The sequence below is a fragment of the Anguilla anguilla genome, chromosome 17 (assembly GCF_013347855.1).
Source record: "Anguilla anguilla isolate fAngAng1 chromosome 17, fAngAng1.pri, whole genome shotgun sequence".
In the NCBI taxonomy this organism is placed as follows: domain Eukaryota; kingdom Metazoa; phylum Chordata; class Actinopteri; order Anguilliformes; family Anguillidae; genus Anguilla; species Anguilla anguilla.
This window is the reverse complement of record NC_049217.1, coordinates 14,379,353-14,522,798: the sequence shown is the minus strand read 5'-3', so window position 1 is coordinate 14,522,798 and position 143,446 is coordinate 14,379,353. Positions and strand designations below refer to the sequence as shown.

Genomic DNA, 143,446 nt, shown 5'->3' with positions numbered 1-143,446 from the left:
TAAAAAAACTATCAAGAAAGATTGAGCCAGGCCTCCCTCACACATCTAATTACATGGCAGATTCTAAACAGCGAAAATAACTATCCTTCCCCATATCAATTTTCTGTTGTTAATGTTACCTCTTGCACCTCCACCCACAATTTTTTTGGAAATTGAAAAGAACTTTACTAAATTTAATCTGGAGCAATAAGCAAGCCAGACTCCGTCTTGAAACCTCACAACGGTCTAATGTTTTTTTTATTCCATTCTAAAATACTACAGCTGGTCTTTTCAGCTACGACTTTTGGTTCAAACTCTCCACATGCACTCTTAGAAAGGGCATAGTGGAGGCTATAGTTAATGAAGCGTTATAAAGCACTGAGGCTACCTATGGAGGCCAATCTGTTGAAGACCAAATACATTTCAGCAGGTTAAACCGTCTCCCATCAAAGTGTCCCTCTGAGGCCAGAGATTTAAACAGGCTTTTCTGTATTGATAAAGCTCTGATACAAGTGGCAAACGACAGAAACGGTGAGACATCCAGCCAAACTGGGCATAATCACCCCATATGTTCAGTCTGGTATTGTCAGTGGATGGACGTAGAAGGAGGCAGGTAGAATGGAGATCCAGTGGGAGACTCACCCAAAGCCACAGTAGTGTTCACAGCCCCAATATCCAGACAGGAAGTGCAAATTCTGCAAACTGATGACTCACTACAGATCTAACCACAGTGTTAAAATTCAAATCTCCCAGGGATTATACATCAAAATGGCTGAAAACACATTCAACAAACAATTTAATACTGTAAACGTCCTTGGACATGTCAATATTCAAACTGTGCGATAAACAAACAGCTCAATCCTTAGGATGTGTATGAAACTGTTTTAAGAATATACAGTACATAGAGTGGGGTATTCACAATAGCAGTGCCTGCCTTATGAATATGGACTGCTTTTTTTAATATCATCCTGAGAGGGTAATGTAATTCAATGAGTGCCTCCCATTTGTGCTTTGTTATTTGGAATCAGTACTCACACTGACCTGAACAGAATAACCAGTCACAGCAGGGCTAAAATGAGCTAATTAGCTGACCCAGTTCAATACACTGCTTCTGGTGCACTGCAATTACACAAATGTTTCATTTTTTAATTGCCAAAGCTTATGAAAACATATTTAGCATAACATCATGTATTTGTTAACATGTTATCATAATAAGGAAAACATATTAGTATTAGTATCCGTCTTACATGTTTGTTTCCATTACATTTCACAATCTCTGCTGGAGTACCACCCATCCAGAATAGCTTACAAACACAGAGCACACCATACCACGTTTTGATGTTTTACATCCTGTTACCTGAATTCTTTCAAATATTGTGTATGGAACATCATTTATCCACAACTCAATAACAAGTGAAAATGTACTCATTCAGAAATATGAATATACTACAGCATGGCTGATTAATATTCCTAAGAAACAATAAGATGTTACAAAGATGAACATGAACTGCGTCAACAAATGTCAAATAGTATATATGAACAACATGTCGCAAAAATGTACGCTATTGGTATACATATTGACCAGTCCAAGACAAAGCCATATGCAAAATGAATAAATAAAATCATAATAAAATATACTATAAACATATTCATAAATATGATGTCAGTTGTGAAAACCATGAATAAGGAAAATCCAAGTCCAATAGGCATGTTTGTTTTTTCTCCCTGCTAGTTTTAATAGTGTAACATTTTTCTTTGAGCAGACAACTATGGACAATAAAGGACCATTTGTTTAATATGAACTCATCTATATGCTAATTCATAGATAAATACCCTCTAGATTTGTTTTGCCTATTCCTGTTTACCCATTAAATATTTTGCTATTATAAATGCAAAGGGACACGGCGATATTAAAAAAGCAGAGGGCTGTGGGCTACAAAGCGTTAGCAGTGCATTACCCGATATAATATTCATATCAGCAAGCTATTACAGCCGGAAATTTGGCTCTCATTTGGCTTCCATCAAAAAGCCATAGCTTTAAAGTGATACCAAATAAAAAAAAATGTGTATCCGATACAGCCAATTAAAATGCTATTTTTCCTGCCACCGGTTTTAGCCCATGCTATAACACCGTAATGCGAATACCTTTTTTAAAAATAGAACACAGAGGAATTTTTCAGGTTTGGTGCGTTTCTGAAAAATGTGTAGAAAGTTGGACGTTGTCCCACATTATCACAAAGACATAGAAATGACCTTGCTCAAAAAAAAAAAAAAAAAATGGAAGCAGAGCATGTCGCATGACATCTCCAAGCAATTATATTGTGTGCATCTAAGCCAGCTGCAGCTCTGGACACTAATGTGCATTACACAACAAAAAACCATGAGGGATTTGAACTAGTATCTTTTAAGAGGGCAAGTATACGCAGCGACAGTACGATGGACTTGTCTGAAGAGAAGCGGCTGATCCTGAAGAAATGTCAATGCAAGTGCCAACAAAGCGAGCCTGTCTGTGACCTGAGTGCAAGATACGCTACTGAAAAGATGCCCATCATTCAAATCTCTCCTGCTCTCCATCCATTCCTACAAATAGCCACACTTCGCAACTCTTGTCTTTTCACTTTAGTTTTCTCTCAGGCTCCTCTGGTTAGAGCCCGTCAGCCCACATCATCTCATTCTAATGTGCTACCACTTCATTAACCTCTCAGAGTTCCAGTTAAAGCAGCAGCCACTTTCACAAGCGCAACACATAGCATTGCCTTATTACCCTTTCCAGCAACGCTAGTGGCTTCTCTTGTTCACGTAACCAGTGACCAGGCCTACATGTTATTTTAATATACTGATAGCACTCATGCTTGACTGTCCCAATAATTTATGTCCGAGCAAGTGGCTGTCACATACTCAAAAAGTGCTAACATCGGGAAGGAAGTTGGTCAAAAGCGTAGCCAAGATGTATGACGATACAGTACATGACATTTACAACACATGTTGCAAGATGTGAGACATTTTTCCACGACACAGCACCAGGCCCCACCTATAGTTTACAGAAATGTACTGTAAGCCATATACTGTACAGTACCCTGGATATGGTTCAAAAGTGCAGCTGAAAACTGGATCTGATAAAGCAGGCAAGGGCTAAATTTTCAGCAGGAAAAATGTAGAAGCAATTAAGGACTTCGGGTGAGCTTAAGGGCACAGCACATCCCCTCGAGATTCAGTCCCACAACTTCAGGAGTTACGAGGTCAATTTCCTCTCCACTACTCAAAAATGGCTAAAAGCTCCCTCGATGCAGTACAAACAGCACAATAATTTAAACCCGATTTTTAAACCACGTGGAAATATTTTAATATCCATATAGTATCCACAAAGATTAGTGTGTGTCCTCATGTTTCCTCTTAATGTGCCTTGGAGTTCTCCGAAGGAAAAAATAATTCCTTTGGAATCAGTGACAAATCCTTCTGCGGGTTCCGTCAAAGGGTTCAAAATCCCACGATTTACCGCATTCCAAGCTGCCACAGCTATGCAGGTTTTGAAGGTGCTCAAACAAAAACCAACGTGAACACAGTTACTCTATTGTAGATTCAAGGTATTGGGAAGAAGGATGCTAGACAGTGGCGTCCTTTGAAAGCAAATATTTAGATCCTCCTTGTAATATCATGTAGAGACAGGGCCTACAGACAGGGGGCAGGTAAACACAGAACTACCATTTGCGTGCGTTATGTAATTTACACAACATGACTAGACTCAACACAGAGCTCCACAGCAGTTTCTGCTTGTGTAATTAATAGGCGCCTAAGGTGTTTCACTGAAACAACTAAATCAAGAATGACATATGAATGGAATATTTTATGCTCCAGTCATAACTACGTGTAAATAATTTAAATCGCACCTTTTCCCAATCTTACTTTACAGTAAAATTTCAGAATTAAAATCTAAAGTGTTACTTTATATTGGTTTCACCTACAACAGCTATTATTTGCTGCTGTCAACAGAGGCAAATGTCACTAATAAAACAACATTATTTCAATCTTTCCTAGGCTTTATTGTTAAGAATAAGTTATTTCCCAATGACAGTTTGATTTTGTGAAAATTCATTGAGGAAGTTCACATCTACAGTATATTTGTGATCTGCATGAGGACACATTACTCTCTATGTTTAGTGGAGCTAATCTGAAGCAGTGCATGTGTTGGCCTCAATGCAAAACAAGGGGGCATCATTAATTGACCGAGCCACTCTGGAAGTCTCTGGTGTAAGATACAGTCTTAATGTGGTAGAACTGGTAGAGGATTTGTACTAAGCCACAGAACCAGAGACAGATGAAGGTGAGGGTAATGTAAGGCCAGCTCATGTTACATAAATCTATTCCGGTGTACCTACTGAATGCAAGGATCTTCAGCGTCGTCAAGCAGAAACTCTCGCTGACCCGCTAAGAATATGGCTCGAGTTAAAAGAAAGTGAAAATCTTAACTACGCAAATTTCAGGTGTTAAACCGCCTATCTTATCAATAACTGTGAATAACATTTATGTTTTAGGGGCACAACCTAAGGGGGTTTAATGATCAAGAATGCTGGCAGTCACTGAAAATAATTTGCACAAAAACAAGACAGATGCAAACATGCATTGTCCATGTGTTGTTCTGAAAGATAGAACTCTGATTGAACTACTTTAATTGTCAGCAAGATCAGCAGTTTGATGCTCCCCAGATATTAAAATAGTGATCAGAGGATGCAATGGCCTTAGACAAAAGACAATGTTTAGTGATAGAGGTTTTTTTTATGAAACTGCCAGTCAGAATGCAATGTATTGACTAATCTGGCAACAAAGGCCTTACTCTCTCTTAAATGTGAATCTTGTTACATAGAACATGGTGCTAACTCTTTGTGCAAATATTATGATGGCATGATGAAAGCAACAGCGCTTCGGTGTGGACGGCTAATAATTAAAAGCCATAGCCTTGTTTATGCGACAGTGCTAATGATCCTGATGAAATTACCACCGGGACCACAATTATAGGAACAGGCTGTGGAGACTGCGACACCTGCACTTCTGTGTGTTTGTGTCCGTTTGTGAGAGAGAGAGAGAAAGAGTGCGAGTTTGTGTGTGTGTGTGTGTGTGAGAGAGAGAGAGAGAGAAAGAGAGTGTGTGTGTGTGTGTGTGTGTGTGTGTGTGAGAGAGAGAGAGAGAGAGGGGGAGACTGACACCTGCACTTGAGTTTGTGTGTGTGTGAGAAAAAGTGTGAGTGAGAGAGAGAGAGAGAGAGAGAGAGAGAGACTGTGCCAGATGATCCCTCACAAACTGTTCTCTATGCATTAATCTATTGATTAATGCATTTATTAAGATGCTGATTCCGAATGAAGACCTGCTCGTGGACAGTAATCATTGGGAGTGAAGGAGTTTTTGTAGAATGAGGGCTTGCTCGCAGGACATGCACATGCACTTTAAATGCTTGTGCGTGATAAAGTTGTGTATTAATTGCATACACAAAGTAGAGAATCAATAGCACTGTCATTCTACGAACTCATGCTTACTGCGTCTTCGTTCTTAGGCCTACATAGCCGATCCCATGGCATGAGATATGTTAGCCTAAGTGCAGTCATTTATATAACCTAATTTCCCTTGCATTTTGGCTTTCTGTCACTGGGTGAGATTCTAAACAATTTAGCTAAACGAATTTTGACCTACGTACTGTAATAGTAGGCCCATGAGTTCACTCATTCAGAACACGGTCATATAATAGGGTAGATCGAATGTATTACGAGCGGGGAGCTTGTAATGCAAAGACAAAATTAGATCTATGTGGAGATGTTAGCACATTGCATAGAAATTCCCTTTGCCCTGCCTGGCTTGAATACAGCGGTCATGGCAGTATATACAGTATAATGGTACAGGAATACTCGGCCTAAAGATTGGCCTAGAAACATACGTAAATTATAAAATAAAATTTTATTGAAATAGTTGCTAAATGCGAGGAGCATTTAAGTCAAAGTCAAAGTGTTTTTATTTGTCAAGTGCACAGTACAACAGGTCATTCTGAGCAAAGAAATTCGTATGACATGGCAGGCAGCAACTACGTAGGAGCAAGAGCAAAAATATCAAAAAATATCAAATATCAAAAAATATCTAAAATATACATATTAAACATAGTATTAAATATTAGCAGCAAATAAGTACCAGCCTGTACAGATGGGGGATATGGACAGTAAGCAATAGGCTACTTTAATCCTGAGCCAGTTTGGCCTGTTTTTGATACATAAAATGCATGTTTATTATTAAAAAATGAAATTCCTCCTGTGATAACATAAAAGTATTGCCAAGACATAAGCACTCAATGGTGTTTTATTAAAAATACATTCACAGGAAGAATGGTTTTGCTTATGAATATTAATAACTATCCAATTTAAAGTTCCTATAAATGCCTTGGCTATCTGTCACCAGGAGAATCACAAATAAGGTCCTACTCCTCCTACAGCCATGTATTAGACACACAGTGACATTAAACCCATTGCCTTTGATTCTTAATTGCAGAAGCAAGCATTTCCATAAGGCGGAACACAAGGCTTTAATTAACTCTAATGTCGCACTACTCAGCCTTGATTGTCACCAAGGCAATGACAAAATAAAAAAATAAAAAAATCAGTTCCAGCCCCCCTTTGCAGGGGTAAATGGCCAACTAATCCAGTCCTGCTTTAAAGAGTCTAGAAACACAAAGGAAGCATATTAGTTTCTTCTTTTTGGTGGCATACTTAGGCTATTTTATTTATTTTGTGTGTGAATGATTTACAAATTCTGACTGGCCAAAACACAAGAAAAAAAAAAGTGATCCACTGATAGGAGGCAATGCTGTAGATCCAACCTAGCCAAATATGATAATGTTAAGCGGTAAAATATTGTATTCTGGAATCAGTCATACTTTGGTGCATGTCAGATGGCCCACAAAACTGGCAAGAGCGGTCGTACGGTCAAGACCAGCAAGATCCATTCATTCGAATCATAACATTTTGACTGGGTGGTTGAATAAAGCAAATGTTGGGTTCGGTTAACAGACAAAGGCGACTCAAAAGTTAAGGGGGGGTGGGTGGGGCAAGAAGACTGAACCCAGCCAATGAGACACGGTTCAGATCTCTAGAAGCATCAGTGCATTAAAAGGCAGGTAAAAGCATGAACGGTTAAATATTAAAGCAAGCCTCGATGGGTAGCGTCCAATCACAAAGCAGAGATGAATGGTGTGAGCAAAAACTACCTTAATTTAACAGTTATAAATAGAACACACTGACAAATGGTCTGATGTCCCAAGTGTTGCATATAAAGTTTTGTACATACGTCTTTGTTTGACCTCATGGCAAGCATGAAAAGCTACATGTCTGCAATATGAAGGATTTAAATACATTAGGAGTTAGTTATTGCTCTTAAAAGTATAATATTGAAAAAAAAAAACAGTACATGCATTATAATGCCATTGAATAAGCAATGGGCCATTAAAAAATATTATACCTTCACACCACTTGAATTGTACAATATTAATTGCTTTATTTGACTGCAAACTCTTAAAATGTATATAAATATTGTATAAATAATACGCATGTACACCCGCATTAATAATTCGTATACAGTACACACCTTAAAAAGCTTTACTCTAAAGGCATCAATCACATGCTCCAATTCTTTCAGCTGGTCTACAGCAATCTATAAAGTTTCTAATTCCAATGCATTACAGAAGTTCACACATTGCAAGAACGGGTACAAAACATGAAAACATTACTTTTTGAACCAAATGATGAAAGGGATCAAAACAATTCAATTACAGTCTGTTTAATTAGTCTCAGTTTGATCTTATTGCATTGGTAGAGTGAGTCATGCTAAATTAGATGAACTTAAAAGGTGGCCACTCAAGTCTTGGTTGTGGCATTTTGTGATTTTTTTTGTTACATTATAACCCAACAGTGCCACCTTGTGGTAGAAATTCATCAGTACTACAGTAGGCCATTGGCCCTATAAGTGATACCAGGAACTCCCAATTCACACATTGCTGATAAATTTGATGAAAAACAGCTTCATATACCCATACCAAAATAATACAACACCCATCATTGAATACACAAAGAAATTCAAATTATTCTGCACTGTACTTGGTTTTAAAAATGTGTCTTGTATTACAACCTTCATAAAAATCCACCCATTGAACCACTGTTTTGACAGTTAAACGGTGACCTTTTAAAATATGGATTAATCAGAACAGTGACTTAAAATTAGCAAAACAAAATTTACATTAACACAGATCAGTAAATGCTGAGAAAAAAAAAAAAAAATTTGATCATAACTCCCAAGATGAACTACTCGTTACAAACAAACCAATTCAAAAGGTAATTAACTATGCTATATAACCCAATGTCCATTAAAACAGTGCAACAAAAACAATGATGTTAAATGTTTAGGATACAGCTGAGCAATTTTAACCTTCTCAAATATTTTTACCCTGCGCAATAGTAGAGGCCAGTTAGACGCCAATATTTAAAAATAATTTTCAGTCATACGATTAAAATGATTACTGAAAACAACTAAACCGCATAGAATCTCAGCTACATTACTGGATGAAGTTAGCTGGCTAGCGATTTGTGTACATACATACAGTACAGACCCATCTTATCACAACGAGGTCTTCCTTTCATAATGCTTAAAAAGGCCTTGCTCAAATCAACCGGAATGCAAAACCCATTCAAACTAATAAACATCAAGCGAATGACATCAGAGCCTGCTGCCGAACACGCCCACCAGTACAGCCCCCCCCCCCCCCCCCCCGAGGATCAATTCTTCATGCTGTCTTTTTTACTCAAACGCCTAAACAACTTCTTAATGGGAGATTTCTTCTTGCTTTTCCCTCTCCGTTTGCCTGTTTTGAGAAAGATAAAACATGTTTGCCTTTAAAGCAAGGGAAATTGAGTAATCTTTCACAAACACACAAAAACGTGCACGCTGAATGCTTTAAAAAAAGCAGATTCAATAGGGCACCGAGCAAAAGCGCTCAGGAAGGTAGAAGCGCTACGGTATTCACTGAAACGGGGCTCTGAGCAGCATTCAGACGGAGGCTTTGATAGGCCAGGCGTGACCCTTGACCTTCAATAGAACCGTGTAGCAAAACTAGATCACAAGAATATGCCAGGAAAAGCAAGCGCCATATGGAAACCTAGGACATTGACCCCATCATGCCTGTGAATAGCAAGGGATCGTGCGACTCAACTTCGCTGTGAGAAACTAGACTTCCATCACTCCATTACATCTCCATTGGCCTGTAGCCATAGGCAGTATTTCAGCACCGGAATGTATACGATTATTAATAACATCCATCAATTCAATTAATTTATTTTTATGTCTGCAAAATTGTATTAATGTTTATAATTTATGCCGACAACGGGAAATTCTCTTAGTTAAAATAAAATAATAGTTAAAATAACAAAGACATGTATTTGTACTGCTTACTCTGCATTGGAAGCTTTTAAAATGCTAACAGGTGTAGCGAAGAAATGCTAAAAATAAAAAATAAAAATCAAAAGCTGTGCTGTACGAGACGAGTGAGTATTTAAAAAAAAATAAAAATTACAGTACAGCACAATTAGAGCGATGTAGACCATAAACCATCCCAGTCCAATTTGGTCTTGAATCACACTAGGACTTACTCCTAGACGTGCAAATGTGCATTTTGGAGTGTGTGCAGTTTATGCATTTAGATTTTTTAAATAAATTAATAATATATATATATGAAACATACACATGTGGAAACATTTGTATGCCATTAGGGGAAGAAGGAACCATTTCCCTTTAACATTGTAAATATTGACCTTGTCTGTTCCTGATTTTATAGTGCAGGACTTTACCAGCCATAGGTTATGTAGGATGCTACCATGGATTCAGAAGCTGGTCTGGTGTTCACAGCCAGCACATATGCTAGGTGTTTATGACAATGGATTTGTATTTGTGGTTCTGAAGATGCAGAAACGCAAGACTCACCCAGTTTTTCCATCATTTGATGTAGCTGTTGATCTTCCTCTTCCTCTCTGTCGAGTATTAAAAAAGGAATCAAACATGATACAATGTGTCAGCAGACACTATCCCCATCATTGATTAACAAACCAGATGTTAAAAAAAAAAAACGTATCTTCATCATCACTAGACCTTTTCTTTTTTGGGGCTTACTTGTACTCGGTGAAGTGTGATGTGCGCTATAAATGGGGACCAACAAAAAACCTTAAATAAATAAAGGAGGAACATAATGATAGCCAACCATGTCAAAATAAATACTGATCCTCCAATTGTCCAAAATATCTAAATGGCGGCATCCATGAACCTGATAAATAACTTAGGAGGAAATGTTCTTATATTGGAAGTGCATGTTCATCATGCTCATAATGCATTGAGTAGAGCATTAGTGGTGTTGGTGATGGTGTGCAGCCGCACAGTGTTGAGTGGGGACAGCAGAAGGGTCATGCGCAGGAGCGTGCAGGCCAGGTGCAATGTCGCAAACGGTCCCCACCTCAGCCTGTCCTCGTCCAGCACCACCACGATGGCATTCCTGTCGTTGACGATCTCCATCAGCCTCTCCATCAGTTCCTCCTCCCTCTGCCGGTCCACTGAGGTCTTTAAATGTTCTGAAACAAAAAGGTAAAAACACCTCAGACTTCTCCAGAATATCACCGAAATACACATTGAACGGATCGATCCGAAAACCATCAAGGAAGCAACAGAAACAACAACCAACAACAGAAACAAATTACAGAAATAAATTACTCACATTTTATAAAAAAGGTATTTGTAGCCCAAAATGCTTCAAAGAAAACAGAATTAAATGTGATACAGTAATAAAAAATTTTTTATTACCCAAGCATAAATACAAGCCAAATCAACTAAAAGTCAATGTGGAAAAGTGCATTCTCAATTTGCTTTAAAAGTTACTGATGGAGCCCATTATCTGCAGAGGTAGGCTGTTCCACAGTCTAGGGTCATAAAAAGAAAAAGGAAGACACCCAAACATGCTCTTTTCTAGCCGATTTTCCTGCCAAATGTTTGTTTAATCGTTCATGGCGCCAAACCAATTTGGGCTTTACAAAACAACTGAAAAACAAAGCAGGAAGTGCATTCCACTAAACTGCCTCAAGTGTATGAAGGTTGAGACAGAAGTCCAGAGAGGAGAGTTCACCCTTCGGGGCTCACCTGGTGTGTCCATCAGTCTCCTCAGTTCCCCTTCCACTCCTGGCTGCTGCTCCTCCAAATCTTGAGTTTTTGCACTGAGGAAACGACCAAAGCAAAATTTCAGCCGGAAATAATATAACAGACATGCAGGCATCACCATGATGACATAAAACACTGCACTGCATGCACGTACATGAGGGAAGGGTCTTTCAGTAATAAGTAGTAATCACGAATCACAATGCAACAGGTACGTCATGCACTCTAACAGGTATGAATATTTCTACCTGCGACATCCATGCTTTGCCCTGGGATTTATTCATGCATTCTGACCAATCAAATTAAATGAAACCCCCAAAAACAAAAATTTTAAAGAACATGATACGTTACATGTAGACCAACTCAGATTCCCTGCGGATGCAAGCCTGCTTGGTTTGAATCAGGTTGAACCAGTCCACCATTAATGAGTCCAAAGCATCCTCTTCCCCTTCTGAAACGCAAGCAGAGACAGGGAAGGATGATGAAAGCACTACTTAGACAATTGTAAGGTCACTTGCACAATTGAAGTTAGCTAAACAAATCCTTCTGATGGATGTATTTACAATCCATTCAACATTTAGTTCATAAGGTCAACAAAGCAACAATCAATTTGAAGCACTGTTTTTGGGAAAAATCATATTGACCAATTATGGCGAACAGACAAAATGCACTTAATTAGAACTATTTGCATGAACTGAGGGACTGCACCGCACCTCGCTCTACACCGTCCCCCTCACACTTTCCCATCCTGTCCCTACACCCTCCAGAGAGAAGAGCGCACATGCAGGAGGGAAGTGGGGAGAGTGCATCCTTTGTGCACCACCACCCTGATTTGTGGGGGAGGATTGCACTGTACAAAAGTTCTTAAAGTTTCAGAGACAAGTATACGGTATGGTTATTCTGTGAGAGAACAAAACATTTTAAAGTCACTTTTCTGGACATTATGATTTACTGCATGAATGACCGCCTCAAATTTTCGACTCAAATTCAAACTGGATGCATACTGAACTAGAACTCCTCTTGGTGCCCATTAAGCACACTTAAGACCAGAACCCCCTCTGATGGCTGGAGGAATGTGGCAAACAGAGTTCACTAACGACATTGGCCCTTTCCCCATCGTCCTCGAGGTCTCTGCTCCTAGCCCGCACGCTAACGTGCTACTCCCGATACAGGGCATCGCGCCTCAACGACATCTGTCTGCATCCAAACTTGGGAGAGGAGGAGAGGAGAGGAGGTTGCTTCTGTCTCTCACCTGCCTCGCAGTGGCGAAGATGTTTCTCCATCTCCACTCCCTGCTTCTCCAGGTCGCTCAGGTGCTCCTCGATCTCCTGCAGCTCCTGCTGGATCCGTTCTGCAGGCACACAGAAGGACCGGCCCTGGGGAACGAAGACAAATCTGTTCAAGTGTCCAGCTGCGATAATCGCCGATTCATTTCGCTTATTAGGACTTTGGTGGAGATCAATGGCACTTTAACATTTATAAGCATGGCCTCTATTCAATCTAACAGAAGAGTGCTTTGAGTAACAGATGCTACTCTCAGAAACGAGAGCAACATCTGTTATAGATAACCAATTAAAACCTTATGCAACAGATTTTAATCTTAAAAATGCAAGGATTTAAAAATTGAAGGATTTACACATTTGCCCATTTCTAAACTAGCTTGAGAAATTACACCTAATCCAAAACATAACTGCTACATTCATTTGTAATAACACATGCAAAATTAAAAACAGGTCAATCAAGGGCAACAGTGGAAATAACCCATTATGCATTATAGGACCCAAGGGGCCTGACTCCAGTTAAGTCTTAATAAGCCATTTACCGGGCAGTTTTATGGCCTAGATAAAGTCAAGCCCTGATAATATTATCCATGGGCTACCTTCTCATGACTGCCTCTCATAGCAATTTAAGCTCTATGCAGCTATAAAGCAATCTACAGTAGCATAGTTTGACAACATTATCACCGGGTAAAGACTTGCCTTGGGCAGAGCTGATTCAGGCGTGGAAGCATTCGTGGATGGCGAACCAGACCCGTTTGTGAAATCTGCAAAAACAGGATTTTCAATCCTGAGGCCAACTGTAATCATTTTGTTGCAATGGTTTGTTTGACCACATCATGCAAAAAAAGTTTGAAAACATTGAGAGCATTCAGTCCAAAGAATCGAACTTCTTGGTATCAATCTCTGCCCTATATAACAAAGGGTCAGTTGTAGTGAAATAAGACGTGCTTAAAAAAGTTAAGCATCCAAAAGAGAGAAAAATGTGTGAAGAAAACTGCACAGATTAATAGGAGATACCCAGCGAGGTTACACAGATGTGCTCAAATGTGCAAAACGGGGATAAAAGGAGAAAGAAAAAACTGTATGACTGCACTCATGCATATAAACACATAAAACAGACGAGCTTTGTGCCCTACTAGTAATCACCAAAAACTAAAGCTAGCTGTACTGATTTCCAACTGCTTTTGAGGGGAAAAACAGCGAAACAAGGAGAGCAATATTACTATGGCTGTGATGAAGATGTCACGGAGAGGACTTACCCCAACGTCCACACACATTTTGAGGCTTTCTAGAAGGGGTTCTTGCATTTTCGTGGCTAATGGCAGGGGTACCGGAGCAGACTCCAGTTTGGGGAGACAGTGGGTTTGTAGTGGTGTCGTTCTGCGGCAATGTTGGACAAGGGTTGGCCTCCATCTCAGAGCTGAATCAAATGCAAAATAGTCTTCATAAGAGTCTAGTCTATGCAAAAAGTGAAGACATTTACAGGAACACTCAACATTAAAGTACTCATTAAATGGGGGTAGCTTCTATACACTTGTGGTAAATTATCACCAAGTGTAATCACCTTTTAGCTGAAAAAATAAAATCCTTTAAAACAGAATTACATAAAACCTCCTGCATAAATGAGTCCGTATTTGGGATTGTGTTCAATCGGCCCATTAGAAACAGTGAAGCACCACGATTATTATTACTACTACTATTTTAAACAGACCACTTGTTTCATAGGCTACTGTGCTAACATTCAGTTTATGTATTCATTTATGGTGCATTGTCTCTATCGAGAGCTGCTTCTCTGAGCACTGAAAACAGCATGTTTGCTCTAGCTTTGTCCTGCACTTCACGCACTTCAGCCACAAAAGCAAAATCAAAATTCAGAAGCAAAATTTAAGCACCTAAAGTTGGTAATTTTTTGATTAAGCACAATTTGTGATTTTGAGGGCATGTCCCTAATCCAATTAGGCTCCATTGTGCTAATCAAGTAGATTGCAGTCCTCCAGGACCAACATTAACAAGAAGTGTTTGACCTTCAAGGACACAGGAAACTCCAACTCCACAGCTAATCCTGGCAAGCTACATCAAAAAGTAATAACTATCATAAATGCTTGACTGTCCGTAAAAGATTTACTTTGAACACATTTACACCCATTTCTTCCGGGGCTGTTAACTGAACTTAGAGAAATGGCCTCCCAGGTACGTTCCATCAACCAATTACTTTAATAATGCCACCCCTTTGTGAAAAAATGTATTCTCTTGCAGTGCAACCCATCACCAATCTTAACTGCCTCACCTCTTGCATTTAGGGAAATTTGAGTAGAACAGAAGAATGACCATCGGGGGGCAGGGAAGTCAACGTATTGGTTGCGTGTTGCACTATGGGCAGGCTCAGATGCAGCACTCCTTGGGACTCGAGAGGATGGGGGAGAATGGCAGTGGCTGCACTCTCAACCAGTCAATCATTACAGCGATGGGTGAGGCGGGAGGGAGCAACAGGCTGGAGAGTGAACGCATGAAATGTAATTTCGTTCTTCCTCCTCGTCACCAAAATGGCGGACTTAAATTTGAACACAGTACTTACTTAAGCCCTTGTCCATTTGGCACAGGCCTGAGCATTGATCTCCAGTCCGCTGGCGTCTCAGACCTCTCGACATCTGCTCCAAGGGCAAAAAATACATTCAGTTTCACGGATAGCCAAATACAGGAAACCGCTTCAAACCCAATGACTTTTCTACAGTCTATTTGAATGAAAACTCTGAAAAGGACATAATTAGCTTCTGAAATCGTGTGCCAATATTAGGCTAAACAGTGATTGTTCAACACATGGGTCATGCACAAGTATGACAGTTACAGGACATGTGGTAACATCAGATGAGAGACTAAATATATTGTGCAATATTAAATACTTTTCATTATTACTGTCAGTTAATTATTAAATAAATTCAGGGCTAATCCAACCACAGGATTAGCAGTCATTTCACAGAAAGCGATTTTTCAGGAGTCAAATTATAGTTACAGGACATGTGGTAACATCAGATGAGAGACTAAATATATTGTGCAATATTAAATACTTTTCATTATTACTGTCAGTTAATTATTAAATAAATTCAGGGCTAATCCAACCACAGGATTAGCAGTCATTTCACAGAAAGCGATTTTTCAGGAGTCAAATTATGTTGTCCTTTGTATATATAACCTTGTATGGATACATAAAATTGTCACTAAATGCCATCTTGTCGATATGTTTTGAATGGTGTCCGTCCCTCCGTCCCCGTCTCCCCCCCCCCCCCCCCCCCCCCCACACTACATGCATTTCCAGTTGTTAAAACACTCCCGTTTTCATATGTGCAAATCAATACAATCAACCACGAGGCTTACAGCTCACCTTTGATCCGGGAAGAGAAGTTGTTTAAAGACTCTCTCTGGGTAGACTTGACCCACAGCGCCTCCTTGTTGCTGGTGGTTTTGAGACGCATCGAGGGTTCGACTGGTTTGTTCTCCGCTGTTCCGTAGCCGTTCACGTCCCTCTTAGATCTGGAAACGTCAGCAGGAGGGGCCCTGTTCCAACAGTCCCAGGTTACACGAGCACTGTGCTTATACTACTACTACTATCACTCCGCCAATATGCTTTGAATAAGATCTACTGAGCCATTGCTAAAAATGGCAGTAATAGCACTATAAAAGGTGCCATGCAAGATTGAGCTCTCCAATCAAAATTTTATGGTCCGGATTATCAGTTACTAGCGTCATGAATTCTGTAAAAATCCATTCTCCCGACAGAAACCCCAACTCATTTTCAATCTCTATGGTATCCAATGACTAGCAAAAAATTGTATTTTAAGTGCTTGCTAGTAGTGTTGATGCTGCTTTACATGGGTCATCTGACTAGTCATCATTCGCAGATGCTTTGACATGCAAAAGGTCTTTTTGCAATTACATATGCAATAAGGGGAAAGAAAAAACAATCCAGATGAGTCACATAGATGTATATTTAAATATCACAGGAGTTACCCAAGGGCCTAGAAAGTGGCAGGGTCTGCCGATCTTCGTTTTCAAATTTATACAAAATAAATAAAAGCAGCCAGTTTAGACCCAAAAAATGGATAAACCGTTTTTTTTACCAATTAAGTGCTGGATAACAAAAACAAAAGAAACCAAAAATAAAAACCAGCATACCCTGAGGCTTTCCTCGACCAGAGTTGCAGACACTGCCATATTCAGATCTATGGCTGTACTGTAAAGACTTACCAGTGGCCAGTTTCCCAGAGCCGTGGATGTGTGGAGATATTGTTATTGTTGCAGTTGCCCTCCGACAGGTTCCCTGTCATCAGGTCTGGCTTCTTCTCTTCCAGGTCCCTGCTGGGGCCCCTGCTCTCTGGGGCCGCCGGGGCCGCCGGGGCCCGCCTGCTGGAGGGCGTGGGGTCAGCCACAGCGGGAGCGGACGTGAAAAACCGCTGGCGGGCCGCCTGGGTCTTCTGGGCTGAGGTGGTCCAGTTCGAGGTGGCAGAAGGCGGGGCTACGGGCTTGGCTTCCGTTCTGATTGGGGCAGAGAGAACGGAGACGGGGTGGGGGGAGGGAGCAGCGTCACTCGGAGCCGTCATCTTGCAGTTGTTCTGGGAGCTCTGGTGAGCGGTGCACGTGAAGCTTCCTGGTTCCGGTCCGCCTTTATAGGCTCCAGAGAGGAGGGTTTTCGAGCATTCGTTGCACCTATTCAAGATAAGGCCAAGGCACGTTACTCCGGGACAGTTTTAAATGGGGAGCATAAGGAGTTTCAGTGCTTTATCATTGGTTACAAAAAGCTTACTTGAAGCAGCTCCTGTGGTAGAGCCTCCCATCCACCAGGTGGCGCTGGACGAGATGAACATGGTGTTTACAAACCACACAGGTGCTGCTAATGGTCCCTGTATTATTGGAGCTCTCCACCAAAACTTCCTTCTGAGGAAGCGGCTGAGGAAGAAAAATAAATAAAATTACAATATATAAGATTATCAGTGCACTATGAAACGGCTAAAGTGGCTAAAGTAATGGCTGACTTTGGTGATTATTTCTAAACTTACATATCCCAAATAAAACTCTTTGAAAGTCAAAAGATATTGACCAAAAGATTCACAGAAATTTTGGAAATTCATTTTATTGACACCTTTTCCCAACCATCCGCAACGGTGGCTTTAACACCTCATCTCTGCCCGAAAACTAGCGCGACGCTTCGCTTCACGCTCACAGTTAACATTCTGCTGCCTAGCTCCGCGTTCTCACTTAACAGACCGTTGCATTATTTACAGCAGCCAGGCGAGCAGCTGTTCACCGCTTCCTGGCCGAGTTCCCAGAACCCCCGGAGCCACAGCGACCTTTCATCCTTATCGTTGGAGAGTATTGTCTCCAGGCCAGAGCCCTGGGAGGGAGGCTCGACGCACACCCGGCACTGGTCAGACAGGAAACGACAGGGGGAAAGGCCACTAGTCCCTCTACACAGCACTGGAGTGAAACAATAATACCCACGAGAAAGAATATCACATGCTAGACCTTCGTCTAGGTTTTCATCCTTTGTTGTTATGGGAACAGTTAAACATCCTGACGTCACACAGCAGGATATACAGGCCATTTGGCTTGGACCCTGAAAAGGCTAACAGGCACAGTGCATTGTGGGACTTGGACAGATAAGATGTAGTCTTTATCTACACACGCCACACATGTGGAAACACACTTAAGCACATGTGCAGGGGAGGATGTGAAGGGCTTGTGACTTCCTGTGTCGGAGTGCTAGGAGCACTTTGGCCACTGGGGCAAATCGGACAGGATCAGCATTAGTCTACAAAGGGAGTTTGTGTAATTTAAAGAAGAACAAACAGTAACCTGGATAGTATGAATCACGCGACCATGAATCATTGCGAGACAGGGGTACACAACAAGGGCAGATAAGTTTACACTACAGGGCCCGGGGGTATGTGCTTTTAGCATGAAAATGCTTCCAACCAACTCCAAAAAGCAAACCTGCTTTTTGAGTGCCCAGAGGTTGTACATATGAAGATTCATTTTAAAGCACTTATTGACAATTATAAACAAATCATCCTGCCAACAAGTCACCCTGTTCAAATATCCATTAAATAAATTTCCATCAGTGCAGCGGTCTCAGGTTGAATGTCCCATAGGAAATGTTTCCAACCAAAAACTAGTTTAGTTTAAAGTCATCTTTGAAGAGTAATCGGTTAAAACGAACACGCAGAGCCTCAGCAGACATAATGTCACTGCACAAGCTGCTTGGAATTACTTTTTCTAGTCTAGACCACAAACCCCAAAAGCCCCCATTACTAGCCACTGCCAAGAGGATGTCAACAACGTCGGCGCAGAGCCTTTATTGCACACAAATTGTCGGCCAATCAAAAGCATATCCTCATTATAAACATGGAAACATTGTTCTGTGAAATTCTCAGTACGAGTTCAAGATGAACTTGGACTCATTAGGATTATTTTCATGGGTATTAATGAACGTAAACTTCAAAAATGGAATGCCAAATCCAAAGGTTTTGGAATAAACAAAACAACTTTTTTGTGTGGGAATAGAGGGCTGTCCTCTTCTACCACCTCTTCTTTGTAATATACAGCTTGTCAAGATCCATCATGGAAAGGAAACTCAAGTACTTGTGTGCTACATGTAAACAAGTATTACCTTGTTAGCAGCGGGAGGTAGTTTTGGCAAGTGCCCAGAGGGTGCGGTGACTGTAACGGCGAGGGGCGGGCGATTCTCCACCGCAAGTTTGCAGGGGAGGGGCTTGGCGATCACCGGCAGGTTCTTCTTCCCCGAAGGCTCCTCCTTGGACCCCTCCGCTGGTCTCTTGACTCCGCCCACACCCCCACCTGGCGGAGGTAGGACTACGTTACGCCTTGCGGTGGGGAACCGGATCCTGACTGTTCCAGTACCACACCTCTGGCTGAGAGCCAGTGCCTGGTGTGCAGCCTCCATAGAACAATGCACAGATCAGCTAGCACCCTGCAAGCCAAACAGCTAGCTATGGGGGCAGGCTCTGTGGGTTTCAGCCGACACGCATGCCATCTGTGGAACTATGCAACAGAGCTCATTAGAGTGGGGCATTCCAAATTGGGAAAGAAGTGGGGGGAGAAAATAAGATGTTGAAAAAACAATAAGTGCAATAAGTCAACATGGATTAGGAATCCGTGCGCTTGCATAAAGTTTGCTAACACAGCTAAACTACAATGTAAACTGATGACTGCTCATATAATGGAACTGAAGGCAGAATCTGTGTAATGCCCCAACCATACTGTTATTCCTTAACTGTGATTAGTGTTCAATAGGATAGTTCTGTTCTTATTCGAATAACCTAGTTTAATGTTCAACAGGGTAGCTGATAAAATGTCAATAGAGACCGCACTTCTAGCCTCTCTTGGGGCTAGGATTTCCCCCTAGTGCAAACTTTGTTTCAGTCCCTTATTTTTATATTACATTACATAACAGGAATTTCAGCAGACACTCTTATCCAGAGCGAGTTACGCTACATTTTACATAGCATTTACATTGTATCCATTGATACAGCTGGATATATAATGAAGCAATACGTTCGGGATAAGAGCTGTAAATGTATAACGCAGTGTAAAATGTAATGTATAATGTAATGTGAAAGGTGCTCTGGGCAGTGAACATCCGCGGTCAGTCAGTAGCTTACTGGGGGCACGGCCGTTGAAGTAGTTGTAGTACTGGGACACGTAGGTGAGGATGCTGAGGCGGTCGGGGATTCTCAGAGCCACCATGTCCTCCGCGTCCAGCAGCGCCGGGATGCCCAGGTGGTCCTCCGCCACGCGGAACGCCTGCAACGAAGGCCGTGCGGTCAAGCGCCGCCGCGACGACCGCGCAGTCACCGCGACACACCCACCTGCTCTTCACCCCCGACACTGGACAGCCACAGGACGCGCTGGTTACTGTTACTCAGCACCTAATTAGTCAATTAAAGAAGTTGGTGATAGTTTGCTGACCTCATTTGGTTTCTTGGGTCTAAAATGGTTTTAAGGTGACTTTAGTTTCACAACAAACCACAGTAAGTTTTTTCATCTTTTCATTTATTTTTTAATTTTTTAAAGAGAAGCAAAGCTCAGAACGCCTCACTGTTTCAGTCGGCATCGTCGTGCCTGGGAGGGTTTTCCCCTCAGCGTGGAAGCAGCTGCCGGACCGACTGCACAGAACCAAACAATGGAGAAAATTCCAGAAATAGAAGAGAGGCCGACGCGTTCGAAGGCGACCTCGCACGGGGACGGCTGGAGCGGGCGACAAACAGCGTTTGCCGTTTCCTCTGCACTCGGAGGTCCAAGGGAGGAAGGAGGGGGCAGCTAGCAGGCCATCGTCGGGGAAGTCCCCGCGCTCCCCCTTTACGTTTCGCAAAGTTGCGGATGTTTTTTTTGGTCGCTGAACGGCAGGGGCAAGGACAGGGGAGAGATTAAGGGATTTTTCCCTCAGCTTGCGAAGGCTGAAATGCCCATGCATTGCCCATCCAGCCCACACAAGGCATAAACACAGCTGTACCACTGCAACAGGTATACTATCAGAGTCTAAAAGGTGAACTCGATACAAAATCATTCAAAATGCATACCGTAACCATCAATGAGGGAAAGAGAGCAGTCAACATTGATACATTGACAAAGCGAAAAGGCAAAACTAATCCATCATCCATATTTTTGCGTGTGCCTAATATTCAGCATAATGCTTACATTTTGGCCATCTGATTAGCGTGGTGGCTAAAGGCCACCCAGAAAGACAGTATTAGTAGGATAGTTGCAGCTGTAAAAAAAAAAAAAAAAAAAATGTATTCTAGGTAGGTATCGAAAACCTTCAGCCTCTTGCAAGAATGACAAAGTTTCAGTTATGACACGGGAAGCAGCAGAGATACGGAAAGCAGAGTTGAAACTTGATGCAACTATTTCAGGACCAGCGCATCCTCCTCATGAAATATGCAGAGGAATATAACCTTGTCCAAGAGGTAATCCTAAACGCACCCTTTAAGCAGGAACAGACACGTTACGGGGCAGTGCTGTACACCCGGTCAAACACAGTGAACTGTGTGTGTAGGTCCACAATAGTTTGTGTAGACCATCCAACAACACATTCAAACCAACCCAAGATCATCTCCCAATAGGCCATAATTCAACATCAATGGATAAATGAATGGAAGTGATGCAAAATTAAATTTTCTAACTGACTTGCATTGGGAAAGAGACCCATCAGGTAATACATACAGTGTATAGCCTTGCAATGGCAGTAGCTTATTCATAATGAATACCCCACAAAGCCTTGGCTGGGCTCATCTCACTTGCAGACGTCGGGCTACGTTTGTGACTCTTTGGACTCTGCAATAGCCCCCCAAGAGCTCTCTGTGTTTTGAATACGGTGTGGCCTTTATGCTTCTTTCCCCTGAAATCCCTGAAAATCTGTGAAGCCGAGACAGGACAGGGGGTGGTGTGTGTGTGTGTGTGTGTGTTTGTGGAGATGGGGGGGGGGGTTCCTTTTCCAACCACCGTTCCTCACTTCCTGAGCCCTGACATTTAAGGAAGGAGGGGCACCGTGAAAACAAGTCCACTGGGTTAATCTAGTCAACACGCTTATCCTGCCAAAGAAACACAGGAGAGTAATCACTGCATGCGAGCTGAGAATAACTGGCCTTCCTACACAATGTACAGCCAAAATAAACAAAGCCTGCAAGTCAGCACACAACGCACGCAGTCAACCGTAACTTTTAATCACGCAGCACGGTGAAATTGAGCCTTTTTGTAACAGGCAAACCTTACTAACCCCATTGTCAACATTTAAACCGATGGTCGTTACACGGCGTCCCAAGAGCGAAATATGGCCATTTAACTTCTGACCAGAGCTACAGTAGAAAAAATAAAATCTACTAGGTCACTTTAGACAGGTTGTGCAGAAATCAGTATACAAGATTAGTAATGGAATCAATCCTCAGCAGTAAAATCAAGGAGGAAACTTTTAAAACCAGTATGGCATTAGCATGCTAAGTCCAGGTTGATTCTGAAGATTACTGGGCACGGAGTAAATAGAAGTGGTTTAAGTTCTGCCCTGTTAAAGTGTATACGCCAGTCACACTCCTTATCAGTTGAGATTCTGAGGCAATAAACATGGTTCCTATAGCATTTCTGCTTAACCAGTGTCAAAACCGTAAATAAGGCTTACCAAGTTGTTGTTGTCGTAAACATTTTCCTTAGTGAGAGAGCCATAGTTTCTGAAACAGAACAAAACAAGGAAATGAATCACGCAGGGTCAAGGTTTTTTTTTTTTTTTTTAAAAGGTAATGCCCATCTGGTCATACGGTTAAAGATGGGGGAAAGGCTATAGGCCAGGGTCTGCTGGTTTTTGTTTTCACCTTAAAATCAGCACCCAATTGGGACCCAAGACACCAGGTGAGTTGAGTTAACTGTGTAATCAACTGCTCTAATTGATTCATGAAGTGCAGAGTCACTATGAAAACCAGCAGACCCTGTAGCTCTCCAGGACCAGGGTTGGAGACCACTGCAATGAAAATTCATTTGAAAAGAAATTCCCATTTTCATTAAACGCACTCATCAAGCATTCATTTCATTTTACCTTTGGTCACACCATTACAATAATGGTCCCAATCACAAAAGGAATTTCACCAATACATTCCGACTCGTCCGTCTTGAAAATGATATAGGCTAAATTAACCAATGGCAACTTAGTGTTAAGACTTATTTTTTTTATTCACTCCAGATTAACCTCTTTGTTGTCTTGAGTTTAACAGCAGTACCCTTCATACTGACAACCCAGTATGGTTGCAATTAATACTCGTTCTAATCCAAATAGTCTACTCTCTGTTCTTTTCCGTGAGTTTTAATTAACGGAAATTGTTATTTTGTTGGTTTTGACCACGGTTCCAAATGTACAACACACACAAACGCCTTTAATCAGGAATTTGCCCTTGAAATATATATTCCTGCTAAACCGAGTCGGTAAGTAGGCTGCACATGTTCAGAAGTGTAACTTTTTCAAAACTTTTCTTACACATCAAACTTCGAAATCAGACGCATTTGCAAATTATGGAAAAAAACAGATGAGCACTGTCATCCTGTTGGGAAATGCGAGCTTAAGCAGGTGCAACGGAAAGTTCTACTGCACATGCATTTGCTTACATATTGGACAATTGACGGATGTGAGACAAAAATATGCTGGCCTCAGTGGTCTATGAAGAGCAACTATTTTTCTCCCAGAGTAAACTGCCCCTGCAAATGAATTAATGTGGAAAAGTTTATTACCAAAACAATTTCCTGTTACTCTGTGTTAAACATCTTGATGAAAACGTACCAGTCATTTCACCTAAGGCTTTTCCCCCCCCTAGCCTACTCCGTATTAAACATTGATTAAAATATACCAATCGTTTCAATTAAGCAGAGAACACGTGTTTGGTGTGCTTAGAAGACAGATATAGGTCAGATATTTTGTTAAGCACACGATGAGAAGCGTTTTTTTTTTTCTTTTAGAAGACAGATATAGGTCAGATATTTTGTTAAGCACACGATGAGAAGCGTTTTTCTTTTTTCTTTTTTCTTTTAGAGCCGGATTTTGTCGCAAAGTGCCCACAGCTGTACGGAACGGGGCTTCATTAGACCCATTAGTAATGCATCCACAACTAATCAGTATAAAACAAAATAGAACTTAAACATCCGAATAAAAGGCAACATTAGGAACTCAATTTTTTGCTGCCATTTCGCGTAATTTATCACCGAAGTCTCAGTACCAGATAATCGTGAAAGGGTATCTGGCATGCCTTGGCAAATTTTAAAACGTGTGCACAATTTTGCATCAGCTCTAATAAAGTTGTCACAAATTCCTTACATTAGGTCCGGTCTGTGTTTGTGGATAAGCGCGCAAAAAGCCAGTCCGTCCCTGAACGACGTTGTCATGTTGATGATATTCACATCTCGATAGCCATCACACTGAATTTTGCACCATTGCTGGAGTGCCTTGATTGCTGCCATCCTTCCTCGCAACTGTGAACAAATACAGAGAGAAAAATGTTTCGCTATTGCTATGAAATGCCCAGAGCACGTAACTGTATCCCAGCATCCGGCAAAAAAAAAAAGTTTCTGTCCGGGGTTTTTTTCAAAAGGCACAGAAGCCGATAAAAGTATCGTAGGCTACTTCTTGACTGTAACGGAAGAAACTCCCAACTAAACCATGCGTGACGGTAGGCTACCTGAAAAAGGTACTTTTCGTGACGCAAATGGGTGGAGCTTTAAGATTCAATTAAGTTTAATTGCTATAAACATGTATCGTTTTTACCCACATCTCCGTTTCTCAGTTCATGAACCTCTGAAACCTAGAAAAAATAAATAAATGAAATTGACAATTGACTAATGACTGACCAACAAGCACACAAAGTAAAATGTGTAATATGTAATATATGGTCATTATTTACAGTTTTTTTGATGGCTAAGCCACATTTAATGAAACAATTCCCCTTTTTCTCAGAACCATTAACACAATCCCAAAACTACACATCAATCAGCACAAATTATCTTCTCAAAAACATATACTCTTCCATCAAAATTAAACTTTGCCTTCAAATGGCACACATAAGCCATCGAAAACACACACAATGCAGATTACCCATAACACACCAGTGAGATAAATTCAAAGCACTACTGCAAAAACCTTTTATAGCAGTGCGTCAGGAGTTATTTTCTCCTGGTTATTCTACTTATTTTATGGTTTTCAGATTTTGATCTTTGCAATGTTACACTACTAACAAATGAGGGAGTGTGCAAATTTCCAAATATGTTATTTGTAGTACTGAAAAGTGATGCTGAGTGAAAAGTACTGTAACAGTACAGTAATCACAACACAGTTGAAGGAACAAAAAATGTAGTATTTTCCAAGGAGAGTAGCATTCATAAAAGGAACTCAGTATATGCAGCACTATAAACAAAAACAGCAATTAAATCTAAAGAACATAGTCTGTAAATACACTTCAACATTACATAGACAGCATATCCTCTCACAGTAGTACAGCAGATACAATATGTAACATTACAGTAAATTATAGTACCTGTTTTCTTGTCTGAAAGTATGGACAATGGATGCCACTGTGAAACGATTCAAGTTTGGCTGAACTCTCTGTCCAGCTCCCCTCATCATCATACCATGCACTACCACATGGTCAATCAAGGTGGCACGTATTTCGTCTGGGACAAATTGTCTCCTGCCTCTTCGTCTCCTTTGTCTTCCTGATCTTTGGACAGCTTGTCCATTTTGAGGATCCATTGTTCAAAAGCACACAGACGCAAACTGTGGCCCTATTTATTGATCCAGAGGTTGTGACCGGTGTGTAAACAATTTTGCTGCCAAGTGTTTGCACCTAGAGAAAGGTGTGTTACCTGAGTTTAGGTTGTGATGACTTGAGTTAACTGTTTTGACTACTAGTGTTTGTTGCATGAGCACAGTGTGTAACCAGTGATTCATGAGAGCATTTGTTTGTAGAGATTTGCAGAAAAAGTTTAACAATTTGCAGCATGTGTTAAAACAAGTGAAAAGTGTTGATAGTTTTGAGAGATGTGTTGGTCCTCTGAGAACTGAAGTAATAATTTGGGAGTTTTTGCTAAAAGAACCAGTTTTAGTGTGTTAGCAATCAAGGAAAAATGTAACGTCTCCTGTTTGTCTAAATTTTGCCATTTCATCTCGCTCACAATATTTGTGAGATTTCACTGTAACCCTTTTGAGGTAAGGTGATGCAGTTTTGTCATTGGAAGATAGTGCACTGTGTATTCGTACTAAACTGTCCATGAATAATTATTTTTTTAAATGTGCAGAAATGTGAAGAGGGGTGGGGGGTGGAAATGTGAAGTCCCAGCCTTTTGCACAAGAAGGCCCCTCAGATCTGAAGCAAAACTCAACTGACTAACTACAAAATACTTATGTATCACTACATATACATACATTAATGTCAAGCTTTTATGCATCCATGCAGATTAAATGACTTCCTTATTTGAATTATTTACATCAATGGGAAAAATGATAACATTCATAATTTTAGACTTAAAGTAAATCATGTTACAGGAAATTCAATGGGCAGCACCCCTTAAAATACTAGAGAATAGCATGAAGGAATCATTTGTAGAGAAAACATGAACTTACTGAAGGAGCCAAAATGGCATCAAAGTCTCACAGTACTCCACATTTTGGCTGGTTGGTGAAGTCTAGTCTACAAATGGCAAACGTCCAGCAGAGCTGAAACAGAACACCAAAACAACTACAGATTATATGGCACTTCAGGCCAATCTTTGCAACAGGTGAGGTTAGATCTCATTCCCCGTGACCTAAGGATTGAGTAGCAGGAAATTTGGAAGCCGTTTCATAACATTCATCAAGATTTAGATCAGAGGCACACTATCCAATTTCCGGTTGCCTGGTGTTTTCTGCTGGTTTTTTCGCTATAACCAGTTCTTCTGGCTTAAATTTTGAACAGATGCGCCAGTGCTTTTATTAATATTGCTTCACCGAGGATACATCCTCAGTCTGCAGTTGTAGCTCACGGATTAAGGAAGAAATAATGATTTCAGATCAAATAAATGATTGGGGCTATGTAAATAATTAAGACCAGAAGTTGACGTAAATTCCCAAAACTGATCGTCCCCCAGAGTGTTCTAAAATGGTTGCTCTACAGGTACCAGGAGCCAGAGCAGGAAGCAGAACAAAGGCAGCTGACACTGTCGGTTTACACTGTGCCCATAACACTGAACCTGTACATCAGTCCAATAGTGTACGACCTGGCTAACAGCATTCCCAGATCCGCGACTTATACTCAGAGTGCTACTGTAATATGTCTTCTTATAGAGCAACATTTTAGAAACTGCAGTAGTTCTGTGTGTCTACGAATCTAATTTTGTGTTTAGTATTTTTCTTTTTTGAGGTTTTTTTAAACTGAATTTGTCTGTGACTTCAATTACAAAAAGGAGACACGCATACGCACACGCACACACACACACATTCATATTTGATGCTGCATGCTATGTCAGTACAAGGAATTTATGGTGATTGTTAGGTTATTCAAACTTATATTACAAATGGAAACAATATCTCACACAGGTGACTGTTTCCCTTTTATTTCCGACACTGCAGACGAACATCAAGCAGACTTTGAGTACTACAGCTATGGCTAGAACCAACCAAAAGGTGGCAGTATTCACTTTTAAAAAGGATGTGAGCAGCAACTTACTCAGTGGCTCAGTCCAACGAAGACAGGAGGGTAGTGCAATTCAGTTTTACTCTTTCTCTGTGTAAACATACTGAATTGAATTTTTTTTTGATCAGTCGCGGACATTACACGAAATACACTTTGACACAAGTTCCTAGTGTTCCCCAAATATTGTATTTGTAGCTTCCGCATTCCCTTTGGTCTTTATGCTCACAAATAGCCTCGGACTGAACAGAATTTCATGTGCGTTGAATGACAGCACTGTGATGTTATTGTACACTGTCCATTTACAGCATGACCTTCTGTTATGGTGAACAAACCCCACCTTTCTGTGCTCGCGCCATTTCTCCATAACCAAATAAGATTCATTTGTCTGTCTGTACTGCTCAGACCGCAAAGCAATACTTGCTTCCTCATTCACACAATGAAAGGCATTCAAATGAAAACATATATGCCACCATGCAAACCATCTGTCACCACAGTAAATACAATAGCAAACTAGCAAGTGAGCAAGAGCATGCGAGGAAAGCTTTTATTTGTAATGCGGGCTGACATTTCAGTACTGGTTTATCAGCATACAGGTGACTGCACACACAGGCAGCAGTTCCTGCAGTGAACTATCGCAGGTTCCGCAGCTAGAGGGTGGATTCACACTCGGGTCCAAAGTCCAATCTCCTAAGATTTTTTTTAAACAGTGCATGTTATGCGTTATTAAAAAAAAACAACAACCGAGAAGCAGAAGCCAACAGTTTGTATGCGTTGTGGGTCCAAATCTATTGGGACTAGATTACGTCTGCACATAGGGAAATGCTCTTAATTTGATCGCCATGACACAACACCACTGGTCTTTTCTAAAATCATTTTGAATTCATTCCAGCAATGGAAACACCTTGCGTGCTTGTGATGCACTCTGTTGCTTGAAGCTTTATCACATCATTAAAAATTGATATGAGAAACTCATATTATATTGTAAAGAACTCCCCTGCACTGCTAAACCTGGTTCATCGCCAACACTCAACAAACCAGTAAGCAAACTCATCAAATAAATTATTATAATTAATAGTTACAATAGTATAACTGATAATTAATTGTCCTAATTGTAATGAACAGTACAAACACTTTGGCTGAACCCAGGGTGGATGGCAGTGAGAAATTTTAGGATCCGTTTGATGGCACCATAAGGAACACAATCCCCTCAGAATTATTGGTACCGTGAATTAATATGAGCAAAGATTCACATTGTTTGTCAAATGTTTTCTGAGCTCAGCAATATGAGAAAATGATGTAGTTTTATTGTGGTAGGTCTGACAGCAAGATGTTCCTAATAAGTGGCCACTGCATGTGGGTCAATTACATTTTGTTCATAAGAACTTCTAGGGCTGCCAATATAAATCTGACAGGTGTTTTTGAGAAGAAAAAAAAGTTTATTGTCTTATGAAGGTTTTTTCTCTTTGAATAATTTAAAGGTTGATTTAAAGGTTGAAACGTGATATCTCTCATATTATGAGTGTAAGATAATGCTGATAGACAAACAAACATTTGTTCATAGTCTGTTTTGATAATATTTACCAAGGGTGTCAATATTTCCGGAGGGCAGCGAAATGCAGTAATCTCTAGGATTCTACTAGGATTAGTAGAGCACATCGCATCCCAATTTTTGGTACTTTAACACTGTGCATATATGTTAAATTAAATCTTTATTTCATTTTTTTACAAGAACAATGCACATCAATCGACATTATTGCAAATGTGCAAGAATTAGCCAGCTGCAAGTCACAAGTCATGATGGAGAATAATTCAGTTTTGTAGTGCATGAAAAAAAAACAACATTGTAAAAATGATCAATTCTAACATCTAATGCAAGCTAAAGTGCTAACAGTAGACACGTGAAAACAGTTCCCACATTATTTACTAATGACCCCTGACCACTGAACCTAAGACGGAAATTGCAAAACAAATGAATCTCCTATCTACTTCAGCCTTCTGCATCTGAAAACAGTTGTATCTGCTATCACAGGGCTACTGAAATGATCATCATACTTTCACAGAAGATACATTTATCTTATTATTCGCCAGATCCTCTCAGAGATGTCCAAGGCTTAATGTGACACATAATGACATAAATGGTAGTAACAGCAACAAGATGTATATATGTACATGCAAAGGGGCAATAGCGTGACTCCTGGTATGCGGAAGTCAAGCTTCAGACATGCCAATACCAGTAACATGAGCCACCTGGACTTGTTTTCTTAAGTCACCTCACCCAACAGGCCTGTGTGCTTGTTACGCTGCCATAACTGCCGATGGGTGGCTACAGGAAACAAACCAGGAGTGATATAACAAATAACTTACATGCATTTATTATTCTACTGTTATTCTGAAACTTCCTACATATTTACAAACCTATTTACAAAACTAAGTACTGAATTAATGTCATTAAGTACCCATGGCACTGATTCATTTTCTGCTAATTGCAACATTATCTCCAGAAATGTTAGCTTGAAATGTTTTATTTACATTTTATTTAAAAAGCAGAAAATGGGGTTTGTTTTTAGGCTTGTCTTACTGCAAAGCAGCATAATATAAATTACATTTAACTGCGATGCAATATAATGTAAAACTGATTAAAAGTAGCAATTTTAAAACTAAAAGTTGTTTTTCCCCAATTCCCAATTTACATGCCTTCTAAAAAGAAAATGAAAATAAATGACACTGATCCAGTCTATTTAAGTTTTTGAGATGTTTTCTTTTTGAACTATTTATGTTTTTGTTCTTAGCAGTCAATCGTGCTTTTTATCGCTGTCAACTGAGGAAAATAAACATTAGCCGTGCCACAATTAATAAACTTCACTATAATTCTAACATATTTTCATTAGAATTTTCACCTTGATTAAGAATATGATTGCCCCAGTATTATGAAGGGAAACTCTCAGTCTCAATGTTTGAAAAAAAAAAACAAAAAACATATGTACCACATTTAAACATGGCTACCAAAGTTGGATTGGTGGATTACCAAGACTCCAACGCATGTACTGTACACATATAGCATAAAAATAACCACACTCTTATCAGTCCCTTAGTTGAGTTGGTGAGTCCTCATCACAGAAGCACGTTTATATTTTACAGTCCTGATGATACCAGATAATCAGAGAGTTCAGTATGCATTGGCTGTAAAGGACATCTTGCACACTGCTACACTCTATGGTAGGAACTGTCTGTGTAAATTTGAATAATGGGACATGTAGTCAAAGCAGGATTAGCGGAGCTTTCCATGCTGCTTTTTTGCATGAACGGGGAGGCACATGAGGTGATGGACTCCAAAATATCCCATTTAGGGCATTGCGAGAGCTCCCGTTCCTGCCCAGAACTCTTCTCTGGACCCTCCGCTGAAGAGGCCTCCCTATCTGCTTTGCCTGCTTCAGAGTGCCAGTCAGTTCTGTTTTCTAAAATGGTCTGAAGATCCTGGTAGCCATCTTCACAGGGTTCCAGTGTGCACGCTGGGAAATTAGCCTTTCCCAGAGCATCTCTGCTGACCGCCTTGGCAAAGCTTTCGTATCCATCATCAGCTCTGGTGATGTTTCCACAGGCTTCCAGAAGCAGCATGGTGCCCAGGATGTGCGGGCTGAAGGATTCCTCCCCTGGAGGCGTGCTGGCCGCACAATACTTACAGTCCGTGGTCATTCCGGAAGCTTTTCTCGACGAATCAGGGGTTTGCCGGGTCTTCTGGAAGTCTGGACTGGGTGCCTTCAGAACCTCAACTTCACTGTAGATGGGGAAAATGTCACAGCCCGGCATGGGTGGAGCCGGGAAGAAGGGGGTCCCGCTACCTGGCAGCTCTGGAGAACTGCCGTTTTGCGTAGAGGTTGCCGACAGCCTGGAGTAAAGGACGTTTTTGTACCCTGATTCAGAGGAACTGCAAGAACCCGCAGAATCGCTCAACCCGCCGTCGGACGAGAAGACACCGCTGTCCTTCGCCAACACGTGGCTGGAGACATTCTTATACAGGCTATCTTGCTCGCTTTCCGATGTGCTTGGAGTAGGCCTGAGTGGGAGATTACAACAGGGGCATTTATATGAGTAGTGTATCAAATCAGCAGCAGCATAGAAGGCTTATTAACACGAGTATCAAAGTCAACGACGGGTGGCCACTAACTAATTAAGGAAAAAATTAACGGCCTTTTAAAATTCTGGGATTACACTTGTGGTGGGACTGAAAACCAGCATGCGCAGTGGACTCCCCAGGGCCGAGTTTGGGAACCACTGCATTAAGTAGAACGATTTGGTCAATGTAAGCACACTTATAGACAGACAGAGTGATATCCACAAGCTCACCTTGGCTTTTCCTCGGTTTCATCAATGGTCAGAAGGTCAGTGTGGTAGGCGGGTAGATCGTAATCTTTCGGGATAAAATTCTGGAAGCAACAATAGAAGGTAAGTGTGGCAGCATTGTGACGTCAGTGGACCAAAGTCTGAAGGCCTGAGCAGTCATGTTTAGATTTTTGTGACATAATCTTTTTGCATGCTGCAGCAACATTTTTGCATGCGTTAAACCGCTTCCTTGTGTTCTTGGAATTTTACCATCATATCTTTGCACACCAAATCCACCCAGTCATAATTCTTATAATCTCCTCTCTTAATAATTGATAGGAAACAAGAGCTTTTGACTTTCTGGTTCCTTCTCGAGAGATTATTTTCACTGAAATAATGTGTTATGACTATGTATCAATATGAATTCAGAAAGCAATTGTGGAATTGTTTTTTTTAAAACTATGTTTACACCATGACTTTGTTGGGTACTCAATTCTGATTGGTCAGAAGGAGCAAAATCTCTCAGCATCTAATGTTAACATTATCTAGGTGATGGAAAGAAGAAAAGTAAACTACCAGAAGGCTGGACATCAACATCCCAAAAAAGACTCCATTTAACATGAAATGCTTAAAAATGTATTGATATGCCCAAATTAACGAAGTGATCTATGCCAAATTAAAAACAGCATGCTGCCAAGCGCTACCATATTTTTCTAGAATGCTAAATGCCATTGCTGCTTGTTGGAACTATGTTTGTGGCAGAATCTACACTGTAAAACACAGTAAGTTCAGCTTACTCAAGAAAAATTAAAATAAACAATACAGGAGAACCGCTGCCTAACACAAATTGAGTAAAGCAACTCAAAATATTTCATTTTATTGTGACAAGTTAACCCAACACAAATCAGAGTTGCTAAGATTACATGTATTAAGTTAATGCCACTTAATTTGTTTAACCTCTATGAACTTTTGTTTCATATAAAATGACTTGTGTTAACACAACTCCAATTTTAGTTGTGCCAACTTAAGTATTACCAGTAATGTTTACTTGAATTACTTAAATACGAGTTTAACTCAAATGTCAAGATTCAAAAACTTCAAGCAATTCCCACACACATGGAATAAGTACCGCTCACTTGACACTTTACCGTGTAAATCAATGGAAATTAGCAAATTTGAGCAAATTGATATTTCTACAACTTATCAACTGTAAACATGAAAGAGCTTGTTTTGAAACAATTGCATCACCATATCCAGGTTTATTTCTACTGACTCATTCTTTGCATACTATCCTGTACATATAATTTGCTTCTATAATGTATCATTGATGTCTGTTGTTGTATTCTCTGCATTTTGCCCCATTGGCCAAGTCTACTTGTAAAAGAAATTCTAAATCTCTGTGGGACTGCATGGTTACAAAACATTAAATGCGTTTTAAAAATTGGAGTTGGTGTACACTGGTTTTGACTGAAATATCAAGAAAATATTTTCAAAACATTTCTGACATTGCTCACACACAAACAAATGCACAAAAATGCACCAATGAATGATGTCATTTTCACACTTAATGACATCACATCTGGGGTACCACTGATTACAGATTAGATTGCCTTCTATGTGGCTCCGAGTCTCGAGCTGGAATACAAAATGGCTTTACCTCGAAATTTCGCGGAAGCGTGTTTTTTATGTCATTCTTGGGAGCAGGAATTTTATCCCACCACTTAGCCTTGAGTCTGAAAGACAAAAGAGAAAATTACGTTTTTGTTAATTTTATTAAAATTCATACAATTAGCATTTTTATTGTTTCATTGTTAAATCTGAAAAGCAATCTGTAATTTTATTATTATTACTGTTGTTGTTTTTGTTGTTGTTTTTATTGTGCTCGGTCTTATTTGATTTTACCTTTGTGTCTGTATGATAATATACACATTGAATAATCTACGAATGTAGCATGTGACCGAGTGAAAAGTGAATCGTGTCGGAGCACTTCGCTGACCGAGTGAGGCACCAATAGAGAGCGCAGATGTTGATGACGAGCAGTACACAAAGGACGGGGATGACGGCTTTCAACACGCTCCCAGCAGGGGCAGCTAGGCAAAATGAAAAGCAACTGTCAACACAGCGGTTCAACAAACGGTCGGATGACAAACACTTTGCTCTAACTTCCAGCCACAGAGAACGGTCCACAACGATCATTATAACACACGCGGCAGGTACATAAGAAATAACGGTTAACTAGCAGAAATAACGGCGCTTTCGCTGTTTTCGTAATGTGCGTGCTTTTACTGGACGCGCGGACGTTCAATGCGCTCCATGTTTGACTTACGGCTGGTCCACTCCACTTCCCGGCTCCAGTCGCTGAACTGGGTGTTGTAATGGGTGGAGTGCGATCTCGCCTTCACAACGTATTTGCTGCTTGGCTCTAAATCGCTGCCTGGTATTTCATGAAAAGGCAGAGAGGCACTTACGTTCCTTGCAGCCTGTGGGAAAAAAAAAGAAAAAACCTTGGGTTATAGCAACACAGACTGGCTCAATATTTACAATGGAGAATAAAACCAGGGGTGGGGGAGGGGCCATTTGGCCACAAGGCTCTTCACTTCACAAAGACCATGCTACCAGAGTACAGATGATAATATAATGAATGTGAATGTCCTCGAATGCACTGTGAAGCTGAACTGCTCGTTTGGTTTGAGGCTAGGAAGCCATATTTACGCATCTAAGGTTTTGGGTGTCCGCGGAGAGAAAGAGAGGGGGCGTGTGAGGTTTGATACCCTGATACACATTTGATCAATGTGTACATTGACTGACTGACCATGTTGGTCACAAACCTACAACCCTGAGCCGACCTGAGGAGCATGGGTTCCCCCCTTGAGCCTGGTTCCTTCCACGGGTCTCTTCCTATCTGTTACCAGGGAGTTTTTCCTTGCACGGTTGCTTTTAGGCTTGCTCCTGTGGGGGTTTAGGCCAGGGTTGTCTATGAAGCACTTGTGACAATTGTGTGTGTGAACTGTGCTATATACATTTTGATGACGGTTGATTTTTGATGATCAAGCTACCAAGAGTTAAGTCTTTTTCAGGGTTTCAAACAAAAAATAACTAAAAAGATCCTGGAGTCTCACTTCTTCAGAGTGTTCACTTCTGTGCTGTCTGACCTCACAAATAATTCAAATGCAGCTTTATATGGTCATGCAATAAACTGGAGTTCCACTTCACATTACAGGCATTTAGTAGACGCTCTCATCCAGAGCGACTTACACAACTACACTTCAATGTAGTTATAAAATCCATCACCATAACAGCTAATCAGCAATACGTTTTTCAAAGCAGCTAACAGTGCTTAGCTGTTTAGAAATAATTCTAGAAATAGATTTTTGAAAAGACTGAAGGAACTGGGAACATTATCTGACTGAAAACGCAGGTCATGTCTGAAACGTTATGGGCTATGACATAAAATTGTCCTATCATCGCCCACCCCTACTTGGAATGCTATCTGTATCAGACGAAGGGACACGCCTTACCACTAATGCTAAACAATCCATGGGGCAGAGTGTTCGATATAAACAAAGGGAAGAATACAAAACCTATTCACAAAGCTTCTGAGACCATCTCTTACTAAGGAATGAGGAGAATTCATAAGCTCAGAGAAAGGGCCGGGGTTGACCTCATTGCTACGGATCACATCTTGTATCATGAACCAGCTTACTCACTATCTTCACGGCAAATTTCTCAAAGAAATGCAGCAGGAAGTACAAATCATCAAATCAGATCAAAATGTATTTATAGCGCATTTCGCAAACAATTGTCACAATATGCATCATGTTACCATATTCAAATAAAGCACCATGTTAGCATAATATTGAAATACAGATTTTTTAATTAAAATGTAGGCTAAGTGTTGCTGATTAAACATGAAACCAAAAATAATATACGGACTAGTCAAGTATATATTTGGCTAATTGAAAGCCTCTTGCTTGTCTGGCAGCTCATGAAATACTTCACGGGTGTACATTTAAACAGCATTTGAATTATTAGGCTGGAATAGCCATGGTGGCAACAAGTGTGCAACCTTAATGCCCTGCAAACAAAAACAAAAATCAAGCTGGACAAAACAACTGCTTTTACTTCTTGCCCAACTGGTTCATAAAAGGAAGGACATTGTTAAAGGGAAAATCCCTTCCACACAGGCTTCACCCCTTCTGTGTGCATTCTGTCACAATTGTAATACCCTCGTGATTAAGGCAATGCCTATTGAAAAGCTTGCTTTTATTAAATGTTCCTAAAACACTGACCTAATTACGAGACGAATTGCTGGCAGCAGCCGTTTTCAGGACTGTTTGTGATTTTGCCTTAGTGACTCAGGAGTCCTCTTGACTACCAAAAACTTTTTGGCAGATAGGAGCTGGTTTTCACACTAAAATGCTTTGTGAATTACTCTTTGACCAAAAACTTAGGAGTCCTAAAGTTAGGATTTACACGTCCATTATTTCTAGTAGCTTCTCCTAAATCAGCAAGTTGCTGCTACTTCTAGCCTTAAGATTTATTTTTTTAACATGGTCCCTGATTGCCACTGGTTTATTCACTTTTCACACATGGCCTGTATTATATATATATATATATATATATATATATATATATATATATATATATATATATATATATATATGTATATAACTTGCTCACCTTGTCTGGTTCTCCTTTCTTTTTGTAGCTCAGCTCAATCTCTAAGTTGTCAGAAAGGCCATTATAGTCAGGGTAATTTGTGTTCCATGTCACTTTGTAGTTTCCATTTTCCATTGGCATCACCAATAATATATCAGGGGCTTTGGGCTTGACTGCAGAACACAGGAACACAGTTAATGGCAGCAGTATATTAAACAAACAATAATGATTCAAAAGACTCAAAACATATCTGCACTATTATTATTATAAAATAACAATTTTCTTTTTTTTAACACACATTTTCTGAGAATCCAGTACTGTATTTCATAAAATTTAGGGTGGATTCAGCAAATGTGGGACACTTTTTGGTAAATTCAGTAGACTATCGAAAACCTTTTTTACTTGCACCAGTGATGTTTATATGAATTGTTTTAAGGCTTCTTAACATCTATGTGTGGAAATTTTTTTGAAATGTGTTTTTGTATAGAAGATAAACACCCTTAACCATAGCATGGCACTCTTTCACTCAGTCAGAGTATTCAGGTGAAGTGGGACAGTCATTTCAAAGCTTAACCCATTAATGTCCTTAGTGGAAGTTTTGAAATTCCTTTGGTACACTTGTCAAGCTAGTTGAGCTCATCGCAAATCTGTTAAATTTCTTCAAATCGGCCAACGTATAAGGCAGTATTGCTTGTTTTTCTTAACATACTATTTTCAGTATTTAGTCGAAAAGGTTTCAAGTTTTTTGATTATCCATGAAATAATCTCTAGAAACATAAGTTAGGAGTGTCAGATCGTTATCATTTTTGGTACACAGACTCTTGGGATTTGTAACAGTGATTTCTTTCCATTTTAAATAAGTTATTTTTCACTAAAAATGTGTTGCTCTCTCTCTCTCTCTCTCTCTCTCACACACACACACACACACAAACTCCGATGCACGTGATTTTATGTAACCTCAGTGTATTTATTATGATGTTCTCATCATATGATACATTTTAAATTAATTTCTGTATAAACTAAAAATAAAGCTTTAAGCACAAAAGTAGTGTATGTAGTGTTAAGTTTCTAAACTACACTGCATTTAGATTGCATTTGAAAAACGAGTTTGAAAAGCTGTACTTGAATTGCAGACAATTTAACCTGAACTAAATTCACATAAAGGCAAGGAATGCTGAACAGTTCATAATTTGTCTCTTCTCTCCCACTGGCCTTACACGCAACTGTGTTCTATCACTGGGTGGCACAGTTTTCCTGAAATGAGCAAAACATATCAATAAGATTTATGATTTTATCATACTTTTTGTGTAAAAAAATGTACTTATTACTATAAAAACAGTAAGATGTGAAGTACTGACAGACACCAAATAATCATCAGTATGGTTTAACCTAGAACGTAAGTGTATAAAACTGTGGTAAATTGTCGGTTTGTTACACCAGGACTGATTAAAACATTGTCCCACTTTACCTAACATGCTCAGCAGAAGTGGGACAGTGCAAAATCCCCCCTTCATCATAAAAACTCAAGCCAATATTACAAAAAAAAAACATTTGTATTTTGACCCGTGTTTTAGCCACTATATTGCAGATCAAAAGAGGACGTTTTTGACTCGATTTTATTAACCAAGTAACCTTATCATCCCTAAGTGTCATTTCACATGCCGGTCCACTTACAGTTCACTCGCAATGATCAGTCTTAGTTTGACAGCTGACCACGCCCACTGTAAAGACGGCAGTCCAACAAAAACAATTGTTGAATGACAGTAACTATTTTAGCAACAATTCAAGAATGTTTTTTTTTTTTGATCGGCTGTTGATTCTTACATGGCATAGTAATGCAAAGCTCAAGTGTCCCACGTCTGCTCATGTCCCACATTTGCTGAATCCACCCTACTGTTTGCAATTTCTCTTGATAATTAGTCTAAGTAACGTAATGAATACAAGCACTTCACCAAATTCAAAGTCAAACTGTATCGGTCTTCATTTTTGTTGTTAATATATTATTTATATTCATTTAATTAACATTAACCAGTGTGTCTCTAGAAATTAAAATGACAGCCTCCGTGTTCGCCATTGGACTTAAAATCCTACTTACTGTTGTCTACCGCAGTGATAATTGTTGAATTTATGACTTTCCCTCCTTCCGTCAGATTCACTGTGTATTCCTCAGCGTTAACAAACTCCGGCAATTCAACTGTGCATCCACATTTGGACCGATAATAATTTACATCTTCTTCAGAGTTTATTAAACTGCATTTGTAAGAGCTGAAGAGAAGCACATTAAACGAAAGAAGAAATAGGTTGATACAATAATTAGCCGTCTACATAACGGAATGCATTATACACACCGAGACACTAACATTTATATCATTAATTAATTCAGGTTTAGTGCTGTGGAGCTGTCAGCATGTGCTACAGGGGCAAAATGATAGATTGAAAAAGTGAGAACGCTAACCACACACACAATACACATCTTTCTCCAATATAAATGCATTTGTTTATGCACCGTGTGCAAACAAAAGCGTACTCCGGGTACACACAGAAAGTCTAAGTGCATTATGTCTGTGTACGTGAGCTTCCTTTGTTTACGCACTAATTTGACGGCATGTGAGAACATGTTTTAACGTTAAAGACGGCTGTGGTTTGGCAGTTTGCGTTCTCGCCAAGAATTTGTTTCATTAAATATTTAAGATATAAACAAAATAAGACCCAGTATCAGTAGACAATGTAATCAAAATTCCTTCCAAAATAGAATTTGGAAACATGGAAGCAGCACCCGTCGAAATGGAGAGACATATTTGTTGATCAAGCCCCCTTGCCCCTCATCACATTTTTCATTGAAGATGAAGACTTTGGAGTTCTATTCTTAAAAAAGTTGTATTTCTTCTTTTTCTAAAGAAACACAGACCGTTTAGCAACTGATCAAATTAACTTGAAATGTTGACTCATCCAGGTCTACGCGTCTCCGATGAAATCATGTGTTTTTCAACTTGCACAAACGGATCGACAGTACACAGTTAATTAATAAAGAAAGGAAAACTTACTCCATAATTGGTGATTGAAAGTCTAAGCTATATCCACTGCAGTTGAGGAACTTGTCGGAGGTGAAGTTGCAAACCATTGTTGTGACATAGTCATTAAAGCAATTTAGTTTTGAAACGTTCAAAGGTACTGCAAAAATAATGAGCAAACATACTGTAAGTGAAAACATCCCCGGAAGATGCTTTTAGTAGGCCTAATATATAATATATCAAACAACAATGCATGTAATGGCATAAGACTGAATATAACAGTGTTATAGTGTGAAAGTGTTAAAATGTAGCCTGTTTAATAATTCCATACATAATGTCTAATATGCAAGGAATTAGCCTTCACAATCAAAGAACATGCCTAATGTTCGTGATCCACGATGGTCCATACATTGATTGTAGCCCCCGAACAGTTAAAAAAAGGATAACTTACCACACCTTATCAGTGAAACAAGCTCGATGAAAAACACGAGGATTACAGATGGCGTATTTACAGTGTGATGTATTATCTTCATCGTGTGATCTACGACGTTTGTCCTTTGTCTTGAACAAAAAAGAAAAAGGAAACGAGTATCAATGTCAAGCACCCTAGATAGCCTACCCGCACAGGTTAGCGGTTAATAAATGGTCACATCACAATCCAGTGCGCTTCATTGCATATATCATCCTTATGGAAACGTTCGTGATAAATTGCGGTGCTAAAAAATTCATTAGAACGCACTGAGTAGAAAAAAAAAGTTTGATCATGAGGACACCGGTGAAATTTTACGTGCCAGGTTACTGCAGATACTACCGGCAAATCTTGAGGAAATTTGAAGATAGACGGCAACGAAAAAAGTCAGTATCAGTAAGTGCAAATGTTACTCAGCGCTCTTACGATACTGAAAAATTAAAAAGTATCTTTCACTCGAATAATCTGCTATTTGGAAAATCGTGCGCAAGCACGCATAAACACGGCACACCATATTCCTGCGCTCGAGAGAGCAACATATCCACCAGCCTACGACGGCCAAAGTTTATCTATAAATCAATTTCCTTATTCCCATCCCAGGTTGGTTAAACAACGTATCCAGCCTTCATACGAGTTGTGCAATGTACCCGAACATGTATTATCTGTACAAACGCAAACGGACAATTTGAAAACAACTTACCTTCTGCGATGTTCGCCGTATGTTAATTATATTAAACTAAAGCCCATAAAATGTAATCTTGAACCTTGAACGCAGCGAGTCTTTTCTGTCGCGTGTTTTCTCTCTCCTTGGAGCGAAAAGGGAAGTTAATTGTTTTGCTGCGATTAGGGGCGGTCCCAGTCTAACCAGACGCTCCAAGCATTGAGGACTCTAGGTCCAGCAGTCTACTTCCCATATGAGCGTCGGCAGAGATGGAGATGTGGTCGTTGTTGGTTTCATTTATTTATGACATACTGCAGTCTAAATAGCACAGCATGTCACGTTTCGTCATGTAAAACTATAATTGTGTTTTTAAAAGAAAACCCCATCGCCTAACATCCAGTCATCGTAGCCTATCAACATCTTTCTTTTTCGACGATTTACGTTAATTCTTATTTTACTTATTTATTTACATAAAGTGATATTGAGCATAATGCATTTGAATTAGTTTCTGAGCAGATTGTGCCAATTGTTATATCCAAACATTCAGTCTATCTTTGTTGAATCTGCCTCACCATCAGGTGAGACTACCCAGTGCCCCTAGGAAACCTCCATTGTCCTTTCAGGCATCCACAGGGGCTGTGCCTTAAACAGGTGCTCAGTGTATTTATGATATGTATTTTTCTCCGACGTTGCTGTCTGGATCAGGACCTTCTGTAAACAGTCCAAATCTCTTAACTTCTCAGAAGCGTAAAACACGCGCTCTATTCATTCCCTGAATTGGCAGAGGTATTCAAAAGTGAATCAATTCCCAGCTACGTATGCCTCGTGGGTCACTGGGTCAACTTAACTCGAATGTCTTTCATTGAATAAATGAGTGAAACATACGAGGCGAGTTTGAGCGTATTTGGTGGCGCCTGTGGCGGCTTGTAGGACTCCGAGAATCTTCCCAGGATCATTTCAGATTTAGCAAACAGTATGACAGATAATGATATTGTAATTATATTATATTACTGGCATTTAAAAATGCTTTCAACCAGAAATACTTACACAGTTTACATTCAATAAATAATGGGGAAATATTTATAACAGCATAAATATACAATATAGTAGGCCCCTATTTGTTTCAATAGCAACAAGCAATCATTCAAAAAAATATTTTTGCACCATAATCACCTAGAATGCTCAGATTGTATGCAGCACAATATTATGTATGCAATTAAAAATATGCAGCACACAATAGCTGTTCAATGTTCAATAAACATTTTTTCTTAATTTGTCAACATTTGTCCCACATTTGTCATGATTAATCACAAGGATTGCCAGCTACTCAGTAGCTGAGTAGACGATAAAAACATGACACAAAATGGTCGGTAATATTCAGACTGATTTTGACATTCTCTTTAACTACCTGAAGAGGTTCCGTTGGTCACAGATTCCAAATAAATCTTGTGGTGTACATGATCGGGAATAGGAAAGAGACCTGTGGAACGATGAAATGCATCACTGTCGCAATGTTTTGGAAAGTGTGCTTCCCAAAAAAGCAATGCCGATTTTACACGCGTTCCCAAAACGATCGCGGAAACAATGGAGAGGAAATTCACAGGCTTCTGCCGTCAAACAATACAGATGGCGTTTGTCCATAATGTTTGTTTGCGTGTTTAGCCAAAGCCGTGTTTTTGTTTTGGGAAATGGCTCCTTGCGATACAGAGCGACACAGTCAAAAAAACATTTTTACTTAAAAAGACAGCTATCTTGAAGAACTTGAAGCAGACACTATATACTGTTGAAATAAAAACTGAAGTCGAATACATGTGTTGAAACCAAAGTAAAATTAAAATGTGATGAAAAGACAAAAGTAAAAAATAAATTATGTGTAAGATTTATCTGTTTTTCCCATGGCGCGCAGGAACTGGCGCCGTGGGCTATGCATGGCAAATTGTGGTCACTCACTCACTCACTCACGGACTACCTTTGAGGGATATTTTGTGGGACGCATGCGCATGTGGTGCTTCGTTTAGTAGGACGCAAGCGCAGGTGGTGCCAGCTAATGTGTCTGCAGAAGTGGGTTGCGCCGTGGGTCTGGACGGAAACCTGCTGCTCTTTGCATTTGGAGGTAATGTGGTTGTGTTGTGTCAGGTGGTTTTTTGAGGAGGGGAAATTGCTGTGTGTCAGTCTCTGTCTGCATACACTGCCACATACCTTTGGTTTGGGTCCGTTGCCGATTTCCTCCCCATCCCCTTTGACCTTTCGCTCCGCTACCTGACCCTGCAGCTTCATCCGCCTCCTCATCTTCGCTCTGCGGTTCTGAAACCACACCTAGGGAAACCAAAATGGAGGATCAGGGGAGAAGAGGGGAGAAGAGAGGAGGGGAGGGGTGTGGGAAATGCCGTGAACACTGAAAATACTCCACACTCACCCACAGAGGGAGTCAGCATGAACGCTATCCGATAACTAGCTATAATTCACATGACCTGTGCGAAGACTTGAACTACTGCTAATGCTTTTTGTAAACAAACCTGCCTGTAAAAATATTAAATAATATTTCATTTACATAGAATTTTTCACTTGATTGATCTTGCATGGTAACAGATTATTACCTATTTCGTGTTTGGGGATATTTTTACATTGACTGAAATATAGGGAAGACATGCAATTAAATGGGTCGATATGATGCACAGATTAGCAAGAAAGTGCTTATGAGTAGTAGCTGGTAAGTTGTAAGTCGGAAGGGTAGATAAATGACTATTAGATCCTTAACCTGTTTCTTGATCATTTTACCCAGTTATGCATATCAGTTTAAACAAGATTTTGTTTTGTTTATTCAGCTCTGCCTACGCAATCTTCCTCAAGAAACGATGCAACCTTCTGCTAGAAATTTAAAGCAAATGAAAAATAAAAATAAATAACTAAATAAATTATGCAAAAGGAGGGCACGCCTTTTTGTGATCCTTCTCAGGTTCTTTGGCCATTCGTGCATAAATCTCATACATAAACTGCAGCCAGTCATTCGACATCCAGATCCCTGATCACACAATAAATGAAACCAATCTTCAATAAATCTTGAGTTCACGGCAACAATGGGGGAGCAACTCTTTAAAACATGATAGAAAAAAAAGAAATTAATTGTTAAGTGTCCAGTTCTCATGACCTTTTAATGACTCAAACTCAAAAGGCTTGATGTGGTCACACTTCACACGAAGTGTATAATCATTAAGCATTTGTGAAATTTATAACATCTTAGTCAGCATATTGTAACACCTTACTGATCCGGTACATTGGGATGGCTGGTATGCGGCAAGTTACGCCTTGTCGGGGCATGCCCCATACCTACAGTACCGAGAGTTTGCCACTTTTCATGATTTCCTAATTAAATAAACAATGACCACAGACTCTCAGCTATTTACCCTTGGGCGGTGTTTGGGTCTGTGGGCCTGTTTTCAATGTTTACGTGTTACATGTTACATTTCAAGCAGCGAGAACCAGTCTGTGGCTGCATTAGCCACACTCATTACCCTGTGCAGTGTGTGAATGTACACAGTGTCTTGCGGGAACCTGCACACATTTTATTTCAAAACATTCAAAACATCAAGATAAACATTATTTACTCCACCCGTCAAATTTATTCTTGATTATAATAGTTATATTTTACAAAAATCCGATTTTATCACAAAAAATAAATAGCACTTTTGTTGAAAAATGTGGTCTAGCAGAGGTAACTGGCAAATATGAATCATACATGCTGTCTATATTGCTTGTAATTGAGACAACATCCATGAAGTATTTTTACACAAATTGTTAGGCTGTATTGTTTTAAAACCCCAATAATGTTATGGGTGCACCAGACCGGTGAACATTGGGTGAATAACAAAATAAAAAAAAGAACACCACACAAGGGTTATGAAAATGCACTTTTGTACCTTCTGACCTCATGGAAACAGACAGAATTCACAAATAACTTCACATGTCCACACAATAAAGCTCCAAACCTGGGTTACTATTTTTTTCTTTTTTCCTGCCGATTACATCATCACAAATGCCCCAGTACCACAATCAGTAATTCTGCCTGTTGGAGATTTAGCTACATCAGCTCATGACAATATCAGATATTGAAAGTAGCCAATTGCTTGAAGAATACTAAGACACACATGCAGAATGGACATCCAAGATGAAAAAAAACAGGGACAACTTACTTGAAATAATTTAAGAAAGTGAATAACACTGCTTTCGAATAGAGCTTGTTTGATTTGTGTGAGCTAAGATTGACAAAATTGTTTGTTGCCCTTATTTTGATGTCAGTACTACCACTACTACTACCACAACAACAACAACAACAACAAACAACAACAGCAGTAGCCATACCTCTAGCCTCGATGAGGTCCAGCCGAAGAGCTAGCGCCTCTCTCATGGAGATGTCTGGGTAACGCATGCTTTCGAAGGCCTTCTCCAGCTCCTCCAGCTCCTCCAGCTGCCAGCCACTGTAGCTGAAAACCCCATATACACATCCAGCAATGTAAAAACATTTTGTCCCAAGTCAAAAAGACATAACATACTTATCTCATTTCAAAGTGCATATCTTTGAAAATATCATATATAAAGTCTATTCATGGGGTTTGTTTAGGAAAAGCTGAGCTTTGATAAGGTTTTTCAGTTAACATTACAGACTTTTTATGATGCGCACACTTTCTGTAAAACGAGTTGTTTGTAACTTGCGTGGTCGTTGCTTTCAGATTGTGTCCATTGCCAGTTTTAGGACTTCAATCGCTGTAACAGCTGAAAAAGAACCATACAAGGGAATAACAAGTACATTTTAGGAATTTCCATATTTAAAATAAATTGTGTGAATGCATAAATTAGTAAACTAACACAAACGGTTGATTAAAACTTCAAAAATCTGCCTAATCACCGTGCCAAGAGATTAAACTGACTTCTTATTGTTATTTAAAATATATGACTGGCATGAGAGAACGCACCGCGGGTGCGGCATCATTCAGTCAACAGTCGCACCCAGCCCCGCGACATGCATGACTAATAACCCCACTGCGCCGCGGCGATAAAGCCTCGTCGTCACCTCCGCCTCGACCGGCTGGAGAGCCACGCCGGCTTTGATCGCTTCCTACAGGAAACGGACAGCTGGGCCGCACCGCGCTCTCCGCTCGCGGCCGGTGAATCACGCTCCTGCCAGGTTCTAACAGCGACCCGACCGGCTGAGACGCCGACTTCTCTTGACCGCAAGGTTTTGTCAAATACAGCTGTTCAAATACAAAGTTGGAGCTTTGTAAACATATCAATTTCCTTGACATTTACGTGCCTACAGTTGATTCCTCCCTCACCCCTCCTCCCCCCCCACCCCCCCAAAAAAATGCTTGAGATGATTTATCGTGTATCAGCATGAGCTGGATTTGTGAGAAACTGGTGAATTGATCACAAACCAATGGAAGACATACATTAACATTTAAGAACTGATTGAATGAGACATTTGGTTTTAATTGATATCTGAAACAATGGTTCATCATCTTGTTACCTTTATGGTTTCAGCATTAGGGAATTCCCTGGCCTAGGTATTAAAACTGCTCTTTAATGAAAGCAAAATAACACAAAGAACACAATATACTTTAAAATCCAGATAGCCTACCATGGCAACAAAACAAGGATAAGGCATTTCAAAACCTGACAATCAAAGACAAACCAAAACATTACTAAGAAGGACAGCACTCACAGCACTCGGTGGTGAGGGCATGTCGGTTGCCCTCCAACTGCTGAACACAATAATGACACAAGCAAAAATTATACCGCAACTCGTGGAAAATAGAGGGCTAATACTGATGTCAGTTCTGTGTAATGGCATATTCTTAATTGCCAAAAAGGAAAGCAATATGAACAAATCGATGACGAGTGCATTAACAAGGCATTCATAGGAGGTAATTGTTTTAGCTAGGGCATCAATAGAGGATGTGTAGGATCTTTGTTCATCGGCAGTAATGCTGATCCATTAACTGACATGAACTAATGCCTTGTTTATGAACATATCATAGACCAATGCATAAATAATCAAAAATGCAAGCCAACCACAAATGCATGTACAAAGATTATGTAGTCACTTTCTTCAAGGTTAGCAAAGGTATGCATACATATGCAAACCTATTTGTGTGTCCAGTTGTATATGCAGATGAGAAGGGCCTATACAGACAATGATCTACTATTTGAGACAGCAGGCCTCGACAAACTTCAAATATTTCCTTATCTGGCCTCTACTTAACCCGGTCCCTTCCATCATTTTTAAAGAAGGCTCTCTGAGCCAATGCTGCTAAAAGGTACTGTCTGAATGTGCCAGAACTACACCGGGCGTAACAGTGAGTGATTTTAACTTTCACCGGTCCCTGCACTCATGCTAACAGTGTGTACGTATTTGTTTTGGATTCAGATACTTTTCTACGCTTTAGTGATCTTGTCCGGCGTATTGGAACCAATTAAATGGTCTCAAAAATCGCAAAACCCCGCCTTCCGGTCATATTGGCAGGCTCAATTAAACCAGGCAAGACCAATAGAGCACAGAAAAAGTATTTGAATCCAAAACAAATACGTATTTGACCCAGGTCTGGTCTGTGTGTGCATGTCACGGGGCCTGGGCCTGGGATCTTTCACTAGTTACTGACCTCTCATCTCTCGGTAAACAATTCAACTTACTTTCTCCCTCTAAGGAAAGGAAGGCTCAGCTCTCGGGGATAATGCACCCGAGAGAGGGTGAGACGAATGACTACTCTCTATACGAATATGCACCTTCATAACCATCAAATATTATGTTTAAACATCGCATATTGTGACGTGCCCTGCAACATGTCTGAAGCCATCCTGGCCAACCGTTGTTTAGAAAAAATAAACACTTTTTCTGTACATGACTATGCAGCTCCTGTGCAACTTATTTCACCTCTCAGCAGCCAAAGCCAGAACACACTGACAGGTGTATCCTTCATTCCCATTTCCCCGAATGCTCGCAATTAACTTCCTGGGAACCGCACCCCGACTCCCCTTCCCGGAACGTTCTCCCTCCGGTGTCTCTGAGAAACCGGGCTGCGGTTCCCTCCGGGTCCTCAAAGCACAGTGAATGCATTGCATATCCATCACAGCTACACTTTAGCAGCTAACATGCCTGCGAAATGTCTTGCATGGGGAAAAAGGAGCAGTTATCTTATTCACAATGTCATGGGGAACTACATGTGGCTGATATGATCAAAAAAAAAATCTTACTCATGTGGTCAGTGATTTGAAAGTGAATAAAACTGCATGTGGGTCTGCACTTGGTTAACCCCAGAGCCAACTCCGCTTGGTGTGAAATACGATCATCGACTCAAGAGCTTGGGCCATAGAATTCCCCTCGGAGCGGGGGAGGGGGAATTCTATGGCCCAAGTGCTTCAGCTCTTCAACCAACAATCCCTCCCACATCCTTTGTGCCACGCGTAGCCGATTGTGCACCATCAGCAAAGAGCTGCCAGCCACAGTCCATGCTGGCATGGGCGGGTTTGAGTCTGTGGTGGTCACTCATATGCCAAAAGCGGTGCTTTTGCAGAGTGAGCTACCCGGAAGCTTTAAGTAAGTAAATAAATAAATAAATAAATAAATAAATAAAAAGGCCCTGTCCACAAGACTCCCTTAATTGGCATCATGAGTTAATGCGAGCAAAAATGCTGGATAAAATTTACTTTTTGTTTAGCAAATGTTTCCTATGCTCAGAAATATGAGAGTGATGTAGACTTATTGTAAGACCCAGCACTGCACTTCGCGGTGGGGATTTGGTTATTTTTCTGCAAGCCCATTCCTCTTTTAATGCCGTTTCTCCTGTAACTGTATTCAGCAGTCAGCGAGGGACGGTTAGTTTATTTGCGTATTGCCAGCAATGAGCTAAAAGGCTACGGTCGCTTTTTTATCGTTGAACCTTAAAAAGACACCAAACGCGATCACACTTAGAACAGAGTTGGGTAAACGCCTCTAGACTGAATTTAAAACTTTCATGCTAGCCGAGCGCAACTCATGCGCGGAGTAAGAGGAATCCAAACGATCTAAGTAGGGACGCAGTTGAGAAAGAGGGCAGGTGCGCGCGGCCAAGCAGCGGCTCAGCCCAGTCACGTCCTTCCGAGCGGCAAGATAAACATTTCACAAACGTCACCTTCAGCTTCAAATGCACTATCTCTTTTTTTTCTTCTTTGAGACGTTTCACGATTCAGAGCTGAATAGTAAGTGCAATAGTAAGTGCAAGTCGTTACGTATTACCGGGAAAGTGCATTCCTTGTACTCTACCTCTGGCCAGATAATAATATATTACAGATCCGAGACATTTACATGTAAAAGCTGGAGGGTGGGGGTGGGGGCTCCGACATTGCCATTTTTGGCATTACACAGAGGAGCTTGAATGGAGTTCGAATAAACAAGGACTGTGCGTAGGACAGACCCTTTCACGTACCTTATCGGGGCATAATTCTGCACAAATATTTGGACTTGGAACCCCCGTTCGGCCCCAACGCTTGCATGAACGAATGAACGAACGCACACGCATGCATGCGCACACACATGCACCCATGACTAATGCTAACGAGTAAAACAACAGTGGGCTCCATAATGTTAGTTGTAATCAAACAATTCATATATGGATGAGTGCCGATTCTCAGCTTGTATTTAAGGATATTTTTATACATTTTGGTTTCACCATGTTGAAATTACAGCACTTTTTACACATGGCACCATAATGTTTGGGACACATTAAAGAGCATTTTTATACATTTTGGCTTTACTATGTAGAAATCACAGGACTTTTTATACATAGCAACCCATCTCAGGGCACCACAATGTTTGGAACATATGAATATTTATGCAAATTAAAGTAGTCGTGTTGAGTAGGCCTACTTTGTTGCATATCCTCTGCCAGCAATGGCTGCTTTAAGTTTGTGACCCACAGATATCACCAGGTGCTGAGTATGCTCTCGGGTGATGCTCTGCCAGGCCTGTATTGCAGCCATCTTCGGCTCCTGTCTGTCTCAGTGGCAGGTTGCCTTACGTTGTCTCTTCAGCGTGTGAAAAAAGAAAAGAAAAAAAAGTGAAGATTTTAATTACTGCAACCAGGAGGTTTGATGAGGAGCCCATAGCACCATCTTACTGCTGAATGTCTGGAATGCAGGCAATAAAACCCAGCTGGAGAAAACGTAGGGCCTACACTTCATGCGGGTAGAGATGGATAATGGTAAACGGACTGCATTTAAATAGCGCTTTTATCCAAAGCGCTTTACAACTGATGCCTCGCATTCACCAGAGCAATTAGGGATCAGGTGTCTTGCTCAGGGACACTTGAGCCAGGGCGGGAGATCGAACCGGCAACCCTCCGACTGCCAGACAAGCGCTCTTACCTCCTGAGCTATGTCGCCGACAGGCCAGAGCCATAGCTGTGTCAGTTCAGCGTGTTAAGACAAGGGCCCAACGCGTCGCACTTACCGGCTCAACACAGCTCATCATTCCACTACGCTAGCCTCTTGACGACAGCTCTTTGTGAGCCGTCATTCCACTCCGTCACGCGTCACATCACCACGGCCAATCGGTAGCCGGCTCCGCACCCAGAGCTCGCAGACCACAACCCGACGAATAAACAAAATGCATTTCAAAATATTTGTTTTCAGACATTGGCCTGCTTTGCGACATCCAAAAATAAATACTGAAGTGAAAAAAGATGGATGCAATGGACGTTCTATTTTGATGTCGAGGCGTCTTTGGAGAAGTTGATAGCAAGTTAGCACAAAACCAGCTTTACCAGTTTGAACGTTTCAGGCGTTGTGCACTTAGTCAGCGATCTTACTTATAGCTTATTCCTTGCTTACAGGTACTTTGTATTTCTGTTATGTCGGGTTTGCTATTACTATATTCATGAAAAAAAACAAGGTTAGGGGAATGACACAAACACATTTTATGGTTGTATTTTACAAAGTCAATAAATAAAAATGCTGTTTTCAGTCCATTGAAATGAGGTTTACAGCTTTTTTTCTAGGTTGTTTTCAATGGGCAGCTTTAATAAATCTCAACACGCCACCACAGCTTCTATATCCACATTCACGTCTTGCCGCATTTTCCAGGCTTTCAATAACAACGGCCAGTGCGGCGTGGTTGAGTCATCTCCCGCGGGAAACAAAACGACAGGTGGCAGTGCTGTAAACATCAGAGCACATCAGCCCCATCATCTCTTAAGACAGCTCTGTCACTTTAAACGGATGCCACCGCACGACACATCGCTAAATCTCATCTGAGGAAATGCCTGTCATTACACACGTAGTTCCTCTAGACAGCCAACAGGAGTAGAGAAAGCACTGAATCCACTGCACTCTGAATACGATTTCAGCCTTCGCTCTTTGAAGAGTAAGATTTTTCTGGAATGTTTTTTTTTTCCCAAAAGTCCAAGTCAGTGTTCTAGAACTCCGTTGCTTTCTATTACCAGTAGTGATTGTTACATCAGCATTAGAATGTGCAGGCAAGAACACTAATAACATATTTGCCATCTTACACCATAAAGGGTTAAAACAACAAAAGCCTCCTCCATTTTCCCTTAATGCAAACTGATTGGCAAAGACAGTTTAAGGAAGTACAATGATGGAATTTCTACTTCAGAACAACCACACATTCATAACTAAACCATTATAGATGCAGCTAATTGGAGATTGGTAGACGTGAGACACACTTGAACAACAAAATTCTGAGGAGACTTATAGGAGCATGTCATTGCAAAAAAACCTGGCTTACATAAAGCGTTATATAAGCAATTACGTTTAATAGCCAATATGTCTCAGTGTACGCTGTTTCACCCCAGACAATTCATCTGTTGGAATGCATGCAAGAGGGTACAGACATCAGCTGCAGTAATCAAGTGGATTAAAGGATTAAGGGATCTCTATTTACCCTAACTGGCCCCCATGCTCAGTTGTGGAATGGACTCCCTAACCAACGATTGGCTATAAATGGAAGTTTTCTGTACGGCGATTGAATAATCTGGACCAATAGCTCTTTGTCTCTGAAAACTATATAAACTCATGTATTGGACCTAATACTGTCGAAGACTGTACTTGTACCTCTTCCCGACCGGTCCTTTTATTAAAATGTCAAAAGGAGTTCTTTACTGTCGTTTGTCATCCTTATCTTCAACGCCATAATTTCTGTTTTGAAATTCCTACGGTGGCAAGGCAGTCATGGCACACTGGTTGCCAGGGCGATTGGTATTCACTCCATCAGTTTGACAGCAACAACAATGAACAATACCGAAATGGCAACCAAATGCCGAAACACCGAGTTGAATTACCTGTTCTTCTGCTGTGTAACCTATATTCAAATAAAAAAAACACCTAAAACTGTCACAGAGAATGCAGCTGACCAAAAACAAAAAGTACACGCGATATGTTTGCGAAACATCACGGTCCATTTAAGTTGAACCAAATTAATATGCAGCGTTCAAAGTCTAGCTGTTGGCCGAAACAAACGACCCCATAAACCAGGGGCGTGCAGCAATTTTAAATGATTTTAACCAAATTAATTAAATCACTAAGTTATACATAAAATTAATATTTCTGCCTGTAAATATATACAAATATATATATTTATCAGAAAAGTCCTGATGATCTCAATTTATACCCATATGGGTACAATATCATTATTACATCAGTTGCATATTTAATTTAATCCATCCATCCATTATCTAACCTGCTTATCCTGGTCAGGGTCGCAGGGTCATTATGCTGAAGCCTATCCCAGCATGCATTGGGCAAGAGGCAGGAATACACCCTGGACAGGTGCCAGTTCCCCCCGCACGCACAAACGGATGCAAGCACACACAACATTCACTCATGCGCTCATACCTAGAGTAGGTAAGCAGAGCTAACCCTAGGTATATACCTAGGGTTAACCCACATATAAAACTAATCTGCACATTTTTGGCTGGACCGCAACAGCGGGGCCAGCCCTACAAACGCAAATGTCTGGGACTGAGTGAGTGAGTGAGTGGTCGGATCACATGGTTTTGATCTGGTTTTCTTGGACTGTGGGAGGAAACCGGAGTACCTGGAGGAAACCCACGCGGACACGAGGAGAACATGCAAACTCCACAAAGATAGGCCCAGGCCGGAATTCCAACCCAGGACCTTCTTGCTGTGAGACAACAGTGCTACCCACTGCACCACCGTGCCAACCCCACGTAATTTTAACGTCCACCCAAAAACATCTTCACAAAAACATTGCTCATACGCATTCTTTCTTAAGTTAAAGGTTGAGTTCCTCTATTCTGGACAATTACTGCCCCATTTCAAAATATTGAGACACAAGCAATGTGGTTAACACTCAGACCTTAAATCTGAGCATAGTGCCATGGCAGAAACAAATAAAGTCGTCATTGATGTTTTGTTTTTGTTTGTTTGTTTTTTAAGCGGCAGACAATAAAGAAAACCCCATGTTTCATTTTTATCAAAAGAGCTTGACAACCTGCTGACCTAGAGACTACACAGTATATATTTTTGTGTAACAAAGCTATATGCAGCTTTTTTGTGGGTTCAAAATTGCTTCCAGGACAAGTTACGCCACATGGCACGAAGTCTTAATTTCCAGGAAGAACGGAAACCGCTTGTTTTCAAAACACGGCAGATTGGCCTCCGTGTGGATGAACAATGTGGTTTCAGCAATAGGTCTGTTTCAGTAATAGATTACGAGAATTGACAGCATCTTGCACCATCAGCACTCACTTAGCTTGGTCCAATGGTCCTCGTCTGCCACCAAGAAGACAAAAACTTTGGCACGTATTTAAACTTTGAGACTCCTTATTGGGCAGCTCCCGGAATCTCTCAGCACTTCAAACGGACATCGCCTAAATTAAATTACCGCTATCGAATAAAACATCAAAGACATTCCTTGGAAACTTTTCCATTATCATTATTATTCTTTTAATTGGAGTTCTAATACAGCAATAGTTATCGTACACAAAGAGTTCCTTCTAAGGGATACAAAACACTACTAAAAGACATTGACAAATGTTTCGCTTTGCGACAAAGACCGATCTATCCCTACAATCTGATCCCCTACACGTTTTCACACGGAGTTCGAGTTGAATTCCCGTAACAGAGTTGTACGTAAAGCTGAAAAAAAAATAAAAGAAAACGGCAGATGATACTTGTGCCATTGCTTCAAAAAAAAAAAAAAAAAAAAAAAAACAACCACAGGCTGGTTGTCCAGGCCTTGTTGACACGGTAAGTTGAAGACTCGGCAAACGGAGAGAGCGGAAAGAGAGACAGTTTGCTTTGGTCTTCTACGTTGTCGCTTCCATGTGCAGGACTTTCATGGACTCCGAGATCATGGAGCTGGTGTCGATCTGCCCGTAGATCCCCACCAGGAAGGCCTTGTGAAGCAATATGTCCGCATGTTCTGGGGGCGGGGGGGGCGGGGGGGGGGGACAAAAAAGAATACAGACTTTATTATCTCTACAGTGGTTCAACAGTGCATTACAACTGGTGGTCAACGCTTGCGATGCGACTCGTAAAAGAGCTCGGTCTTCTGCTTGTGTTCAGCTGTTAAAAAAGTTTTTTTTAACAGGTGCCCAAACCGATTTCTGACAGAATATGCCATTTACGCTGCGCGTGTCCGGGTACACTGAACAGCGCATACTGCAGTCTAGAACACACATTTCATTTCTCCCTCCAACAGACGCACACAGAAATGAAAATGGCTGAAGGACGGCGACAGCTTCACATAGCGTGCCTTGGCATCGGCGAACACAGCGGAACTAAGACGTTCCCAGGCGGTGCCTCAAAAAGACGCTCAAAGTCTTTTTTCTCATGAGGCCGCACAAGATAAACACAGGGAAATCCGAGTGAGCGGAGGGGATGTGGTAGAAGACTCCGCCCCCCCACCCCCGTCTCGTGAGTGGGACGCCGCTCCGCGCCGCTACCTTGGCAGAGCAGCACGTATTCCGGAAGGTTCCTCAAGGCGGTCTGCACCACGTCGAAGTTCCCGCTCCCCAGGCAGTACATGAACGTGGGAAGGAATTCCGTCGCCATGCTGAGCATAAAGAGAGAAGAAAGAAAGAAAGGGGAGAAAAAAAAAAAAGGTTTGTTTTAGTTTTGCCGCCAGTCCCCGGGGTGGGGGGGGGGGGGGGGCAGCTACGAGCTCGGCGCAGTGGTTACCAGGGGTTGTTTTGAATGCAGCGGAGGGTCAAGCTGAAGGCCATGTTGCGGCAGAGCTCTTCCGGCGAGCTCATCAGCCTCTGGAGATCGTTCTGCGGACGAACACGAAAACAAGAACACGGTGAAGAGAGGCGGCAAACTCCACTGACGGGAAAAAACAAACAAAAAAAAAAAAACCTTCCCTCGAAACGCAGAGAATTCTGAGCGTAAATCAACAACGTCGTCTTTCATTTCATTTCCATTGAAAGATGTCCTAACTTTGCGTTTAAAACGGCTTCGCTTACAAATGCGAAGGGCCGGGGTGCACTGTGGGATTGCTGGCTCCAAAGTCATCCTTTTCTCATTGGGCGTGGTCAATTTGCAGTATCCAAGTGCTCTTCGATTTTCATTAATATATTTACACGGAACTGAACACGCTTGTTATGAACAAGCAACCATTAAAACCGCACCCCTGGATAACAAGAACAGGCAATGCCATTTCGAGAAAGAAGACTTTGGTGCTCGGGAGGCAATAGTGCTATTGCTCCATTACTTTTGTTAATGAAGGCCTCAGCTTAAATGCGAATTGCAAAACACAAAGTGATTTCTAACCATTTTAAGTTTCCGGACTTCGCATTCTGAATTCATTTTATTCAAGTGGAAGCCTATAAAGAGTGGAGAGCATTCAGATCCCCACGTGCAATTATTAGGGCTATGGATTTCGAGGGCTAAGTTATATCAACACAAATTCCCTGTAGTTCACTTTCAAATACACAGAATTTGTTTAGGGAAAACAGGTGTTTTATATCCATTTCGATGAGCATGTTATTATTGTGTTATTTTTCTCATTTAGAAATGCAGGGGGAAGCCTTGCTGTAAATTAAGAAATATTTCCTGGAGAAAATGGCCGTCGGTGCCCCATTAAGAGCAAATGTTGCCTGAGCGACACTTACGATGAAGTACTGGATGACCTCGGGGCTTCTCCGCGACTTCTCGTCCACCTCACTGAGAACCTCCAGGACGTCTTTAAGAAGGAAGGGGAAGAAGGGGGGGTTCAGATTGGTACAACGGATTCACTGGCAGGAGAATGTTGAGTTCAGACCTGCTATGACTGATGCAGGAAGGCACGTACATAAACCCCTTCATAACAAACTCCTCTGTGTGAGGGAACACACAAGCACCATCTCCAGGGTTGCCAGATGTCTGCACTTTTATTCCCCTTTAATTTTATTACATCAAAACCCCCCATCTTCAATAGACTCCCATGATCATTTCTAAGACCGTTCCACTAATTCTCCAGCTCCTATAAGCATTTATGCTCAAATGTCCCTCGTGAACATTTTCACAAACCTTTTAGTTTCTACGCCAGAGGGCATTTCAAAAAGGGGAGCAGCAATCTGACTGGTTCTAACAGGGCGTAAAACAGGACCAGCGAGGTGGAGAAAGGGTGTTACATTCCTTCCAGATGGCTCCATTCCCAGGAATCCAGTCCACAGTTTTGATCTAGCCCAAATGAAAGCGCCCGCATTCCTCCCAACCCCCTCAGCTTATGCAAAGTATCCTTCTAAAAAAACCACACAGGGTGAGTCTGGGGAGACTAGCAAGCAGCTTTGTATGGATTTCTAGTAATCCTGACTCATTTTGGAGTAATAACCGACTTGTTTACAGGTTTTTTTTTTTCAATTCTGAGGAAATGATTAAGCCAGGAATCTGCATTTTTGACTACGTCTTCACTTTGCGACTATTAGCAGTGGGACCCGACGGAGGGGAGGGGGGGGATTACCCCAATCTGGCAGCCCTGCTTACCTTCGATGGCCTCTCCCCTGGAGATCTTCTTCAGGTACTTGGTCATGTCTCCGGCGGTCAGTGAAGCAGAGGCCGAGATGCTGACGAGGGGCAGGGACCCTGTGGAGGGGTCTGCTGCTCAGGGAAGGAGGATGGGAGAGGGGGAGAGGGGAAGAAGAGCAGAGTGTGTTCATTCCCACAGCAGATGGTACAGATCATTGGGGCCTACAGTACAGCGTGTGTAATCACACAGTAGGTGGTACAGATCATTGGGGCCTACAGTACAGTGCGTGTAATCACACAGCAGATGGTACAGATCATTGAGGCCTACAGTACAGTGTGTGTAATCACACAGTAGATGGTACAGTTCATTGGGGCCTACATTAGAGTATGTGTAATCACACAGTAGATGGTACAGTTCATTGGGGCCTACAGTACAGTGTGTGTAATCACACAGTAGATGGTACAGATCATTGGGGCCTACAGTAGAGTGTGTGTAATCTCACAGTAGATGGTACAGATCATTGGGGAATACAGTAGAGTTTGTTAAATCAGACAGTAAATGGTATTGATCATTGGGGCCTACAGTAGTGTGTGTAATCACACAGTAGATGGTACAGATCATTGGGGCCTACAGTAGAGTGTGTGTAAACACACAGTAGATGGTACAGATAATTGGGGCCTACAGTAGAGTGTGCGTAATCAGACAGTAGATAGTACAGATCATTGGGGCCTACAGTAGAGTGTGTGTAATCAGACAGTAGATGGTACAGATCATTGGGGCCTACAGTAGAGTGTGTATAATCACACAGTAGATGGTACAGATCATTGGGGCCTACAGTAGAGTGTGTGTAATCAGACAGTAGATGGTACAGATCATTGGGGCCTACAGTAGAGTGTGTGTAATCACACAGTGGATGGTACAGATCATTGGGGCCTACAGTAGTGTGTGTAATCACACAGTAGATGGTACAGATCATTGAGGCCTACAGTAGAGTGTGTGTAATCACACAGTATATGGTACAGATCATTGGGGCCTACAGTAGAGTGTGTGTAATCACACAGTAGATGGTACAGATCATTGGGGCCTACAGTAGAGTGTGTGTAATCACACAGTGGATGGTACAGATCATTGGGGCCTACAGTACAGTGTGTGCAATCACACAGTGGAACACATAGTTACCATCACGGTCCTCAGCAGAGTTCTCTGAGGGACCGGTCCTCACAGGCAGAGTCAGGCCAGCCAACAGAGACTTCAGCTGAACCAGGTCAGGGTTTTCTGAGGAGAGACCCCTGGAGACGCACGCACGCGCAAATAAAAATAAATAATACGCACACAGGAACACACGTTTAGACTTGCGTCAATCTCTTCGGTATCAAAGTCAACATTTAATGTGATAAATGAAAAAAAATTAATTGGAATTTCATTGAATTTCCTTTCATTCAAATTCTAATTCCAACTCTGTTCTGTCATTTCAAATCAAATTCAAGGACTGAAATTGACTGTTTTTTAAAATATAAATGAATAAATTAGGCGTTCAAAGTGGGCGGAGCATCTCCAACTCTGATATATCGACATCTTATTGGATACTATCACATTATTGTGTACTTCGGCACATTGTCTTATACATGCGCATGTACAAATTACTGCTATTGTAGTTAATTTAGTAGCCTTGCAGATAGCTTTGTTCGTAATAAAGGAAGCTAACAAGGCTATCTACCTAGCTAGCTTGCATTTGTGAATATACACTAGATAGCTAACATTAGCTATGTATATACTGTAGCGTTTGTTAGCTAGTTAGCTACCAAAATATAGCTAGCTTGTGAAATGACAAAACAACATCAAATTTTGTTCAATTCCTATCGAGCAAATGTTGTACTTTTCTAATGTTGATGTTTGAATGTACTATGAAGATCTGGTTGCTCTTACGCATGCAACATTACAAGCACATCAGTTATATTTTCCTGCAAAATAGTTCCATCTAGCTAGGTGAGCTATTAGTTAGCTTGCTATTTAGCTACAGTGACTTATGTGGATTGCCGGACTCACTGCAGGACGTCGGAGTGCTTCTGCAGGTACGGCACGGCCGCGCCGGCGTCGTGGGTGATGTAGCGCTGAATGAACAGCACGAACTTGCTGATGAACGGCGACAGCTGGCGGGAGTACTTCCGGAAGTTCTGCAAGGTCAGAGGACGCAGACAACGGTCAGGAGTGGGGGGGGAGGTCCGGGAAACGCACCACGGCAACGGCGACAGAGGGACTGAAAAGTCTGAGTGGACTTGATGTCGTACCCATACGAGCTTCTCCGAGAAGAAGACATTTTAAGCAGCCCGGTGGCTACTTAAAACGCAGCCGTAGCCGTGATTATGCCCGCAAGACAGGGACGGGCTACAGGTCAACAGCGGAAAGGAGTTTAAGAAACTCTCAGCCAAACACTTCTAAGAGAGAGGGACATTACAAACATCTGCTTCCCCCACTCACATTTTAACACAAGCGTTCAAATGCATTTTTTCATAACTGAACAATTTTAGAAAAAACAATTCACCACCCATTATATACATTTTTGAACTGAAAACGAACCGATGCAAACCGATTTAAAAAAAAAAAAAAAAACGACCTTCCGCGTGAGCGGCTGCCCCACCTGCAGGACCTGTATGAAGGACAGCAGTGAGTCCTGCAGCGCCCTCTGGTGGTCGGCGTGGAAGACCAAGGGCTGCAGCAGCTCCAGGATGGCCAGCACGTCGCTGAAGAAGGTCAGGTGGTTCTGCTGGCGGAACTCCTGGAAGTTGAGGTGGATGCGCCCGTGGAGCAGGGCCGCGATCATGGGCAGGTGCCTGGAAGGCCGACGACACACAACGTTAGCGGCTTCATTCACATCAGGTCGCACGCACTGCTGCGGTGTGCTAGCATTTTATTTTTGGCTGTGACGGAGGTGGTGGCCCTAGTAACCGCTCCCTCACTTACTGATTGGCTGACAGACCAATGCTGCTCAGACTCGCTGGGTACCATGTTTACATATGTCCATCCATCCATCCATCCATTCATTATCTAACCCGCTTATTCCTGTTCAAGGTCGTGGGGAGTGCTGGAGCCTATCCCAGCATGCATTGGGCGAGAGGCAGGAATACACCCTGGACAGGTCACTGATCCATCGCAGGGCACACACATCATATGTATGAGTATAAACATAAGGTGAACCTTTGGCGTTTAACGTGTGTAACTAACGTACAAACGCTAATGTATAAAATTGAATGTGTATGTTTTGTTTGTGTATGTGCAAATTATGCTGTAAGGTCCACTGCTTGTTCATGTGTAAAGTATAATATGTCTTTGCTTACGTGTTTAATATGCAATGTACCAGTATAAGAGTAAGGTGTAATGTATTGTTTGAGCACAAGTGTAACGTTAAGTGTACTATGCCAGTATAAGTATAATGAGCAGTGTAATGTTCCTGTGTGAGTGTAATGGTCAGTGTAATGCACCAGTACGAGCGCACCTGAGCAGGAGCACGGGGTGCGACACGGCCAGTTTCCGGCAGGCCAGGTTGGCGTCGGACATGCGGTTCTCGGCCGATTTGGAGTCCCCGCCGTCGGCCAGCAGCGTGACCAGGCGATGCACCAGGACGTCCAGCTGAGAGACACAGTGCGCGCGCTTAGCTACCACATCGCTTAGCGACCACATCGCCTTACACAAACACCAGCTACCAGGCCCACATGTTTACCGGCTAACGTGTTGAAGCTCCATTATTTTTTAAAAAAACAGGACGTTAAAAGACAAAAACACAGCTTTAAAAAGGACATTTGTTCAGATTTTTCATTTGAACCGCCAGGACAGTGTGGTTAAGCGTCTCAACGGCTGACGTCCCGGAAACGCCCAGGGCAAGTCGAGTGAGAGTGGTTTCTTTTTTTGGATAGTTGCCCGAACAAGTTGGCGCTGAACAGGCAGAACACGTTTGGCTCCACACGTACTCGCGAGCCGAAAGGGGTTCTTTCTTTCGTTTCGCGGGCTGTTACTTCGGGCGAAAACGAAAGCGCTTCTCGGAGAGACGGTGTTGAAAGCGCGTCCCTCGAGGGGTGAGGAGGGGCGCGTCGTTACCTTGCAGGTGCTGCCCTCGGCCGCCCCCTCGCTGTTGAGCGCGGCGTCCGGCAGGGTCACGTGCTGGATCACCTCTGGGAAATGCAGGTAGATCTGGAGCAGCAGGCTCTGGCACCGCTTACTCATCACGCTGAGGACAGGGGGGGGGGGGGGGGGGGGGAGTCAGGTCACAGCGCGTCTGTGTACTAATCACACTCAGAACACAGGAGTCACAGCGCGTCTGTACTAATCACACTCAGAACACAGGAGTCACAGCGCGTCTGTACTAATCACACTCAGAACACAGGAGTCAAAGCGCGTCTTAAAGATCCCTTTAAAATGGCTAAATTGGAGGTGCGTGCTTGAGTAACAATTTAATTTCAACAACTCAACACTCATACCTGTCACCCCACTTCTTTGTGCAGTTGATCAGGTACTCTGACACTTTCTTCACACTTTCCAGGTCTCCGTGGCAACAGCTGTGCAGTAAGGGCAGGCGTGATTGGATGAGGGAGCAGGAGGCGGGGTCCAGGCTCTTCTTGCCGAGGGCGGAGCTTCGGCTGTTGAGCTCAGACTCGGACAGGATCAGGTCCACCAGGCTGATCAGCTCGTCCGGCTTCAGTCGCAGGACCGACTTCTCCGTGCGCTTCTGGAAAAACGGAAACATCCGGAAATCGAAGCCCCGCCCCCGAGAGAGTGATGAGAAACGCAGGAAGCCGCACGCGTGTGGCTTTAAACACGCAAACTCTCGAGGCACCAGTAATGTTACTGCAGATTTATGCCAAATTTAAAAGAGTTAAAAGTTAAGAGTAAAGTTCAGGGCAAAATTCTTTCACATTAATGTGCATCTTAGTACCACGTACTGACTCCCAAGGATCTACACAAACGCTTTAAAACTTTGCCAGAAAGTCAACTACTTCAAAAGCATATTTGACCCGGGTCTAGCAAGGGAAGCAAGGACATGGCTGTGCACGCCAGCTTTCGAAAAAACACATTTCGAAAGAGGGGAATATCGCAAGGGTGCGCAGAAACGCTCGACTGCAAGAGGACGAGCGCTGGCACCCGTCCAGACGTTTTTTTTAAATCAGAAAAACAAGGACAGAGGCAGAGAGCGTAAACAACAACGAGCGTACGCTTTCACATTGAACAGCACCACAGCCTTTTCCCCACAAAGTAGGAGGAGCACTTTGTCAAGCTCTTCAGGCCCATGTATAATTCACAGTGACTGTACGGTTGTCTACAGACAAAAAAAAAATATACGTTTTTATTTTTATTTTTTTAATTTGGGGTGAATTTCCCTAAAAAGCGGCAGCGTACTGGACGGAGGAGAGGCACCTGCGGGGTTTTCTGGTCCCGACCCTGCCAGATTCGGGGGATGTGACTGCAGGCCCACAGGAAGTCCAGAGCTGACGAGGGGTCCAGCCTAAGGGAGGGGGGGGGGGGCAAAGTCCAACACTTACAATCACACCTCATGCAAATATCACACACGCACACGGGCAAACCGCTCGAAACCGATTGGGGTTAATATCTCGACCGCGCGTAACAGTACACACCCTTCTTCAGGGTGACATTCTGCATTATCTGATCCATAAACCTTTCTTTCAACACTACGGCGACAGCACCCGCAGGCAAAGCAGGTTGGCACTCCCTGGACCAAAGGTTTGAGGTCTGAGAGATAACTGTGCCAATGTGGCACGCCAGGGATTGTTTCTTAGAACACGCTGGTGCAGTCCAGCACTCTGTGTGTGAGGTGCAACAGCATTCCAGGCCTGGTGTGTGTGTGTGTGTGTGTGTGTGTGTGTGTTAGGGGTGGAGGGAGATGCCACTATTTGTATTTGTATTGGTTCAATCAACAAAATTATTTGTATTTAGAAAAAAATTTGAAGTGGGTGTAAGCCGGAAGTGGGTGGAGTTTGTTAGCTGTATAAAATGGCAAACATTTCTGATTAGTAACCACTGGCACTGTGAAAGCAATAAAGGCATGGTTTTACAATAACATAAATAATAATCCAGTTTAACAACAGGTAATTCTAAAGCTGTATTTATGACCTGTATGTTATATAACCATAACAGGCTTTTATAACAATCAGGTAAACAGTTAAATCCAGTTTAAAACGTGTTTTAACAAAACATCCTAAATGTTTTCTTTAAAACGAAACATAGTTACTCACCCGTAATCTAAATTGCATAGTACGAACTGCATGAAACCCACCCACCACCTCTACCAGAGGGACACTGAAGTTAATTATAAACTTAAAAAAAGCTTTTATAATTAAAAAATAATAAAATAAAATATTTCCTCATCTTCATTATGAACTACTGTATACTACTTGAAGCCTCACTTTACCTGTATGTTTGATTAGCATAAGCTTGGATAAATTAAAGAACAAATTGAAAAGCTTCCCAGGGTGGGACACATCTTCAACTATTATGCTCAGACTTCCCCAAGTTGTATTTTGTGAGGACATGATCCTCCACTTGACCTGGGAGCATTATGGCATCGACTTCTGCGCTAGCAATGGCCTAATTTCATGGATTACGAAACCATATATTGCAAAACTATTTTCAAGAAACAAAGGTCACAAATGAATCAACTTCAACAAAATATATCCAAATCCAAATAATATTAGCCAAATTCAGGAGGAGAAAACAATTCAAGAGGAAGTATTATTCGAGCGTTGCCGAATTTGCTATTTGTATTCGGCATCACCCCTAGTGTGTGCGTGTGTGTATCTCTTAAATGTTAACATCAGCTGCTGGCTGAGAATAGAACTGTGAGCATATTCACCGAAAAACTCTACCAAGGTACAATGAGGGACCTACACAGACGGTTTACAGCACTTTACATTTTACTGAACTTTTACAGCTCTTACAGGCCTAGTGCATGTGTGGGGAATCAGCTCGTCACAGCTCCCTCTGCTGGCTGAGAATGGAAACGACACTTATTATAGCATATTCTGCCTAAAAGAAACACTTCAGGGCTGTTGTGTGTGTGTGTGTGTGTGTGCGTACATGCGCCCGTGTTGGCACGTGTGTTAGTGCTTTGTGTGGTGTTAGCTCACCTGTGCTCCCTCTGCTGGCTGAGAATGGCGCTGATGCACTGGTGGAGGGTCTTCCAGTTGGACTGGTGGGTGAGCAGGGCCAGCAGGTAGGGTCTATAGGAGGGAGCGGCAGCCACTTGAGCCCCTTTGCCCTGCAAGGAGAAACGGACCAATGAGGCGACGCCTGACGCGGCAGAGACCACGTATTACGCCTGGCCAGCAGGGGGCAGCAGAGCAGAGCCTCACCTTGTTCAGCGCGAAGAGCAGCTTCTGCTGCATGTCTGGGCACACGGAGGTCACCTCGGGGTCGAGCAGCTCCATCCAATCGACCAGCAGCCCTGAACTCCACCCCGTCTTCGTCAGCTCCGCGCTGGAGCCGAAGAAAGAGAGGCTTTGAGTGAGATTCGTTCAGTAAAGGGCCGCGAGAACAAACATACCGCGCTGGCGATCATTCAGCGAATAAAAATGACCCTGCCTTTCATTCTGCAAAGACCGCTTAACCCCAAGAGCTAATCTGAGCTTGTGAGTTTTTCAGTCCATTTTATGCATTGCGGAAGAAGTCATTAAACGAGCGCAAACAAACCGAGGGAGAGAATTCAGTTGGGATATACCAAGCAAAAGAAACAAACACACACACACACACACATACACACACAAATATTTATACATACACTCACCAACACAAACATAGACCAACCCCCATCCCTTCCCCCAATTTCCGCTCTCCCCAGTTCAGAAGCACGCATTCAAAGTTACAGAAGTTACCTACATCACAAAGTCAGTGCGGTGTCACCTGCACCCATATATCCACAGGTAAAGCACTCCCTCTGACCCTAACCCACGGGGAGCAGGGCCTTGAGTACGTGCGTATATGAACGCTCGCTGGTTCCGTGCGGTCTGCAGTTACCGTCATTGGCTGCAAACTCCCTTTGCAAACCTTTCCACCAGAACAGTGGGATGACTGGCCTTTGTTAGTTCGACGCCGACAAGCCACGTCCGCTACATGTAAATATTTGGGCCTCGGCGTTGCCAGATGGAAGCAGACTCCCCGTGCCAGCTGGAAACACTGAGCCTCTTCATGTTTGGGAAAGGGTGGGGGGGGGGGGCGGGGCGGGGGGTTGGGGGTGGTTTGGACGAGATGGAAGAAAATATTCCCTGTTCCTTTCGAAGGAGGTCTGTTAGCTAACTCAGCAACATTTCACAAAGCCGGTCCCCCCGATGTGGAGAAGGAAGGCTGAGTCACCCTCGGTTACGAACGGCCGAGGGTTTCACCGTAAAAAAAAAAAAAAACTCCGCCCCCTTACTCAGAATCCGGCTCCGTTTTGACGGCCTTCTCTTCGGTTTCCTGGAGCAGCAGGGAGATCACCATGGCGACGGGGCCCGCCACGCCCGCCCCCGTTTCCGTGCCGACGGTCATCAGCAAGGACAGGAGCTCCTCCAGGTACGGGGACTTCGCCTCCACCAGGCCCTGCAGCACTGAGAGAAGGAAGAGGGACGCAGTTACGGCGGTACAGCCCGCAAAAAACGCCCGGCGCTAGCACGGCCTGCTAACCCTCCGCGTTCCCCGTTACCCACCGACGCTTTCGAAGCGGGTCGGGGTCCGAAACAAACCTCGCCAGGCGGTTCTGAGGCACGTCGAGTTTTCCTGGAGGAGCCAGAAACCGCACACGAGAAACGGACGGTGGCTAGCGCTGACTCACTTGTCATCCGTGACTCACGCTGGCTCGAGGCTGGCCCAAAACAAACAGAGGCCTGCCGCTGCAGCAATAGTTCACTGCTCCCCCCCCCCCCCGAAAGAGCCCAGCTAACGCAAAACGTTCTCACGGTGTTGTTGCAATGTAGCGGCTAACGCTGACTAAAACATTCCAGGAACGTTGTGAGGACGTTTGTGCTAACTGGTAGTGTGCTTATTATGCACCCAAATGTCAGATACTGAGGCAACTGCACGGGGTGTACAGGCTTGCAGGACAACATAAACTCGGCTCAAAATCAAGACAGCTACACATTAACAGTAACAGCTGCTACAGATTAACAACAGCCGATTGCATTATATTACATTTATTTGGCAGACGCCTTTCTCCAAAGCGACGTGCAGTAAGGGCAGACTGAAGGTCATTGGAACAACTACAAAACACAGGTCCGATAAGATTCTCATTACTGATTATATCAGATACAATACTCATTATGTAAGTTATTCATAGCTATGAATTAAGTCCAGTTCACACAGTAAACATTACTCTGACTAAGTCAAACTATGAGGCATAACAAGCTACAACATCAAGTACAATATAAGTGTGGATAATGCACAAATACTGCAACAGGATAACAGCTACTAAAGAGGAACAAGAGATGATAATGTTAGCTAATACTGACCATAAATAACTACAACTGAGCAACTGAGTTAACAGCTAATAATGCACAATGGCAGCTCTTACTTACCAATAACTGCAACTAGACTACAACTGAAAAATGACCCAACGGCTACTACTGGACAATAACACTTTCTTTTCCCTGGCCATGTACACAGTTTAATGAATTAGTTTGCTACAGCTAGCTACACATGATTTAATGCTGACTGTTCCCTGGGCAACTGTAATGAAGACTGTATGTAGCAATACTGAGTAAAATTGCTCATTACTGTAATGTAAAACGTTACATAGGTAATGGCACCGCTCAGCTAATTCGCATGTTTCTTACGTAGCGGGCTAGCAAATCTGCGGCATGGAGACGTCAAAGCAGGAGAGGGACATAAGTCAGACCTGCTGCAGCTTAACACAGCTACAGCGCTTTTAACAGTCAACTGACTGCTTTGCATATGTTTTTTTTTTAGCACGAGGCTCCTCGGTTTAGTGTTTCGAAATGGGCCCGTGGCCCGTGAAGTGACTCTCCGCCGACCCGGGCAAGGGGAAAGGGGGGGCGACTGGACGCACCTTTCCGGACGAGGTCCGGCTCGGCGTTGCACCTCTCCCCGGCCCTGAGGGTGGCGATGGCGGCCCTGGCGCCCACCTCCGAGTCCCGCCCGTACGCCAGCGCCTCGGCCAGGTGCAGGAACCCGGTGCGCACTGCGGGGGGGGGGGGGGGGATGCGGTTACGACCGGGTCACCAACGGTAAACACCTGCCCCTATAACCAGTTCTGGGCTTGATCTACCAAGACTTCAGCAAGCGGAAAACCTGTTAACGCCCACAAAAACAATAACACGACCAATGCAAAACAAATACCCGGACCAATCGTTGATTGTTTTATTGGTTTTGCGTGTGATAAGAGGTTTTACACATGCTGAAGGTCTTATTAAACCAGGCCCTGTGATTCATCTGCAACTGCCTACTTCCTGGATGACTTTGCACCTTTCTCCCCTTGCTACATGTACGTACTTGAGCCAAGAATGAGGTAGGAATGCCTGATAAAGGCTGTAATGCACATGGAAAACTCATCTGAACCTCTCATTGTACTGTTCAAACGGTACTTCTAAAATGCAGTTCTACTGCATTTCTGTGTTTGTCACCTCAAATTCGTTGCGTATTTCTTAGTGTATTTCCCACACCATTACCTTCGATCCTCTAGGACTTACTCCGTGCCCCACTTGCTTTCCAGGATACGTGTGTCTACTAGGCTCATAAACTGAACGGCTACGTGATAAACAGCTACGACTGTGCAACACCCGGCAATAAGGCTCAGTGACAGCTTCTACAGACAATAAACAGCTACAACTGAGCAATGCCAGCTAAAAATGCGCAATGATAGCTACTACTGACAATAACAATAGGCAGACACAACTGAGCATAGTACTGACATACCGTCGCCGAGCCGGTGCTTGTGGGAGTACTGGGCCGCGAAGCCCTTGAGCAGGGCCTGCAGGGGCCCCGGCTCCACTGCCGGGCTCTCCAGCCAGTTGAGCATCTGCACGGCGGCTTTGAAGAAGAGCGCGGAGAAGGCCGAGTCCTGGGGCACGCGCCGCTGGGGAGGGAGGGGGAGGGGGGAGGGAAATGAGCGTGACGCGCATCGACGAACACGCACACAGTATAATGTCCAATGTCAATTCAGCTCTAACAGAGTGGGAACAAACGTTATCTGTTAGAGTGAACTGACACTGGACATTTCACTGTGTGCACGTCTTACATGCAAGCTATTGTTTTAGCGATCAAAAACTGCCATCGCAGGGCTGCGGCCTGCAGGGAGTGAGGTTGCGTGAGCCGAGCGTGCGTTCACATCGGAGTTTTATACTTTCATCCCGACGTTCCGTTCCCACGCTTCAAGGTGGAATCCCTAAAATGGCGGGATGAAATACAGCAGCCAAAAAGTGGTGTTTGGTTTCGATTTATCAAAGGGGAGGGAGCGATTACATTTCCTTGCTTCCTCATTTTTCCTCTCATTCAACAAGTTGTTCAACAAGCTGTTAAGTTCACCTGTTGCATGTCACAAATTCCATCACAAGTCAGCTCACTCGAGGTAAGAGAGCAAGGGAAGAGAAGGGCTTAAATGGAACCCAATGCACCCGGGCTTTTGAGTTCATGTTGGATATCTGGGTGGGACTGAAGGGCGTCTTCTGATGGGTTTGAGGGAGAAAGTAAATTCAGGAGGAGAAGACGAGTTTGTGAACGAGCTGCTGAACGGTTTACGTGGGATAGTTTGGCACTGGAGCGTCGGGGGCCCTGTGACCGGGCTAGCCGGGCGAGCCTGGGCCTCCTACCTGGTACTGGTGCAGCTGGCGCAGCAGCGGGCAGGAGTGGGCGTGGCTGCGGTGCATGGCCATGACCAGGGCGCCCCCGTGGGTGGAGTTGAGCAGGGCCGCCAGCGCCTGGAGGAGGCGGGAGGCCACGCCCCCGGGCTGGGTGTGTCCCTGGCGCGCGCGGGCCAGCTCCTGGGCCAGGGCCTGCTGCAGGGCCAGGGTGAGCTGGCGCGGGGGGGAGCTGGGCCAGCGAGGGTCCGGGTTCAGCGGGAAGAGCTGCAGGAAAGAAGCACGCACAGAACTGCCCGTTAAACACAGGAAATCAGCATACGACACACAAGCATAACACACATGCTAACAGCTTCTATAGAACAAGAACAGCTAATGATGCACAACTGATAGTGCTGATCAATACTTACAACTGTAACTACTACTGACCAATAAAAGCTACTACTGTACTGAATAACAGCTAGCATTGACCAATCACAAAGACTAGTGAGTAATAACAGCTACTACTGATCAACAGCAGGTACTACAGAACAATAACAATAACTACTACTGACCACTAACTATTACTACAGACTATTAACAGCTACTGAGCAATATCCATTACTACTGTGCAACAACCGCTACTACTGAGAAATATCAGCTACTACTGAACAATAACAGCTACTACTGGCCTATAACAACTACTACTGACCAATAACTACTACTACAGACTATTAACAGCTACTGAGCAATATCCATTACTACTGTGCAAAAACCGCTACTACTGAGAAATATCAGGCTCTACTGAACATTAACAGCTACCACTGAGCAATAACAGTTACCACTGAGCAATAACATCTAGTGGGAAAGAAACCTAGAGAGGCTTAACTACATACACTAATATCGCTGAGTGATTTCAAAGTGACTGTACAAAACATTATCTCAGAGGAATTGTTTCAAATCTTCAGACGAAATGTTCCAGAAAGCTTGAATTGCCATTATCTGTGTATGTCCGTGAATTACACTGCATTTTTAATTGAATGCTTGTGTTTACACCGCTGCCAATTCTGGCAGGGCTCTCTCGATAAAAGACCTCCTAGCGAAATAAAGAACTTTTTCCTGTTTGGTCGAGGAGTGAGAAATGAGCTTGCGAAGTCCTGCAGCTTTCAGGCTTCAAGTCTCACCGTCTGCACAAATAAATCAATTAACTCCAGGGACAGAAAGAAAAAGACTTTGAGGACTGAGTATTTACCCTCGCCAATTTGTGATAATTATCGTTTGCTTGCTAGCTGAAGCAGCGCAAGCTAAATGACCCTTAAAATGGAAAATAACGGCACTAATTTCGCAAGACGACTGGCTCCTGGCAAGAAAGCCAAAATAATTGAATCATGTCTCATCATTTATTTACTAATGATTTTCTTTACTTGAACAGCTTTTTCTAAAAGGCAAGAAAAAAGCACAGAAGTGTAGCTGTATTCCTTGCTCTTTTGTGCAGAAAGTATTTTGAGTGGAAAAAGTGAATTTGTGATGAAATAACCTGTGAAATATAATCACGTTAAATTTGATGCTGATATCCGTACCTGCAGAAGCATTCCGGTGAGATCGTCGTCAGGCCCGATGGCCGGAATCTGATTGGCTGCCCGCATCTTCACTGCGCCGTGGGGCGTTTCCACGGTGACTTTAGCTCGGTTCAGCTCGGCACTGTCTGCAAGAGGAATGAGGCAACAAGGCTTAATCTGTGCACGCGTGGATGGATTAAAACGCTGTTCAGCAGCAGACACAGGGCCTGCAATCGCCTGGAATGCTTCATTTAACCCTTTGAAGAGTAAGGATTTCTGTCTCAAAGTCAGTGTTCTAGAACTTTGCTTTCAATTACCAGCAGTGATTGTGACATCAGCATTAGAATGTTCAGTTAAGAACATTCTAAATCACATATATGTGATATTACACCATAAAGGGTTAAAGGGCCACTCTGTGTAGGGTAAATGTAGGGTAAATGCACAGATAATGCAGACCCTGGGGTAGTAAACTCTTAACCACATAACCCCTGCTTCATAAGGCATGCATTAAGCATCAAGGAAAAAAATGATTTAATAAAATATAAGGACAAATGTAAACATAACACAAATCAAATGACGTTGGAAAAACTTAGGCACACATATATATAGCACATTCCAGAGATAGTCAGGCTTACCTCTGCGAGGAGGAAGGGAGGCGCTGAGCAAGGTGTGGAAAGTGTGCCCCCCGGTGGCGCCCCGCTCGTGTTGCACCTCCACCAGGTGAGCCATGTAGTCTAAGGAGAGACACACACACACGGTCTGTACGCTGTAGCGCACTGTAGGTTCAGAGACCGGGGTGGCGCAATACGCCACACGCGGCTGACATCAAACGATAAGTACAATCAAGCATAATGGCGGGCGGACGTGCCATAAAGACATGAGGTGAGCAGCCTGCATTTGGTTCGGTTCCATTACATACACAGTAAAATATCCAATGTCAATTCAACTCTTAACATATAACAGATAGCAGGTAGCTTAACAGATACATTGATCCCAAATGTTATCTATTAAGTGTTGAATTAACACTGGACATTTTATTGTGATGAAGTACCTTTCCCCAGAATTCCATCTAGCAGGTGCTATACACCAGAGTGAACTGCACAGCTGTATCCTCCTGAGACTTGGCAGTATTTGAATTTTTTTTTACATAACGCAAATGTCTTGGATGGCAAACCCTTTTTACTTGTAGCACTGAAAATATTTTCCTGAAAATAAAATTATTTATTTTTATGTTTCCTGTAGTGTAGGTTTCAGCATAGTACAATGTAAGTTTATTTTTTAGATTAAGTCCAGGCTAATGAGGTTAGAAGGGCTAGCGAGGCTAGCAGGGCTAGCGAGGCTAACGAGGCTAGTGGGGCTAGCCGGGCTAGTGGAGCTAGTGGGGCCAGTGGGGCTAGCAGGGCTAACGAGGCTAACGGGGCTAGCCGGAGGGGCGCTCACTCTTGTCCATGATGTTCTGCTCCAGGGTCTGCGGGTCGTGGGAGACGGCCTGGTCCAGGTACTGCAGCAGCTTGCTCATGCTGGAGACGGGGATGCCGAAGGACTGCACAAACAGCAGCAGCTGCTGTGGCTCCAGGTCCTGCAGGGCTGCGGGAGAGCACCAGAGTTCAGGGAGATCAATCAGAGTGTCATTAATATGTGACAAAAATGTATGATGAATGATGAATGCATGGGGGAATACATTTATTTGTGAAATATTCATCTATGAAAAAAAATAATTCAGCAGATTACTGATATTTATTGTTTTAAACTGATCTTCTAGATTATTTTTTATCCTTTTATTATATTCACCATATAATGAAACTATATATTCAAAAGGACATGAAGCAACTACAGATTATGACCAACAAATAAAAACACAAAACAAGAACCGAACTTATACTGGTCTAGTTACTCTAAAGTGTCATTCCTTTTTTACTAAAAGTTTAAAATAAGTCAATTTGATCCAAACCCAACACGGAAGACAAAATAAACATTTTCTCTATGCATTTTTGCAAACTAGCCTTCTGGAACCCAAAATTGACAGATTCTCTTCCTGATACTAGATTTATCGATTGATTCTTCAGAATCAAAACACATCACATTTTCTTTCTTTATGTTTAATGCCATTTTTTGATGACATACCTGCATCCACCAATCGGGAAACTTCTGAGCGGATCATTCTCAGCTTCAGCCAATCGGGCAGCAGAAGGGCTTCCTCCGAAGTGTCCACTAGGAAGGCGGTGGGGAGGGGCTTCTTATCGGGGAACCAGATGTCCAGCAGGTTGTAAAAATCGCTCTCCTCTGATGGAACAGACACAAGAGGGCGCTGTTCAGCCGTTCAGTGCGGAAAACTGTACAGGGGGCTTCTCTTCCCTCCAACTGGCCAGAGACTGAGAAACTCACGGCCACCAGAGGGCCTGTGTACCACCATACCAGAGAACGTTTTACAAGAACTTCATGAAAGCATTTGTGTAATTAATTTCATTTATATACAGTGCTGTGAAAATGGGTGTTTGATAATGTTTTCCTGCAATAGATGAATTTATCGTTTAAAAATTGTGTTTTGTGTTTACACAGGTTCCCTTTGCCCAATATTACATTTTATCCAAAGGTCTGAAACCATTCAGTGTGACAAATATGCAACAGAGGAAATCAGGAAGGGGGAAAGTACGCATAAAAAGGGCTGCAGTTTTTTACAGGAACATCACACAGGAATGAATAATCGTTTTTAGAAGACAAATGAAAAAACCCGCCCGACAAACCTAGCGGGATGACACCAGCCTCGCAAGGTAACGGTAACAGAAATAACGGCAGGGAAGGGAGCGGAGTACCTTTGGGCAGCCCAGGGTGAACGGGGGGGGAGCAGCGTACCTTTGGGCAGCCCAGGGTGAGCAGGGGGGGGAGGAGTGTACCTTTGGGCGGGCCCAGGGTGTGCGGGGGGGGGGGGGAGCGTACCTTTGGGCGGGCCCAGGGTGAGCAGAGGGGGAGGGAGCGTACCTTTGGGCGGGCCCAGGGTGAGCAGGATGACCATGGCGTGCACCACCAGGATGTGCATGGTGGCCGTCTCCCCCGTGGTCCAGCGCAGGAACACCTGGTCCTGAGACTCGGACTGAAAAAATACACATCTCCCGTGTTATTCAAGAACGAGCGCGGAGCGACCGCGCTGCACTGCACGGTTAGGCATGTGGGCGGCAATATGCGCCCACACTTCAATCTTCGAACCTCATCTAACTTAAACTAACTTCTTTCTGAACGCCATTACTGAACCCCTTAGACCTATGGGCTTCTGCCTTTAGCCCAGAAGGGCTGAAATAAGAACACAACCCATTTCCATATAAAGAAAGGGCACGGTCCAATGAGAAGGCCCGGCTCACCCAGCTGTAGAGGTCCTCCCCCTCCTTGGTCTTCCTCATGCGGCGGATGTAGGAGGAGAAGATGCTGATGAGGGCGGAGAGGACAGCGTCCGACTCGGGCCGGCATGAGTGCTTACTGAAGAGACAGCTCATTATGGTGGAGCGCTCCACGATGAGCCGCGCCACGTCCTTGGGGGGGGGGGGAGAAAGGGAAGGAGAGAGAGAGAGTGATGCAAACTGGCCAATCACAGGGCTGAATGGCAATGCCTTGTCGGGCTGTTTTGAATACAATGTTCAAAGAGCTTTTCCAAACCCTGCTGCTAATAGCAATGAAAAAAACTAAATGGTGAAACATAATGCTGAAGGCACAAAAGCTTTTCAGTCATTCTAGAAGAAAAGTCCTTAAAAAACAGTAGCTAAAGAGCTACAACACTAAGAGCAGAAGGGCTTGGAGAATAAAAACGCAAGCGTGCGCGCACACACCATGGATCGACACTGCGCTTACCAAGGCCAGGTCGTTGTGAAGACCCTGCTCCTCCACAGGTGCATGCTGGGACAGATAGATCAGGTAGGCGCTGATGGTCTGAGGATCCGTCTCCATGTGAATGGCCTTGGAGGATATATACATATGGGGTTAAAACTGATTCTCAGCTTGCAGTTAGCCTCCAGCCCTGGTGAGGGCGCTGTCTCTGATCGCTAGGCGAAATAACGGCTGTGCTCCAGCCGACTCGGCTGACCTGCTGCAGGGAGCTGGAGGTCATGGCCCGGACGCTGTCGAACAGGGGCAGCTTGGACAGGTCCTGCAGGAGCCACTGGTACCTCGGGAGGAGCTCGGCGTCCGTTGAGTCCTCCTCCATGGGCTGGTCCCGCTCCTCTCCGTCCCGCAGGCCCCCTTCTGAGAGCACCAGAGACAGGCCCTGCCAGGAGAACCACACCGCTTTAACACTGCCTACGAAGGGTCATACAGACCTAACGACTGCGCAAGCACTTCATAAGCACTACATAGATATTTATAAGTGCTTATGCAAGGTATAGACCATTATAGGGCATTGGGTACAGACTTTCACTAAGTTCTAAGTCTTAAATGACATTACCCAACATGTGTTCATAAATATTCACACACTGCTTCTGATTGTATTATGTAGTGATTATAGCAATGCTATGTGCTGTGCATCTTAAGGTGTTATGTAGCTCTTATGCACGATGTACCTTCATGGCCAGCACTCTCGAGGCAACCTGTGAGGAACTGAGTCGGCGCAGGAAGTAGTCCAGGACCTCGCAGGTAGTTTGCTCATCCGCTTTAGGACCCAGGAGTAAATCCTGCAGGCGTCCGAGGAGCTGCCTTTGTTTTTGCTGTCTCTGCGGTTGGGGAACAAACAGATGAATACCACTGTGTGACTGAGTGTTTGGGTTTGCCGTTATATTTGTTTTTGGAGAGAACACAGTGCAGTCTCGTTCAGAGACGGTTTCTGAGAGAAGCCACACACTTGTCTTTTTTTAGCTCTCTGCTCCTTGCTCTCTCCCTCCTCCTCGTCCTCCACGGGAGTGGAGTCGTCCGCCGCGTCGTGGAGCAAGAACTCGCACAGGCACTGCACGGGCAGCACGTCCAAGGACCCCTCGCTGGACTGGACGAGGTCAGCCAGCCAGGGCATGGACTGGGAGGAGGCCTGGAGGAAAGAGCAGAGGACGAGTCATTAGGCCTTCGAAGCAGAGGTCAGGTTAATGGGATGCAGGGCATGCTGGGAGATGTAGTTCTCTCACCTGTCTCTGGATGATGTTGAGCAGGAAGTCTGGGCTGCGGCTGCGGCACAGCAGGTGTCCCAGGCGCAGCGACTGGTTGAGGCTCTTCACCTGCTCCTGGACCAGGGGCGGGGGTCTGCGAGGGGGGCCCCTGGGGGACGAGCCAAATACCCAACAGTCATTTGAGTCCTGAAATCTGTCTACATTTAAATTACCTTGCATTCATTTAGCGGATGCCCAAATCCAGGGCCTTAAAATGCAGGAGAGCGTACCGGCCTTCATCCAATTAATATGAGCAACAGTACCAGATCTGGTCAACAACATTCCCATATCAAAGTGCGTATATGCAACCAGCAAGTGCACATGCATTTCTCCATAGCTATGACCCAAAATGAACTGCTTTGGCGAAACAGTGTTTAGTTCTGCAAGTCAAGGTTAAGGACAAAAGGTCACTAAAGTAAGGCTCTCCGATCTGAGCTCATTACATTTTTCCAGTAAGACATTATAATAATTTAATGTTTTCATTTTTTCTCCCTGTCTGCACAGATGCAAAAAGTCCTCTTATAACTTTTCTCCAAAACATTTTCTCTGAATACAAGCCCTCGAATGACTCAGCCCTGGATTAATTTAACGAAAGGCTGGAAAGGAGAGGATCCAAGAGAAAGCCCTGCCGACCGGACTGGAAAGGACTCGGTGCGGAACAAGAGGACATCACAGCAGAGGCCTGTGAGTCATTAAGGATCAGAGTGCAGTGAATCAGAGCAAATGAGCCGTAACACTGCCGACTGCATCAGTGTCTGAGAGCCGTCCTTTGGGCATGGAGCCTGAGTGTGTGCGTGTGCGTGTTCAGGGAGAAGCTGTCCTTTGGGCATGGAGCCTGAGTGTGTGCGTGTGCGTGTTCAGGGAGAAGCTGTCCTTTGGGCATGGAGCCTGAGTGTGTGTGTGTGCGTGTTCAGGGAGGGAATGTTCCGGGAGAGGGTGTTCAGGTGAAGGGTATTCAGGGAGAGGAATGTTCGTGAAGGGTATGTTCAGGGAGAGTGGGTTCAGCGGGAGCATATTCAGGGAGAGCGTGTTCAGGTGTGTATGGCCATGGGTGTGTATGCATGTGCGTATGGGCTTGTACAAGGCTAAGGCTAAGCGTGTGTTGGTGGGTGTGCATGCGTGTGTCTGTAGCTTTCACTGTGGGTCCAGGCTGGTGTGCGTGTGTGAGTGTGTGTGTGTAGTCCTCACTGCGGGTCCAGGCTGGTGAGCGTGTGTGGAGTGTGCATGTGCGTGCGTGCGTGTGTGTGTGTATAGTCCTCACTACGAGTCCAGGCTGGTGTGCGTGTGTGAGTGTGTGTATAGTCCTCACTGCGGGTCCAGGCTGGTGAGCGTGTGTGGAGTGTGCATGTGCGTGCGTGCGTGCGTGTGTGTGTGTATAGTCCTCACTACGGGTCCAGGCTGGTGTGCGTGTGTGAGTGTGTGTGTGTATAGTCCTCACTGCGGGTCCAGGCTGGTGAGCTGGGACAGCAGCAGGCTGTTGCTCTCGGTGATGGTCTGCTTGGTGGAGGCGGCTGCCAGGTGGCTCTCGAAGGCCAGGATCTCCTGCTTCTCGCGCTGGGAGACCTGCAGCTCGCGGTTGATCATCTCCGTCTTGGTCTCCTCGTCCGCCACCGTGCACGGCGGGTACGAGTAGTTACTGCCAGCGCAAAATCACAGGCCACGGATCAGAGGCAGCTCTCAGCATCCAACAACCTCTTTTCCACATCAAACACGTCAAAACCAAGCTCTTACCACACACAGCAGCCCTCTACACCTGTACACGACCACCATAAGACACACCTACTTCTACTTCTTCTTTTACTTCTACTACAGTAAAAATACTAAAGACCCAGTGCAACTACAACCATCTTTTTCATATGTACGCATACAGAACAAAAGATAAAAAATACTGATATACAGAACATTTTTTTCAGTTGAGATTTTAAACGAGCACTTCAATTGAAAAAAGAAAATGTTGAAAAGTCTTTAATGACCATACAGACCATACCTTACAGTATGCACAATCATTCAGGAATAAAGAAATAAAATTTCAGAATGAAAGTCCAAGTGCTATAAATGGCTTACTTTGTCATGACCATCTCCATGAGCATTTTTAGGGTGGGATAGCCATCCCAGGCAGCCATACCTACAGTCAGGAAAAAACAATTAAGATGTAAAACCTCACTGGTTAATGTTCAAAATAACATGGAGCCTCCAGCAATATTTTGGGATTTTACTGGGCTTATTTTAAGATTACTGAATTTCTGCAGAGTTACACTCTTTAAAGAAAACAGCCTGAATAACTAGGGCCAAAGATTTTTGAGAGCGGAATGCCATATTATATGAAGTCGCATTTAAATTTTTCAGCTGACAAATGCGATTTGACAGCAAGCCAAAGCAAACGAATGCGAGTTACCGATCTTCTGCGGGTTGAACGCAGCCACCACGAGCAGCAGAAGCCAGGCTTTCCAGTAGAGCGTGGAGATGGCCAGGTTTGGGGGCTGATACCTTAAAAAGCATTGGAAACAATAACAATATAAGTGAGCATGATACCATATGTGATCATGGGAAAAAAAAACCCTCCTGAGCCATTATTATCTGTAATCAGAGCACAGCCCAATAATACTACAGCAAAGGCCTGTGGGGAGGGCTCTGCTGTCCCTATGGTAACGAGACACCACACTCCTGGCCGTCTGTTGACATTTGTAAACTGTCCAATCACAAAGTACGACAGCATCTATGATACAAAAGAATTCTAGAGGTGCACGAAATTCAGAAGTGTCGTGTGACAGGAGTGTCAGGAGTTTGACGCAACACTTTTTTCAGTTGAAAGTGCATCTTGTAAAGCGGAAGTGTGGGGGGACGGAGTATAAATTAGGCTCATAATGCAGGCCGAGAGCCCCACCCTGTGGGGAGCTGGATGTTCTCAGGGTGATGGTACGTGCACAGGTTGAGCACCGCGTCGATGAGCTGGATCCTCTCCACTCGCAACACGTCCAAGTCTAGAAGAGAGAAAGATTTGGGCCTCAATTCAATCTCACAGCAACGCGTCTTCAGAATGATTTTTTGCTTATATCCACCATCATGATACTTGTAGCGTTTTGCCATGAGAGGATGTGGGGCGGGGCGTGGCGGGGTCGGGGGGCGTACCGTCAGACTGCACCCCGGCGGCTCTCTTCACCAGGTGGTCGGCCAGCTCCATGGCATCGGCGGGGCCCAGGGGGAGGTCCCGGGACAGACCAATCACCAGGATGCGCATCAGCGTGTCCTCCAATAGGGGCACTTCTGAGCAGAGGCGCAGGAAGAAACTGCACACACACACAGACACACACACACACACAAGCACACCAGAAACACGTCACTGACCCATGATCTGACCTCCCACAGCTCTAACTGAGAGACAGACCACACAGGAAGAGCAGTCTCCCACATTTAGAGTATAGGTCTTACTTTCGATCGCTCTCAGGGGGCCAGTTGTCCCACTTGTAATAGGTCTCTGGCTGCTCCGTGAAGAGGACTTTGTGAAGGCTGCAAAAATTAGATACACCCGTTTTACATCAGAGATAATATTCAGATAACACATCAGTAATATGAGCGCTCACCCTATCTATGCTAACTAGATACCCTTATCCATAATGATTGAGACAGCTTATACTTGCTATCATATATTAGATTTTTAGACAGAATGATTTTTAATAGGAAGTCCTCAGGAATTTCCTACCCTGTACACAATTACAACAGCAATGACCAGCTCACAGCTACAACCTTCTGGCGACAACCTCGTATCCCTACCCATGAGGCTGCACGGCTGCCAGCTAGGGGTTTTGCCTAACGCCCACCATTTTGGCTCTGCCACTGCGTTATTGTTTCCTGTGATACTCACCAGTGCACGTAGTCTTTGGGCCCCACTTTGCTGATGGTGGGCACCACGGTGTGGAGCCACCACACGGCGTCCCTCTGAATGGCGGCGATCTGGTTCTGGAAGGACCTCAGCACCTCCAGATCTGAAACACACACAAAACCACACTCAGGGAAGGGGCAACAAGAGAAGAGAGTCCCTTCCCACTCCCCACTGAAAAGGTAAAAGTAATAAACAATCAGAATTTTAGAAGCAGTGGTAGTAGAGGTAGTGGTAGTAGTAGCAGCAGTAGCAGTATTAATAGTGATAGAAGTACTAGTCGTGGTAGTGGAAATTGTATTAGTAGTACTAGTAGTAGTAGTGGTTGTGGTAGTAGTATTGGTAGCAGTGGTAGTAGTAGCAGAAGTAGTATCAGTATTAACAGCAGTAGCATTAGTATTAGTTTTAGTAGAGCTCACTCTTCTTCTCTCCTTTGTCCCAGGCGATGCCGGCCTCTTTGACCTGGGCGGTGATGCCCAGCATCATGGAGACAGTCAGCAGGTCGGTCACCTGGATGACGAAGCGTTCCTACAGGGAGCACACAGAGGCTCAGTACAGACCCGCATTAATTACCTGCACACGCTGTCGCTCTTCAGCATAGCAACAGGACTGAGCTAGCTAACGACTCGCCATGCGGCACGTTCCTTTACTAGTGAGATTTATTATGATGGGTTCTTAACTGCAATGAAAAGGAAAATGCTGAGGGTGACTGCAAACGTGGCAGCTAGCATTTTAACAGGCCTGTGGCGTCAATGCAAAATGTCAGCTCTTACACATCACATTTAAGCATTTTTTGCAAACACTCTCATGCAGCTATGTACACAGCCTGCAGAGTTTTACATACAAAATTATTTTACTTCCAAAGTCACCCTTTTTGTAGGTTACTCTTTTGCTTGCTTTTTATAAAAGATAACATACAAAAACACTGGCAGTTTAAGGCCAATTGTTGGTACGTACAACTCTGCAGGCTGTGTACATAACTGCACGAGAGTGTTTGTAAAAGGCTTAAGTGTAACGTGTGTGAGCTAACATTTTACACTGACGCCACAGGCAACAATCCTATGGGCCTCCTATGCAGCACTGATGGACTGCTGTGTATAGGCTGTGTACATTATAACATAATAACCGAAACAACGGCTTAGTAGGGTATAAGGGTATTGCCGCACATAACATTCCAACACGCGACTTCTGATTGACCTAGCGGTAAGACGACCTTCTGACTGGCCGGACAGGCTGACCTTGAACTCCATGTCCACGTAGGTGGCCTCCTTCCTCTCCTGCATCAGGCCCAGGCAGAAGGACTGGAAGTTGATCTCGTGCTTGGTCTGCTTGATGATCTCCCTCAGCAGGGCTCTGGAGGCCCGCAGGTAGTCATCCTTATTGGTCAGCAGGTCCTGGAAGACCATGGCCAGGAACTGGGGGGGGGCAGGGGGAGAGGAGGAGGGGGAGGGCTGAGTTACAGCTGGAGGCGTCGCCGACGACAATGTGGGCGGAGCCACCACAATTAGCATGCTTTATAGCGGTCAGAGAAGTCAACGTTTTCCGCCCTCTGTCTTTCCTTACCTTGATATATAGGTGAAGGCAATGTAATAAACTCAACCAGACCAAGCCAGTTAGGAGCAAGTTCAAACCACTGAAATTATGAACAGAGGCAGGGGGAAGAAGGACCCCACAGAGCCTGAGGGTTCCACCCAATGTAGGGCTCATGATGCCTCACTATCCCATTACTAACTGCATCCAAGGCTTTTTACCCATGCACATTATTCAAATTTCACATAATCCTTTAGTCCCGAATCAAAGCATGAACAAACATGGATTCCTGGACTCATTACAGGCAAATGACTGAAGAAGAGAAACTCTAGAGAAAACCTTTCCAGAATTTTCACCTTTGGCATCGAAAGTTTCCCTGCCACCCTGTACCCTAGAGGCCACGCCCATGCCCAACCATGCCCCCCGTCTCACCTTGGGGGCCTGCTCCGGGCTGTGCTGCAGGACGGTGTGCAGGACCTGCATGTTGTTGGGGTTGCGGGCGTTGGACAGCTCGTTGAAGATCACCAGCTTCACCATGGTGCCCAGGTTGTCCCGGTGGGCGTTCAGGAGCTCCCTGGGGGAGGGGGGGGGGGGTGAGGGGGGACAAGCAGACAGAACGTCACACCCTGCGGCGGCCGTGCGCAAGAGACAGGGGGCGAGGGCGAGTGAGAGGCCTACCGAACGCAGAGCATGTAGTGGTTGAGAAGCACTTTGGGCTTGAGGCGGATCTTGATGAGGTTGGACACCACCTCCATGTCATCCGCCCCGTGGGTGTTGCAGTTCATGCACAGGGACATGAGCAGGTCCTGCGCGGGGCGGGTCAGCTGTGGAAACAGGGGCACACGTGTTCTAGCGTCATGGTAACTGACAAATTTCTATGACATCATCAGCACATTAGTGCTGGCAGAGAGTACTATGCAGATAATATGCTCGCTCTCTCTATGTCTGTCTCTCTCTCTCTGTCTCTCTACCAGTCTCTTTCTCCCAGTCTCTCATCTAGACTCTCTCTCTCTCCCAGTCTCTCTCTCACTCTCTCTCCCAGTCTCTCTCTCTCTCTATCCCCCAGTCTCTCTCTCCCAGTCTCTCTCTCTCACCTTGGGGTTCTGCAGCCACATCTCCAGCCTCTGCACGGCCATCAGGCGCACCTCCTTGTAGCCGCAGGTGGCGGTGAGGAGGCGCAGGAGGTTGCGGGAGACGTTGTCCATGGGCTGCCGGCGGTTCAGCTGGTCCCGCAGCACGTCCAGCACGTAGTCCTCCACGCTCTCCGCCAGCTCCTCGTACCTGCGGCCAGCGCGGTACGTCAGGGAACGCGCTAACAACAAGCCTGTGTGGCTGTCCCAAACCTTTTGGGTTTTCCCGCCAAAATTTGGCACGCCCAATCAGAACTGTAGACCTGCCCCGCACCAATATGCGACACCTTGCATTGGTTTGGGGTGGGTGTACAGTAGTATGAGTTGGGGTTGGGCGGTACCCAGATTTTCACACTGCCAATCCATGACTGAAAAGCACTGCACTGTTAAGGAACAGTGCTTTAATAGTAGCTGAAAATGGCAGCATATTAACCACGTTTTGGTTTTACCAACTTGTTCATAATTCACAGCGCATACACAGCCATAGTTATAGTGGACATTTTAAAAGAAGGTCTGCACTTGCAACAGTGCAGCGGGTTTCAGACAAATCATGGCCGCGGATACGTTCGTTAATTCCTGCTGGGCAGTTTTATGACGAGCCTCTCTGTCAATGCCGGTTACCTGGGCATGACCTGGCCCTCGTCCTCCGGGCTCAGCTTCTCCTCCGCGATCAGCAGCTCCGTCTGGCTGTCGTCCTCGTCCGGGGTGGAGGGGTGAGGGCTGCTCCCTAACGAGGGGGAGGGGGAGAGGTGAGAGGTGAGAGGCCGAACCCCAAAACATAGCAGACTGCACAGCGGCCTAACAGCGCTCACTGAGGGCAGTTAAAAATGGGAATAACATTCAGCGATTACACAAAGGAAACATTTCAAGAAAGACGCAGAATTTCCCTCTGGATAACCGACCACGACCTTAGTTACATGTCTACAAACCAGGGCTCTGTAGTGCTCTTACTTCAGGAGCATCGCTCCCAGAAACGGATGTGTGCTAACTGGAAAAATAATTTAGGAGCACATCTACTAACTGGGATGCATTAGCGTGCTCCAAAGTTTCTCAACATAGGAGCATATGTGCTTCTTGGAAAAAATGTTAGCGTAGAGCCCTGCAAACTACTTCTGAAGAACATTCTGGAAGTTATTTGGCTTTGTGGAACCAGCAGCTCTGCCCTGGCAGTCAAGCTGTGCGGAGTGGAGCGAGCGCCCCCTCCCCCCCCCCCGTACCGGCGCTGAGGTCCCCGCCCGAGCGGCCCGTGTCTGTCTGCAGGAGCATGCTCTTCGGGGGCATCTTGGTGGTGAAGGCCGTCTGGATGTTGTCCACAAAGTTCTTGCAGTGGGAGCTGTCCACCCAGATGCGCTCTCCCAGAGAGTCCTCAATGTACACCTGGACCCAATCAAAAACGTGACATCAATTTATCAAAATTAAAAAATAAATCTTGGCCCACGGGGTAGACCCCTCTAAACCCATATAAGAATGCCCCTGTGAGGTTAAGGGTTCGATCTCATGCTACGACACTCTCTGCGCTGTCCAGCACCGGTTACCCTCTATGTTTAGGCCTGGCCTAAACAAAAACATATTTTAACCATTAGTTTTAAAAAACTCACAATCTCTCAAACAGCTGCTAATTTTTCACAGAGCAGCTACATTTTCACCAAAGAAATTTATGTTTGTGACATTTCCCCACCAGGGAGTTGAACCTGCAACCTCAGCATTACATTCCCGGCCGCTGTGCCACACCCACCTCTCAATAAGTTTCAAATTCCCTGCGCGCGAAGCGATCGGTTCTTACTTTGACGAAGATCTCGGGCCAGTTCTCGTCTTCTTCGTAGGCGGCCATCAGGAGGTTGCAGGCGAGCACGGACACCAGGCTGTTCCCCTTGGCCTTGAAGTTTATGGAGGCGTCCCGTCGCAGGAGGCTGCACAGGGCCTGTCCGAAACAGGGCGAGGACACCGCCCTCCCGTCAGCTCCAAGCAAAGCGTTTTAGGGGCAGTTCCAGAAAAAGCATTTTGGTGACGTTTCTTGCCCTTTACAGTGGCATGCTAATGTTTGGGCACCCCTGGTCAAACTGCATGTTTTTGCTGGATTTCCAAGTGAAAAGCAGTTAAAACAGCCTCTGCAGGGTAATCAGTTCAGTCTGTTAAATTAAGCAAATAAAATGTGACTGTGCATTCAAATTTTCAGGAATGCGCTGTTTAAATCTGTACCCTGCGGAGGTTGTGCCAACTTCTTTTGACTTGGAGGTTCCACAAAATACTCAATTAGCAACACTTATTTCCAACGTGGTCCTCAGTCTCAAGATGAAAACATCAGAAGACACAACAGACAATAAAACAGTCCAGTTTCTCCATTTTAAAACTTTCCAGTAAGACGTAGATCCTCAGAAAATAAACTGGCAGGCACTAGGTCAACCCAAAAATACGGCGCATATCTCGCGTAACAAAGAAAAAATAACACAGAAAAACGAAACCGACCTCGATGACCCCCTCGGTGGCGAAGACGTTGGGCTTCATTTTGGCCAGGAACATCAGGCTGAGGTACAGCGTGATGTCGGGCTTGGCGCGGTTCATCTTCAGCTGCTTGACCGCGCCGCAGAGGACCCCCTCGATGCGGTCATCGTTGCCCTCCGCCTCCGCGGCCTCGATCTCGTCCAGCAGGACCACAGGCGAAACTGGGGGGGGGGGGGGGGCAGCGCACGCGTGAGCTCCCGAAGCGAAGCACGGAACCGGCGAAAGAGCTCGCAAGAACTTTCCCAGGGGAGACTTCAATTAAATTCAATTAAATGTTCCAAATAGATATCTCACTGTCCCGACTCCTGAGAAATGAAAGCCGAAAGATACCTTTGGGTTTTTATTTTTGTCCATGGCTAGGCTGCACCAGGCAAGTAATGCAACACTGTTGTCTGTCTGACACTGGTCAGTTCTTGTCAACCTCATTTGAGGTGCATAGTTGCTTTGAATTCATTCTTCCTTTTTATTCTTGTAAACCACGCCCCCCCTCAAACTCCCTTCCTCCCCCCATGTGTTCTTCATCATGTTAAAATGATTTCAAAAATATTGTACACAAAAATAAAAGACAGACTAAACGCACAGCACTTTTATTACGTCTTTGTAATAAAAGTCACTAATACCCATCCCACTCAAAGACATTGGGCCTCATCCACAAAACTTTGCTTAAATCATTCTTACTTTTGTTTTTAAAAATGTTCCTATGAAAAAGATTATTCATTACACATGTGCAGACCTTTTTGTTTCTGTGCATAACCCAGGTGTATGAGATTATGAACGCTGGCTGTTTGTACATTTTATGCACAATACATGTCATTAAGGAGGCCCATTCTCTTTTCTTTAATTGGTCATGTGACTCTGACAGTACCTTCAATGGGCACGACCGAAGGCTCCTTGATAGAGGGCGATATCGCTCGCTTGTCCACCGCAGCCACATCTGCCAGCCGCCCCAGAGCGCTGACCGGAGGGGTGGAGAGTTTGGGCCGCTTGGAGAGGCTGGACAGGCCCGAGGAGGAGGGCAGAGATGAAGGGATCTCCCTCTTGCGATCAGGAGGCAAACCCGTGGAGGCAGGCTTCAAGAGAACAGCTGGCGCTTTCGGTTCCCCAGCCTGGCTCTTAGACCCTAAAGCTATGAAATCTCCAGGAGGAGGGTGACCTGAACAGCGAGCGATAATGTTTGAAATTCAAGATGACAGCATTAGAATACCATGATTTATATGCCACACAGTGTCTTAACCAAATTCAAGACAATACTCAGCAGTTACTTCAACCATCTACAGTATTTATCTTTAATTTAGTTGACACCCACAGTTGTTACTTACCTGAAGGTTTCGCAGTGCTTGGACGCCTAATTGTGGGGGGCTTTGGGCGATTCATGGTGATCTGTGCCAATACTGGATACCTGGTCGTTTATGAAGTAAATCGTCAAAATCTCATAACTCTATCTATAGTTATGCATGTGTAAAGAATACAACAACATAAAAAGGTAATAATAATAATAATAATAATAATAAACACAAGGTTGGTGTTATCTTAGGTTACCTTCCTATAAAATATACTTGTCAGAAAACAAACTCATTGAAGACAGCATCAGCTAGCTATCTGCTAGGTTAATAGCCTAAATACAAAACTCCCGTCTTAGAAGCTATTGCTTCAGAGAACTTGATGAGGTTCATCGTGCAAATTGATAAGTCTAAGCAGCTAAGCATCCGATTCCTTAGCAAGTTAATCAAACCATAGCTGACAAGAACATAGATAGTTGCAGACACTGAACGCAAACTAGCTTATCTGTCGATATTTGAATGCAAGTCAGGCAGGCAGCTAAATTAGCAGCCACTGTAGCGTTAGCTACCTGCAGTTAATAATAAGCAAGGTAGCAAATAACATTGCAAGTAGATGAAATAAATGAATTCTAAATAAACAACGGATAAGTAGTTTTGCTTACCCAGGATATGCAGGCTCAGTTATTTTACTAACTGGTTACTTCACCAGCTACAGCGACATATTTTTTCGGGGATTGAGAAACAGTAACCTTTTACCCCGGAATAAAACGACCGGAACTTACAACTTTCGCTTAAAAAGAAAACGGAAGTCGCTGCCAAGCCACAAACTCGATTACTAATTATACACATTATATCTTTGGTATTACTTGTTGAAAACGGTAGATACAGTTAAAGTGCAGAGATCAAAAGTATTCATAATGTATACGTAGAAAAATAGCACGACGTTTTATCGCAGATGAAATGTGCGTCATCCCAGTGTAGTACATAGATCAGTGGTGTAGCCTCCCTGTTGTATATAAAGCGACATTTAATCTAACCTGGTGGTGACTGCGTATTCAGATGAGTCGCAATGCTGTTCACCGCGCGCAGTATATTTATCCTGCAATTACACTATTAACGACATTACACATGTAGTGAGGATTAACTGAAACAATATGAAAGTCATATTTGTTTGCGTATGTACTAGGGGCTTATTTGACAGTATCTTTAGCTCACGTGCTGTTCTGCACAATTTTATTTATTTATTTATTTATTTATTTATTTATTTATTTATTATTTTTATTTATTTATTTTCTGTGGGGGGGGGGGGGGGGGGGGGGCAGGAAAAAAATAAATAACAACCTGCCAAAAAACAAAATGTCATCTGATGCAAGCACAGTGCCATGGGGGGAAGTAGGTGGCTACAGGGAACATCTGACAGATCTGAGGCACTGGATGACTCAACTCAACCGTTAAGAAATTAAAACAAAATAACAGCTTAGTTTTGCCTACATAGTCAGCAACACACCCTCTTAATGGAAAAGTAGTGTACACGTAAATAATTGACCTACAAGAGCCGAAACACAGCTGAGGTTGCCCCAGATTCATTCTATCCACTTTATAAAATAATTTCCAGAGTGTACTGAACTGGAAAAATATATGCCTCTCATAGAAACCAGGCATTATTTAAACTGCAATAACTGGCCTTATTTGCTTTGATGCATATAGTAACAAGGAATGACAATGAAGGTCAGACATCATCTCCACAGCTGAATGAAATACCTTAGCACACTGGTGCTTTACAAGTGTTGACATCCTGAAACAGTGGGAAAAAAATATCAAAAGAGGCCAGCAACAAAAAGGTCTGGCATTCTGAAGCTCGTTTACTCTAACAGCTGCTAGTAAAGATCTATTGACCTCCATGGTTGAGCTACACCTGTAAATAGAAAGGGGACAAAAGCATTCTTTAAAAAGTACAATACATTTTCATCAGTTTCGTTTACAAGCAGTTCTGGTCCGAACATTCCCCGGAAAACAGTTATATCTGGCTACATTGGCACTAAAGCCCCCCGTGGGCTGATTAGGTTTCATAGCTTTCAGTAAGGATGTGTATGTCTTAGAGGTGCTGCTATATCATATAACACTGTGTAACTCTTTCTCCATTACATAAAACAAATAGTGAAAAGTAGACAATTATATTTATTTATTTATTTTGACACAATAAAGTCTGAAATGCTGTACATTATCCACAGCAAGTAAAAATGAGCCTAATGAGCCATGTGAGTTTTGAGACTTTGTGTGTCTGAGGCAAATGACCCTTTATTTTCACTGAAAGGAATTGAGTTTCTAAGAGACATCCCAGGACTGTGTTGTAGAATGATGTCAGGCTTGGACACAGTCACAGACGGATCTGCCAGACTAAAGAAAACAAAAACGTGTGATTGAAGGAGAACACCACAAAGCACACATGGCAAAGCACACTGAAAAACATGTGAATTTAATAACTGAGTGAAAGTATTGGTATGTGTTTACATGGTTATGGTTGCTATGAATGACTGAATATTCCTGTTACTTTGTATTAGACCATAGATTGCTGCGTAGATTCCTATGACCTACCAAGCTTCTTTACAAATATCTAGCATTTTAACATTTTAAGTAAGGATATGTGCAAGAATCTGCAATTATATGTATGTGCAAAAATCAGGAATTTTAAGCAAGGTTATGTTTAATATTTTTTATGTTGCAAAGTTTGAAAAGTAGTTACAAACGTGTTGACACACAGATTCCAACTATTGTTGGACATCATTTACAGTTACTTTGAACATTTAATAGAGGGATAAATAATTCGATATAATTCCATTTTATGTTGTTGGAATAACCGGACTATGATTGGCTGTCCCCTTAAAGAGGAATAAATGAAAAATTCTAGGAAATGATGGGATACACGAAAAAAGAAGACTGAGAATCTCCGTTTCTAGAAAATCTCTAGAAAATGTTTGAGGAGGTGTGAATTCAAAGATAATATAAAGAAATAGATGCTTTGAACATGTAAGAAACATTGCTTTTGTGTGCCGAAAACATTTTAGTAAGCACGGCACGTGTGGCATCAAGTCTGAGTTGCAGTTTCCCTTTAGAAACACTGGATGGTGCTATTTGGGCCAGTTTTTGTAGTCTCCAGTGCCTCAGAGTGTGATTCAGTTTCCAACTGATGGCTATTGTCATTCAAAACTTTATTCACGTACAAAGAAATGCGATGCAAGGCTAAAGCTGTGCCTGTTGTCCAGGTCAAAGCATTCATACTGTACAACAAATATGTAGGGAAAGATGCAACCTAATTATTGTCACTAGGAGATAACATGTAAGTCACCACCAAACTTTTCAAGTTTCCTTGAAAGCAGACTAATTTTTTAAATCTTAATCTTATAAAATTATATTTTAAAGTGAAACTGATTAAATATTTTTAATCAACAAGCAAAACTTTGTCATGTCTGAATGGAGAAATTTAATTGCAAAACAAAAGTAATATTGAAACTTGAGCACAACTGAAACACATTTTTCAAATTAAATTTCAAATTAAATGTAACTGGTTTGCTGAGGATAAAAATGATCTGAAATATGGTAATAAAGGTATTACAAATATTCCGTCATAATATTTGCATTTACATATCCTTGGTAAAATGAGGAAAGTATTTTGAGTTGTTCTTTCAACTGATTGAATTGTTCAATAGTGCTCTAATGTACACGAAGACATGTCTAACTTACACTGGTTGGTAAAAGTGAAAGCTGGCAAAAGTCAAGTCATGAGACTGAGAATCACAACCCTTCAGTTTCATTGTGAGGTGTCCTTCTCCAATTATTCTTTCATTATTTCGTGGGACTTCCTGTAATAAATTTCACAGTGGGTGTCTGATATTGAAACTGAAAATGTGCTTAGGAGTTTTGTGGTCAGTTTCTCATGAGAGGGTGCTACCAAGTTGCACTCTGTGAATATGCCACCAAAGCTTAGAACATTATGGTTAATGGAAACCTGGGCCTGTAGTGGGCCTGATTTAACAGTAGAGTGAGGCTTCTTGAACTGCAAATTAGGTAGTGCTGCAATGGAAAGTTCACTGGCAATTTTTTTGACTTAACTGAAACAATAGGAAGGCATTGTTCTTCGCACTAAAACTCACTGAATGGCCCAAGTCAATTACTCACAGATATCCTATAATAGCCCCAGCCAAATTATACTCAGTCTCCCATCAGTAATTGGTTCTACAGTACACAAGCAACACGCCACATGTGGCATTTGAAATGAATCAACTTTAGTACTTTTAGTAGACAGAAAAGCTTATGGTTAAATCAGTAGGACATTATGAGGAGAAGGTACAAATGTGAAATTAAAATAGCTTTGACCTTTATAATAACAAACCAAAGCAACTGACTCATATTTTCTCCATTTGGAGTGTTGTTTCAGACTAAAGGCTATTTACGAAACCCAAGCTAAACAGAGGGCACACTGAGCAGAACACATTCAAAGAAATGACACTAATACAGAACTGGTAAGAGAAAACTAAAGAAAGCAGGTAGGTTACCAGCTTCCTCTTTCTACGGTAGCCCAGAGACAGTCGTAGATATGTCATCAGAAACAATAAACCTGAAACCATTTGAAAAATGTAAACCCAAGCACAATTGGCAGCATGAAACTGACACTTATTATCTGCTATGTCAGCAAGAGAAAATTCCAAGACCATGACGTACAGTCAAGCAATACTGACTTTCAGCTGCATCTTACAATGTGGCAAAAGTGTAGGGGTCAAAGGTGAAATCCCCTACTGTCCACACCGACGATGTCACGGCACAGCACATCCTGAAAGTGAATCACATGCCATGAAAAAACAACACGCGTATGCAAACAAAACGCAGACCTTCGTTAAGGACAAGTAATGGGGTATGCCGTTAGCATTTGCGCCATTCACCACATCCCAGAATCCTTCACTTCCCAGCGTCATTGCCATAGGTGGCACACGGAAAGATGGAATGGAAGCGTTGAATGGAAACGCACTTGCTTGTGAAGAAGGCAGGAAAAACACACAGCATGCAATCAAATGAACCGGCTCCTTAGGGCTGACAGCCTTTCTGATCCTCCCTGTCGTACCACCTCACCTAAAGCCTGCAGGTATACATCTCCCTTCCAGATCCGCGGCCATGCCCGACAAAGACGTATATACATCTTGGATTTCACCAGCTGAGGATCAGAAGAAAACTGGGTTTTGTGGAATGCAACATCTGTAGGACACATTTCATATGAATTTGTGCTTTAAGAAGGAATTCTTTCTATGCTTTGATGCACATCTGAAGCCTTTTGGCTCCTTTCTTTGTTCTTTTCATTTTTTTGTAACATACCAATACAATACCCTTTGCACTAGTCTACAATGCTAGTTCAATACAAGACAACCCCCAGTAGATTAGTATCACCCGGCACACAGCATCTCAGTGCTAATAAACAAAGTCACGGTAGGATTCGCTCTTTATTGAGAAAATGTCAGTTGAACAGAATATTGACGCACAGCACACATCGAGCCTAGACTTTACATGTGGGTACCACAGCGCACACTGGAGCAGGTTTTTTAGCGACAATTTAGAATGAGCCATCGACGACACAAAGGCTTAACTGATTATTCACCTCCCCAAGAACCTCTCGTCTCTCATCTTTACATACACAGACTATGAAAATCTCCCACATCCCAGAGAGAAATCGCACTCACAGGCCCGTTTCAAAAAAACACAACGATGACTCATCGGTGGCATTGCTTTTAAACGGGCCCTCATGGCTTTGTTCCCAGGTAGAACAGACTCCATTACACATTAGTCAGTTCCTTTTGGAGGAAATTAGTAATGCAACAAAAATGTATCCTTTATGAACAAGTGCAAAATAACTGACAGAGAATGGAGAAGGAAGCTCCTGTATAACACTTCAAAGGCAACACAGTGTTTCGTTAATAACCCATTTACAGAAATTGAGATGACACAATCGCAGCCTACAATAGCAGAACTGCACAAATCTCAGTATCGACATTGCAACATTAGGATTTTCTTCATTAAAAAACAGTACTGTATTGAATTTCTTAGTAGACATTTTTCATCCATACAAACTTGCACACTTCACATTTTGTCCCTTGACATTCATGCAGCTGAATATTTTCCTGAAGCGATTCCAAGTGAAGCATTGCTCTGGATGTCACGGGGATTCAAGCCTGCAGCCTTCTGGGTAAAAGTCAAAAGGATTGGATTTACGGTGTCTTGAAAAAGTATTCAGGCCCTTAACAATTTTCGCATTGTACAGACCTGCAAATGATACTCTGAAATATCATTCTGTGCCATATTTAATTTAAAACAATGAAACTCAAAATAAATTAATTTAACATAACAATGGTTTATGTTTGCAAATAAATACAAAAAACATAAATAATAATAATAATAATAAAAAAACTGAAATATTCTGTTTGCACCAGTATTCAACCCCCGTGCTCTAGAAGTTCCAAGTTTACACAGATGAAAATTAGCCCTAATGAGGACAGAATTACCATACCATTGCCATTGCCACAAATGTGTGAAAACAAAGACTATAGAGCATTCTATGGAAGTTAGAGATAAAGTAATGCAGCTTCATAAATTAGGAAGAAGGAACAAAAAATATAAAAATGTTTCAATATTCCAGTTACCATTGTTGGACCGGTAATCCAGAAGAATTTTGTAACTTTCTTCAAAGGTTCTGAATACTTTCACGAGGCACCATAGAGCTATTCAAGATGCACAGAGAGCTGCACAGTGAAAGGGAGAAATTTACCTTGATTACCAATGTGTGGCTCCCACCTGGGTGATGCATGGCAGACATTTTCCACCAGAACTCACACATCAGTGAAAGTGAAGAGGGAGAAACTTATTCAGTCACTTACACTATTGAGAGAATTAAACCTAACCACTATGCCACTGGCAGCCAGAACTGGTCCTGGGAGACCACTGTGTATGTCCATTCGAAACACCCACTGTCTAGATCAGATAAGGTTGTTGAAAACTCATGTAGAACTTATTTCACGTTTCTTCCCTTAAACCTATTAATACAATTTGGTTTGCTGCTATTTACTTTGTCTTTGAATACCTCTACTGTGTTAGCTTCGGTGAACAGGTATCCACACTCCCAGCAATGATGGCTTCACTAATGTCGCCTGTCAGTATATAATCTGATCGATTAAAAAATTTAACCTCTTTCTAAAAAAATCATTACCATAAGGCCTATTACAGAAAAAAAAATGTTCATTGATCTTACGGACTAAAAGAAAGAACAGGACAATCAGTCTTTGTGACATGCAGTTATTTCTGACATAATGTGGTACTTTGACAAAAAAGGGTTAATCATCCCTCAATAAACATTAAATGTGTCCAATTTAGAACAGCTAGCAGCCTGTTCCAATTCAGCAGTTTGAATGAAGCCCAGCAAACGTAGGGGTCCCCCAGGGCAGAAGCTGTGAACCCAGGCTTCATACCACAGCTGCTGGCAGCGTTTGTGGAGTGAGAGCAGCAGTTCTCAGACTCGGTCCTGGGGACCCCTGTGTACGCTGGTTTTTGTTACAGCCAGTCTCTTGCTCAGTTAAGGTCATTAAACACGCGTACTTAAGTTCTTTCATAATTTTTCATCATCATTTGTTTTGTCTTTTAATGCTTCATTATATAGTAAATAGTTGGTTTTAGTGGCCAGGTATCCACACTTACCAATTAGGAGCCTATTGATTCACCTCAGGTAACCTTTTAACAGTTTTTATGTAGTTATTTGTAATACAGTACAATAAGCACAATGTGAATATGAGACATTTATTCTTCATGGTATGCATAGATACTTCTGGGAAAACATGGCTTAAGAGGGTAAATAATCCCTCAAAATATGAAAAGCATCTAACAGGGAAAATGAACAGCTTGTTAAAACACTGGGATTTCAATTGTGGCTGGAACAAAAACTGGCATACCAAGGGATCCCCAGGGCTGAGTTTAAGAACCACGGGTGTAGTGTGTAACAGCAGCAGGTGGAATCAGAAACCAGAGATGGCGCTGGTGTTCACCGACGGACACAAAACATCAAGTCCTCACAGTTTATGCCCTAACGCTAAACTCTCCTACTCCTGCTATGCGGTCCAAGATGGAAGAATTTGACGATAATTTTCTGTGAGAAGAACACGTTGTGCTCGCTCGGACAGGGCGTTCCTCTCAGACCGTGGGTGATGTCATGTTCCCTCCATACTCGTGCCCTAAGGACATTGAGGTGGAGAGGCCAGGGAACAGCATGGAAAAGTCATTGGCACATTTATTCTGCTGTGCAGTGAAGGGAACACAAAAGCACCATTATAACCTAAAAACTCCCTTTATTTAACAAGCACAGCAATAAGCAAAGTTAGCTTCTTCCTGTGGTAGCCCTGGGCATGTGGACACGGTAGCCTATGGTAGATTGGCATACCAGTTTGCGGTGAGGTCTGGCAACACTTTGTGATGTGTGGCATCTGGATGGAATGGAACAGTAAGGACAGCCAATGCTTCTACATTTGTTTTGCATTAACATAGATTTCTGGCTGCCATGTTACTTGTATGGTTTCACTTCGGATGCAATACCACCAGTTTCCATTTTAGATGAAAATATTGATGTCTGCAGCTACACTACATGGCCAAAAGTATGTGGACACCTGCCATCCAACCTCACATCTAAAATTATGGGAATTAATATGGAGTTGGTTCACCCTTTGCTGCTATAACAACCTCCACTCTTCTGGGAAGGTTTCATACTAGATGTTGGAGCATTGCTGCAGGCATTTGTTTCCATTCAGCCAGAAGAGCATTAGTGAGGTTGGGCACCGATTTGGTGATTAGCCCTGGCTCACAGTTGGCTTTCCAATTGATCCCAAAGGTGTTGGATGGGGTTGAAGTCAGGGCTCTGTGCAAGTCAGTCAAGTTCTTCCACACAATCTTGACAAACCCATTTCTATATGGACCTCGCTGTGTGCTCGGGGGCATTGTCATTCTAAAACAGGAAAGGGCCTTCCCCAAACTGTTGCATGGGAAGGACAGAATCGTCTAGAATGCCATTGTATGCTGTAGCATTAAGATCTGCATTCACTGGAACTAAGGGGCCAAGCCCAAACCATGAAAAACAGCCCCAGACCAAGGGGTGTCCAGACACTATTGGTCATATGGCATATATTAAAATGTATCTCCTGTCCCCTTTGTCCATTTCCTCTGATATTAGAAGAGCTAAATTTACTGAACGCTAACTGTTGCATTCTGGACCATGGTCTCAGGAAAAATTATACCTTGTCTGAGCACATGAGCACCACCAACAGAAAAGACAAATCTGACATCACTAAGTAGCCTGCAGATAAAAGTAGATTGTAGTCAGCAGAGTTGGGGAAAGGGTACAGCCCAAGTTCAAGTTCCCTTGCCAACGGGAACTCGTTTCTCTTCTGTGTGGTAAAGTGGCTTTCTCTAAAATGACAACACGTGGTTTAATGTAAGTGACCCTGTGAACAGGCAACCTGCCAACACATCTGTGGGAATTTTATTAGAGACCCCAGATGCCGACTGTCTTAAGGACAGTATTAACAAAGAAGACTTAGCCCTGGTCACACGAAATCTAATATAACAACTTCTCTGAAAGTATTCGCCAGCTGCGTCTACCTCCTCTGGCTATTTCTGGCTTCCCTAGTTTCCCGCCTGGCTGACGTCAGCATAAAGTTATTTTCATGAATGGAGGGGGCGGTCACGAGGAGTCAGTGACGTGAATGCTTGCGGAAGCACAGAGTGGAATGCTGATACATTGTTGTTGTTTTGTAGTTAATTTAGATTTGGGATACATTTCGGTTCGGTGCTGGAAGCGTTCTCCCGGTTGTAACAACAAAGCCCGGCTCGTAACCGATCACAGCTCGAGAATTGCGCAATCCCGACACAAGCTATCCGCGTTCACAAGGTAAGGTGTACGAGCTTTTTGATAGTTACCGTATTTTGAAATTCCTGCTTAAGGTGCTGATGTTTACGTGAGATTCTAAGAATGTAGGGACAATATATGTGGGGAGCATGGGATCGCAAGATTAGTAAAGACAAGTGAACCTAAATGGTGATCAACTTCTGATTACAGACAACAGGCGACATATAAAAAAAGTATTTTGGCAAAGTTTTGTAATAACAAAACCTCAGGTCTTATCATAGGGTACTTACGTGAACACGTGTTAGAAGGATCATATAATCTATGAATTAATCGTAATAAACGACACAAATTCTGGTAGCTTTTGGCTTAAATACATCCATTATTTTTTTCTATTTAAGTTAACATTTTGGACACCAGTTTGATAAATTTGACTACTTATGAAAACATGCGGTGGGAGAAAAAATATTTTCAAGTCATGAGACTGCTTTTGCATTATTGTGATGAATTTTAACTTATGGCGTTGCTAAATTTGCGTTACAATATTAGCTAACATAAATATAGCCTAAGAAAGTCGGTAAGGTAGGTTTTTTTTTACATTACGCCATAAGAAAACAACACGTGGTCTGCTTTTGGGAATTCTAGGACAAAGGGCACGATATTCAAGGAGACCCACCAAGAAGAAAGCGGAAAGGGGTCGGCCATAAAGAATGAAGTATGAGGCGTCTGTCCACTGTTCGAATCGTGGCAAAATGTAGTAGTAGAGCGTTTTCCTATAACAAGTGTCCCCGTGCGTTGATAATTTCGGGAGATTTGGAGCAGGGAGGCGTGGTGTCATAGACTGAACTGGATTGTGTTGAGCAGCGGAGAGTAGCCCAGTGATCCGTATGCGGGCAAGTAAATGCACGAATAAAACGCCATTCGGCTTTGAACAGCTTCAGACGTTTCAGTGACGACAGACGACCTGATGTTTTAATTTAAGATTGGGCTACAGGCGATTAATACGGTTTGAATGTGAAAGAATCGCAGACTAACACTTACGTGTGTAATATAATAATAATAATAATAATAATAATAATAATAAATACATGTAAATTTAAATGTTGTGATACCTATTGGAATGCCGAGTTTGTTATGGTAATCTCATTGATTTCCCATAAAGAAATCATTAATAGTTAACCCATCTCAATAGTGACTATTTATTCACAGTGCTGGGAAGTCAGCAATATGTTTGACTTCTATGGGATGCAATTTGTGTTCGCATATGTGAGGACCTCATCAGAAGTGTTCTGATGGATGGAAAAAGGCTCTAAGATAAGATCAGCCCTACACCAATTTTCATTTGCTGTGGGTGTCATCGTGCGTGTGTGTGTGTGTGTGTGTGTGTGTGTGTGTGTGTGTGTGTGTGTGTGTGTGTGTTCTGGTCCAAATGCTTTTACTACAGCAATAAGCTACTCCTCTGTAGGAAAGGTGAGTCATGTTTGATATATGATTCATTTAATTGTGACACATGGCAGGTTTTTCCTCCGCCGTTTCATTAAATCTGAAAGATGCAGGTGGCCTGTGGACCATGATTTGATATGTCAATCATTGGTGAGGAGAATATTGCACAGGGCAGTGGAGGATGTTATAGTGTTGTGGCACAAGCAAGTGTGTAAGTGCGGTCTGAAGGAATGCTCCATTTCGAAGAACTGGAGACCAGTATTACAGTTCAGACATTTATGTTTGCCATATTAGGCTTGCTTGACTAGCCTTGAATAAACTGTATATTTTAATGTAGAAATATCAAAGTAAGCACCTGCGATCTTGGCCTCGAATCTCGAACCGTTGCAGTTCCTCGCTGTCGGAGAATTTGAGAAAGCGCTACCCTATTCAAAAAAAAAAAAAAAAAAAAAAAAAAGCCTGCTACCAAACTTTCATTCTGATTTCTAGATTTAGAGAAATTGGCAGAGGATAAAGAAGTAAAACACGCACGCGCACACGCACGCACACAACCACAGCTGCTGTCATATTTCTGCACTGATTCTATGTCTCTGGCCGGCGATCAAATTATTTGCCTTTTGACCTTTGCTGTCATTGTGGTCTATGTGGGAGACGTGGAAGCAAGTTCTCATCAGAAACTGACAGAAGTTTAGGGGTGTTGTACAGTGCGTGCCTGGTTTTATTCTGACAGGGTGAATATGAGTCACTGGCAAAAAAAAAAAAAAAAAAAAAGTGTCTGTTGTGGTGGCCTCCGCCTCCCTGCTTTCTGCTCCTTTTTAAATAAACGCGTTGGCGCAATGCACTATCGTAGGAAACTGAGCAGTGAGACTGAGGTCACAGCGGAGGATTTTTTTCATTTTGTTTGTTAAAGTTTATCAGTTTACGGATTTCGCCGATCATCGAATGAGATTCGCATAACAGGCACTGCAGTGCAGCACATGCATTATCGGAGAAAGTGCGGTTTTCAGGTTAGCATTCACAATGACGCGTGAAATGCCGTTTTGTACGAATGTGCATCATTCTCACAACTCTTCAAAGAGGCCAGATTCACGATGAAACTCCCAATATGAGATCAAAGCAGTTTATGTGGTAATGGATAATGGCTTCCCATAATCAGTGTGGTTTCAGAGAGACAAGCAAACAGTTGCTCTGAAAGTGCAATGACACGACTGAGGAGTGCTTCATGCATACTTAAAAACACAACGCGGTCAATGTTTGAAATGTACATTAGCCTGTCTCTCTTTCTCGGAGTAAGTCCAAAAGTAACCCCCTCAGCTGCAGCCCATCCCGTTTAGGTCGAACGCGTCCCATATTCAAAGGCTCAGTCCGATGAACGAAATGATGCCTTCTGAGGCGGCTTCTTGAACTACTTTCAGGAAGAGAAAAAAAATGCTGTCAAAACATTTACCGCCGTCTCAGTGAAAACAGCGCAGTAGAGGGGAACATGCCCAAGCACGTGGTGTTATGCGCTCCCTTCTCCAGCACTCAGCATATGGTCACAAGCCGTTAGGGCCATTTCCCAGAATTTGCATGTGGCATTTCCCCGCCTCAGCGAATGGCTTAATGGATCCAAGACCAATTCCTTCACCACTTTATGGTCTAGGAACGCGGAGGAAAGGGAATTAGTGTGCGAGATTTGGCAGCAGGCGACACCGATTCAGTCCAGGGCATCCTTCCACCAGTTTTGTGCAGCTCTGCCTGACCAATGGAACGTTCTCTTTCCTGTCTATCATTCCAGAGGAATGTGTACACACCCGCGAAGGCGTTACATCCTCAGATGTAAGGCACGGTAATTAGCAACGACCGCGTTTGTTTTTGTCGTTGTAAATCCAGCCCTCTGTAATGGCTTAATTCCAAACTCAATTCACGCATGGATGGAGCGCGGATGGAAAACAAAGAAACCGAACGCTACTGGCTAGCGTTTGCCGCGCTCTGTGCTCCTCAACCCCCTGGGGTTTGTGTGAATCTCTGAACTGGCTTCCCCTCGTGAAAAAAATGGTCATATTTTCCTCCGTTCTTCGCGTGCTTGGAATTCCATTTGGTCTGCGTGACTCGGGTTGGAAGGTAGAGCGGAGCAGATGCCTTCCTCTCATCATCCGTTTAAGCCATAGGCCTCAGCCTGTGGCCAAGCTGACCGCTTCCACGCATCCTCAGGCTTTTCCTTCCGTCCGGTAAAAACATCCTGGATTTTCTGAGATTGCTATTTTTTTTTTTTTTTTTACGATTTTCTTTTCAGTAGCGAGGACGTAATTCCTTGCTGTCGGTGCTTGGAGTTACCACCAGTAAACAGCGTGACTCACGACTGTGCTATGCTCTCCCTTTACGTAATGTTGTACAAAACCTGAAGACATCTGAAGAGGGGATGGGGGCTTCTCTATCCCTCCTTTCAGCACAGAAAATCCTCACTGCGAGCCAGAGACAATGGTGTAGACGAAACCCTCTCAAAGTTAGCTTTATCCCTGGCTTTGCCCGAGGATTTGTTTGCAAAAGACTAACATATTTCAGTTCTTGCACAACGTTTTTTTGTCACTTTCAGTGACAGCTGGGTAGTAATGTTGTGCAAGTAAAGACGCAAAGTAATAGCTACTGTACATACATGCTCATTTGGGGCCGTTGAGTTTCACAACTTGCAAAGGTATCAGATAATTTAGCACTCGGTTAAATGTAATTACAATGTCTTTTTCTTGCTAATTACCTGGCTTTGAATTGTTCATAAGTGTTTCATAACAGTGTTGTTGTTTTGTATGGATTGTAATGTTTTTCACAGTATTTTTTAATGTCATTATACACCGATTCCTATTATCCACACTCTACTAAGTATTGCAGAATAAAGCACTTTCAGTTAGACATAGGTCATAATTGCGATATGACCTATTGTGTTTTGTTTGACATTGCTCATGTACAGTAGTAAACTGGACATATTTGCATAAAAGCCTTGCCTTGAATGTCAAAATCCTCAATAATAATTATTGCTATAGAAGTTTCAGAAATATGTTCATACTTTCCAAACTACTCTTTTTGATTGAGACTTCACCTATTCTCTGTCAGTACTCTTGTGTTTCAAATATGCAAAATAAGTTCGCTGAAAACTTGTGTTAGTGTTTTGAAGAGTTCAGCAATCAATTGGAAAGTCTTAATATGAGTGTTTGTATCTTGTGACTGACTGCCTGGTCTATGTATTTGCAAATTTGAGATTAGCTGTTATTTAAATTATGGATTTTTTTTCCAAAATACAATACTGGCTACACTCTGATAGAAGTTATGGACTTGTATATTGATGTTACAGCTGAGGGAATTCCTGAACTGAAAAAGCACGATAAAAACTGACAGAAGGAATTAAAACCTACAAAAGAGTTGGCAGAGTTGATAACTAATCTATTAGGCTACAACGTGCATATGCATAGACTTGGCTTCAACTGAAAAGGAAAACTTGTACCATTTTAAAAAAAAAAACCAATGTGATAAATGTCATTTTGTCTAGGAACTGAACACAGGCCTACCTCCCTGCATGGAAAGTTTGATTAATGAACCTAAGCTATAAAATGACTTGTTGCATCCAGTGACTTGTTCATATTTTAATGGTTCATTTTGTTTCCCTTATTTGAGGGGGAGTCACGCAATCAATGCCAGATAACAAATAAAAAAAATAATTTTAAATTCAAATAAAAAAGATAAAATAAGACTTCTGAAGATCGTTGTCAACGTTTGGAAGTCTCGCCGTACAGCGTACCCAGTGGAGATGGCGAAATAAGCCGCGGGCAGCTTTGATCACAGGTTCTGTCTGGAGTTTCTCTGTCAAGGTTAAGCAAGGCTCCGCTCACTGGAATGCTGTGTATTCGCGGTGGCGTGGTAAGCCAGCCATGCGTGGGCGGAGCGAGCCCTGCCACTCTCGGACCTGTTTACGCTAACCGTGGACGTGCGGGCGCATAGTTATTTGGCGATGAACCGCGGTGCTCGTTGAGCTAACGAAACGGCAGGCTGGACGGCCAGCCTTCCCCTCTGTGTTCCTATTTTATCCGTCTTCTGGTCTTTGAATATGAACGCTAGCTTGCTTTTGGGGATACACAATTAGGTTAAATGTCACCAAGTGAGGAATGGAGTGAGACTGAAAGTGCTTTTTGAAGAACATTAATGAAAGACAACATGCATTTATAAATGTGTAAAATATAATAATGATTAAAAAAAAAAAAAAAAATGTTCCTCCGCTCCTTTGGTTCAAAACTACTTTGTGATACCCGGTGCTGGTCAAAAATATTTTTAATTATTATTCATGTTCCATTAGCTTTGCAACTTCTTGGAAACTTAGGCCTGCAGCCTACTTACTTAGCTATTGAGGTTCTGACACTATGCACTCTCTTTAAATAAGAGTAATATTATTTAGTTCAGTGACATTCATCGTTTCTCATCAAATATAGTTGGCTATAAAAACAACAAAAATACACTGCCTATTTTCCTCCACAGAGAATGAAATGGCAGTTTCGAGGTATGACTTAGGTATAAAAGGAAGAAAGTCTCTGTGGAAAATAAGAGTCAGGCTGGCGCGTTACCGCGCGTGATCGAACCCGGGACAAGCCTCCTCTTGTGTTTGAGCCGCCCTCGACGTTCAGCCGTGTCAGCTCTCCGGACACATGGGCTGTCTGCGTCCCCGCTGCCGCCCGCATGATGTAGCCTACGTGGCCCAATACCGGGCGATGACGTAATCGTCACATCTCCCATGACAGTCAGACTTTTTTGTTATTTTATTTTTATCCAGTTTACTTCCTGCATTCACATATAGACCTCAGGCTGTTTTCGTTTCCTGCAGTGTGACTGCAGCACGAGGCTTAGAAGACCGTGTTTGCCGAGAGCCAATCGGAAGCCTGAAAAAGTGTCAGAGGCTAGGCTACCGTATATGTGAAGGTGAAAATACGTGCTTTATGTGTCTCTAATAATAACTCCACTCCTGCAATAAGTTGACTTGTTATCTGACTGTGTCTGGTTGCCTCATTTGCTCTCTGTTATATTTATATATCTCCCTGTTAGGTTCAGTGAAGTCATTAATTTTTCAGTATTGCAATGTAGCCCTTGTTTTAAAGTATGCAGATCTGATTATGTAAAATATCTGATAGACATTGGAATTCTGCACGCATTCTTTGCAAATCTGTTGGGAGGTTTAATTTCACACTTGAAAACTTTTTGTGTTTTTGGCACTAAGAACCAAGTGTTGAACTCTGCAATTTTGAATCATTTACCAGACAAAAAACAAAAACAGAAAACCTTGTATTACTATTTGGGGAAAAATAAATCTAATGCGTCGGGCGCACATTAAAATTCCCCTGCAAGGCAGCTATGTACGTGCTAAATATGTCTAACCAAACTTTTCACTGGTATTGTCTCTGTCTTCTAGACACTCCATAGCTTGTAAACCCAAAGTATGTTGTGAGTGAAAGCAGGTCTACACTAAAGTGTAGACCTGCTTAAAGTGTAGTGCCTGTGTCTGTGTGTGTGCGCGCGCGCATTAAAATATTCAGTGTTGAATAAATTCTCACAGGGTGCATATGGTCCCTGTTGGACTAAGATGTACTCCGTTAGGTTTGAATTAACGTCGGGCATTTTACTGTGTGCGAATATTCACCGCCCGTCTTCCACGGCTTCGCTCTGAGAAAAAAAGGTCTGTGCGACTCTCCCTGCACTCTCCCTCTCCTCCCGCTGAAAAGTGAAGCTGGAGGAGCCCGGTGTTCCGGGGGTTTCTCGGGCCTCCGCGAGTCGAAGGCGGCGCGGAGCCGTAGAACGCGCCTGCTGTTTCTGTGGAAGACGTAATAAAAGCAGGGGACTCGGGGCTTCAGCGTTTTTTTTTTTTTTCCGCTCAAAGGCGGTAAAGAGAAGATTGGAGGGCGGGGGGGAGAGGGGTGTTTGGAAAGCGAAGAGCTCAGCGAATTAGGGAATTCCAAGGAAACAAGGAGGCCTCTAAGACTTTTCAGTAACATCCGAGGCCCCTCGCGGGGAGGGGGGGGGGGGGGGGGGGGGGGGTGGGGGGGTTGGTGTTTTTCCAGTGCTGGGGTTCCGGGGCATTGCCTGGAAAGCCACACACAGGGTCTCCCCCCTGATGCAACCCTTTCCGAAAGCAGGCTCTCTGAGCCAAGCTGCTGTCTAGGAATTTTCTCTTGCTCTCTCCCTCCTCCGCACCGCGTTCTGATTGGTCGACGGCTTGCCGTGTGATGTGCGTATCCCGGGCTTTTCCCTTTTCCCGGAACCAAGGAAAATTTTGCTCCCTGACGCACAATTTACCGGATGAACGGAGATACGACTTCAGGAAAGTGTCCGCAGGGGATAGTGAAATTATACCCAGCCAGGCGATGAGTAATTAAAATCACTAAGAAGCATTTTTTTCCCTCACTGTTTGGGAGGAAGAGTGATTTAACACCGTCTTTCATTGTATTATGTCAAGATATGGTGTACCTTTGGAGCTAGTCAAACAATTATCTCATCCTGATGGTAACTTAAGGAAATGAATAAGCACACACATCACCAATGCGGTTTACACAAGGCAAACCAGATGGACAACTTGGTGCTTGAAAGGAGACCACATATACACGTGTATGTAAACATGCTGCCAAAGACGGTTCATCTTCCATTATAATATACCGCTCTCCTTACTGTTCCTGTGAATGAGTTCTAAAGATGGCTGCTCTCTACCACTGTAGGCCTGGAATGAATTTAGATTATGAATTATTTCCAAATACATTTTAGGACACATCACTCATTATATGTATAAAAACCAAATAAGCAAGAGTCTCCATGCTGAGGAATATCCATTAATACCTGCTTTTAAAGAAGCTCTTTCTGTTTGACACTACAAAGATCAAACTATTTGCAAAATAGCATGAGCCAGTTATACTGTTAGTAAACAGCCTTAAACCAAACTGGTGTATTTCACAGTTGATCTCTTTTTGTAAGCAAAGGAGAGCAATTTCTTGTAAGGGAAAATTGAATTATTAACTTTGAAATAGGCTACTCTTTGATATGTTTGTACGTCCTTTTCTGTACAACATGTGAATCGCCCAAACTTACTTTTAAAAACCTAATGAAACATACATGGATACACCATAGCATGACGCTCAGATATGAGAGTTAAAATTCTGAATATATAGATGAGGCGGGCTACCGAATCTTCTTACTGATTCAAGGTGCATCACTAATTTTAGGGAATTTCATGTATCCAGCTGTAATGTGAAATGTGCAAGTCAGCGTCAGCTAAGGAAATTTGCTAAGTAAATAAATAATGTAATAAAACATAACGCACGCTACATTATGAGGATGTTTAATTCTTTGAATATGGGGCAAACTTTAGCTTTCCATTTGAATAAACCAACAAAGTTCCGTCCACCGGATGCATTAAGCGCGTCTCAGTGGAGCCGGGGAATAATCCACTGCCTAATGTAGCCTAGTATCGCTCCACTCAAATCGTCGAGCTGGCAAAAATGACTGTCATCGCACCGGCTAAATATAACGGCCAGAGTTAAGTGAGGACATGCAGGCAGGATAGCCCAGTGCAACAGGGTAGGTCTTTCTCTTTCAAGTCCACAACCCTGAACCCGATAACGAACGTCGTCTCGGAGCAAAAATACAACAATGACCGCGCGGGGGAAACAATGTCTCCATGACACTTAGCTTCTGGAATGTTCCAATCTGTTCGTGTGCAAATCTGCACGGCTTTCTACCGCCGTCAGTTCTACGTTTCACCTTCTTGCAGTTAACATGTACGGGGAGCTCGTGAAGGCCATTGTATAGCCGTTGTACCTATGGCCTATTAACATGTTTGCGGTTTTTAACTTGTGACGGTGATATGGTTATTCCAGTTTTTACAATACTGGCAAATGACTGTTATCTTGGAATCACATCACGGGACGCATGGATTTCGACGTGACCAGATTTTTTAGACATTCGTTGAGTTTTATGATCACAGATAACCAGTTTGGTAATATCGGAATCTTTCTTATCTTGAGCGCTTCCTCGTCATTTCAGAATAATAATAATTATAATAATAATAATACAATCTAATCTTTATTCTCTTGGGCTACACATTTTCTTCATATCATACCCAGAAATAAAATAGGTGGCCTAGAGAGCCTTTTAATGAGCCAATATGAAATAATAACTTATAAACATTACAACGTAGCCTGACAAAAACATATCGAATCACGCAGATGTTTTTTTTTCCATTAAAGAAATTAATAAACTTAACACACATAAAGCCAATATTTTCATGTAGATGAAACTGACAAATACTTTCAGCAGATTCTGCAGTTTTAAAGGGTAAAAATTGTGAAACCTTTTCAGTCCCTGGCGCTGTTGCCACTGTACTTTTGAGCATATATGTTTAGTCGAACCTGTATTTCAAGGTCTGAAAAATGGCTGCGCATGTTGTTGGCATGTAGATTGCTGTCAGTCACTGCATATTCATTGCATTCATTCGTAAAGTCACCATGTTGGGGAACAATACAAATGTGGACTGGCGCTGAGTAAATGAGTGTCCAGTTGTGTTACTTCTTGACCGTGGGGAAAACTCTATGGTCAAAACGACACACAATCATATTTTTATAGGTTGTGGCTGCCTGGTTTTCTTTCTTACCAAGTCTTAAATCTGCAACATACCTCGTTCACTCACCCAGCAGCTGTACATATGAACAGATAAATCACATAGTAGGCTATTAACAATTATTAACATAAATATAGTTTGATATATTATGCTATTATTTCCTTGACTGCAGTGGTCAAATGAGACTCATTAATGAAAAATATCACATCATGGGGTCAAGATGATAAAAATGAATCAGGAGCCTATATCATTTGCGTTTATGTGGTAGTATATCATTTATAGATGTACACATGCGTGCTCTGACCTTGTGTTTAATATAGTATGTAGTGTCAATTCCTTCAGATAAGACCACCTGCTGGGTAAGCCTATATCACTCCTCAGGTCTTTAAACTGCATTAGGCTTTTAATTCATGCCATGTGTTCGCCAGGGTTATGGTCTTCTTTAATGTTAGGAGAGTCATGTGACTTTACTCTCCCACGCCCCTTTATTGCTGCCATAGGCTCTGGGCATCTCCACAGCAGGGGTCTCATATTGACACGGGTCAGGGGAGATTGGGTCCTGAAGTGGAATGTGGACAGCAGCTCTCTGTTTCAAAAGACAGAGTGGCCACTTTGTTTCCAGCATGGCACGTCTCCAAAGCTCATTATCAACTGCACCGATGTCTATTAAAAACCTCTCCGGTTAAAATAGCCCGGGATGAGAGGTCAGACAAAAAAAACCTCTCTCGTAAAAATAGCCCGGGATGAGAGACGAGACAGAAAGACAGCAGCCTTGTGGGGACCAATTCCTGCCCCAGTTACAGGGCAGTCTCTTGAACCGCGTGCTAAAACACTGAAGCTGTAAACAGAAGCTTTCCTTCTCTGGCTTGTGCGTGACGGCGCGACACTGACATCTGCTGGCAACTTTAAATTATACAACAGTTATAAACAGCTGATTCAATTGAAGCGGTGTGTGCATCACAGTATCACAGATGCCAGCTTACACCTGAATGTTCAGTTGTCGCACCAAAATGCAGGCATGCTTTAATTGAGATGAGTATTTATTGTCCTTGTTATGCCCTCGTAGGCTCTTTGGAGACTGAACATATAATGTACAGGAGCCCAACGATAACATAAGCAAAAGTGGTTTTATTAACCTGAACAGAAAATAAACAGATCGGGGCAAAAAAAATGGATGAAGTGCATTAGGCCAACCACGCAATGGGCCGTTGGATCTAGTGCCACCTCAGAAACTACGAAAACAAAACAAAAAGACGCGTAACAGTCTTCTGTATTCCACTCATTTAAAATCTGTTTTAGAAGACTGCGTTTTGAGCGTACGTTGATTTAAAGTGAAACTAATTTAATTTGCCCGTGTCTCTCTCCCTCCCTATTTTGTTTTCTAGCTATATGTCTGAAGGATTCTGGCCAGCTGAATGCATGCAGGGTATGACGTCTAATTGTAAAGCGAGCAAGGCATTAAAGGTAAGCACACGTACGTGCGATCACACTGGCGATAAGGCCTATGAAGAACATTTTTACTGTCCCATTCTTGACCAATTGGGTATAACAGTATGGACATATTCAATGTTACACATGGTCTACATGCAGCATACACAAGCCTGAAAGTGTTATTCCATGTTAAAAATAAAAAATAAAAATTATTAATAAGAATATGAGAACGAGGGTTTGGTCAATTTGTAAGCTGAGTAAGCTTGATAATAAAGACAGAATGGGCTCTGATGCTAAGAGGATTGACAGCCACAAGACTAGCATCCTCTCAGCCTAAATTGATAAAAACTTTCACATAACCTTGTATCTCCATTTTATTGCATTTTTTTTATAGAACGCTTTCTAAATCAGTGGGCTACTGAAGGGAAATGTTAATGTTTCATGGCCCTGTAATTAATAACATTTATTCAAAGCACTATATCTAACAGGGTTAGATACAGAGTGTAAAACCAGGGAGTGGAACAAAATTAAATTCAGTTTGCGAAATTAAAATGGCCCGTAATGTTCTACGGAGATTTTCCATATAATTAATTGCATTTAAATTAATTTCCCAAACTGAACTGAACGCTAATCCTGGTAACTGAAACTGACTAATGAAATGCGATATTATACGATAGAAAAATGGCGTTTCCGGTTTCTAGAGAAGTTGCGATTTTCGAGATGCCAGGTTTGTTTATTAAGCCGGCGATTAGAGAAAAGTTTATGGTGGAAAGGCGCAAGGCTTTCTTGGCTGTCTCACGGTGTGCAACTGACCCCCCCCCAGGTAAAGAAGGAGGCGGGCGAGAACGCGCCGGTGCTCAGCGATGACGAGCTGGTGGCTATGTCGGTGCGCGAGCTCAACCAGCACCTGCGCGGGCTGAACAAGGACGACATGGCCCGGCTCAAGCAGCGGCGGCGGACGCTGAAGAACCGCGGCTACGCGGCCAGCTGCCGCATCAAGCGCGTGACGCAGAAGGAGGAGCTGGAGAAGCAGAAGACCGAGCTCCAGCGCGAGGTGGACAAGCTGGCCCGCGAGAACGCCAGCATGCGGCTGGAGCTGGACGCCCTGAGGGCCAAGTACGAGGCCCTGCAGTGCTTCGCCCGCAGCGTCACCCGCTCTCCCCTCTCCCCCGGGAAGGTGGGCGCCACCAGCGTCATCACCATCGTCAAGTCGGCCAACCGCGGTCCTGGCTCCACCCCTTTCTCCGCCCCTTCCTAGGGCTGGCGGGGTGGGAGGGGCGGGGTCTGTGGAAGGGGGGGGGGGGGGGTTGGTTGGCCGCTTGTCGTTACTCCGACTTCGAAAAACGAACTCCCCTCCCCGCACCGGCAAGGCAGCTGTTTACAATGTTACTCCCTCCCCCGAAAACAGATCCGCGTGCTTATTAATAAGCAAGATACTTAATACGACCTAAGAGCAGGAGTGGCCAGCCCTGATTCTGGAGAGTTTCCCTGGCTATTCAGTACTTAATTGATTAGATAAAGTAGTTCCTCGTGGCTGAACTGGTTGCTAATGTTTTTGGTAGAAACGAAAACCCAGCCAGTCATGTGACTCTCCAGGACCAACGTTGGGTACTCCTGACCTAAGATAGCACTGGGTTGAGACAGGTTTGACTGGGCCTGTGGTTTCTAGTTTTTCCTATAGAGAACAGAATAATATATTACCATTATAGTATGGTTAGTAGTAGAGCAATACCATATTGAGTACTAATCTTTCATTCAAACCGTATAACTGTTGGACGACCTGAAACTGTTGCTAATGGACGAAACAGCGCATAACGAAAGCTGTACATTGTGACGCACATTCACTGTAGGCTGCTGTAGGTGTGAACGACAGGAGAGGGACCACCGTGGCGCTGACGGTATACTGAGGGCTGTCCTCTAAAAACGTCAGTAGCATGTAAATATCATGCAATTTCTAATGCAGTTTCAGAATCATTAAAAAAAAATTCTGAACAAAAGTTAGCTAATAAGCAGACAAGGAAACTGTTGTACGTAGTTGGAAGTACCAAGTCAATAACTCCTATATATATATATATATATATATATATGCATCCAATTCCATGCTGTCACTGTCTCATTGAACAGATTTAAATACTTTTTAGTGTTTTTGTTGGAGTGTGTTATACACAGAAAATTAAATTAGACAGGAAGCAAAGCTATAGGAAAAGAGGCCAGCTTTCTTTGACTTGGCTAATTTATCGTATATGAAATACTAATCTTTGCATGGCACTTAATACACAGCTGTTTAATCACAGTATAAAAGTTTAAAAAGCACTTGCCAGGGATATATTTTTGAAATGGATATTGTATGACCAGAGGATGCCTTTAGCACCTCTGAGTGAAATTAGGCCTATTTGTTTTCTGAAATTAAAATCAGAATAAAGGTCTGTTTGAAGCCTATAATAAATCAATATGATCTATATTTTTTACAAACCTAAAGTAATGATAGCCTTAGGGGTGGGGGTGGGGGGGGGGGGGGGAAGGGGGATCATTTGATGTACGTTATCTTAACAGGAAGAGCACTTGCTTTTTTATGATTACTAGTTCTGAACTCTCACAACTGATCTCATATTTCATGGTGGGTAATCCATATTGGATAAAGTGATAAGATTAGATGCGCTATCTTGAGATGTAAGCCTTATCCAGTTATTACCTGTATATTACAGATTTAAACTGCTCTGTGCTATTTTACGTTTACCACACAAAAAAAAAAAAAAAAGCCAGCAAGCTTCCGACTGCTGTTCGCACCACTGTGAGGAGAGTTACAGCCTCTGAACACCATTCCTGCCATTGGGTCCCCAGACTCGACACCGCCAGTGTTGGAACCGTTTTTCCAATATGTGGTCATATTTAGACTCAGACACTATTGTAGGAGTGATGTCAAACTCCGCTGTCTCTTCTGGTTTTTGGGGAATTTCAGCAATTATCTGATCAATCAAACTCAGTGATTGGCTAAAGAGTCCGCGCACTTAGATTCCAAGGCCTAAAATCGTTGCTGACCGAAGGAAAATCACGAAAACCTGCAGATGTCGCTGCCGTCCAGGTCCTGAGTTTTGACACCAGTGCTGTTGAGAGAACTTTCTTCTGAAAACTAGTGAAATGGAAGAGAGGACATGATGTGAACTCTGAAATATTTCCAGAGGATGTGTGAATTCTGAAGTCAGTTCTAGACCTCCCTCACTGCTGGCATTCATTGGTTCTTGGCAGCGTACTCTGTGTCTCATCATGCAAACCACTGATCTATATGAATGTACTGGATGGAGGGTTGCACATGCCTGCATCTTTTGTTAGAAAAAGCACTGTTCACTCACTCGAGCCAATGATTGTAGGCCGTTTCCATAGAGTTATCAAACTCTACAGACTTTTTGTTATATTTTACATCATTATTGTATTATAAACTATAATTAAATGCACTTATTGAAATGATTTTAATGGCAAATTTAATTAACTTTAATTTGTCAGAGGCTTAAAGCGGCTATCGTGCTATTCCCTCAATCCAGTACGCTACTGTAGACCGGTGGTGGAATTTCATCGCGTTGCCGAGTCAGACTGATTGATGTTGTCGTGCTTTGAGGCTCTCATATTCCGCGGTAATTGCTCTTTATCGCCCCCCTGGTGATATGTTTCAGAGCTGCAGGGGACTTTGCTGTTTGGCCCACTGCTTTGCTAACAATGGTCATGGCTGAGTTCTTATAATTGCCATTTTTTTATTCCCACATTCATTTTGTGTGTATGATCACATCTGAATATTACTTGTAAGGTTTTTTCTTTGCTGCTTGACATGCAATGCATTTGGAGTGAAGTACTCATAATGTAACTTGCCCCCTTAAAATAGTGATATTATTTGACATATTACCTTTGGTAGTAACTGCATTTCTCAGAGTATATTGCAGGATGATTGACAAGGAGTTATGCTTTGGATAATCATATATCCAGTGGCCATTGATAAGAGCACTACACTCCATATCAGAATGTAAACGCTCCAAAGGAACGGGCACATTTATGACTAATTATTAGACAGATACATTTTCACATATGTTGCTCATTACAGTTTTTGTTGAGAGAAGCTGAATGACAACTGGACTAAATGAATAAAGTGGATGTGATTTCAAAGATTGTCCTTGATTGGATAATGCAGTCACTTGACGTGCTACTCTGAAAATTCACACTGATTAGACAGAAGGCCTTTTTTTGTCTGGGACAGGACTCCCCATGAAACAACGCTCATGCCACAAAATTATCCTTTTCAGGTGCCTTTGATTTATGAATGAATCTTGGAGTAAAGTTTTTGTATGTAAAATGTTTAGACTGGCAGAGCAGCTTTTGGGCATAAAAGCTGCATTTTCTGTAGACTGTTGCTGTTGTACCCAGTGTCCTTAGTGTCAAAAAGTTTATTTGTATGTGTCACTATAGAAAATGTATACAACATTAACAAAACATCCCTTTGACAAATGAACCACTGTGAAAAATCCTGACTTTTTTTTTTTTTTTGTTGTTGACAGAAACAGGGTTCTTGCCAGATGTAAATTGCCTCTCGGTTTTTAACGATGAGCGTCTGTTCCCTCACCTTTAATCTGATGGAATTGCACCAGCTGGTTGAGGTGTGTTTGAAGTCCAGCAATGAAACAGGGGGAAAATGCAGATGACAGAACCCTGTTCACTGCAGCCAATGTGCAAGAATGCTAAATGTGCAACGTGCTCGCGCATAAGCAGCCATAGTGGGCTTTGCCACTGATGTGCACCAGGGTGGGGCCCCATTCTCTTTTTGCTCTATAAACCTGGAACACAAATCAAAACTCATTCCACCAACTGACAAAATACCTGTAATAATTCAAGGAGATTTTTGAATTAATTGAACTGTATTTTCCTGAATTTTTTAAATTAAAATTGAACTTACGCCAATTCTGAGGAGCGTACAAACTTAGGAGCAGGACCATCAGACAAGGTGGAGGAGAAACGTGTTTTGAGCCACGGCATTTGAGAGTGTGTTGGTTTTCCTCCCTTAGCGATGAAGTCATTTTATATAGGCAGGTTAGAAACGGTATTGGGGTCGACCATATAAAGAATTGGATACTTATCCTCTCCTCTGCGTGGCCTTTCAGACTGTTGTAGTATATTTTATATCTCGTACATTCACAAATATATATTTGAAGTATATGTTTTATTTTTTTCTCAGTGTTTAAAGCTATTTGCCATGAATACACATAGGAATGTTAACACATATGGTCTACATAGAGCAGTGTTTTTCAACCCAGGTCCTGGGGACCCACTGCCCTGCATGTTTTAGACGTTTCCCTGCTCCAACACACCTGATTCATGGAGCAGGGAAACGTCTAAAACATGCAGGGCAGTGGGTCCCCAGGACCAGGGTTGAAAAACACTGGCATAAAGCATAAGTCGCCTAGAAATTCAAGTAAAAGCTCCAGGACTCATGAAGTATGCTGCTGTAGATGACTATTTTGTATACGTAAATGTTAAAAATGAAAAGGTATTGGGTGGGGAAACGAGAATATTTATCGTACTTAGCAGAGTAAATTGAAAGATTTTCTGCCTTGAATTTAGAAACTCATTGATACTCGAATAGGAGTTTAGCAATAGATGCAAAGCCACAATAGATAGTCTTTTGTGCAGTTTTGAAATAATGTAGTGCTCCGTATAGCATTATTGCTAATGGTGACTGTAAATAACAACACGGAAAAGCAGCAGAAACCGTCATACTCTAAATGTATTACTTCATTATTATGTTTATATCTATTTTATTTGGACCTTTTATATTTATTTTTGTTTGGTTTTTTTTATTTTATTCTTTTTATTTGTGATATCTAAGTTATTGGATTTCATTTATGTCCGTTCCAGTTTTATGATGAACCGCCCTCATGTGAAAGTGCTAAATCATTCGCTATTTCAGGTTCAGACTGAAAACAAGTAAATTATTGCTGTAAATACAAATCTGCTGTTTGTGTATTTTTCTAATTGTACTTTTCAATAAAGACTTTTTTTTTTCCTCATGGAGAGAGTTGGAAGTGTGCATCTATCTGTAAGCAGAAATGTAAAAGTAAATCTCTGGCTATAGACAGCAGTACTGCAGTAGTAAACTTGGGCCAGGAGAGCTGTGGTCAGCTGGTCTCTTTTTTCACCTTGAAGTCAGTAATCAATTCAGACCCAGGAAACCCAGGAGGTTGTTTCACATAGCAGGATCACCGAGTTAGCTGGATAACTGTGCTGAGTAAAACCCGGAACTCCTTTTACTTCAGTCCATGTTCCAGATCTGGGAGGGTTCTGGGTTTTACTCAGAGCAGTTATCCAGCTCACTCAGTAATCCTGCTTTGTGAAACAGGGTCCCGGTGAGGCAATTTGACTGTATAACCGGCTGCTCTGATCTGTTGCCCAGTAACAGTGAACAAACACAAACCCATCAATCTCCAGGATTTTTGAGAGTAGAACAGATCCCTGGCTCAAACATTATCCTCTGCACAATTTTAAACTCATTAACAAATGAGAAAAGGAGTGGGTTTAAACTATTAAAGGAAACCGACATCTTTATTTGGATTTGAAATCAGAACTGATGCATTCACTTGGAAAAAAGAAACTTAAGACAAATGACAAATTCCATAAATGGTTCATCTTGATAGATAGATAGAAAAGAGAATCTAATCTGGATCCATTTACTTGTAGATGAGTATTTCAAGTCGCTAATAACACGGTATACTCAAAAATATCTTTAGTATAAAAACACGGGTAAAGTGAACGTTTCTTATCCATTCCTGCATATGCCGATTCCAAATGAGTGTCTCTGAGCAGCCCCTATATACAATATTTTACATAGGTTCAAATAAAGAAGTCATATTTACATTAATTTACAGTGCGCAAACTGAAACATTCTTAGTGTGTGAACCATGAACGAATGACATGTAAAGCAATTACAAATTAACAATTGAACGAGTAAAGAAACAATTAACTAAGCAAGTAAATGAAACAAAAGCTTGTGAGAACGCACAACAATAAGCGTCTTTCAAACTGAGACAAAACAAGATAGTTTAGTAAATCGTCAGGTGTACAAAGCTCAAATGCAAATTAGGTTTTTTTTTTCTCTGTATGAAATAGGACAGCAGTTAAACAAGGAAAGGGCATTATCGTCAAAACAAGATTAAGTTAATTACACATGTTTTCAGTAGCACAGTCAGAAAAACAAATCAACATATTTATGAGAGATTTAGCTTGTAGTCTCCACCCATATCTGATACTGTAACATAATTACTAAAACAGACGCTTCGCAAGGAAGTTCCATCGCCACGCGTCCCCACAATACACAATTCAGTAACGCGATACACAAATTCCAATGTCGTGAGAGGACGTAGATGTGGAATAGTCAACACTACGAAGCAACTAAACTGCTCCGAGTTTCAGTTCATAGGCAGCTGTCAGTCTCCATCTTGTTAACTCGTTAGCGCGTGGTCTCTGGGAACAACTGTTTGTCAGGGGTCTCGGAAAAGCCTGCTAAAGTAACGTTTTAACACCCAAAGGTGTTCCCGATTCCCCACATCGCCCAGCCACTGTTACTTGTGTGTTTATTCGCCTAAGTTTCATCCACGTTTCACAATATATCAGAAGGGAAAAACTGACCCGATTCTCTTGTTCACAGCTCTCTGGCGTTTGGTGCCAGTCCCCATATTACATGCAATAAATTGAAGGATGAAAACAAATTCGACCCAACAAATTTGAGCGTTCTGCGCTTCTTTTTGAGAAAGAAATATAAGCTAGCGTTTCCAATCAGACCCAACTTAAGACCAGGTGGTGACTGCACTCTAGCAGACAGGTGCTGAATAGGATGCTGATTGGTGAAGGCCCGAGATAGACGTTAAGGAGCGGGTGAAATTCAGTAACGGAGGAGCAGACGACAGATGTCCACGCGAGTGCCGACGCGGACGTTTCTCTGGCTGAGGCCGCGGACCGTCCCGGCGACCCCTAGAACTCGTCGTCGGAGGTGATGAGCATGACCTTGTCGTTCTTCTTGCCGCCGCCTACGAATCCCACCGTGCCGTTCTGGTTGGGCTGGACCACTTCCTGCGTGGACTGCTGGGTGTACTGCTGGTAGGCGGGGGAGAAGTTGTGGATGGCGTCCTGGACCATGTCGTTGGGGTTAATGGTCTCCTTCAGCCCACTGGAGATGCTCTGCATTGGAGCGTTGTTGTCTGCGTAGAGACAGACAAAAACGTTTATCGTTCGTTTGTTCTTTAAGCTGGCAAAATCGAAATTTTCACTTTGCTGGAAATGGGATATATTCCAATACGTTGCAATAAAATATATCATAGCATTTTTTAAGACCAGCAGTTTGACTCTATTAAGCCTATTCAACTTAGTTTTACTCACAATACTTTGTAGCTATCACTAGAGGGCATGGGGCGCTGCATCAATCTGTCCAACATGCTAGCAATGCAAGCTTAATGTGCAGACAGCTCATTCAGTAAGCCAGTGGCTCTCACTTGCTCCTGGGGTACCACTCTGTTTGCTGGTTTTCGTTCCAACCACTGTTGCAATCTCTGAATTTTAGCAATTCAACTGTTTTTTGTAGAACCACTTCTTATTTAGGTCCTTAGCATGATTACAGGGATTATTACCCTCTTCCGCCACATTATGTCATAATTAGAGGTGCCATGAAGAATAAAAGCCTAATTTTCACTTTGTGTTTATTGTGCAACATTGCAAACAATTACATGAAAGGAGGCAGAAATATTTACACCTGATCAAATTTAAGAGGTCAACCAGTAGGCTCCTAATTAGGTTGCTGAACACAGTTAAGTTCTTTCATAATTGTTCCTTAAACGTACTAATACAATGCAGGTTTGACTCCTCATCATTTGCTTTGTGTTTGATAATGAAGCATTTCTAATGAACTACTAATTTGTTTTTGTGGCCATGACTTTTTTGTGTTTGGAGCCCAGTGTTTAACCTCAGTCTTTAATTTGATCAGGTAAAAGATACATACCCCTCTGTATGTAATTTAAAAAAATATAGAACGAGGGACTTTATTTCTTTATGGCACGCATAGCCATTTCTGACATAATGTGACTTAAGAGGGTAAATAATCTCTCTAAACATGAAAAGCACCTAATGAAGAAAAGCTTACAGCTTGTTAAAATGCTAGGATTGCAGTTGCATTCGGAAGGAAAACCAGCATAAACCGTGGTACCCCCAGGAAAGAGTTGTTGCAGGAAACAATATGACCTCATGATATGACAACACGCGACTGTATACCTCATGTCTAGCCCTTAGGGAACTGGAATATGTTGCAATGTATACAAATAAAATAGAACAATTATCAGCATTGTAAAATACTCCACCACTTCACAAAATATTGGAAAACATACAAATTATTGCAGTTTTCAGATATTGTAACAAAAAAAAACAGAAATATTGATGATTGTCAATTTCACGTATTGAAAAAATAAAAAAAACATGCTGTGAAATATATACGTTATATTTTCTGAATATTTACAATATATTGCATTTGTCTTAGAGTGTATTTGTTGTGTGTATAAAATAATGTGTCAGTGCACAGTGCGGAGACTGCAGGCGGCAGTGTGGGCTTTGGTTTGAACACCCGTCCCTGTTCTTAACCGAGCGCCACGCCCCTCCGTGCCAGTGCCGCGCTCCTCCTCCTCGCTGCCCGGGGGCAATGTTAAACGCTAACAGGGACAGAGCGCTTAGCGGGAAACGCTCAGGAAAGGACGGAGAGACCCCTTAATGAAGACCCAGCGCCTCTGCGGCCCGCGCTTTAACGCGGTGACACGCCGGGGGCTTAATATCTCATCCCCGCTAATGGCCGCTAAGCAAACGCTGGGGAGCGCCGCGGAAAGACGTCGACGCTAAGCGAAATATTTCACTTCGGCGAGCGGGAGCCTTTTTGGCGAGTCCCCCGGCGCGAAAATAAAAACGGGAAAGCTGTTCGACGGCGTTCCGACTCGGCGCTCCGCGGCGTCGGTCGGGAGCGGCCCGCGGTGAAGACGCGCGGCTCGTTTTACGGTCCGCTTCGCCCGGGCCGGGCCGGGCGGGCTCCCGGACGCAAACGGCGCTATCTCCGCGGAGCAGTAGGTACAATGAACACTCCGTCTCTTTTGTTTTCTTTTTTCCTTTCTTTCCGAAATGAAGAATGTTCGTTTTTTTTTTTTTTTTTGGCTCCAAGACAAAGAGGTCCCCAAGCCTCCCCCCCCTCCCCGGTAGAAAATGTGCTTAGACAGAGAATTGCCATTCATTGTGTTCCCTCTCTTTGAATGAAACTTTGAACGGTTATCGCGCGAGTTCCAGGCCGAAGCTGAAGCCTGACTTTGAGGCGGGGACGTGCAGAAGCGATTGTTCGCAGGAATGGTTAGAGAGAGGAGATGACACAGAGCGACCAGAACTGCAACTGCAGTATAAAGTCAGCAGGAAGGACAAGAGCTCGGACAGCGAGAATGAGGTGAAGGATCGAGGCGTTGCCGACAACAAAGCCTACAGAGGACACGGGCTAAAAAAAGGAAGAGAACTGAAGAATGAATATAAACACAACCTGTCAAGACTTAAGACACCTTACCTACCTAGCTGCCGATGCATGATCATTATACTCAAAAACTCACATTTCTAATCATGACCTTGAGTTCAGAGGTCCGTCTAAATTTTTTAATTGTCAGAACGTACGTACGTTAACTTGAAAATGAAAACGCAAAGCGGGCTTATGCATTTTCATTTGAATTGTGCTATGGTTTCTGCGCACGTCGAACGGAAGCGAAATGTAATTGCTGATTTGCATTTTCATTTAAATTCTGGCACGGATAAGCTTCCACAGTACAAAGAGTTTGTAACTGTTTTGTAGATCAGAGTCACCCATTTGTTGGCTTAACCGACACGCAACTACATCCACATGCAAATCTGACATATGTCAATATCGTGCACATATCCCCGGAGGGTGGAAAAAAACAACTGAATGTGGTACTGCCGTGTAGTGCAGTCATCCTCACAGTAGCACGTTCAGTATAGCTTGCATATTAAAATCAGCAAGGAAGTGCTAGCACGTTAGCACGTGTCAGGGAGTCCTTCTCAGAGTAACACCTTTACTGGGAGCTGGGCGTTAAGCTTGATGCTGGCGTGTTCAGGCATGAGGGAAAGCTCCCCTGAGACCCATCACACATGACCCCCTGAGGACGGGCCACATGTGAGCTAGCCTGCACTGGTGACCCATAAGCGCAGCAACACTGTATCAGAGATACAAGCACTACCAATAAGGATTTGGCTTCTTCCCCTCAGCTTGTGCACAATGACAAAATTACAAGACATTACAATTCCATCATCACTGAATTCTCTCCTACTCTGTTCCTCAGCATGTTTTCGTAATGAAACCCGACATCGTGTGCCTCTCGGCCTGAGGGAAGTGAGGCTAGGTTCCTTTCATTTATGAAGGCATAGAAAAGCAGAAACATCCTCGGGTGGGAGGACAATGGGAGGGAACGGGGAGACGGAGGCGATTCGATAAGCCCCGCCAGCCTGGGGAGTCCCGGGCATGTTTAAGCAGCGGACGCGCAGCGCGAAATCTTCGGCGATTATTCCCGCGAACGCTTCCTGGCCTGCCGCGCCAAGCTCGCGCCGTTGATGGACTAGAGAGTGGATGGAGGTGGGGAAAGAGCCGGAAGAGACGGCCCGCTCCATCTCACTCTCGCAACCCTCTGCAAAGTGCCCGTCCGGCCAGCAAACCTCCCCCAGCTCCGGCAAACTGAGCCAGACTGAGCCCCTGTAAGACAGATGACCAAACTGCCCCTTTTGTGGCAAGATAAGTCTTGGCATGTTGCAGAGAAAGGGAGTCTGGGTAACTGTAAATAACGTACCCTTACCTCTTGCTATCGTAACCAATCAAACGTTAAATTTTATTCTATTCATGTATATCAACTCTACAGCTTTGGCAATATCGTTTCATTACTTCCATGCCAATAATGCTCTTTGAATTGAATTGAATTGAATTGACTAAGCAAAGACATTGTGTCATGTGCACGACAGTAGACCTGAAGAAACATTTGTATATTTTGGCGGTAAGAGACTGCAGGGCCACAGTCAGGCCCCCAGGGCCCACCCATGTTATGGAGCATGTGTGTGTTCGTTAGAACCGCACGGCCTCCGCATTTCCTGGGCTGAACAAGTTTCCTGCGCTCGAGCCCCGTCCTCCCCTTCCCCCGTTTTCTCCCACGTAAAAAGGGAGAGACTTCCAGAGAGCGAAGGAGCCTCGAGGCTCTCCCGGGTCTTTACGTGCGGAGCCGAGCCCCTCGGCGAACTCCCTGTGCGTCGCACGTCACCCCGAATCTCTGATTTACTCCGGGGGGTTTTTTTCTTCTTCTCTCCTTCTTCCTTTATACGAGAGCCGAGGGAAATTAGCACGAGGAGGCTGAAGCGAACTGATGGAGCGGGTCACGTGACCCGCAAAGGACGCGTCCCGCGCGGCCGAGCCGGCCCATTCGCATTCGAGGCCTGATTCATCCGGAAATCCACCGTGCGGACCCCGGCACCACTGCGGATTTAGGTCCTTAACAGACCGCTTTTCTTTAAAGGAGAGCAGACGGCCCGTCCTCTCCTATCATGGTGATTTTTGATTTGCTTTATTGAGACGGGTAGAGAGCGGAGAGGGTGATAGATCGCAGCTCAGAGGCGCCATTGTGGTGGTGTCGAACCCCGACTCCTACGCAACTCCAGAGTCGGCTAAAGACTGCACCACATGTCTCACCGTGAATAATGACTCAGCTGTACAGTTGTGATTCTAATATCATACAATTAATCTCACTTTCTGACTTGCAAGATTGCACTTATTTTGGACTTACGTTTTGACTTATTGAATGACCATAAACAAGCGAATCACTGCAAACTAAAAGCATGTTAAGCATGTTAACATGCTGTTTAAAGCATGTTAAAACGACCCCTTTATTACAATATTTTGAATTCATTTCGGCATCCAACCGAATTACGCTATACTGAATCCGCTGGCGAAGCGAGCCCTGCCTACGGAAACTTCCAGAAAGCGAACCTTCTGTCGAGAGACCGCGTTTGGAAGAGGAAGCGGCGAGCGTCAGCGGCCAAAGGAGACGAGGATGAGAACCGCTCTGCTCGCCGCCGGCGCGTAGCGACGCTCTTCCTTTCCCGCCTTTTTGTTTCGCCGTCCTTTTGTCTCGAAGCACGCGGCGGCCGCCGCGGGACTCCGGAAAGAATGTTCCGGAATGATTGATTTTTTTGAGCGGTGGGATTTACTACTGTTTCTGTAACCCCCGCTTTTCTTTTGTCTACTTTTTATGCAAAAAAAAAAGTGCTGATATCAGAAGATTGCTCCCCTAACTTTATATATTCCGGTTTCGTGCCAGTGGGGGGAGGGGAAGAATAAAAACACAGAAAAAGTGAAAACCTATTCATCTAGCCACAAGGTGCCCTGGAACAGTCCTCTCAACCAAAAAAAAAAGTCACCCTCATCCCCCGCGGGAGTGGCGGACGGCCTGCGGTGTGACTTTCTTCCTGGGCGGCTTCCTCTGGGAAGCGGAGATGATGACATAGAAATCCAGTGATGGTGTATCCATGCCGACCTCATGGACGGTCTTTGGACTGAGAAGAAAGGGCACTTGCTCTCCTTTCGCCCGTCGGAAAGAATAAAATAAAAAGTTGCGGCGATCTACTTTCAAAACGGGACTTCAAACGTTTCCGTGAGGGCGAGCTACGCTGCCCTCTCTCACGTCATCAATAACCTATTCAGAAAATGAGCTTTTGCTCTTCAGCTGTTTACTTACATCTTTCCTACCTGCATCCTAGAAACAAATACTTTCCATGTATTCTATGCACAGACTGCCTGTGTTCTGTCCCTTTTAAATGCTTCAGAAACAAATTCATTAAAACTACGTCTTGACGAGGTGAGCCACCCAGGGCAAACAGCCCAGGCTAACACATCATGCCGTTAGAACAGATCCAGCTCCTCAGTCGCCCGGAGACGAGGACGTACCTGGCGTTTCGGCCTTCTTCTCCTGGTACACGGTGCAGGTGAAGGCGTAGCGGAGGGCGATGGCGGCGAAGAACATCTCGATGCAGGTGATGAAGTTCTGCCAGCCGGCCGCCACCGTGCCGGCACCCACCTCGTACCCGTCGATGACCAGGGCCTCCGGGATGACGCCGCAGCGCTCCAGGATGGCCAGAACCATGCCTACAGGGGGGGGGGGGGGCAACACCACGCGCTCAACACCGCATCGCAACACTCGCATACTCACTGAGGAGGGAAACCGCTAACCGTCCCAGCTCAGCTTATGGAAGCCATGGTTAATCTTGATGGTGTGTGTCTGCATGTGTGTGTATGTACATGTGGGCTGAGGAACTATTTTGACTGGAGAGAAGTTATTGAAACCCAATGATACATTTTGATAATTTAAAAAAAACTGCGGATTCATGACAGATATCATCACTTTAAAAAAATTTATATAAATGTTAAACAAGATGAGCAGCAACAATGTTAAAATAGAAATTGTGATTTTTCCCCACAGACGACGGCTCAAACGTCAAAACATCTGCTTCTGCTTCGTCTAATGTAGGGGTCTCAAACTACAGTCCTGGGGGGCCGCGGCCTCTCTTGATTTTTGAGATTTCCTTTCAATCAGCAGCCAATTCATGCCTTAAAAACAAGGTATGCAGATTCTTTAGCCAATCAAATGCTTAAATTCAGCATTCAATTGTGAGAGCACATAAAAATTCTGTAGACACAGGGGTCCTCCAGGATTTGGGTTTCAGATCCCTGGTCTGATTTCTGCCTTACCTAAGAATACTGCAGGAAGAAAGAGTTGTTATTTTGAGCACAAGCCGTCCTCCCGTTCTAAGTGAGGAAGGCCATCTCACCTTGCCAGAAGGAGAGGAAGATCACGGATTTGATGGTGAGGAACTTGAGCACGGGTTCGAAGGGCCGCAGCAGGTCGCTGGTGGCGAAGTAGAAGAGGAAGAGTGCGTAGAGCGCCATGCTGACAGAGAAGTTGTAGACGATGGTGATGTAGAGGTATCCGCCCGTGGGACTGGAGGGACACGGGGGGGGGGGGGGGGGGGGGGGGTCAGACTCCGATAAAGATACGCTCAACCGGTCGAATTTATATACGTCACCCTGGCCTCTGCTCAGTCCTACTGCACAATATGCCAGAGAGTACCGTAGGCAAACCAATAATAATAATAATACACATACACAGTGTGTTTGAAAGACAGACAAATAAAAGGCAATGTTAAAAGAAAAATTATGCAATGCCAAAAGTAACATTTAAAGCAGTGGTAACCAACCCAGTTCCGGGAGATTTACCATCCTGTAGGTTTTCATTTCAACCACAATTTGGCACACTTGACTCACTAATTAGCAGCTCAACAAGAGCCCAACACCCATGTAATAACTGCAACCATGGCAAGATTTATTGAGTGCATGACTCTTGTATTTATCAAAAATGTAGCTACAAGCAAATCAGAATGTGAAATGTGACCCTCACTTGAAGTCTCCATCGTGGTACTTCCCGAAGGCCTGTAAAAGGATGGTGATGATGGCCATGATGGGTTTCACCACACAGAACTGAAGAGTGGCCTAGACACAAATGAGAAAAAGCATCAGCAGGCAGGTCGTGCGATTCAGACCGGATAGTTCACTCACCATGGGAAGTTTTCCAAAGAAAATTGTTTGCGGTTACATGGACGAAACTGTGCATTGCTTTTACAATCTAAATTGATACAACTTAAACGATAAACTCTGAACATTCATCCCAGTGAATACTTGGTACTCTTCTTGCAGACAATCCGTACAGGCTATGCCATCTAAGGCCAGCTTTATGTATTTTCCTTTGCAACAGGGGTCAGTTCATTAAACTATTTGTTGGATTGTAGACACGCAAGCTCAATTACTCTTCCATTGATGTATACTAGCTATAGCTGGTGGACAAAAACAAGAATAATTTGTCAGCAATTAGCTGAGCATATACTGCCTAAACTGTGCATTTCCCCAATGTCTGAATGCTTCAGAACTTCACCCTAATTCATCGGTATTGTATTTTTTTTAGTCCTCCTAATGTTGTGAGGTTAAAACATTTATTATCTGATTGGCCACGTCATGCATCCGAAACACACCCGACTCTGCTATGTGGCGCTCTTACACTGCGAATGGGTGTGGTTCCCACGGTGACGCAAAACACATCACCTGGCAGATTTTCCCACGACAGGAGTCGGATATCTTGATTATAGAAAATATTTAATATTAAAATATTTGTCATTTTTATTGTCCATGTTATCGGTGAACAGATGAACTTACCAACAGAATATCTTTTTTTAGCATTAAGTTCCACTTTACGTACATCTATCCCAGTTGAAGAAATTAGAACAAACTCGTCTAAATGCTATTTAAACTTCAAATTGTCTGTGTATTTGTTAAGACAAATGAGTAAAGAGAACGTAAACATAATTTCCAAAGGAAGCGCCACCATTTCGAGCTGCCAATAACCCTACTGAGAAAAACTGAACTGGAGAGCGCGGCATTTATTCTTCAGAACTTACCAAGCTGCTCGGCCCCAAAAGCCCACGCATAAATGAAGCTGTGCTGACGTGAACAGATAGGTCACCTGGAGGCGTGTTTATCCGTTCCCGCTTCCATCGACTATTCATTTCCTGGCGGCTCGACGCTCTCGCGGCGCGCGATTTCTGTGTTTGTCACACGGGGAGGCCGCCGTAAAGCCTAACGCGGTTTGAGAGCCGCTTAATGGCTGAGGGGACTGCGTCATACGGCACAGTGTGTTTCCACAGCTTCGTTTTCTAAAGATAACCAATAACTGCAAGATAACTAACAGCTGTCCTTTTCCTGTCATAAAGGAAAAGGGAAAAATCATTTTCCATTAGCATTAATGTGAATTAGCTATCCAGAAATAAAACATCTTTACAACCCTGCCTTGTTTGTGTTAATGCTTTCCAAAAAAAAAAAAAAGACCGCCCTCTAATGGTTCTGGGTAGTAAGAAAGAAAATGGAAACCAACCTGTTTGCAGAATCGCAGAAAGCCGATCGAGTAACTGCACCCAGCCAAACAGCAGGTACCATACAGCCAGCTCGACCTTAAAAAAAAACGAAATAAATATTTGGAGAGGTTATGTTTTTGAACACTTTTATTTACAGCTCCGACCCAGGGAATCTGCAACCCTGGTCCTGTAGAGCCACAGGGCTTGCTGGGATATTTGTACTAACTCGGCCCCTAACTGAAGGGTTAAAGCAGGTGATAGCCACCAGACCTTCCCTGGCCCGTTTCTGTTTTGTAACGGTAGTACATATCAAAGCAAACAAAACAGAGATTACAGACTGCATCGCTGATACACAATTTCAGACATGCCTTGTACCACTGACTGGAAAGCTGCCAATGACCGAAACTGAAAACCCCACGCACAGTTTGACCGGTTACGGTTCAAAACGTTTGACACTCGCAGTTTGCGTTCAACAGCAGGATAGTCATTAGCCACTTTTGATATGAGCTTCCTTAACTGACTGCAGCCAGACGTCTCCCTCGTGGAGTAATTTATGTAAAGTGACCTTGTGTTAGCATCGCCTCCAAAACTGTCGAGTAAATGAGAAGCCCCAAGATTTTTGGGATGCTTTCTGAAGTGGAACGGAGAAAGAACATGCTGACAGCCACTGGCATCGTGTGGCTGGCTTGCAAAATAATGAAAACAAAAAAAATTCAATAGGAGTAATTTGCCTTTTTCTACTAATGAGGAGTTGGACAAATACATTGAAACACCTAGATCACATGAATGAGACATTTGGCAGTTAATATCCAATAAGCAGGTAATTCGGCAGAGGCCATTGGCACTATTTTTGCCAATGATAGGAGACAGACAAAACACAGCTGTCACCTCATTGGACCAAAGCGGGGTGCAGGCTTGATACGGTGTTAGATGCTATCTAGTCTGTAGGTAATCAGAGCGCTAATTTAGTCAGGAAAATGGTGAGAATTGTTGGGCTGTTCTCGTCATTATATTATGTTATGTTCACTTTGTATTCACATCAGTGTTAAATGGATTGTTTTCAACACTTTCTGGAATTAAAAAAATATATATCTATGCATTTTTTTTAGTTTCAGTGTTTGTTTTTCATTTGCCCAGACTGTTTTTTTTTTTTTTTGCACGATGAATAATATTTTACGTATTTACAGAAATTTCTGGCAACCTGCTGACTTTACAATGGCAGGTGAATGGCATTTGGGGGTTTGTGGTCTCAAACAAGAAAATACGGTTAAGGTACTTCAAAACAGTTTGTACAGTGACATTAAACCCATGAATATAAGCAGATTTGTATTAATAACATAAATATCTAAATATAAAAATAAATAAATATTTTTATATTGTACCACGTACATCTTTATTTGAACAAATGAGTTGTATGCACTTCAGAAAATAGTTCCTACCTGTATTAAACTTTTTTTTTGAAGAATAATCAAGTAACTTACGTGTACGTCTTACGTATAATTGATACCCAATCAGTTCTTCTAAGGAAGAGCCTTTGCTGAATTACCATTTTAGAGACCAGGGGTTTTCACCTCAAAATCACACCAAATCTGATTTTAGGCCCAAAAAATCTAAACAATTCAGAGATGCAAGAAAGAGGTGTGTTAACAGACTAATCGACTGCTTTAATTTGGTAATTTAAGTGCTGAACGACACCGAAAGACAAAAAGACCCAGTGGCTCTTCAGAACACGGGTTGGGATCTCTGGATTGGACAAACCTTCAGGGATTAGACCACTGACAGTGCATGAGTCATGCTTTATCTTAGAAAGAGAACGACAGCCATAATGAGGCTCTCTGTGCAAGCCCCTTATGGCTAGCAGTTAATAATTTACAATTTGCCATTTTGTAACTTTGGCAGGCTTTTTTTTTATAGCCCACCGAGCACAAGAAAGATGTAGGTAGATGAAAGGTAACAAATAGCCTTCTGACAGCTAATGCCATAGAAAAGGTCATTCAAAGAGCGCGGTCCCAAAACGCGTTAGCGATCGGGCTCACATTCTTAGATGTGAGAAAAAAGATGTGCGAGCTAAACCTGAAAAACAATTACCGGCGTATGGTCCACAAAGCGAGTCTTAATCATTGGAAGTCATGACGGTAGACACCTTTATAAAGAATGGGCTTTCAAAATGGGGGAAAGTTACAAAGATCAGGAAGTGCATATCTACAAAGAAGCCCAACTAAAACCCCGGTGTGGAGTCGCCCTGAGGGAGGGGCAATGCGTTTCCATTGTTTGACGGCGCAATGGGGACACTCACTGAATGGGCTTGCCCCGGATTTCTGTCATGATGCTGCTCTCCCCTCCGAGGTACTCGAAGGACAGGCTCAGGAAGTTGTAAATAACAAACGCTGCAAAATGGAAAATGCACAAGACAATTACAACGTGAGAGCAGGTTCACGACTCAAAAGGACAGCTCAGTGAAAAATAAAATGGGCCTAAAATGAGGAATTTATGGTTGGATACAACTGGTAGGGCATGGACAATGAATATTGACATAATTCATTGTGTATTCTGCTACTGTGGCAAATTTTTTTCTGAGAAGAAAAACTATTTCCTGAAATAACAATACTTATTTTTGAGCTGCACTGCATTGATAAGACACTATGTGAAAATGGGATGGTTCCATGAGAAAATAAAACTCAGGAAAGTGTTTGTGTGGACAAACCACGCATTTATAAATCAGCAATATGGTCTAATTAAACACCCCTGCAGGGTTCATTTTCAAATAGACACTAATATTCCTCCTGAAATCTCAAAATCCATGGGTCTAAATACCCATGACTTAATTTGGAAAAAAAAAAAGTTTTTTTTTTCTCTTAGAGTGATAAACCAACCGCTTCATATCTTCAGCAGCCGTATGCATCCCACAAAATAAGGTCCTGCCTTCTCGATGCATTCTGACCATCAGATTGCCTGGTACGATGCGCCAGAGCTGGCGAGGTTCAGATCTCTCTCCGGTTTGAAAATCCCCTATAATCCTTGGTTACCATTTCAAGTGGGTTTATGCAAATCGAAAACGAAGGCTGTCAACTGGCAATCTAGCGCCGAGTCTCAAAGGAAGCCGGCCGGGCGCGCGCTGTTCATCTTCACCGTATGCTATTATGTTCCGCGGAACTTATTAAAGTTGGAAAGTTTCGCTTTGGAAAGATGTAACGGGAGCGGGCCTGTCACGCCGCTCAAAAATTCTCCACGGCCGTGCGCGTAAATAATGCGTCAGGATTTTCACGATTCCACTGCTATCCATTTCGAATTGCGTTTAATCCGTCTGTGTATGGGTTCACCTCAATATGGTTCACTGAACACGTTCCATATTAGCCTGCGTGCGATTACTGTGGCCGCGTAGTGTAACTGTATCTGAGCTATATGAGCTATATCATCTTAATAGAACATCTAAATAATTAAACAAAAGATGAACAGAAGTAATAATCTGTAGTGCAAATTGCCTAATTATAATATTTATGACTAGGAACGCAATGATACAAATGCCAAATCATTATCAGTCCTGATTACTCCGAATTTGTGTTGCTTATGAAATTGCGCAATGACCAGGGAAATTAACCTGTCGTTTTAACAAATTTGTTGACTGAACACGGTCCCAGTTACTAATAGTGACGGAGCGGATGAGCTGGAAACCCAGAAAGGAGGGAGAGAGGTCGGAGCCACACCCAGGCAGCTGTAACACGGTACGACAACACCAGCCACTGTGTCGTCTCCCTTATCATGCGTATTAACCAGACGGGAGCGATGGAACAGGTCGGGCCAGTTCCTCCGAGCCGCTTGTTTTACTGTGCTACAAACAAAACCTGCTCACGCTTGCCTCGACCTACTATTACCATCAAAACAAAGGGAAATGGTCGACTGCAAAGCCCAGTCACGCATTTAACAGAGAAAAGCATTTCCTCTCCCCACCCCAACTCTCAATGCAATTACTTCCTTCATAACACGGTCAATATCTCTCTGGGCACCGTTATAATTTGCTACTATGCCAGAAGTATTTTTTTTCATATAAACAACGAAACAACAGAAGGCTGTTTTGATAGAACACATTTTAAATATACATATCAATGTTAAAAACATAACTCATATATATATATATATGTGTAGAGCATAGCATACCAATTATTGCTGCTTCGGTCTGTGCGATAGATCTGAATAAACTCTATAAAATAGATTATCAAGCAGAAATTACAATACACTAGCATGAATTTCCTCAAATTCAATGTATTAATGCAGATTTTCCTATGTACAGCCGTATATGTTTGTTGCATGAGTGATGTAGGAGAATTTTGTAAGAGTAAACCTTACTTAAATGTTTTACTAAGGAGATAGGCACAACATGGCGCTGTGGTTAAACTGAATGGCTCCGGGTTCTTTGCCCGCAGTCAGCATAGTTGTGGATCTGAATGGGCGGGGCTAAGCGGAATCTGTCCCTGCGAAGGCATCAGACGGGGCTCGGCAGGGGGGCTTGCATACCTTCATAGCAGTCCCGTACGGAGTCGAAGTAGACGTAGTACTGGTCGTTGCTGATGAACAGCAGGCTGAGCCAGGAGTCAAAGGCGTAGATGGGCACGATGAACAGGATGCGGATGATGTAGCGCTGCTCATTTGGGATGGTGTAAGATCGCAGGTGCACGTAGATCTGGGGGAGCACAAGGAGGAGAAACACGGAAACGCAGAAGTGAGGCCTCGATCAAAGATGCAACGCTTGTACTGAGGGTCACCTCAGGATCCCACTTTGGACCCTCCTGATTTCTGTCTGAGAAAGCTACTCTATTGTTTCCCTTTAGCCTGGACTGAAGCAATGTACACCACAAATAATGTCACATTACAGTACAGTAAAAAATGGTTATTTGGCTTGTCTCTGTAAGGGAACCCCTTCTAGTTCCTCATGGAACCCTCTATGGTAGGTGTAAAGAGTGTGAAATCTTCCAGATTGAACCATTCTTCCTGACGAATAACTCTTGAACTAGATGGTTACGTTCTCCTGAGAGCGTGCATGTGAAAACCCCTTGAGGGACTGTGCCCAAACACGTGCTTTCTTCATCCTGCATTAAACAGCCCTGGGTGCACCATGCTGTGGTGTAACCAGACGAGCTGTTTTAGCAACAGCATATTGCAAAGAAAAGGGAGTGACTAAAGTTAGCCTGTAAAGAAGGCTCCTGTCAGTATAACCTCTACATCACCGACCGTGACGTTATCTGGACAAGGCTGCTGTCCAAGCCGCAAGCCAGAAATCCGGAGGCCTTGTTGCAGAAGGAAAAGGAGAAACCTGGCTGGGGAAAAATGTGGGAAAACTGAAGTACCCTTTAGGGCAGGGCTGCCCAACCTTGTTTATGTAGGATTTCAGTCCAACCCTAACACAGCACACCCCTCATTCAACACCCAAGGATCTAGTTGAGCTGCAAAGTAGTAGAATCACATGTGCCAAATTAGGGCTGAAACGAAAATCTACAAGTAGAGCTCCGGGAATAGGGTTGGGCAGCCAAAAGAGCCCAAAAGACATGATGCAGAAAGAAACCAGAAATTTAACTGAAAAATGTAAAGTAAGTTTGGGTAGGAGGAAAGTTAAACTTGTAGGTTCGGCTGACTGAGGAGGCCAGGGGAATGTTTTCCTGTACTGTTGACATAAAGCTCAAGGTGAACTTGACTGAGGATCAGTCACAACGCTGTCAATGAAAGAGCGGACTGATATCATTGCAACAGCCGGCTATCAGCCAGCTATTATCGCTAACAGGGCTTCGGAACTCGAGTGCAATACAATGCCCAGCAAACAATTTTACAGGGGAGGCCATTTTTTTAACAATACATTGCCAAATTGCATTTCACATACAGTCTGTTCGATAAAGTCCACACTACACTAAACACAAAAAGTTTCTGTTTTAAAAAAAAATTTCTGTTTGCCATTGAGCCCTTTAAGGCAAAGAAGCCATCAGTATACTGAGTGTGAAATGGCTCTAGGACCCATTTATATAAGCACTGCAGTTTTACTCATTGGGAATTCAAGCAATAACCTGGCAGAGGGGTCGATGCTTTTCTTGCACATAAATTATGGCTTTGATGGTAAATAAATCTCACATTAAGGCTCTGGAGCGGAGCCCTGGAACCGAAATCACTCGACCTCAGCCTTCTTTTTTCATATCGTTAGCAACGGGACGAGGGCGGGCGGTGCGTTCCACTACTGGCTATTTCGAGGGCGGACGCCGTCTCCGGGGGCCCTGGCTTTCCCCGCGGTCCCATCCGGATCGAAATGAAGGGGTGATCGAGCGGGCATTACGGCTCCGCGGTGATGTATCTGCCAATCTTGAAAAGCGATGCCGGGGGCGGCCCCGTTTCCCCCCCGTGTGACAGAAGGGTCCGGGTCCTCCGGTGTCCCAGCATGCCGTTCAGACACCCTGACGGCGGTGGGCAAAACCTCCACACCGCAGCTCGCGGACGGAGTGCTGGACCGACTCCAAATGAGTCTCCCGACAGTAGCTTGAGAGTTTATTTATTAAACTAATAAGCAGAATAACCTTCGCCTGTAACTGCTGTGGGACGCCTGTCTGGGCAGCCTGGGCTATGACAGACTGAAGCCTCCTGTCTAGAATACTGCACTTAGAATGGAGGAGGACGGGGGGGAAGAGTCCAGCCCCTGTGTTCTGGTAGGAGCTGCCAATTAAGGTTGATTGGTGTACTGGTACTACCACATTACCAACATTTTAAAATGGTGTTATACCAGCATCTTGCAAAATTTATGAAAACATGCCTGACATTGCTTTCTCTATTTTCATCTCTATTTTCACATTAAAATCAGCAACTAATTAAAACCCAAGAAACCATGTGAGGTGAAGTAACTGTCATTAACTGCTTTAATTCATCAGTCAATGAGGAATGATGGAAACCAGAAAACCCTGTGGATCTCCAGGTCCAGGGCTGGGACTTTGCATTACATTTACTTTACAGTACTGGCATATAGCAGACAATCTTATCTGGAGTGATTTACACTACACTATTACAACTTTTTACAGAGTATCCATTTGTACAGCAGGATACAAACTGAAGCTATTTTGACGGAGTATCTTGCTCAAGGGCAAAACAGCAGTGCCCAACCCAGGAATCGAACCTGCAACCAGAGCCGCATATAGGGGAGAATACTGAGACACTCTATCCCGGGCCCGGGCCCGAGCCCAGGATACAGGGTGCAACTGTTTTTAATTTGCTGGTAGCCTCCTCCCCAGTATATTTTGTCCCCCCCCGCCCCCCCCAAAATATGTTTATCCAGTTCATAGCTGCAGCCCTGCTTGCAACCCTTGGGTTACAAGCCCAGGTTCCCAAGCCATTATACTACACTGGACCACTGATGTCACCCAACATTTACACCTTCTATGCTACATTCTGAATGCTATACGCCGTCTAAACAAAGAAAGCAAGCATCTTCTCTGGTGAAACCATCTCCGATTCCACAGCCTGGGGCAGAGGCCTCTCTGTACTATATAAAGCGAGGTAATCTTAAATTACCTCAATTGTCAGACATGACACGTGAGATCAGTGTAATTCTCCCGCAGTCTACCGGGGGCGAAACAGAGGATGCAAAAGAACAGGCAAAACCACTCTGAAGGGCGCATAATCTCCATGGGATTTGCATTGGCTCGCCTCAGCTGACCCCGTAGCTGCAGCCCACTGGACAAGCGTTCAGCATAATCACCAGCATTAGCGCTACTTAGCACAATCGTCCTGACTAACGAATTAACACGGAACTCTGACGAGAGCGCACCGGCTTTTCGATCTGACAAGTAGGGTTCTCCGAACGGACGCGACGAAGGAATACATTTCCCCAAAACAAAAACCCCCCATCGCAGGCACGTTATTATTTGCCGGGATGGACGCGCGGCTTCTTATTAAACAATAAAACGACCCGCGGGCCGCAGCTCGGTTCAAAACGGGCGCAATGGCGTGGAGTATATGAAATCTCTCTCCCCATTATCTGCAGCGAGTGCTAAAGGGGAAAGAGATAATTTGATAGACACAAAGAGTCCTCTGTTGAAGGTTATGGCACGCTCATTACTATGCTGGCACTTGCTTTGTTTACCTGCTGTAGCGATGGAGCTCCAGCCAATTTGAACAGAGCGATTTTATGGAAGGGAGAGGGGCAACTCTGCTCACCTATATTGGCGCAGCCACAGTAAATGTCGGCGGGCGATCTTGTTTCGCACCTGACCCAAAATCTCATTTTTATGAGCACGTGCCAAAGGAGTTTTTTTTTTTTTTTTTTTACTACAGGGAACATTGAGATGATCTGACACTTACAAAACAAGAACTTGACAGTGCTGTTCGAGTCTCGCAAAACTATTCTGAATGTGGCCACAGTCATGAGACATATTTAGACACGCATTTTTTCAAACTGTGATCACCATGGATAGATAAAAGCAAGCATGCAGTTCACAGAAGAAGGTGTGTTTTCATGGTCACAAAGCAGTTTCTCCCTTCGTATTTCCTATTCAATTAACTATGGTTGACAGAGGGAAGGGTATGCAATAGGGCCTTTAACTGCTACGTTCAGCCAAGGCACTTTTTGTTAGTGTGAAAAAACGTGCGCGGAAAGCCCCGGAAAGTAATCCAGACCGTGCCGCTGTTGACCGCGGCCTAGCGTCCCTGGGGAAGTGCGCGCAGTGAAGGCAAGCACTTCCCACTCCCACAGTAAGCTGGGCGGGGGGGCACAGATTAAAACTCCGAGCCATCGGGCGTGGCTGCCCTCGGGCACGGGTGGACCGTGGCAAGGGCAGTAACGCCGGCACTGCTGTTACCCCACGCCTGTCCGGCCCCTCGTTCCGCCCTTCCGGAATTGCAGACATTCGCTAGAATGCAGCTTTGCTGCCAGAATTCTGCCCGTTCTGCTGCGTTTCACTACTAACCTGTATTTATCTGCATAGTGAAGAGTCACACCCACAGCTATGAACACAATGTGAAGCTCATTATGGAAAACGTCATCTGAAAGTCTGTTAGTGCTAGGGCCCAAAGAAAAGGGTGTCCACCCAACCCATTAGGTGTCCAATTCAAGTCTTAATTATTTGACATTAAAGACTGGATAAACCTTAATCATCTTATTTCACTTGTCTACTAACTACAGTTCGGCACAGCAAATTACTCAACTGCCGGAATGTTCTGTTATATAGAAAACAGTCCAAGGATGTTCATTCTGAAAACATGCTACGTTAACGAATATTCTGAAATCACATGTCTAGTTCAGTCCCGTGGCCATTTTGAAACCTCCAAGTAACATGTCGGTGCTTTTGAACCCCACCTCTATAAGCTTCTGACAGTAGACCCCAGCAGGAGGAGAAGACACCACAACCCTCTGCACATCAAATCTGTTATATATATCAAGCACTTAAATCAGGGTCTGTTTCGATTGGTCGTAAAAAGGGCGCCGGACTGGGCAGAGCTAACCTGGTGGCAGGTCATCAGGAGCGCCGACCAGACGAAGATGCCCGACAGAACTTGGGCGGCCGTGGTGTTCAGGAAGAGCTGGTCCTCCGTGAGGGTCGTGTTCCCTGACACGAGCACCGTCATGTTCTTAACGCCAGTTTTGTTGAGGAGCTGCAGCGGACCCGCGGAACTCTCAGCCATCGTTTTGGCACCCACCGACATGGTGCTGTTTTCCATGGCCTCAGAAAACGTATTCGTCTAAAAAGGATAAAATCTTATTAGAGAAGAAATTGCACAAACGCATTTGCTAAGCATAATATAATAGAGCTCAGATAATGTCCCTTGGTGCAATAAGGGTTAAGCAATATAAAGACAACTACCGAATGGTAAAAAAGGGCACCTTTGTTTATTTGCTGATGAATAAAAATTAAACCGCACAGCTTCCCCAGGCTTATAAATTAGCTTTATGAAAGCCATTTATATGGTGTGCACTTGCAGCACACAAACAAATAAATGGCCATGATTTCATTTTCTAATACTTGCATTACTACGTTAAGCCAAGAAGCTCTTGGCTATTTTTACTGCTGGTGACTAATGCTGTATTTCCTAACCTGAAATGACAGTAAATTGCACTAATGGCTGTTTGTTCTTTCTTTCTTTCTTTCTTTCCTTCCTTCACACACCATGCACTACCAGGATGTGTGGTGATGCAGAAACTGTTGCACATTGCACACAGCAACCAACACTCAAGCCAAACTAAAAGTAAAGTGTTGGGGGAAAAAACCTGGCAAAGCTAAACAGATGGGGTGACTACATCCGGTATTATGGTTTATTGCCTTGTTAAAGAAAGTATAACGCATTATGATTAGGGGGATGGGTTCGTAACTCCAGCTGGTGTAAAGCCATTGTACCTTGGAGCTAGGCACTTAACCTGAATTGCTTCTGGAATACCAAGCAGCATTAATTGATTGCATGTAAAAATGCAATCTGTGTAAGTCAGTCTGGTTAAGAGCATCTGTTAAAATGACAGAAAGTTTGGCGGGTAAGATAGTGTAGATTTATCTTGTTCATTGTGAAGTCTCGCGGGTGGAAAAACCCCCAATATCATTCCGTATAATCTGGTGAAATATTCAGTTATGATCCACGTTGGCCTATGTGTGACAGTAAAGTCGGTGTGGAACATTCCATACGACAGATGAAGGTTTCGGTTCAACAGCATACAAGGAAATTGATCTCAAGCTCCACTAATTCATGTCTTATTTACACAGATCATTAGTCAGTTAGCAAAGCCAAATGGTCAAATTCAATGGGTCAAATTCAACGGGCCAGCCCTGGTTCTGAGAGTTCTTCCTTCAGCTATCGTATCAGACATTTTATCCCTGAACGGACCACAGAAGTTTCGAATACCTTAAACTTTTTTTTTTTTTTGAGTAAAAAGTTTTTTGTATTTTGTTTTGTTTTTTTTTTGTTTTTTACCGATGAACGTACACTGGAATGTGGGTGATCAAGATGAAAAAAAACAGAGTTTAATTTGCAATGGAAATACTTGTTGCTGAATGTAAAGCAGAGGGTGTGATTTTTTCACACCTGAAAGCCACCTGAAGCCACGTACTCAAGTAGCTACAATTGCATGTAGTCTAGCTATTTCCGAACAAAATAACGCTGTAACTACTGCGACGACACAATGGTTAAAACACGACAGAAATGGTTTGTTAAATTCATCCACAAAAACATCGCCGTCTCTATTGGGAAATATCAGTATGCTGTGAACTTACCTTCGAAATCAGAGAATGGATACACTTCGGTATCAGTGTCAGTTCCGTGTGTTTTCTTTGACACTTGCGTTCTCGATGGTAGCGACGCCTTTTTTTATTACCAGGCGATCAAATCGATTGGAAAAGCATTCGCTTGCTATTGAGCTACTTCCAGTCAGGAAGTATACAAACCTGTTGCTCTCTTAACTATCCAAAACATAAGTAAATATTCTAAATTATACAGTCCCTAAAATTACACATTTGCAAAGTTAAAACCGGATTAAACCACAAGCGTTAAGTGTGACACAGGTGCCATAGGTGGAATGGCTTCCTTATCACTGTGGAGTTGACAATGCCAAATTAACGCTTCCTTGTTTAGCCGGTAACCTCGGGAGGGCTACCTCCACGCTGAATCCGATTCATTTTATGTAATCAGTGAAGAGAATGTTTTAATCAGGCAGGCTACCGCAAAAAAAAACAAAAGCGCTTTTAAATTCACTCCAAAATATCCTTACTTCACTTGGTCGCGAATACCGGCAACAGGTGCAAAACAAGCAACTAGAAACTCATACCATGTGACTACCTATGGTCCTCGTCACGTGACAGTGGCTACCAGCAGATTACAAGTGAACGACATGCTTTCAGGTGTGTACAGTACACGCAGTGCCTTTATTCTTCCTGCGTAATTGTGCTACAACAACCTAGACCCAAACGTAATGCCACAAAGGTTTATCAAAATATAATTTTATTATTCACTGAAAAATAACACCAGAAAATCAACCTTGATTATAAAACAAGTAAATAAGAGGATAAGACGAAACAAGCATTTAAAGGGATTGTTTACTTGGATGTTTTTGATATAGTTTCAGGGGGCATTTTTGATGAACACAGGCATTTTTGGGTGTGATGAAGGACACTTCTACCTACAGACATTCCACACTTTACAGCTGACTTTACAATGGATAGTATAGGGACATTTACAAGTTTACAATTTCAAAACAAGAAAATACACTTCTAAGTAACTCCAATGCGATTTGCAGTATAAGTTTATGCCACCACTGTACAAGTGAATTTTTTATTTTCTAATTTAATTTTTGATTGGAGCCATTTCCTATATGCATGTAGGCCTACTGAGGCCGCTGTGCTCACAGAACTGTTCTGTAGCTGTGCTCAACACAGAACTGTTCTGTAGCTGTGCTCAACACAGAACTGCTCAGTTTGGTTTATGTTCTGTGGTGCTCAAGGAAAGAAGCGGCGCATCTTCCTGTAGCTTGTGAGAGAACCGCCTCAAAGAAACAACAAATGGACTACTTAACATCTTTCCTGCTTGTGCAATTCCAACTTACGTAAAAAAAACAAAAAAAAACAAACATCTCATATCATTTATGGCGATTACGTCAGCACACAGGTTTATCTCTCAGTCGCTGCTGTGACTTCTCATCCTTAGATTCAGGCTTGAATAAATATCGTTCAGCAATGCAGGTGAAACACTCTTGCGTTTTACAGCTGGACATAATTGTACCCATAATTTTAATTTGCAAGCATCTTGGTTAACATTAGGAACGCAAAAACAGGCAGTGGGGTGCCAGCGTGGTCAGTCCAAACACATCTAAACCATCTGGTTCTTAATGTTGGGAGGGAAGAGCTCCCACTGCTTCTGAACTGAAAAGGAACGTAGTACCAGCACAAAATACGAAACGCATTTTTATGTGCAACTGTGAATAAACAACATAAAATGAATGTGTCTAAGTACAGCCTCTGGAAACAACAGTGGTGCACAAGCTGCTTGGAGTTACTCATATTTTCTTCCTTTGAACGACAAACCCATCATTGCCCATAGCCACTGAAAGCCTGGCACATCATAATAAACTCTGATAAATAAGCATCTCCTTAATCGCACACAAACTTTCTTGGCCAGGAAAAATATTTTATTTTTTTATAAAAACACAAATTGAAATAATAAAAAAGCAGAAAGTAAACTTCCCTTTGAAAGGGATTCCCTGGACTGCACAAATAGGAAATCAGAACATTTCTGACAAATTGATGTCATCTGCTATTAAACCGAAACACAGAAACATCACCATGGGCCACATTGGCCGTGTAATTCTTCATTTCCTCCAGAAAATATTTCACTATGAAAAAAACAATTGAACAAAACTATGAATCATAGCATCCACAGTGCCATCCTTGACTATGATAAATATTTTCAAGAAAAAATGCAGCTATAATGTTATAGCAAGGGCATAGTATAAAAAAGCCATTCATAACCATTAACATTCAACTTAAGAATGAAAAACTTGCTCTCGCGCCACACAGAAATCGAGCAAGTGCATGAAGTTTCAGTCCATTAGCTGGCTGATGGCGCGATTTGGTCAGCGTCCCGTGCAACTTCCTCCGCGATATTCGGCTACCAGACTTGGCAGCTTTTGATCATGCCTTTCATGGCTTTGATCGCCTCAATATTAGTGTCTTTGAGGGCCAGCCCCAGCAGAACAGATCTGTTTCCCGCCTCTTGCGAGATGAACGTCACCAGGTTTTTGGCGCATACGTGCGTCAAGGGCTGCAAAACACAGGAGAGGCAGATCGGTGACACTCACGTCTAGGACAGTAAAAAAAACCTTCGAACCAAAAGAGAAGCGTGAAACTCGAACCATTACCTCATCTTTTCCCAGAAGTACTTTGGTTGTGAACATGGGACTGCTGATGTCTGTGGATCGGGCGTCAGGTGTGACCGAGATCAGTGACCCAATCTTGCCATACTGCGTGAGAACTACGAATATGTAGTTGCTGAATTCTGTGCACACCACCTGAGTTGACATGCCGTTGATCACCCCTTCTGCCTGTTTAGTTCTGATCAGAGGCTGAGCGGCCATCGTAGGTCCTCTGATCTGAGTGAAAAAGAAAAGGATGAGGAGATAATTGTGAACGACTTCACTGAGTCATTTAACATGGCTACATCTTCTCCTTCACGTCAACTTAGTGAACAATATTTTTTAAGATGATCTATAGGCTCTAACGTATAGTCTACAACAATGTCTAATTTGATAGTCAGTTAGTCAAAAGCGCTACTGGTTATCCATTACAAACAGTTCTTGTTCAGTTCTGCAAAGTGAACTTAATTGAAGACATCAGATACATTTACCTATCGAGTTAATTTCATTGTAAAGCCAGTAAACTGCAAATGCGTTCGCTAAAAGGTCCACACATTTGCACAGTTCTATACTGAATTTTAATTCGCAGCGTTCCTAATTCCGCGCCGAATATTTAAAATGTAAAATTCGCCACTAGGACTGCAAATCGCCGGCTGGATGAACTAAGGCATGCCGAGGCTTTCTACAGTGTCATGTGCTGTAGGCCATGCAGGACGCATTTTGCATATCACCTACCTAACCAGCAAGCCAAAGACAATTATACATAAAACATTAACGCGAACAGAGTATATCTTACGTTTTTTGTGTGATTCAGGAAGAAAAATTTGTGACAGGACGCATTCGTTCCCTGGTAAAGGGGTCTGTAAGCTACCGTGAATGGCTGTACTGCAGCAACAGCAGGCAGTGGCACAGCTTTTCGTACAGTGCGCACGCGCAGTAACCCTGAGGATTTTCGCTCCGAACTGGATCCTGGAGGCTGTAGTTCGCTGTTTTCTACGGTCGATGGCACTTGGCCACTGTCACAATAGCCTATTTCACAGACAGAAATTGTAATTAAAGAGATGTCGTTTCGCTGCGTGTGCTTTTATTTCAATTATATAGAGGGGATTATTTTAATCCAGGAGGGGATACCTTTGGAAAAAAGAATTTGCATCATCGTTTGAATTGTGTGGTATGTGAGATTATTTCCAGTAGGCTAACAAATTGAACTCAATCAGCATACGTTTTCAGGTTTAGGAAAACATTGCAGAAGGAAAACGATACTGTCTCGAAACTGTACACATTTCCATTCTTCTCAGTGAAATCTACAGTGATTGAACTGCGTTTGAATGGATATATTATGTACAAAGTAAAGTTATCAGTCACAACTACAAAATCGTTATGAGGCAAAAACATTACATGGGATTTATAACGCATGCATAGTCGAAAAAGGGAACATTCTGAATAAAACGTGAATACATCAAAACCAATTTTGCTTGATAAATCAGAAATGGAATTAATATGCAATTCAAATTGCAAAACTACCCAGTGAACAGTCTAAAAGGCACGGTCATGGGTCACTAGACGGGCGATGAAGGAAAAATTAAAGCACTAAATGAAGCAAAAGGTGAAGGATAATTAAAGTGCAGGGAAAATGTAGGGGTACGAGAGAGTTGTGCCTTTTGCAGAGGAATAAGTATCTGAGGGGGTTATGCCCATCCACACCCACACCATTAAAACGGCTTAATTTCCCAACTCTTAATCTCCTAATGACAGCACTGACCTTTCGGGGGCTGCAAGCAAGCTGTGCCGACTTTTGAAGAATGTAAATCAGACTAATTGAGGGTTCATTAAATATATGGAAAACACATTCAGCCCCGAGCCTCTTTCTGTAGGCAAATTTCATGAAATGAAGGAATTGGTACTCCTCTTGTGCAGAACATAATAACATCTCAATAATAACCCCTAGTATTCACCCCAGAAACACCCATTTTGTTTTAAGCCAATTATAATGAAATAATAGATCAAAACATATGAACGTTTTTAAATGTGTAACAGTCAATAAAATGGAATCCCTGTGGTAGTGCCTTATAGTGGTATTGCTTTGTTCCTAACCTGTGGCATTTATATAATGAAACAGTATTTTTCTATTATTTTCAAATATCAAGACTTTTGTGCAAATAGTAAACTCAAATGATACCTCACATGCACACTAGTGCAAAGGGTGAGCAGTTCTGCATATTCAATGCAAAGTGCACCTTTTGAAAACACTTCCTGTCAAACACAGCAGTGATACATTGCTCATAAGACTGGCATAACTCATTTTAATACTGTGTAGTTAAATCAGTTTAAAAAGGCTATAGCTGCAACCATGACCTCTACAATGTTGTTTGGTTTGAAAAACATTTTAGCTTCACTTGATAAATGAGCAGTTGCAACACTCTGAGCTCCAACAATATTGTGATATCCAGCTGCTGGGATTTACAAGCTTTATTTTCATTTATTATGGACCTCTCTGCTCAGCAGCTCAACTAATTAGGAGCTTCACTTGAGCCATCAGTTCACTTGTAAAGTCAGCCAATTCAACAAGAAGAATGCAAAGTATGGATAGATAATTCTTGTATTGAAGAACCAGGGTAGCACAGGGTTTAGAGTCATTATTTAAAGTTGATAAAATTGTAACTGATATTTGACTAGAAAATTTGGCGATATAACTAAATTACTTAGAGTTCAGTTTTCAACTTTGACCTGCAATTAAATGCAAGAGTTGTTTTTTTCTTCAGAAACAGAGATTGGCGAGTTCAGTGATAACCAAAACTAAATTCAATTGTAAACCAAAATTATGGCTAAATGTTGATTGAGTCCAGACTTTTAAAAGAACAATTAAGAGCTAAAGCGTAATAGGCCATTCACCCGGTAGTCCATGGCTGGAATAACATGTTCCTCCTTCTCAGTGAAAAAAAGAGATTAGTGTTGATACTGTAGGTAGAGGATAAGCTCTGATTTGCTGAGAAAGCAACAATGCCTTCAGCCCTTACCTCCCGGTGACACGTGCAGAATAGACACTTCTGTTTCCAAGTGAATGGCTCACATCTGAAAGGGTGCTTCCTTTCATGTTCTTTCTTTGCTTCCCTTTCTTTTTTTTCTTTTTTTTACAGATTTCAAACAGGCACTTCACAGGGTTTGCTGAGTCTGGTTAGTCTGACACGGCATAAAGTATTTACCGCGGCACCTCTTTTTTTGCGCATAAAACCGGTGCTGCACCTGCAAAATTCATTCCAGAGGACTTTGATTCACGTACTTGCCCTCAGGAGACCGTGTTAGAAGCGGGTGTCTCAGCAGGTTTGTCGCTAGCCTCGCTCCCTTTGCATGACTGAAGGATGCTTTGAGGCCCACTTTCTGGAGACTGAAATGGCACCTCTACTGAACAGCTTGAGGCGATCGACTGATTGGACCAGCATGTTCTGACATTACATTCATTTTCTGAGAAAATGAAGTCAGTGAACGGCATTAGACAATTGTTCTTATCTTACACAGTAAACATATACAATTCCATATGTTTGTGTGCATGCATTTATACAAACACATATGATTAATATGCAGTTCTGTTTGGTTAAAGCCATGCTTTATATTTGTTTATATGCAAGGTGAAGTGCCTAAGAATCAGATACGGATGATGGGACCATGAGTTCCTAATTACGAACAAAAATTACGCAAGGCATTTTTTCCAAGCACTGAAATGCATTCAATTCATTGCCAATTTCCTGTTGTTACTTGCACCATGGAATTCATTTAATTACACCAAAGGCTCACTTACTCAGTGGGATAGGTAATTATGTCCAATTGTTAAAAAAAATAATTAAAAAAAGTTATTCAAAGCATGATTTAATACACCTGGCCAGAGCCGCAGCTAGAAAATTAATCTCCCAGCACAGACCTTCTCATTTAACATTGTTCCAGCTACAATAATGCAATACCAGGCTTAGTAATGGGAATGTCAGTCGTGCATTTCAGACATGGAGAGATTTGTTCTACATGTATAATATTATTAAACCATATGTCATATGCCATCAGTTTTCTTTTCCCCATCTCCCACACATTCGAGATGGTGGCAGAAGATAAAAGAAATGAATATGCCATGCGGCTCAGGGTAGGAACTCAATCTCGGGCGCTCATATTTGATGGCAGCCATTTAAATTATATTTCTTTTCTGCGCTGGAGTAGACTGACACTTGGTCACATGCAATCTCTTTAAAGGACCCCGCAGGCACGTCGTGGGTCATTTTAATTTGTAACACACGCCAACCTGTTTTTGCCCCAAAAAACAGTTAGCCTGGTGGTGTACGTGACTGCAGGTTTAATGATCTCTGTGGCAACTTATCAGTCTGTTTGGTGATCAATGCATCTTTGATGAATGGGGCCTGTGTCACTGTATGAAATGATCACAATGTACCTTAAACAGGAACAACAATATCAGGGCTGCTTCGTGAACTTTCAGCTGCTGGGATAAATTCTTGTTTGTGATGCGATGTTAAGCAGCAGGACTTCTCCAGAAGTATGCGGGTTCGATCCCTTGAAAGATGCCCTTTGTATTCATTAAATACATAAACGTCTAAAAAATGAGATGTGTTAGCCTTAAGGTGAGGGAAGGCAAGGATTTCTTCCGCTTGGCTACACAGCCCAGCAGGTGGACTGCAGAGGGAAAAGAAGAGATGGCTAGCTGTATTATACATCAGAGGACGTGCATTTTAGCTTAGCCATTGCTCCTTTAATTGATGAAAGATTCTTTTGGAGATGGGACAGGTGTACAGACCTTAAAATTATAATTCCCATCACAAGTTGGGGGAGGGAGGGGTCAAATATGAAATTAATGATAATGATACATAATTAAACTAATTATGAGGAGAGAAATATGCATACAATTTATTGATGAATAGAATATAAGGTGTCACACCCACACAGAAATGAAATATATTTATTAACAGATGCAAAAAAAAACCCAGAGTTCATGCTGGCTTCAGTTCAGATAAAACCGTTTAGAACTTTAAGTTGTATTGGCTTGGATCTCCTTGAACACTTCCACTTCTCTAACATAAGTGATTTTAATTTCTTGTTAGTGGCAGATCTCCCAAACGAAACCATAACCTGAATTATAAAAATGCGGTATTCATTTAGAGAAGTGTCCAGTGTGCACTCAATGGAATTCACTTGAATCTTCCGCATCCAATTCTTCGTCTTTTTCATTTTAGTTCATCCGTATACCTGCAATGAACCCATTTACCAAAAAGATAGTTGAAAGTTTGTTCATCTTTTACAAGTGTGCCAGTTCAGCAGTTGCTCGTGTCTCACTATGCCCTGACGTAGGCATAAAAAGGACATTTAGAAATGAAAAAAAAATACATCTTAAGCAGAATTCATCATGCGTGAATGTGCCCTGTCGATAATCTAATTTGTTAAGTAAATGCATGGCAGACTAACTGGACACGCAGCAGCTATTGATGATCAACGTATGCAGCATTGCCCGGCCCAACATGCTAATTACTTTTTAAATTGTGGGAACATACATTCCAGTCACTGCTGAAATGGTGGAATTCAGTTGGTTCAAACATCATGCTACACTGGTTCCAACTAGGTTTTTT

The 143,446-nt window shown here is 42.9% G+C and overlaps 6 protein-coding genes across 10 annotated transcripts; 1 reads left to right on the top strand and 5 right to left on the bottom strand.

The window, feature by feature from the left end:
- Nucleotides 1-7,481: 7,481 nt before the first annotated feature.
- micall2a (mical-like 2a) lies at nucleotides 7,482-24,678 on the bottom strand. Its single transcript, XM_035397015.1, has 16 exons — nucleotides 24,337-24,678; nucleotides 22,660-22,708; nucleotides 20,150-20,291; nucleotides 19,138-19,325; nucleotides 17,275-17,417; nucleotides 16,719-17,177; nucleotides 15,856-16,028; nucleotides 15,052-15,124; nucleotides 13,736-13,896; nucleotides 13,176-13,240; nucleotides 12,449-12,572; nucleotides 11,548-11,647; nucleotides 11,182-11,255; nucleotides 10,505-10,619; nucleotides 9,982-10,028; nucleotides 7,482-8,866 (listed from the first exon to the last, which is right to left on the bottom strand). The coding sequence occupies exons 1-16, from the start codon at nucleotides 24,477-24,479 to the stop codon at nucleotides 8,781-8,783; spliced, it is 2,142 nt and encodes a 713-aa protein (XP_035252906.1). The 5' UTR covers nucleotides 24,480-24,678; the 3' UTR covers nucleotides 7,482-8,780.
- A 3,522-nt stretch (nucleotides 24,679-28,200) lies between these two features.
- LOC118217402 lies at nucleotides 28,201-43,107 on the bottom strand. Of its 2 annotated transcripts, none has more exons than XM_035399369.1 (10): nucleotides 43,002-43,107; nucleotides 40,124-40,233; nucleotides 39,706-39,832; nucleotides 38,757-38,926; nucleotides 36,683-36,834; nucleotides 34,329-34,482; nucleotides 33,999-34,092; nucleotides 33,660-33,735; nucleotides 32,027-32,106; nucleotides 28,201-31,736 (listed from the first exon to the last, which is right to left on the bottom strand). In XM_035399369.1, the coding sequence occupies exons 1-10, from the start codon at nucleotides 43,034-43,036 to the stop codon at nucleotides 30,887-30,889; spliced, it is 1,848 nt and encodes a 615-aa protein (XP_035255260.1). In that variant the 5' UTR covers nucleotides 43,037-43,107; the 3' UTR covers nucleotides 28,201-30,886. The 2 variants fall into 2 exon arrangements, with proteins under 2 accessions (XP_035255260.1, XP_035255262.1); XM_035399371.1 differs by lacking the exon at nucleotides 43,002-43,107 and adding an exon at nucleotides 40,842-41,003.
- Nucleotides 43,108-53,725: 10,618 nt separating this feature from the next.
- ints1 (integrator complex subunit 1) lies at nucleotides 53,726-86,307 on the bottom strand. 2 transcript variants are annotated; one of them, XM_035398378.1, is made up of 48 exons: nucleotides 86,183-86,307; nucleotides 85,560-85,639; nucleotides 85,106-85,393; nucleotides 84,205-84,401; nucleotides 83,522-83,659; nucleotides 82,956-83,115; nucleotides 82,360-82,465; nucleotides 81,703-81,889; nucleotides 81,287-81,432; nucleotides 81,041-81,182; nucleotides 80,317-80,493; nucleotides 79,498-79,606; nucleotides 79,064-79,184; nucleotides 78,631-78,708; nucleotides 78,331-78,488; nucleotides 78,086-78,182; nucleotides 77,597-77,688; nucleotides 77,266-77,326; nucleotides 76,640-76,837; nucleotides 75,181-75,310; nucleotides 74,907-75,086; nucleotides 74,629-74,778; nucleotides 74,157-74,336; nucleotides 73,925-74,029; nucleotides 73,441-73,608; nucleotides 73,064-73,175; nucleotides 72,209-72,367; nucleotides 71,525-71,671; nucleotides 70,720-70,818; nucleotides 70,106-70,230; nucleotides 68,559-68,813; nucleotides 67,666-67,825; nucleotides 66,800-66,931; nucleotides 65,174-65,345; nucleotides 64,116-64,245; nucleotides 63,891-64,021; nucleotides 62,164-62,251; nucleotides 61,230-61,477; nucleotides 60,850-60,979; nucleotides 60,251-60,384; nucleotides 59,396-59,588; nucleotides 58,804-58,931; nucleotides 57,937-58,046; nucleotides 56,775-56,888; nucleotides 55,922-55,992; nucleotides 54,990-55,081; nucleotides 54,755-54,864; nucleotides 53,726-54,231 (listed from the first exon to the last, which is right to left on the bottom strand). In XM_035398378.1, exons 2-48 carry the CDS (start codon nucleotides 85,612-85,614, stop codon nucleotides 54,116-54,118), a joined length of 6,579 nt encoding a protein of 2,192 aa, XP_035254269.1. In that variant the 5' UTR covers nucleotides 85,615-85,639; nucleotides 86,183-86,307; the 3' UTR covers nucleotides 53,726-54,115. The 2 variants fall into 2 exon arrangements, with proteins under 2 accessions (XP_035254269.1, XP_035254270.1); XM_035398379.1 differs by having other exon boundaries at nucleotides 64,116-64,239.
- An 8,992-nt stretch (nucleotides 86,308-95,299) lies between these two features.
- Nucleotides 95,300-108,191, top strand: mafk (v-maf avian musculoaponeurotic fibrosarcoma oncogene homolog K). 2 transcript variants are annotated; one of them, XM_035397325.1, is made up of 3 exons: nucleotides 95,300-95,487; nucleotides 106,888-106,966; nucleotides 107,757-108,191. In XM_035397325.1, the coding sequence occupies exons 1-3, from the start codon at nucleotides 95,303-95,305 to the stop codon at nucleotides 108,189-108,191; spliced, it is 699 nt and encodes a 232-aa protein (XP_035253216.1). In that variant the 5' UTR covers nucleotides 95,300-95,302. The 2 variants fall into 2 exon arrangements, with proteins under 2 accessions (XP_035253216.1, XP_035253217.1); XM_035397326.1 differs by lacking the exon at nucleotides 95,300-95,487 and adding an exon at nucleotides 104,215-104,463.
- A 5,292-nt stretch (nucleotides 108,192-113,483) lies between these two features.
- On the bottom strand, nucleotides 113,484-135,759 carry tmem184a (transmembrane protein 184a). Its single transcript, XM_035399350.1, has 9 exons — nucleotides 135,199-135,759; nucleotides 133,445-133,681; nucleotides 128,492-128,657; nucleotides 126,276-126,366; nucleotides 124,000-124,075; nucleotides 122,476-122,567; nucleotides 121,850-122,019; nucleotides 120,969-121,166; nucleotides 113,484-115,164 (listed from the first exon to the last, which is right to left on the bottom strand). Exons 2-9 carry the CDS (start codon nucleotides 133,658-133,660, stop codon nucleotides 114,938-114,940), a joined length of 1,236 nt encoding a protein of 411 aa, XP_035255241.1. The 5' UTR covers nucleotides 133,661-133,681; nucleotides 135,199-135,759; the 3' UTR covers nucleotides 113,484-114,937.
- Nucleotides 135,760-135,999: 240 nt separating this feature from the next.
- On the bottom strand, nucleotides 136,000-138,775 carry psmg3 (proteasome (prosome, macropain) assembly chaperone 3). Of its 2 annotated transcripts, none has more exons than XM_035396973.1 (3): nucleotides 138,625-138,775; nucleotides 137,835-138,065; nucleotides 136,000-137,737 (listed from the first exon to the last, which is right to left on the bottom strand). In XM_035396973.1, the coding sequence occupies exons 2-3, from the start codon at nucleotides 138,048-138,050 to the stop codon at nucleotides 137,585-137,587; spliced, it is 369 nt and encodes a 122-aa protein (XP_035252864.1). In that variant the 5' UTR covers nucleotides 138,051-138,065; nucleotides 138,625-138,775; the 3' UTR covers nucleotides 136,000-137,584. The 2 variants fall into 2 exon arrangements, with proteins under 2 accessions (XP_035252864.1, XP_035252865.1); XM_035396974.1 differs by having other exon boundaries at nucleotides 137,835-138,060; nucleotides 138,625-138,764.
- Nucleotides 138,776-143,446: the final 4,671 nt, after the last annotated feature.

What these genes read in the sequence shown, in the direction of transcription:
- micall2a (XM_035397015.1), bottom strand. Translation starts at nt 24,479, where the DNA reads ATGGCAGCAATCAAGGCACTCCAGCAATGGTGCAAAATTCAGTGTGAT. An exon ending in TTTACGACAACAACAACTTG is followed by an intron (nt 20,292 to 22,659) that starts GTAAGCCTTATT and finishes CCTTCGTTGCAG; the next exon opens with GCGTTCCGCGTGGCGGAGGA. An exon ending in GAGACTGATGGACACACCAG is followed by an intron (nt 10,620 to 11,181) that starts GTGAGCCCCGAA and finishes TTTTTGTTTCAG; the next exon opens with AACATTTAAAGACCTCAGTG.
- LOC118217402 (XM_035399369.1), bottom strand. Translation starts at nt 43,036, where the DNA reads ATGGGGAGGAAATCGGCAACGGACCCAAACCAAAG. An exon ending in AGAAAGGAGAACCAGACAAG is followed by an intron (nt 34,483 to 36,682) that starts GTGAGCAAGTTA and finishes TTTTTCCCACAG; the next exon opens with GCTGCAAGGAACGTAAGTGC. An exon ending in CGCTTCCGCGAAATTTCGAG is followed by an intron (nt 32,107 to 33,659) that starts GTAAAGCCATTT and finishes TGTTGCTTCCAG; the next exon opens with AATTTTATCCCGAAAGATTA.
- ints1 (XM_035398378.1), bottom strand. Translation starts at nt 85,614, where the DNA reads ATGAATCGCCCAAAGCCCCCCACAATTAGGCGTCCAAGCACTGCGAAA. An exon ending in GCCCGGAGCAGGCCCCCAAG is followed by an intron (nt 80,494 to 81,040) that starts GTGAGACGGGGG and finishes GCCCCCCCCCAG; the next exon opens with TTCCTGGCCATGGTCTTCCA. An exon ending in AACATCCAGCTCCCCACAGG is followed by an intron (nt 77,689 to 78,085) that starts GTGGGGCTCTCG and finishes ATGCTTTTTAAG; the next exon opens with GTATCAGCCCCCAAACCTGG.
- mafk (XM_035397325.1), top strand. Translation starts at nt 95,303, where the DNA reads ATGCTTGCGGAAGCACAGAGTGGAATGCTGATACATTGTTGTTGTTTT. An exon ending in AAGCTATCCGCGTTCACAAG is followed by an intron (nt 95,488 to 106,887) that starts GTAAGGTGTACG and finishes TTTGTTTTCTAG; the next exon opens with CTATATGTCTGAAGGATTCT. An exon ending in AAGCGAGCAAGGCATTAAAG is followed by an intron (nt 106,967 to 107,756) that starts GTAAGCACACGT and finishes ACCCCCCCCCAG; the next exon opens with GTAAAGAAGGAGGCGGGCGA.
- tmem184a (XM_035399350.1), bottom strand. Translation starts at nt 133,660, where the DNA reads ATGGAAAACAGCACCATGTCGGTGGGTGCCAAAACGATGGCTGAGAGT. An exon ending in CGTACGGGACTGCTATGAAG is followed by an intron (nt 126,367 to 128,491) that starts GTATGCAAGCCC and finishes TCCATTTTGCAG; the next exon opens with CGTTTGTTATTTACAACTTC. An exon ending in TTCTGCGATTCTGCAAACAG is followed by an intron (nt 122,568 to 123,999) that starts GTTGGTTTCCAT and finishes ATTTGTGTCTAG; the next exon opens with GCCACTCTTCAGTTCTGTGT.
- psmg3 (XM_035396973.1), bottom strand. Translation starts at nt 138,050, where the DNA reads ATGGCCGCTCAGCCTCTGATCAGAACTAAACAGGCAGAAGGGGTGATC. An exon ending in TACTTCTGGGAAAAGATGAG is followed by an intron (nt 137,738 to 137,834) that starts GTAATGGTTCGA and finishes TGTGTTTTGCAG; the next exon opens with CCCTTGACGCACGTATGCGC.